Source organism: Chlorocebus sabaeus, unplaced genomic scaffold, assembly GCF_047675955.1.
Source record: "Chlorocebus sabaeus isolate Y175 unplaced genomic scaffold, mChlSab1.0.hap1 unalloc_scaffold_159, whole genome shotgun sequence".
Lineage (NCBI taxonomy): Eukaryota > Metazoa > Chordata > Mammalia > Primates > Cercopithecidae > Chlorocebus > Chlorocebus sabaeus.
In genome coordinates, this window is record NW_027327401.1 from 383,626 (window position 1) to 527,804 (window position 144,179).

At 41.2% G+C, this 144,179-nt stretch overlaps 2 protein-coding genes and 1 pseudogene across 9 annotated transcripts; 2 read left to right on the forward strand and 1 right to left on the reverse strand.

Annotated features, from left to right (window-relative positions):
• Positions 1-19,957: 19,957 nt before the first annotated feature.
• On the reverse strand, positions 19,958-101,381 carry LOC119618167 (tubulin beta-8 chain-like). 5 transcript variants are annotated; one of them, XM_073014036.1, is made up of 7 exons: positions 98,575-101,381; positions 95,577-95,693; positions 33,860-33,982; positions 23,138-23,170; positions 21,857-21,965; positions 21,669-21,779; positions 19,958-21,181 (listed from the first exon to the last, which is right to left on the reverse strand). In XM_073014036.1, exons 3-7 carry the CDS (start codon positions 33,920-33,922, stop codon positions 20,103-20,105), a joined length of 1,395 nt encoding a protein of 464 aa, XP_072870137.1. In that variant the 5' UTR covers positions 33,923-33,982; positions 95,577-95,693; positions 98,575-101,381; the 3' UTR covers positions 19,958-20,102. The 5 variants fall into 5 exon arrangements, with proteins under 5 accessions (XP_072870137.1, XP_072870139.1, XP_072870138.1 ...); XM_073014038.1 differs by lacking the exons at positions 33,860-33,982; positions 95,577-95,693; positions 98,575-101,381 and adding exons at positions 22,214-22,272; positions 22,440-22,497 and having other exon boundaries at positions 23,138-30,143; XM_073014037.1 differs by lacking the exons at positions 95,577-95,693; positions 98,575-101,381 and having other exon boundaries at positions 23,138-23,266; positions 33,860-33,966.
• On the forward strand, positions 35,535-84,191 carry LOC119622947 (uncharacterized). 4 transcript variants are annotated; one of them, XM_073014031.1, is made up of 5 exons: positions 35,543-35,999; positions 41,522-41,648; positions 42,137-42,232; positions 68,758-70,367; positions 81,223-84,191. In XM_073014031.1, exons 1-5 carry the CDS (start codon positions 35,997-35,999, stop codon positions 81,241-81,243), a joined length of 1,857 nt encoding a protein of 618 aa, XP_072870132.1. In that variant the 5' UTR covers positions 35,543-35,996; the 3' UTR covers positions 81,244-84,191. The 4 variants fall into 4 exon arrangements, with proteins under 4 accessions (XP_072870134.1, XP_072870133.1, XP_072870132.1 ...); XM_073014030.1 differs by having other exon boundaries at positions 35,544-35,999; positions 72,273-84,191; XM_073014033.1 differs by lacking the exon at positions 41,522-41,648 and having other exon boundaries at positions 35,535-35,999.
• Positions 101,382-124,467: 23,086 nt separating the features above from the next.
• LOC140711126 (zinc finger protein 705D-like) lies at positions 124,468-131,296 on the forward strand (annotated as a pseudogene).
• The last annotated feature ends 12,883 nt before the right edge of the window (positions 131,297-144,179 follow it).

Genomic DNA, 144,179 nt, shown 5'->3' on the forward strand with positions numbered 1-144,179 from the left:
GGGCGTGGTGGCGGGCGCCTGTAGTCCCAGCCACTCAGGAGGCTGAGGCAGGAGAATGGCATGAACCCTGGAGGCGGAGCTTACAGTGAGCCGAAATCACACCTCTGCACCCCAGCCTGGGCGACTGAGCCACACTCTGTCTCAAAAAAAAAAAAAAAAAAAAAAAAAAAAAAGATGGCTTCATCCCTGGGATACAAGGTTGGTTTGACATAGGCAAATCTATAAATGTAATTCATCACATAAACAGAACTAAATGCAAAATTTGTGTGATTATCTCAACAGATGCAGAAAAGGCATTCAATAAAATTCAACATCCCCTTCATGTTAAAAAAAAAAAAACTCTCAATAAAGTAGCTTTGAAGGATGATACTTCAAAATAATAAGAGCCATACATGGCAAACCCCCAGCCAATATCATACTGAATGGGCAAAAGCTGGAAGTATTCTCCTTGAAAACAGGCACAAGACAAGGATGGCCTCTCTCGCCACTCCTATTTAACATAGTGTTGAAATTTCTGGCCAGGGCCATTGGGCAGGAAAAGAAAACAAAGGTATTTAAATAGGAAGAGAGGAAATCAAATTATCTTTGTTTGCAGATTACATAATCCTGTGTCTAGAAGACCCCATCATCTTAGCCCAAAAGCTTCTTAAGCTGATAAACCACTTCAGCAAAGTCTCAGGATACAAAATCAATGTGCAAAAGTCGTTAGCATTCCTATACACCAACAAAAGGCAAGCAGAGAGCCAAATCATGAATAAACTTCATTCACAATTGCTCAAAGAGAATCAAATACCTAGGAATACAACTAACAAGAGAAATGAAGGACCTCTTCAAGGAGGACTACAAACCACTGCCCAGAGAAATCAGAGAGGACACAAACAAATGGACAAACAGTTATGCTCATGGATAGAAAGAATTAATTCATGAAAATGGCTATACTGCCCAAAGTAATTTGTAAAAGAATTCAGTGCTATTCCCATTAAACTACCATTGACATTCTTCAGAGAATTAGGAGAAAATATTTAAAAATTCTTATGGAACTAAAAAAGAGCCCAAATAGCCAAAACAACTCTAAGCAAAAAGAACAAAGCTGCAGGCATCACACTACCCAACTTCAAACTATACTATAAGGCTACAGTAACCAAAACAGCATGGTACTGGTACAAAAACAGACACATAGACCAATGGAACAGAATAGAGAACTCAGAAATAAGATCATACACATACAACCATCTGATGACAAACCTGACAAACACAAAACAAACACAAGCAATGGGGAAAGGATCCCTTATTTAATAAATCGTGTTGGGAAAACTGGCTAGCCATATGCAGCAAACTGAAACTGTACATCTTCCTTACACCTTATACAAAAATTAACTCAAGATGGATTAAAGACTTAAACATAAGACCTAAAACCATAAAAATCCTAGAAGAAAACCTAGTCAATACCATTTAGGACATAGGCATGGGCAAAGACTTCATGACTAAAACACCAAAAACAATGGAAACAAAAGCCAAAATTGACAAATGGGATCCAGTTAAACTAAAGAGCTTCTGCACAGCAAAATAAATTCATCAGAGTGAAAGGCAACCTACAGAATGGGAGAAATTTTTTGCAATCTATCCATCTGATAAAGGGTTAATATCCAGAATCTACAAGAACTTAAATTCACAAGAGAAAAACAACCCCATCAAAAAAGGGGCAAAGGAAATCAACAGACACTTCTCAGAAAAAGACATTTATGTGGCCAACAAATACATTAAAAAAAAAAAAAAAAAAAAAAAAACCTCATCATCACTGGTCATTAGAGAAATGCATATCAAAACCACAATGAGATACCATCTCACACCAGTTAGAATGGTGATTATTAAAAAGTCAGGAAACAACAGATGCTGGAGAAGATGTAGAAAATAGGAATGCTTTTACACTGTTACTGGGAGTTTAAATTAGTTCAAATATTGTGGAAGACAGTGTGGCAATTCCTAAAGGATCTAGAACCAGAAATACCATTTGACTCAACAATCCCATTACTTGGTATATACTCAAAGGAGTATAAATCATTCTACTGTAAAGACACATGCACACATATGTTTACTTCAGCATTGTTCACAATAGCAAAGACTTGGAACCAACCCAAATGCCCATCAATAGTAGACTGGATTTAGAAAATGTGGCAAACATACACCATGGAATACTATGCAGCCATAAAAATTGATGAGTTTATGTCCTTTCCAGGGACATAGACGAAGCTGGAAACCATCATTCTCAGCAAACTAACACAAGAAAAGAAAACCAGGCCAGGGGCAGTGGCTCATGCCTGTAATCCCAGAACTTTGAGAGGCTGAAGCAGGCAGATCACCTGAGGTCAGGAGTTTGAGACCAGCCTGACCAACATGGAGAAACCCTGTCTCTACTAAAAATATAGAAAATTAGCCAGGTGTGGTGGCATATGCCTGTAATCCCAGCTACTTGGGAGGCTGAGGCAGGAAGATAGCTTGAACCTGGGAGGCAGAGGTTGCAATGAGCTGAGATTGTGCCATTGCACTCCAGCATGGGCAATAAGAGTGAAACTCCATCAAAAAAAAAAAAAAAAAAAAAGGAAATGAAAAGAAAATCAAAAACTGCATGTTCTCACTTATAAGTGGGAGTTGAACAATGACACCACATGGGTGTATACACGTTCCCCTCCCACAAGGAGGGTAACATCACACACCGGGGCCTGTCTGGGGCTGGGGGGCTGGGGGAGGAATAGCATTAGGAGAAACACCTAATGTAGATGACAGGTTGATGGGTGCAGCAAACCACCATGGCTTGTCTATATCTAGGTGACAAACCTGCACACCCTGCCCCTGTATCCCAGAACTTAAAGTATAATACAAATTTAAATAAATGCATAAAGTCTAGTATAACTAATATATTATAATGAAATGTCAACTATAATCCCAGCTCAAAGAGAATACCATAAAATTATGAAGTGCTTTCCACAAATCTCTAAATTTATGTCCTAAGATTACATTTGTATTTCTTCTTGAATAATTTCCTTATTTTAGCTATGATTTAGTGATAGTAAGATGGTAGTTATGAGGAGAAAATTCTCCTAACACTCCACTGAGAAAATTCTGCCTCATTTCACCACACACCTGAGTCTTAAGCATTCACTTCTAATGCAGCTGAATAACAGATCCTCATCCAGCTGAGTCTATGAATTGAATCCATGTATGTGAGATAAGGCCCCCAAGGAGTGGTAATAAGCTGGGAATGCCATCAGCTCATCTTCCTTCAGGTCTATATTGTCATTGCCCCCTGTATAAGCAAGACAGCAAGCTGGGAATGCCATCAGCTCATCTTCCTTCAGGCCTATATTTGTCATTGTCACTTGTAGACACAGGACAGCCCTGGCATTGGGATTGTTAGAAACAGATAGTTATCAAAGGGAAAACTGAACTTCCCTAATTTTTGGAAAACAGCAGATTGGAAACAGATGGGCTCCAACCTTTTCCATGTGTGAGGTCATTGTCCCAGGTAGCCCTGCTCAGGACCACATTTCTTGTCAGCAAAACAGAAGTTAAACGATATTTCTACCTTCCAAGAGAAGAGAACATAATGTCAGATTTTCTCGTGGATTCCCACAAGTTCAAGAAAGTTTCATGGCCTTTATTTATTTCTTCTTCAGTGGTCTCAGGGTCACTTAGCAATATAAGCTACTTTGTTGGAATTTGGAAGATACCTCATACTCCAAAATTACTTAAAAGATGTGCTTTTTCTCCCTGGGAAAAGAGCCCCAAGTCAAGGCATCTGGCGTGGGAAGCAGAATGCAGGCGCTTTTTCACCTCTCACATAGTAGGCCTGGTATATTTATCAAGGGCAGAAAAAAATACCTCCATTGCAGGCAGCACTGATGACTGAGATGCACACTGCCCTTCTTTATATACCTTATTTTGGCATAAATTTCCAGGAACCTGTGTTTGCCATCCCATCCCTTTTTCTCCTCTACTGTCTCTAGTCATGGGATATTTTACTTCACAAACTGGAACACCTACTTCTTGGCAACAGACACACTTTTTCCTTTGTGACACCCACCAACCAAATCTGAATTCTAACTTAAACGTTAACCTTAATCCTGATTATAACTGCCACGTTTATGATACTTTTAATTTAAAAAAACTTGATGTTATAATGGTAGCTTTTCTTCCCACAAACCTATATATCTTAGCACACAGCACCAGCTCAGCCTGTTTGGGTTTGGTGTGGTGTGTTTCCATGCATTGTCTTTGATTCTATAACAGACAAGTCTTCCAGCTGGCCTCCTTTAGGACACCCTCACCCTCAAACTTCTGCTCTCTGCAAACACAATTCTGCCTGAACTCTCTGACTGGATCTATTCTATCATTAGCTGCCATAAGTACAACCTCAATACTCAATCTTTGTTTTTTCTCAGCTCTTTATTTGTTCATTTAATTGCCTTATTTGAAGTTTCTCTGTTTATTCTTTTTAAACTTTCCTTGGCCAGTGCTCACAGAAAGAAAAAAAATAACTGTCGACTAAGAATCCTACACCTAGCAAAGCTATATATCAAAAATTGAGGATTGCTTGAGTTCAGGAGTTCAAGACAGACCTGGGCTACATACTGAGACCTCATCTCTGCTAAAAATAAACATATATATATTAGCCAGGTGTGGTGGTGTGCACCTATAGTCTCTCAGCTACTTGGGAGGCTGAGGTGAGAGAATTGCTTGAGCTCAGGAGATCTAGGCTACAATGAATTATGATTGCACTCCTGAACTCCAGCCTGAGTGAGAGTGAGGTCCTGTCTGAAACAAACCACCACCAGCACCACCACCACCAATACAGAACCTTAGGGAATAGAACAAAAATGTAATTTTGGTCAATTGTTCCTATTTTAAATTTCTAATTTTTCTTTACATTCTAATATAAAAAGAAATGACAGTACTGGTGAGACCTAGGCTGAAGGGGCCTGCCCTAGGCTCACATGTTACCTCTGGGTGATCCCTACAAAATCTCCAGAGACATCGGGGGTGAGGAATAAGCCAATGTCAGCATCTCAGAAAAGGGTTACACTTTAGACCTTCCTGAAGGAAGAGCCTGAGAGAGTTGGGATATAGCAGGAGTACATCGTACCCTCTTAAGCATTTCCCACCAAGTGACCTAGATACAGGGCTGTCTCTAGGACGTGGGTGCTTGGGTACCAGAGTTCTAAGTTCGGTTGGGGTCTGTCACCAAGGAAGTAAGATCACTTTTTCAAAGTTTCATCCTCTCGGCCCCTTGCTTTCTTCCATAAAACCCATCCAAAGGCCCTGCTGGGCTACTGACTGCTCATTATCCCTGCATGTCAACTCTACCTGTCTCTCTCTCGATTTCTCTCATCTCTTTTACTTACTCTGTCCAGTATTTTCTCCCTCATTTTCTGCCTATGTCTTCCTTTTTCTCTGTCAGTACGTATTTCTCTCCCTGTCTTTCTACTGCATTCCTCAACTTCAGAAAGCAAGCTTCAGTGTTACGAGCTGCTCTATGCAGTGGCCTACACAACAGAGAATGAGGGAGTGCCCAGACCCCGGGAGACACTCAGGCTCTCATCTACACTGAATCCAACCAGTACCCACATGAGTGTGCTTGGAAGTCAATCCTCCCACAGCCCAGCTTCAGCTGAGTACACAGTCTTGGCCTCATGGAGCCCCAGGTGCAGGCAGCCAGTGAAGCTGTGTCCAGATTCAGGTCCACATAAACCATGGGATAGTAGGGATTTGTTGTTAAAGGTGCTGAGTTTGGGGACAATGTTGTCAGAGAGAAGCAGATCACTATCTTCTTCTTCCAGGCCCCAGAGTCCTCCTTCCCTCTCCTTTTCCCCAGGCTCCCTCTAGATCCACCAGCCTCTTTCTCACATCCTCTGCCAAAGTCACTTCTGCCTGCATGTCTCCACCAGGAGTGGCATCTCCCCAACACACTGTTCCCAGACTTGTGCAGGGCTGGCCCTCTGTTGTCATCCTGGTCATGGCATAAATGTCACCTCAGTGAGGCATTTGGGTCCCTCGAATGCTATGGCCCCCCACCCTCCCTCCCAACATCCTACTTTATTTTAATTATAGCATTTACTCTTCTTTTACATGCACTTGCTTTAGTGTTTTTGTCCATATATCCTCAGACTGTGGGCTCCTTGAGTAGGGGAAAGGGCCACTCCATCACGTCTCAGCACCACATGCTGGGCCCACCAGGGCCCTTGGCACAGGTTTAGTTCTGTGGCAGCATTGCTGAGTGAATAGATGAGAAAATGTCTAACATCCTTGTCTGCTTTCTGATCATCTCATAATGACGTATTTATTTCTTTTAAGAAACAATTATAGTTGATAATAAAACATAAATGGCAAAATAATTATAATTTCTGAAGTTTCCTGTTGAGTATTTGTGATAGCTTTTATAATGATCCCTATTAATATTTTAAGTTTTATAACTTTTACATTTGATTTTTAATGAAAACCTGTTTTATTTAACTCTGAGTTGTGACAATAAATTTTATAGTCTATCTCCAAATTATTTTATAGTTTAGTAGTTTTACTCTTATGAATGATTTTGACCCTGATCTTTATTTCGGAAAGAGGAATTCTACAAGTTCTCTACGAGCTCAGGCCAATCACATTTGTCATCCAGGATTTAGCATCTGATGTTCCAAATAACAGGTGTGCAAGTTGATATGTCAAGTAACTCTGGGCCATATGTGCCCTAAATAATTCTAGATTATTTGATGAATATTTGATTTTCTTTAGTTTTTACAAATTGTTCATTATAACTTGTTAGTTCATGTACAACTCTGAACTCATGCACTAGATTTAAATTCTGCAGTTGCTTACACATCTGGCTCATGGTAAAGGTGGATCTTTAGATGAAATAAACAATTTGGGAATTTATGACAGTTGGGAAAATAATTTCAGAACAAGAAGCAAGAAGAAGAAGTCAATGGTGGGGCGAAAGAAGAGAGGTCAGAATCATAAGGGGCAGGAGGGAGAGCTGCACACCAGGAGGCAACTGAAGGAAAAAGAGGGGAAGGATTTACTAAAACATGTATCTAGTTTTTGTTGCTTCTGATTGTAATTTTTTTCATCTTTAGCCACAGAATATTTTAGTGGAGCAATGTTTTATTTAGAATTCTATGTAGAGTCTTCTTCCTACCAACTAAAAATACTGCCCATTCGACCTGAGGGATCTTTGTTTTTCTAAATTGCCTCTCAAAGGAACAATGTTTCTCTAGTCAACATTAATGAATGTGGCCATTAAAGGTTCAAATAATCCTTGATGAAGTAATGCTATTCAGAGAAATAAGTGTAAGAATTGTAATTAAAGTATATATGTACCAATAGTTTTATCTTAAAATGAAGAGTATTTAGAGTACAGTTTGTGTGTAATCCTGTACACCTAATATCTCAGCCCTAATGCAATGGTTGGCCATATCTTAAAGCAGAAAAAAGCCTATGACCCTAGTGGGTATAATACCAGAGAAAACATGCTCTATGGATTAAAAATGTTTTCTAAAGATGAAAAAAGTGAAAGGAGAATGTAACCAGTTTCACAGTAACTGACAGCAATGCTTATCAAAATTGATGCTGATTGAGGGACAATCACTAACTCCTCTCTGTGAGGTTGCCTCAAACAATAGACACAAATGTCTTATGCCTATGATCTACCCTCAGATTGTTCTTATAAAAAATAACTTTAGACCTTATAATATATAACAGTAATACAAGGATAGCACAATAGGATGAAGGTGGCCTCATTCTACCAAGAATGTCAACGAAATGGGGTCTACAAAATCTAGGTACCAAACTCAGAATAAATAGCTGCAGAACTCAATAGAAAGAGAACAGAGTTCAGCTCTTGTGCTGACTTACCACATCATCATGCACTTGACAAGTCAGGAAAAGCAAAGCAAAGGCAACCTTCATGGGCGGTGCACATCGTCAAGGCTGCCACCTATGGCAGGGGATAGTGTGGAATCTATTTCAGTGGAATCTTCATGCCACCATGAAAATTAGCAGACCACCAGAGGTAAGTGACCTATTCAACTGTACCATTTTAAAATCTTTTATACCATATTTTTACTGTACCTTTTGTGTTTATATACACAAATGCTAACCATTGTGTTATAATTGCCTACAGCATTCAGCATGGTAACATGCTGTACAGGTTTGTAGTTTAGGAGCAATAGGCTATACCATATAGTCTAGGTCTGCAATAGGCTATACCACCTAGGTTTGGGTAAGTACATTCTATGAAGTTCACACAACAATCATATTACACAATGGTGCATTTCTCAAGATTTATCCCCATCATCAAAAATGCATGATTGTATACAAAATAAAATGGATATCGAAAGAGTGAAATCACTATATATTGTTTCATAACATGTAACCCCAAAACTTTGTGGCATAAAATCACAATATTTATTACCTAATTGAGCTTCTGTAAATGAGAAATTCAAGAACAATTTATTATGGTGGTTGTGCCTCAGGACATCTCATGTGGTTACAGTCAGATTTCAAATGGGGCTGTCATCCAAGACTTGACCAAAACTAGAAGATCCACTTTCAAGTTTGCTAACATTCATGGCCTGCAAGTTGGTGGGGTTTGTAATTGAAGGCCTCAGGTTCTCTCCACGTAGATATTTTTGTAGGGCTGCTTGATTGTTCTCACCAAATAGCTGTTGGTTTCTTCCAGAGTGAGTGGCTTAGGAAAAAACAAAGCATAAGTGGCAAAATCTTTTATGACCTAGACTCAGAAGTCACACATGGTCACTTCCGTCACCTTCCATTCACCAGAAAGGACTTTTCAGCTTGACATACCTTCAAGAAGAAGAGAATTAGGGTCTATGAAAGGACTTCAATAAGTTTGTGAAAAAATGCAAGTAAAACGTAAAAATAAAATATATAAACTTTATTTCTCAACATAAGCTTCATCAAGTTCAAGACACTTTTATAAGCAATAATACCAGCCTTTAGTCTATCCCTACAAAAAGTAAGGTCCTCAGAATTTAGCCATGTCAAGACAGCCTTTTTTACATTATTAACTGAAGAAAAATGGGTCTCCTCTAAAGTTTTTTAAAATCAGAAAAGAAAAAGAAGTTAGCGGGAGCCGAATCAGGGATAAAAGGTGGATGCCTAATAATTTTCTGTGGAAACCCTGGCAAAATTGTCTTTTTTTAACGAGGTGAATGAGGAGGAACATTGTTGTACTGGAGAAGATTTCTCTGGTGAAATTTTCTGGAAATTTTCCTTCTAAAGCTTTGGCTAACTGTCCCCAAATACTCTCATAGTAGCATGTGTTATTGGATTTTTTGTTTTTAGCCCTCTAGAAAGCCAACAAGCACAATGCTTTGAGCATCCTAAGACACTGTTGCTATGAGCCTTGTTCCAGACCAGTCACCTTTTGCTGAGACTGGACCACTTTCACCTCTTGGTGGCCATTGCTTTAATCGTGTTTTGTCTTGAAAATTTCACTGGGACAGCTGTGTTTGACTTCCTCACACAATTATATGAAGAAATGCTTTAGAATCTTGATTACACTTATGTACAATTTCAGCTGAAAGCTCTGCCCTTGTCTGCTGCTGATCTAGAAACAAGAGTTTTCAAATCTACTGAGTGGAAAAATTTTTCAAAATTGTGTAAATTTAACCAATTGAGATGGCTATGGTGTTGACTGTTGTTTATACTGTTGTCATTCCTAAAGCAGGGCATGAACAAAATTAATTTCTTTTCTGATGAATTAATGTGAATTGTCTGCCACTGCAGGCTTTGTCTTCAACATCTTATCATCGCTTCTTAAAATGAGTTATTCATTTGCAAACTTGTGAATGTTGGGGGGCACTGTCCTCATAAATTGTTATAAAGAATCAGTGATTTTACTATTCTTTCACCCAAAATTGCCATACATTTGATGTTTATTCTTGCTTTAATTTTAGCAGGATTCATGTTGCTCTAATAGGATCTCTTTTCAAATTGCTGTCTTAGTTTCCTTATTATAATTCCTCAAAATAGATCCCGTTCAGACATGTTATAACAAGTTAGTACAAGTTTATTTAGGTGCAAAATATTTTTGTAATCTATGCATGGTTTTTTCCGTGTGCATTTTCCATGACTTTTTGAAGATCCTTCATACTTTTTAAAGAGTTTCAAATAATTTTTGAACATATTTTTAAACTATTACAAGAAAATTTTCTATAGAACCGAATTTCAGATTTATCAAGTTTGTGATAGGTATAAGAACCAATGGAAATACCAGATGGGCAGCTTAGCTATTGAAATATAATTGGAGTTAAATGATTATAGAGGTAATTCAGTAAAGATCTGCAGGCATTGAAAAGCATTAAAAAATTTAGAAATAAAATAACAGGATTATATGTGCCATTTAAAAGGAGAGATAGCAGAAAAAAATAAGAACACAGAGAAGGACCAATAATAGCAAATGTTATGTAAAATGTAAGGATAGTGAAGCCACTGCTGTTCTCCACAGAAGCATTGACATGTCATTGTCAATAGTATCCCTGAAACTCCTGCTTCCATTTCCAAAATCCTGTCTTTGTGAAGCAGGGTTTTTTTTTTGCAGTGACAGCAATCAAAACAAGATTACTTTGGACATAAGCACCACATTTTGGGGGACACTGTCTCCCATCATCCCCTGATGGAACTGTCTAGTTTCAGGAAAACAAGCTCAGGGCTCCGACTGATTCTACATTATGGTGAGTTATGTAATTATTTCATTATATATTATAATGCAATATAATAAAGTCTGAAATAAATGTAAAGTACTTTAATTATCCTGAAACCATCCCCCTGCCCAGTCCATGGATAAGTTGTCTTCCATGAAACTAGTTCCTGGTGTCAAAAAGACTGGGGACTGTTGCAATATAGAAAGAAAAATATAAAAAGAGAAAAACACAAAATCAATAACATCTTTAATAATATATGCACTGATGCTGTGCAGAATATACTAATTACATTCATTCATTTAAGTATCAACCAATACCTACAAACCACATACAAATGCCTGGAATTGTTTTAGAACAGTGAATGAAAGAGCAAGAGAGAAAGATATCAAATTAAAAATATACATGTATGATTATCAAAGTGAGACCCTATCTCTATAAAAAAATTTACGATGCACATCAAGTTGTAATGAGTACTAAGAACAACAATGAAGAATGAGAGAAGAAAGAGACAGATAAGTTAATTTATGTAGAATGATCAAGGAAGTTTTTCGCAATTACAGTGGTTACCATCACAGGTTTTAGAATCGGGCAGATGCCAGTTTTAATCCTGGCTCTGCATCTTATAGCTGGGTGTTCCATGGACAATTTATTCCATTTTTAAATCTCAGTTTTCTAATTTCTAATTTCTAAATGTTTATTATTGGGAATAAAAGCACATAAAAAGACAAATTATAAAGAATCAAGCACAGAAAAATGATGAGACTGTATAATGAAATGGCTGTAAAAATGGAGACACTAAAACTGTCAAACTTATTAGACAATTCTGAAGATTAGAAGATAAATATACATAAAGAATTTAGCATGCCATGTGGCATATAGTTAGCTCAAGGTCACTACAATTATTATCTGCATCTTACTAAAGGAAAATATATATCATACTTGGGCATTAAAAAAGCTGTGAGACATAGGTTTCCAAATTATGCAAACACATAATTAAAGATTCAATTTTATATTAAATAGTTCTACCTTTAACATTTTTAAAAGAGATTCCTTGAAAGCATGTGTCAAAAATCTCACATAATGCTTTCTGCTTCTTAACCAAAGTTTACAGGAACTTAACAATCAAACTGCTAAAATGTAGTTATATTAAATAAACTATTTAAAGCAAGAATAAGCACAGCAGCTTTAACTTCTTAAAAATTTCTTAAGCATTTCAACTAAAAAAATCATTTGTCTTTCAAATACATAGGAATCTGTTTAGAAAAATTTTAACTAGAAAAAGTTGGAATTCTAAAGTAAAAAGTTCATAAGGCCAAAAAAATTTTTCACAGCTTTCAATTTGATGTCAACTGGGGGGGAAAAAAGCATTCTCTGAAGTTTGCTTTACACCATTAAACACTTACTTTTTATTACCAGCAATACAGAGTGACTCATTCAGGTTGAATCTTGAATGTAAACTTTAGCTTAATTTTAAGTTTTGGCTAATTTTTAAGCATTTCTTAATCACCTACCATGATTTCATCTCAAAAACCAAAATCTCAATTTCATTTAGACATTTGGAATATTAAAACAGAAGGTTAAATGCTTCAAAATAATTTTCATGTAGAGGCTTACATATGCGGATCAGGAATCTCCATGTATTACAAAGTTTATGAGAACATAACAAATGTTAATACACACATTTAATTCTGAAATAAATCTTACAACAAATAAAATTGTAACAAATCAAGAAAATTCTGTAAGTTACACATTTTATATCTAAAAATACAGGTATTGAACACTCAAGGATGGATAAAAGAAATCACAAAACAGAAAATATCTAGAGACAAATTAAAAATGTGAAACACCAAAAGTTAAGAGATATGTCAAAAACTGTACCATAAGAGAAAAATTTATAGCTACAAATGATTATTAAAAAATGACATCACATCCACAACTTAACTTTATACCTAATGAACTAAAAACAGAGTGGAAAAGAGGGAATGATGAAAAGCTAGCAAATTAAAAAATGGTAAAGATAGAAGTGGAAATAAGTGAAACAGAGAATAGAAAAACAACATCAAAAATCAACAAAACCAAGTTTGTTCTCTGAAAAAGTTCAACCTTTAACTAGATTGACTAAGAAAAAAAGAGAATATTCAAATTACAAAACTCAAAATGAGTTCATTACTACCAAATTTTTTGAGTAAATAAAGGATGTAAGAGAGTACCACAAGGAATAGTACACTAAAAAAATTGAATAACCTAAATAAAATGAACAAATTCCTAGAAACAAAAAACCTACTAAAAACCTATTCAACAAGGAGATTCAGGAAGAAGACGGCATCAGTAATCAAAAACTCAGCAACAAAGAAAAGCCTGGACCAGATGGCTTCACCGTTGAATTCTACCCAATGTTTAAAGCAAAATTAACGCCAGTTTTTCTCAAACTTTTTCCAAACATTGAAGAGGAGGTAACATTTTCTAACTTATTCTATGAGGCTAGTATTACCCTGACACCAAGCCAGACAAAGGCACCATAAGAAAACTACAAACAAACATCCCTTACAAATGCTGATGCAAAAATCCTCAACAAAATAACAGCAATTCAAATTTAGTGGTACATTAAAAGGATTATACAGTATGAATGAGTATAATTGACTTCTGAAATAAAAATGTGTTCCAACAAGTGAAAATCTATGTAATATCACATTAACATAAGAAGAAAAAACCCTCATGTGATCATCTTAATCAAAGAAAAAGCATTTGTCAAAATTTAACCCACATGCATGATAAAATATACTTAATAAACTATAAAAAGGAATAAAACACCTTAACATAATGTTATATTTAAAAAAAACACACACACACACACACAGCTAACATTATAATGAAATACTGAAAGCTTTTACCCTAAGAGCAAAAACAAGGATGCCTGCTTTTACTACTTTTACTTAATATAGTACTGAACGTTCTAGTTAGCTAAAACAATAAGGCAAGTAAAATAATAAAAGATATTCTGATATTTAAAAAAGTAAAATTTTCTGTTCACAGATGACATAATCTTATATATTAAAAATCTTTTAGTTTCTGTGAGATAAACTATCAGATGCAATAAATAACATTCAGCAAAACTACAGGATACAAAATCCACACACAAAAATCAGTTGTATTTCTACAATAACAAACTATCTGAAGAAGAAATCAAGACAACAGTATCATTTATGATAGTGTCAAAAAAATAAAATACTTAGAAACTAGCTTAACCAAGGAAATGAAAAACCTGCACAGCAAAACCTATAAACATTGCAGAAAAGTATTTAAAATGACAAATAAATGAAAAAACATCATATGTTAATGGATTGGAAGACAAAACCTTGTCAAGATGCCATTGTTATCTATAGTCACCTACGGATTCAATAAAATCACTATAAAAATTCTAATATTTGAAAAAATAGAAAATCCTATTCTAAAATTCAGATGAAATCTCAAAAAACCCCAAGTAACCAAATCAATCTTAAAAACTAACAAAGTTAGAGAACTAACACCTCCTGGTTTCAAACTTACTGTAATGCTTCAGTGCCCAAAATGATGCTGTACCAGCATAGAGACAGACATAAAGACCAATGCAATAGAAAAAAAGAACCAAAAAATATGGTCATGATTTTTAACAAGGAAGTCAAAACTATTCAATGGGGAAAGGACAGTATATTTTTAAATGGTGTTAAAAATGAGTATTTACATGGAAACCAATAAAGCTGGACTCTTATTTTACACCATATAAAAAACTTAATTTAAAATGGACCAAACATCTAATTGTAAGAGCTAAAACTATAAAACCCTTAGAAGAAAACACATGAAAAATGTTTCATAATGTAGAATCTGGCAATAATTTCTTGGATATGACAGTGAAAGCACACACAACAACAAAAACAATACATGAAAAGAACTTCATCAAAGTGAAAAGCTTTTATGTATCCGAAGATGCAATCAATAGGTTGAAAATAAATTCATGGAGGGAAAGAAAATATTCACACATTATATATTTGATAAGTAATAACCAGGTTATATAAAGACCTCAGCAACAACAACAAAACAATCCAATTTAAACATGTGCAAAGACTTTAAATACACATTTCTTTAAAGAAGATAAATGACCAGTAAGCACAGTATAAACTGTGCAGCATCACTAATCATGAGAAAAATGTAAATCCAAACCACAATGCAATACCAACTGACACATATAAGTGTAGCTGCCATCAAAAAAACCACCACCAGCAAACCAAAACAACAAAGCCCCAGAAAACAGCAAATGCTGGATGTGGAGAAGTCAGGACTCCTGCACACTGCTGATGGGAAAGTAAGATGCCACACCCACTGTGGAAAACAGTAATCACCACATGATCCAGTAATTCCACATCTGGGTATATACGCCAAGAAACCGAAAGTGGGAATTTGCACACCCACATTTATAGCAGCATTCACAAGAGCCAAAGGGTAGAAAAAGCCCAAATGTCCATGTACAGACAAATGGATAAGCAAATATGATCAATACCCACAATGATATATTATTCAGCCTTAAAAAGGAAAGGCATTCTAATAATGCTGCAACATAAACCTTGAAAAGATTAACACCAAAAAATGCAAATACTCTGTGCTTTCCACTTTTATAGCATACCTAGAGCAGTTAAATTCACAGACACAGATGTGGTAGGATGTGGTTTCCAGGGGATGGGGGAAAGGGAAAGGGGAGCTATTGTTCCATGGATACAGAGTTTCACTTTGGGGTGATGACAGGTTTGGAATGGATAGTGGTGATAGTTGCATAACAATGTATTTGTACTTAATGTACTTAAATTTTCTGTTTTACATATTTTACCACAGTAAAAAAAATTAGCAAATATTTTTAAATCTACGTGTTTCTTTGAACTGTTTCTTTACATCCCTTGTCCATTTTCTTTTAATAATGGAAAATTGTTGGTCTTTTAATAATTTAGGATATATATACATATATATATATCTCAAATTAGCTTTTTGTCTGTCATGTATGTTGCAGATCTATCTCCCCAGTCTGTTGACTTTTGACTTTGAGGCATTTTTCTTGCCTATAAATTTTTAATTTTTATGGAGTAAAATGCATCAGTCTTCTAGTCAAAGACTTATTTATGGGTATGGTGTTTCCGTTTAGGATGATAAAGAAGTTGTAGATATTGATAAAGCAGAGGTGTAAAAAGTTGTAGATATGGGAAAGCAGAGGTGGAAAAAGTCCATAAACTTGAGGTCAGTGTAAGACCTCCCACCCCCTGCTCTGGAATCAGATGGAGGAAGGCATGCATGCAGGCTGAGATTGAGGTCAGTGTGAGACCTCCCACCCCCTGCTCTGGAATCAGATGGAGGAAGGCACACATGCAGGCTGAGATTGAGGTCAGTGTGAGACCTCCCACCCCCTGCTCTGGAATCAGATGGAGGAAGGCATGCGTGCAGGCTGAGCTGGAGAGATGAGCTGGGCTGGGCAGAACAGTCCTCCCATCACCCTAGACCTTAAGTGCTCCCACATGCTCTCAGGCATGTATCAAACCAAGAAAGCAGGCTAGGAGGGTAACACAGCTAAGTGTATACAGGGAGCTACGAAATACTTGAGCTGAGCAAATGACACACAAGGAGACAGAAGCAGTATGACCTTTACACAGTGACCTGGCTGAAATCATTTCAGGCTCTCATTAACCAGGTGAGCTCTGCTTTCTCTCTGAGGTAGGTAAACTTGAGAGGTAAAGTGGGAGTTGGGGAAAACAGAAAAGAAAGCCTGGTAGTATTTCTTCTAACTGTTATAAATAAAAAGTAAAACATAAATGCCCTGTCTCAGGGCCCAAATCTTAGGTGAAAAAGTGTTTGTCATCTCAGTCATGTGATGTGGACTTTAGCAGAGCAGTATACACATGGTCATTATTCCTTTCCCTCTGCATGTTGTGTGCTTTCTCAGTTTTATAACGTACCTGATCCACTTGTCTCATCATACTAGCTGCAAACAAGGCCACTGAATGTCACACCAGGTGGTCAGCATGTCTGTGAAGGGCAGAAACTGGGGCAGCCAAACAGCCGGCAGAGGCCCCCTAGTAAGTTCCCCATGCCCACTCCATAGAGGACTCCACACTTAAAAGACAAGATAAGCGAGTGTCAGGCTGCCTCACTAGCTATCCCCCCAAATAAAAAAAAAAATAAAAGTAACCCCTCCAGGGAACGTGTGTGTACACACAAAAGTATGTGCACACAGCTACATGCAAAGGGGAAAGGCTGGGAAGGAAACAAATCCACCTCTGAACACCAGTTACTTGTGGGGAAGGGGCAGGTGAAGCCGCCTGTCCACATTACTCACCTTTTCAACTGATGAGCTCACATCAATTTTGGCAATTTCTCATAAAAAGGCAATTTTCACTCCTTGGGTGATCACCCAAGTCCTGCAAAACGGAGCCACCAACAACCACCTGCACCACTTCCCATGAGGTCAAATAATGGCTTCCCTCAAAACTCGGCCATCCCACCCACCTCCCAGTCCTGTCCCATGCAGGGGGCTACCGGCCTCCTGGGGTACAGGGGTCCAGGCCAAACCCAACCCACAGACAGCTGGTGAAACCAGCATGTATCCAAGGGCCTTCCCCCGACCTAGGTCATGTGCCCACTGCATAGATAGGCCTGTGCTCGCTCCCCTAGGACAGAGACTCCCTTTTCTTCAGTTGGAATGAGGGATGGGGAGATTCGATGGTGTCCTGTACGGGTTGGTTTCTTCGGTTGGAACGAGGGATGGGGAGATTCGATGGTGTCCTGTACAGGTTGGATGCTATTCTGATGAGGTGCTCTTGGAGAAGTTTGCCTGAGTTCCGTGCTTTCTCAGCACGTGATGTGTGCTGCTCTTCAAGCTTCAGAAGTCCCAGAAGGAAAGTGCTTCTGTAACCCCCATTTACTGGTGAACAGAGATCATGTGGTTTGCAACCGGCCAAGCAGCTGCTAAGTGGCCAACAGGCTGGATCTGCATCTCACTTGCAGAGGCCCTGCCTGGCTGCTGGGGCTGCCCTGAGACACCCTCCTCCTCCTCTTCCCTCCACAGCTTTCCCGGCTTCTATCCACAGCTGTGCTCCAGGTGGGGAACACCTGTGGGTGCACCAGGGTGCAACTACTCAGATTCCAGCATGCAGAAGAGCCCCAGCTCCATGCTGTTTCCATATCCAAGCCCAAACTTATCTATAGCTTCAGCGAATCCAAGCCTCCCTGAATTCCCTGCAAGACCAAACTGAGCCCTACAACCCCCACTACACTGGTTAGCTGCCAGTCCCAGCCCCTGCTGCCTCCTGAGCCGCTGCCTGTACAGTTCTGAAGTCCTACAAGAATGTTGAGATCCTAAGCCGACTCTCACCCAAAGAGGTAAACAACCAGGGGCCTCCAGGGATAGAGAACATACCCAGACAGGTTCTGCTGCCTGTAGGCTTGATGTCCTTCCCCTACAACATGCCATGCTTGCCAGGCTGGAAGAGGGGCTCCAGAAACTTGGGAAACATGGGCCTGTAGCTGGCATGTGGAAAAGAGGCCTGGAAAAGCACCACTCCTGTCCATGAAGCCCCCAGATGGAACCAGGTAATTGGGAAATACATGGGCACCAAGCCTGACTGCCACTCAGACCCAGGTGGGAACTGCAGCAGTGACTTGCCCCCTCTGCCACTCTGGCTGTACCACTACAGGAGGGAGGAGCATCTAGCCCCACGCATGAGTGGAGACACTAGGTGTGGGCAGGTTCCAGTTGTTGCTGCAACTGAACCTTCCCAACCAGGTCCATGCAAGGCCATCTCAGATGGGTGCGCACCTGGGTTGGGCAAGGACACCCCTCAGAGTGAGAGCCACTGAGCAGGGCTGTCACAGAGGCCCCTTTTCCTGCTCCAAGAGCAGGTTGGGGGAGTATGAGGGACCTCTGCCCCCTCCCAGCTGCTTCCAGGAGCCACTTCTTTTGAGATGAGGCACTCTCCTGCCTGCCCGTTCCCATTTGGCTGCAATAGACCATTGCCAACATTCAGACAACAAAAAGGGGCCTCACCTGTTTCCCCAACATGTCTGAGGCAGGTGGGTATGCCCAGGGGACCTGGGGTAGAACCTGTACATCTGCCCACCCCCAGGCCATGCTGGCTTCATCTTATCTGTGTGATGGGGGTGGGGGTGGGAATTACCAAGAGACCATCACATAGGCCATGGACAAGCTCTACAAGAGCCAGGTAGAGGAACACCGTCTGTTCATGCTGCCCGGCACCCAGCTCACACGTACATCTTATTTGACAGCTTCCCCAAAGCAGGCTTTGAAGTCCAGGCTCCCAAAGAAGCCTGGGGAGGAGACTGCCAGGCTAAAGGGCCTATCCGCAAAGGTGCCACCCTCACCAGTCTCATCCTGACAATCTTGGGTTATTTTTGCCCTGAAGTTTTGGAGAGGGGGACAGGGAGACAGCAGACAGTATGCATTAGCCACCTTTCCAGAGAGCATCAGCCCTCCAGACTGGGGCAGGTCAGACCTCCACTGGGGGGTTTTTTCTCACTGGTTGCCAGTTGGGGGAAGCAGCATTTGTGAGCACCTGCCTGTCTCCCCAGGTCCTGTTCAGAAACCCCATCTGTGCCTCTGGAGAGACTGCCCCAAGCACACAGGCCCAGCAACTGCCATCTATGGCCCCCAGGACCTAATCCCCTTCTACATAGGGGTCACTGCATGTGAGTATACACTGGGCTTGATTTCTGCCCACTAGTCCCTGCCAGATATCCCATGCCCACCCTCAAGAGAATGAGGCCACACAAACACACCCAGGCCGTCATGGTGATGGAATGGCTGGGGTCCTACTTGCCCACCCTTCATTGCTGGTTCAGAGCCAGCTGTCTGACCACATTCCTACCCTGAGATGGGACTTTGGGGACATTGCCCACCAGGGTCACTGACCATTTTTAGGGTTCCAGAAACAGAGGGCCAGCTGGTCCCCTAGAAGTCTGGAACATGGGATAAGCCAAGGCTTGCCTTCAGAACAGGTTTTCCACCACGTAGCCGCCCAAGGCCCAGGGCATCCCCAGGTTCATGTGAAGCCTGCCTGCCATGTCCACAGCCCATGCCGACCCCTCCTGGAGCCACTGGAATGCTTGTTCCGGGGTACGCGACAAATCCAGACAGCTTCAGCCTTGCAGGACAACCGTGCACCTGGCAGCCATAGCCGGAGGGCCCATAGATAGAAGTTGGAGGTGAAGCCAGATGCTATGAGAATACTTTATTCAGCAAAATCGTATACTATAAAAATGCTTTAAAATGCAGGAGGAGAGGTGAAGACACGAACAAGTGCGTAGTGACACATGGCAATTAGAACACAGTAAAGAATCCACGCTGCTTCCCCACTTTACCTAGAAAAGGAAAATTCTAGGCCTCTCCTCCTCCTCCTCAGCATATTCCTCAAACTCCTCCTCCTCGGCTGTGGCATCCTGATACTGTTGATACTCAGAAACCAGGTCGTTCATGTTGCTCTCCGCCTCCGTAAATTCCATCTCATCCATCCCCTCGCCCGTATACCAATGGAGGAAGGCCTTGCGCCGGAACATTGCTGTAAACTGCTCTGAGACACGCTTGAAGAGTTCCTGGATGGCCGTGTTGTTCCCAATGAAGGTGGCTGACATTTTTAGCTCCCGGGGTGGGATGTCACAGACGGCTGTTTTGACATTGTGGGGGAGCCAGTCAGCGAAGTAGCTGCTGTTCTTATTTTGAATGTTGAACATTTGTTCATCCACCTCCCTCATGGGCATGCGACCCCTGAAAATGGCAGCAGCCGTTAGGTAGCGGCCATGACGGGGGTCACAAGCTGCCATCATATTCCTGGCATCAAACATCTGCTGTGTAAGCTCAGCCACCGTCAGGGCCCGGTACTGCTGACTGCCCCGGCTGGTCAGGGGGGCAAAGCCGGGCAGGAAGAAGTGCAGCCGGGGAAACGGGACCATGTTCACGGCCAGCTTCCGCAGGTCAGCATTCAGCTGGCCTGGGAAGCGCAGGCACGTGGTGACCCCGCTCATGGTGGCAGACACCAGGTGGTTCAGGTCACCGTAGGTGGGCGTGGGCAGTTTCAGGGTCCTGGAACAGATGTCGTATAACGCTTCGTTGTCTATACAGAAGGTCTCGTCTGCATTTTCTATGAGCTGGTGGACGGAGAGGGTGGCGTTGTAGGGCTCCACCACCGTGTCTGACACCTTGGGCGAGGGCAGGATGCTGAATGTGTTTATGATCCTGTCTGGGTACTCCTCCCGGATCTTACTGAGCAGAAGGGTACCCATCCCAGACCCCGTCCCCCCACCCAGGGAGTGGGTCAGCTGGAAACCCTGCAGGCAGTCACAGCTCTCAGCCTCCTTTCTGACAACGTCCATCACTGACTCCATCAGCTCCGCGCCTTCTGTATAGTGCCCCCTGGCCCAGTTGTTTCCGGCCCCACTCTGACCTGTAAGACAGTACAGCCAGTCACTCGATGGCCAGGTATACGGTCATCAGTGGTCACCATAATGCAAAAGGGGCCAAGTGTCATGTGAGGTGAGCGCACCGTTCTCCCTACAGATGGAGCAAATGAAACCCCTCCCCCAGAGTTACAGGACAGCAGCCTCCCTGTTAGAAACTAAGTCAGGAGTCAAACCTGAGACAGGCTGACAGACCTCCCTGCAGGTGGCTCCTGCCCATTTTCAGGGAAGGCAGTAGCCACGGCCCCCAGCTCAGCTCCCTGCAGGGAGTTGACATCAGTAGCTCTTGACCTTGAGGAGACACCTGGGCCTTCCTCCCAAAGCCTCTTTAGGAGGCACATGGAGCCACTCCACTCGGAGGATAGGAGGGTGTTCTGGGGCCCTGGCTCCACAATTCCCACGGCGACGACCTTGGGGCACTCCTAGATTTTGAGCGGCTAAGAAGCCGCACCCCAGTCCTCGCCCACAGCTCACCGAAGATGAAGTTGTCCGGCCTGAAGATCTGCCCGAAAGGCCCCGAGCGCACAGAGTCCAGAGTGCCCGGCTCCAGATCCACCAGCACAGCGCGGGGCACGTACCTGCCACCTGAGAGGGGCGGGAGGGCATGAGCGAGGGGAGGGCCGCGTTCCCAGGAGGGCGGTGGGGAAGGTCGGGGGTCTCACCGCAGGCCTCGTTGTAGTACACGTCGACGCGCTCCAGCTGCAGGCGGCTGTCCCCGTGGTAGGTGCCCGCGGAGTCGATGGCGTGTTCGTCCGAGATCACCTCCCAGAACTGCGAGACGGGAGGGGCCGGACAGGCCAGGGCCAGTCACGGGGGTGCCCCAGCTCCTCTCCCACCCCCAGCCCCATCCGCACCCCCATCCTTAGGCCGCCGTGTCCCTGGGTCCACCCCGGCCACCTCGCCAGCCGCCCAGTCCCACCGCGTCCCCGGCAGGGACCCGCCCCCGCCCCCACCACTGCCAACACCTTCCCTGGCCACCCGCAGGCCCGAGCTGGGCCCTCAGAGGCACCGCTGCCAACCTTGGCGCCGATCTGGTTCCCGCACTGCCCGGCCTGCGTGAGCACGATCTCCCTCATGGCTAAGGCGGGATCAGGGCGGCAGGAGAGACGCGAGGAGGAGGAGCAGACGCGCAGTGACCCAGCCCGCCCTCCGCCAACGCTGAAATAGCCCCGCGCCCACCTCCCCCAGCCTCGCATTGGGCTCCCAGAATAAGCAACAGCTTTACTTGCACACAGGTGTACCCACCTGTGAGTCCCTTGGCGTTGAACGTCTGTTGGGGAGCTCAGGTGTCCCTGCTGTGGTCCTTTCCACGTTGGGGAAAGCTGGTCAGCTGCAGAACTTCCTCCCACGTCTTTACTAAGACTAAATCCCTAGCTGACCCGAAACTGAATTTTCCTCCCATATGGGAGAGGAGGACTCCAGTTTCAACACTCACAGAGTGCCTTGCACCTGCCCTAGATTGAGGACATATTTTTGTAATTGATGAGTCCTGTCCTCTATTAGGAGATCTGTGGTTAGGAAAGGCCCTCCGTATGTTAACTCAACAAGACTTCGTTTTAAGTTTGACTTTGGAGCAGTTCAAACCTGCAGTAAGCTATGGGTGTTAGACATAGTCAGGCCTCTGATTTAGCTAGAGTCTTCTTTAGAGTAGGATCAGCCCTTTCACCTTTCCAGAGGACCACGGTCTCCATGCAGAGTGAAGGTCATATTGGATTCCTAAAGCTGAGGATAGGTGTGGGATATGCCTGCTGTGAAAGATGGGCCATTGTCACTTTGCAGGCTTTTAGATGACCCAAACTGAGGAGTTATTTCTTCTGGCAAACATTTTTCAGATGGGGTGGGAAATGCCTCAATCTAATCAGTGAAGGTATCAGTGAGCATTAGCAAATATACGAATCTCCTGTAGAAAGACAGCTGAGTAAATTAGAGTTGCCAGTTCTCACCTGGATAGGTTCCTCAATTTTGGACAGGTTTAACTGGAAAAGGAGAAAATTGCTGGCTGTTTGGGTCATGTCAGGCACAAAGCTCTCAGTGCTGAGTCACCTGTTTTAGTGTCTTGAAAAGATTTACCCCTATAAACAAACAAGATGTTAACAAAAAACAAAGAATCCCTTCTAGAGTGAAAAGAATCATAAAAGTGCTGAATTATATTTCTATGATTGGTACTTGGCATTAGTAATTTATTACCATCATTCAGCCAGCCAGAGGGGCCCTGGACTGAAATGCAATCCCTGGCCCATTTTTGTTCTTCTTCAGAGTATTCTGGCCCAGTTCTATGCATGCTGACCAGCACGCCCATAAGCTTCATTGGCCCTTTCAGTGCAGGGGCCTTGGCTGTGGCATCTACAAGGGCATTTCCTTTTACATGGTCAGTCTCTCTTTTGATGTCCTCTGCAATTAATTATAGTCACTTTCTGGCAGCAAAGCAGCATTCTAACAAGCTCGAAATCTGAATGCTGTTGTATGGAAAAGCCCTTGGGGGTCAGGAGTCCCTACCCATTCCAAACTGCAGCATAAGCATGAAGCACTAAAAAAATCATACTTGGAATCAGTGTAAATGTTAACTTTTAAATCCGTTCCCAACTGTAGGGGCCTAGTAAGTTCAATTAACTCAGGTTTTTGAGCTGAGGTAGAGGCCAGCAAGGCTTGTGCCTTGACTCTCTTGTGCTGACTAATAACAGCATATCTAGCCCTCCTGTTTTCCTGATGCATAAAACAACTTGCATCTGTTAACCACTCTTCTTTGGGATGGTCAAGGGATTCATCTCTCTTAAGTCTGGCCTCCTAGAGTAAATTTATTTCATAATCTGTGACATGCTGTGGCTGTGTCCCCAGTCAAATCTTATCTTGAACTGTAGCTCCCATCATTCCCATATATCGTGGGAGGGACCCAGTGGGAGGTAATCAAATCGGGGGATGGGTCTTTTCCATGCTGTTCTTGTGACAGTGAATAAGCCTCATGAGATCGGAGGTTTATTTATTTATTTATTTTTGAGACGGAGTCTTGCTCCATTGCTCAGGCTGGAGTGCAGTAGCATGATCTCGGCTGACTGCAACCTCTGACTCCTGGGTTCAAGTGATTCTCCTGTCTCAGCCTCCTGAGTAGCTGGGATTACAGGTGCCCACCATCATGCCTGTCTAATTTTTAGTATAGATGAGGTTTCACCATGTTGGCTAGGCTGGCCTCGATCTCCTCACCTCAGGTCATCCACTGCCTTGGCCTCCCAAAGTGCTGGGATTACAGCTGATGGTTTATAAAGGGGAGTTTCACTACACAAGCTCTTTTGCCTGCTGCCATGTAAGAGATGTGACTTTGCTCCTCATTTGCCTTCTGCCATGAGTGTGAGGCCTCCCCAACCATGTGCAACTGTGAGTCAATTAAACCTCTTTCTTTAAATATAAATTATCCAGCCTTAGATATGTCTTTATTAGCAGCATGAGAATAGACTAATACAACGTGTATGCCGGAAAGGCTAGGAGCACCTGTGGACTCTGGCACATAGGTAGCTGCGTTTATGGTTTGGCAGGCTTTAAGGGTTATGTCTGGAGTGTCTAGCAATAAGGCCTGATGCTTTCATAAATATTCTCCTATTATCCACTGGTGCCCTTTAGCTTCTAGGACCACCTTCCCTTGGTGTGGGGTCAAAAACCTGTAGGTGCTGTTCTAATGTTAGTTTATTAACTTTGCCTACTAGAAAAGTGGTAGCAGCAATAGCTCTAAGACATCAAGGCCACCCTGAGGCCACCTGGTCTATCTGCTTAGAAAATTAGGCTACTGGCCTTGGAATGTCCCCCAGTTTTGGGACAAGATTACCCAAGGCCTATGCCTTGCTTTTTGGCTACATAAAGGAAAAAATGGTTCCTCTAACTTGGGGACTCCCATGGCTGCAGCAGAGCCCAATTTCTCCTTGAGAGTAATGAAGGTTTGCTTGCAGTTCTAATTACATTCTAGGAGTTCTAAATCTTTCCCTTTGGTGTATCATATAAAGACTTGGCTACATATCCAAATCTGGGTACCCATAAATAGCAGTACCCAGCCATCTCCTTAAAAAGTCCACAGTCATTTGTTGGGCTGGGACCCTTGGATGACTAAAATAACTGTTTTATCTTCTAGGGATGTTGATCAGTTCTAGAGGTTAAGATAGATTCCAAATATTTAAGTCTTTGAGTCAAAATCTGTGCCCTGTATGGTGATACCATGTATCTGCAAGTTCCCAGAAAATTTACCAACTTAACAGTATTATTATTTGAGTCTTCTTTAGTTGAGCTAGCAATGAGCAAGTCACCTACATACTAATAATTTTGTCCCTTTCCAACTGTAGATTTCTTAAGTCCTTAGCTAGAGCATTTTCAAATAAGTGGGGGCTATCCCAGAACCCTTCAGAGATGACTGTCCAGGTTAGTTTTGAGGCTGAATGTGTATCTGGATCAGTCCATTCAAAGGCAAACATATTATGAATCTGGATGCAATAAGATGCAGAAAAATCCATCTTTCAGATTTAAGAATGTAAACCAGCTTGCATCCCCTGAGACTTGGTAAGTATTGGGGACAATGAGTTGTATGGAGACAACTGCATTTATTAATGCTCTAAGGTTTCTGACAAATCTGTACTTGCCATTAGGCTTTTCATCTGGTGACATGCAAGTATTGTAAGGAGACTCTCACGGCCTTCATAACTCATGCCATTAGGCTTTTCATCTGGTGACGTGCGAGTATTGTAAGGAGACTCTCACGGCCTTAGTAACTCATACGGCAAGAATTTGGCAATAAGGGGTTGAATTTCCCCCTCATGCTTCTTGCCTTAAAATGTATTATCTCTTCTGAGGGCGAGGAGCACTAGGCTGAAGTTGGATTTGAATGGAGGAGGTGTGTAGTGAGTTTCCCAGAGCCTGTGTGGCCCAAACCTCAATATTTACTTGAGACAACACCTCAGGTGGTAAATGTGACAGCTCATTCTTAACTTCTTTTTTCCCCTGAGGGGTCAGGAACAAAAGTAACACTCTCTATGCTTTATGATCTGTGAAGGTGACCATGACTTGGTCTCCTGAGTCAATAAACCTCTCCCCAGTAAGAGGTCAGGCATTCAAACAGTACTAAAAAGGCAGGTGAGAAACCCAGAGGCCCTGGAGGACAACTTAGAAGATATGAAAAGCAGTGCTTTTGGGCTTGTCCATCATGAGAAGACAGGAGCCCATTGTATTGAATCAGGACAGAGTCATCTGCTCCCATATCTAATAAGAAGTTAATGCTCCTACCTGCCACTTCAAGAGTCACCTGAGGCCCCTACATCTCTTGATAGATAATAGTCCAATGGGAGTGGAGGTATGAAGCATCAGGCTCTACCACTTTTGAGTCTGCTGAGCTCTGATGATGACTCCCTTGGAAGCACAGTGCATTTCCTTTGGCAGTGGCCGACCTTCTTACAGAAGGCACATTGATTTATATGCAAGGCACAGTGGCCCAGAGGCACGGACTGGGACTTTTACCTTCTCACTTCCTCTGTGAGGGCCAGGGGTTAAAGGGCTGCCTCTGAAGTCGTGGAGAGCACAAGGCTGCAGCTAGAAGCTGGGCCTCTTGGGAGATTTGCTTTATGTTTTCTCTGCCCTATTCCTGTGATGGAAAACTGCAAAATCCAAGTCTAAAATCTGATCCATGGGAGTCTGGAAGCCCAAGGCTGCTTTTGGCAGCTTCCTGCAGATATCAGAAGCAGACTGGACTATAAAATAAACTCCTAGCAATGCCTGTCCCTTCTTTGAGTCAGGGTCAGTGTTAGTGTATGTCCTCAAAGTCTAAATTATCCACCCTTGTAATAAGGCTAGGTTTTCATCTTTTCCCTGAGCAATTTTCTAGACTTTATAAAAATTAAAAAGCTTTATCACACTTTTTTTATTTCTTCAAGGAGTCAAATGATCATAATTTTTTCTCTCTATGTCCTACTTTCTTCCTAATTCATTTCCCTTTTCTAGATTCTAGTTCTCTTTTGGGTCCTAGTCAGGCACTGCTGTGCTTCCTACTTGATAGGTGTCAGATCCCTGGTTGCAGGCTGCCACCCTGTTAGCATGTGCTCTAGTCACTCCCATAATACACTGCTTTTCTACCATGCAGCAGGTGAACATAAATATATGCAAATCTTGCCTGGTCAGATCATACATCAAGATTAGCCTCTCAAATTTGTCTATGAATTTTCCTGGAACTTCTGAAAACTGTTTTAGTTTTTCCTTGCATATGGCTAATTCAGACATAGAAAGGGGTACATATACCTATATAGTATCCCTATTATCATCTGTTACTTCCCAGAGAGGGCAAACATTCAACTTTGCCAGCTGATAAGAGGCCCCACTGCATGTTGTTCTGGTGAAGCTCGGATGTTTCGAGAGTGGGGTATGTATGTAAGCCAGGACTCGAAGGGCAGGGAGAAGATGATGACAGGACACTAGAAAGCTCTGGAAAACTAGAAGAAATTAATAACATGTTGCACACCTCACCAGAACTGGAAGGAGTCTGACTGTGTTCTTATGGGGTGCTCGAACTGACAGGGGAGAGTTCAGCCCCAGCTAAGAAAAGCCTAATATTAAGAGGCACTTGCATTAAAAGGGTAATCAATTATGTGCCATCCCTATTTTGTCTTTTCCTCAATCAAACATATAGTAACCCATTTAAATTTTTTATCCTGACCAAGCATCAGGGAAGCCTCTATGTAAAGTATTTCCTCCTATTTAGTTTCTCTTCTATAAAACAAATTAAGCTGCAAAAAAGGGAGTCAGACCGAACAGGGGAAATGGGGAGGCTATAACTTGTGTATTGTAATGTATTCGTCCATTTTCACACTGCTATGACAAAACTCTTTCAGGAAAAAAGTGACATACTGGGTTTAGAAAGTAGTGTCCAGCTGCCCTATATCAGCTCATCAAAGATGACCTTAAGGTTAAGAAATGAGAGAAAACTGTTAAGAAAATGTCTCATGTTCTCCATCTTGAGGCTAATTGTTTGCAGGGGTTGTCATAAAAGAGGCTGTCACTAAACAGGCAGATCTGATCCTATCATGTAGGGCTGTTAAATACCACATTTCAACTCCTAGTCATAATGATGGAGAGGTTATTGCTGATCGTTTCTGATAATTAAGGTACAAAAATACTAGGTTCCAAGACATCTCTTTTTTCAGTGTCACTTGGACCAATGGCAAGTTAAATAAGCAATCAGCTAAAAGTCAGAGGATCACTGAGAAAGTAAAAGCTAAACTGTTTGGGGCCTCTTTCCTGGGGCAGCCTCCAGGCTACTACAAAACAGAATCGGTGAGCAGAAAGGTGACAAGATGCAGAGCACTCAGGTGAGGGACAAAGAGCACAAGGTGGACAGTCCAAAAAGAGAAAGTGGCAAACATCTTCTTTAGCTACTTTACACTGTTGGTGGGACTGTAAACTAGTTCAACCATTGTGGAAAAGAGTGTGGCGATTCCTCAAGGATCTAGAACTAGAAATACCATTTGACCCAGCCATCCCATTACTGGGGATATACTCAAAGGATTATAAATCATGCTGCTATAAAGACACATGCACACATATGTTTATTGCACACTATTCACAATTGCAAAGACTTGGAATCAACCCAAATGTCCATCAGTGACAGACTGGATTAAGAAAATGTGGCACATATACAGCATGGAATACTATGCAGCCATAAAAAAGGATGAGTTCGTGTCCTTTGTAGGGACATCGATGCAGCTGGAAACCATCATTCTCAACAAACTATCGCAAGAACAGAAAACCAAACACCACATGTTCTCACTCATAGGTGGGAATTGAACAATGAGATCACTTGGACACAGGAAGAGGAACATCACACACCGAGTCCTATTGTGGGGAGGGAGGAGGGACGAGGGATAGCATTAGGAGATACACCTAATGTAAATGATGAGTTAATGGGTGCAGCACACCAACATGGCACATGTATACATATGTAACAAACCTGCACATTGTGCACATGTACCCTAGATCTTAAAGTATAATAAGAAAAGAAAAAACTTGCCTTCCTGGAGGGTATTTGTAGCTAAAAATAAACTAGATTTCAACTTAGATTGCCACTAAAATACATTATAAACTACAAAGTATTACAAAAATACATATATAATATTAAGGCTATATGTATATCTAAATTTTACCTAAATCTGAATTTGCTTTATTTGACAAAGTCTATAAACAACCCCAGGACAATAAAAATTTTATCCTTAGAAAGTTTGCACCAATCCCCTTTCATCCTATCCCCAACTGCACCTGCCTATGGGTTCCCAGCCTGCCCAGGCTCTGTAGCTTCCATACCCTTCTTCCATTTCCAACTGCTCCTGTGTTGTATATTTTATAATAAATGGTTAAACACAAGTACAGTGTTTGGCTGAGTTCTGTGAGTATTTTAATCAAATTCTTAAACTTGAGAAGGGGGTTATGGGAGTCCCCATTTGTTAGTAGTTCAGAAGTATGTATGGGTACTTGTAGTTTGTGACTGGCATCTGCAGTAAGAGCAGTGTTGTGGGACTAAGCACTGGACTCTAGGGCCTGTGCGGACTTTGGGTGGTGTGAGATGTAAAATGTTAAACAACTAGTTGGTGTTGGAGAACTGCTTTGTATTCCTCAAACTCTACAGATGTAGTGTTCGAAGAAAGACATCGGCCAGGTGCGGTGGCTCACATCTGTAATCCCAACACTTTGGGAGGCTGAGGTGGGCAGATCACAAGGTCAGGAGTTTGAGATCAGCCTGACCAATATGGTGAAACCCCATCTCTACTAAAAATACAAAAATTAGCCGGGCATGGTGGTGGGCACCTGTAGTCCCAGCTACTTAGGAGGCTGAGGCCAGATAATCACTTGAACCCAGGAGGCGGAGGTTGCAGTGAGCCGAGATCGTGCCACTGCACTCCAGCCTAAGCGACAGAGTGAGAGTCCATCTCAAAAAAAAAAAAAAAAAAAAAAAAAAAAGAAGAAGAAGAAGAAGAAAAAGAAAGAACAAAGAAGAAGACATCACAGGGGCTGGAGCTGGAGAAAGACTAGGTGTCTGGGGAAGAAAGGCTCTCTTCTCCTGTATATAGGCTGTCACACTACACATTCTCCTGTGATTCCAGATCTTCTCCCCGGGTGAGAGGGGACTAAAAACTTCAGAACAGACCCCCTTCACCTACAGCTACCATCACATACATTTCACTCACTTACAAACATACTCTTAGGAGGTATTAATGTGGCCATGTCCCTCCCAGAACTAAGTACCGCCCTCAGCAATCCCATCACAGTGCCTTCTCTTCTAGTTTCTTGCCAAAAACCTACACAAGTGCCCATGGGTATCCTAGTTTAGTTCTACCCTCAGACACTGAATCTGCAGCAGCAATCTGTTCTCTCCACCACCTGTTAATAATCTCAACTGCTTGCATGGACACAGGAGTAATTCTGAGTATAGCCCCTCCTAGACCATTATCTTTAACACAAATCAGTCCTTCCACCTACCTTTTACTCTCCCCCACTCATGGATTTTTGGTGGCTCCTTTCTCTTTTCTACATTTTTCCCCACAGTCTCTCTTTTATGTGTACACAGTGTGTCCAGGATCACCCATTAGATACCTAAATCCAGTGTATACTGAAATTCAGATGTCTGGAAGTTCAAGATCATGTCCATAATCCGGCTGTTGCTTTTCTTTAAAAAGCATTTAGCCTACATGTACATTTTTCTTTGCTTCTTTTGAAATATACATATATACAAATTATTTTAACAGCTAAATAAACCTTAACTTTTTTTTTTTTTTTTTTTTTTTTTTGACTCAGGATTCTCTTTACCTAGGACCTGAGAACCATTACTTTGTTTTTGCTTTTGATTTGGCAAAGGTTTTGGTTCCCCGCCCCCCCCCCCCCCATTTTCAGCCTTTTAAAGAAGACACAGATGTGTTTAGAATAATAAAGCTCATTTTAAGGTCACACAAAAGTTGAGCACAAAGAATAGGATTCAATTCAGCAATACAGAGTAATGAAGAGTAAAAGACACTAAGTTTCTCCAACAGAAAACTAATCATCCAAGGCGATTATATTAAAGGTGATAATATCTGGAGCCTAAAGTATTTAACGCTGCAAAAGCAAGAACAGTTTAGGGTATAAACTGAGCAGTGGAATTTTTAGCTGTGCCTTGGTTTCTACTTATTACTTAAGAAAGATTAGCATAGTTTTGTGTAGTCTTTAGTATACAACATGCATCCATGTAAATTAAACAGTATTTTCTACAATTGTGTGACTATAAGGCCACAGTATTTATTTTGAATAAACCTCTTAAATAGTAATTTTAATATTAATATTATTAATTTGAAATATAAAGCATTATAGCTTTAAGTTTATATAACTTTATTATAAGTATTAATTTGTTTGAATTAAGTTTATATAACTTTAATATAAGTATTAATTTGTTTGAAATATAAAGTATTATAAAATATTGTAATTAAGCTTACAGATAATTTTAAATATATATACATTATGACTAGTATATTAAAATTATTTATATGTAGACATTTATATTTAATACCCAAAGAAAATTTACTACCACATTGCTATAGTAGATATTAACCTGACATGCTTATTAATTGATCCTATAGGTATAATTATAGGTCAACATAATTTTACAGCCTATTCTTTTATTTTACTAAATTAGGAATGCCACTATTCCAGGACAAATAAATGCAGTTGATGTGGCCACCCAAGAATCATAGTACCTCTTTAGTTAGCTATCTTGCAGTCTCTGATATAACTCTACCACGTGAATAGAGCGAATTCCAATTCTTCATCAAATAGTGCCGGTGGAGGTTGTCAGGTGTGTTACAGTATAGATTCCCAATCCAACGGCCAGCAGATGGGAGAGCAGCAGAGGAGGAAATTCTGCTCAGAATAAGCTCTCTTTCTTCATAATACTTGTGTGTCTCATGCTGAGAGTAGTACTGCACTTTCAGGTGTTTAGAGAAGAACTTCCTTGGGGGAATATTTTCCGGTCAATTTGACCAATGTTATATGTAATCTGAATTTGTCTTTAAGATTCTTTCAACCTCTTTTCTTCTCTCAGTACAGTTTTACTCAGACTGAGAGCTGTCTTTCTCTTCAATGCTCTGAGTATCTGTGTCTAAGCCCTATTACTATCACATGGTGTCTGTCTGTGAGTGAGAACTCCTGGAGCTCCTCTATCTAGATCCATGCTGTGTATCCAACAATATTCTTTTTGTGTCACTATTATAAACAGAAACTGAGGCTGAAACATTGCTCCTGTTCCCCCTATCGCAAAAGTGCAATTCTACCCAGGAGCCCTGCAGGCTCTCCTCCCGCAGCTCAGGGACCCCGCTCTGTAACGCGGCACTGCAGTGCATCTGTGGCAGTTGTGTTCCATGTAAAATGTGAGCTGCCAGCTGTGGGCTGTGCCTCAGTGGTAGATGGCAGGGTTTGGGAGAGGACACAGGCCACCAGGAGAGGGCAAGCAGAATTGCTGCAGCCCAGGGCTTAGGGAGTAGGTATCCATTGCTTTGAAATATAAATAGCCAGCCCAGCACGGTGGCCCACGCCTGTAATCCCAGCACTTTGGGAGGCTGAGGTGGGCGGATCACAAGGTCAGGAGATCAAGACCATCCTGGCTAACATGGAGAAACCCCGTCTCTACTAAAAATACAAAAAAATTAGCCAGGTGTGATGGCGAGCACCTGTAGTCCCAGCTACTCCGGATGCTGAGGCAGGAGAATGGCGTGAACCCAGGAGGCGGAGCTTGCAGTGAGCCGAGATTGCACCACTGCACTCCAGCCTGGGCAACAGAGCAAGGCTCCGTCTCAAAAAAAAAATATATATATATATATACGTATATATATATATGTATATATATATATGTATATATATATGTGTATATATATATGTATATATATATGTATATATATGTATATATATATGTGTATATATATATGTATATATATATATATATAGCCAAGATGATAGTACCCTATCTCACTGTTTCTGTAAGAGATTGAGAGTGACTTAGAGCTGAAGGTAAGGTAGGCTTACCTGCAACAGGCACCTGGCTCTAAGTTGCAAAACTGCCTCCTATCATGATGTTGGAAGTTTATTGTTTCTTTGCATATAACCAACCAGTATACAGAAGACCGCCCCAATTACCAGGTGAGTTTAGGATGAACTATGTATGACCAATGGTTTGTACAGAAGGGAGGCAGGAGAATCGGGTCTGGAGGCAGAGAACTTAAGGCCAATTTGTGCTGACTTCCTAAAAGAAAAAAAAACCAAGGTCTGGAGGCAGGGACCCTAAGGCCACTTAAGGCAAACTTCCAACAGCTAAACCAAAAGAAAAAAATCCCATCTCCCCACACCTGAGTAGCAAACGCTCAAAGGCTACTCTCCCTACAACCCTTCCCCTTCTACCACTTCTCAGATGGAAAGGGAAGGTGCCTTGGAGTGGCTGCAGGCCAAGCACCGGCCATCCCTTCATCTGCATAGGGTGCCAATTTACCTAAGCCTTTAGTTAGCCACGGACCAAATCCTTCATCCAGATCAGTGGTAGCTGATAGGGACCTTAAAAGGAGTAGTTAAAACCCAGAAAACGTCATAACCATGACCTTGAGTCATTTGCTCAAGCCCACACCCGCTTTATTCCTTACCTTAATAAATTTCTGCTTTTGATGCTTCCTTCCTGTGTTTTGTTCCTTTGTTACTTTGTGCATTTTGTTCAATTATTTGTTCAAGTTGCCAAGGACCTGGACAACTCACTCACGGTCTTCCTTCTGGGAACAGAAGTACAGGTAGATGTGAACGCGTGTGATTGGTGCTTAAACTCACACAGTGCCCCACACCACCGGAGAAAAACACACAGTTACAGCCTGTGTGTCCAAATTAGGTCCAGATTAGGTCCAAAAACAAATAGCAAAACAAGAAGATTGCCTTTAATCTTTTCCCTCCACTTCTAAACTCTGGAGGACAAGGCTGTGAAGAGATCTGAAGACATGGTGCTCTCTCCTCCTGTGGCCCCAACATTCTTTGTTTACTGTCTGGTATTTGAAAGGAAGAGGAACCTTTGATAGAGGAGGTGGTCGGAGGCTGGTTAGGCAGGTAGAGACAGAGGGTCTGGGGAGAAGGAAAACACCTGTAGGACCGCACCTGCACCACCCCTGTAGTTAGCGGGAAGAAATGTGGTTAAGAACTTCCTCTAAGGCCAGGATGTTGCTCCAAAGGGACTGTCCCAACTTAGGAACAGGTGCAATAAACCAACCTAAGTGTCTTTAACTTGACCCAGCTCATTATAAGGTCATTAACATGACATTAGCATTGTGGTTTTAGCTCCCCCCCTGTAAGTTTCACTTAGGCACTCATGGGTAACAACCAAAATGGAGTCACTGTGGCCAATCCCAAGCATCCGCAGATGCAACACCCTTAGTGGGGAACTTTACCCATCCCATTTGGGCAGAACCCACAGAAGACATACTTGTTCTTGCCACATAAAAGACCTAGACCTCAGCCTCATTTCTGGCAACCTGCTTTCAGGTCCCCTCTTGCTTCTGAGAACTTTGCTTTTGCTTAATAAATCCTACTTTGCCTTACTCACTCTCTGGCACCCGTGTGCTTCATTCTTTTCGGTCGTGGCACAAGAGTCCCGACCTGGCTCAATCGAGGAGACCATCACATCTCCACCAAACGGTAACTGGGAAACCGTGGTCTTCACGTGGATGCTCTCAGCTTGCAGCACCAGATCTCTCTGGGGGCACTGTCCCACCCACCCTTGAGCCTGAGAAAAGTTGGTAGAGAGGCTGGTGCGTTACTTCCAGCAGAAAAGAAGTGTTCAGGCCCTCACTTCCCTGAGGAAAGAGAGGCCCTCATAGCTGCGCTCAATGTGGCAGCCACCTGCCATATGTAGCTACTGGGCACCTGGAATGTGACTGGTTTGAAGTAAAATGTGCTGCAAACATAAAATACACCGTGAGTTTAGAAGAATTAGATCAGAAATATACTTTATTTCTAATTGTATATTGATCACATATTAATACAATATTTTGGATACAATGGATTAAAAATTATTACCAACAATTTCACTCTAAACATTATTTTTGACGTGGCTAATAAAAAACAGAAAATTCACAAATAGCTAACATTTTATATTTTAGAGGATTGCTTCCCTCTTAAATCAGGTGTCCTACTCAAAAGACTAGCGGCCAGAAGGGTTATGAAATCTAAAAATATTAAAATAATTGTCATTATATTGCTTCCACTTGTGAAAAAGTGTGTGCCTGTGCATGCATGTGTGCGCGTCCGTATCTACGTGTGCGCGCGTGTGTGTACGTCTGTGTGTCCGTGCGTGCGTGTATTTTATAAGTGGACATAACCTTACACACAAGGTTAAAAAGAGACCCCTGGGCTGCTTCAGGTCAAGCCCGGAGAGAAAGCCCTGCCTGAAAGGGCCTGGAGGCCCCAGGTTGTCACTCTTGCCTCATCAGTGGAGTGTGTGGTCGCGAATTCTGTTACTCATGGCCCGAGGGCGGGGATTGGAGTATTATCCAATCAGAGTGTCGGAGTGAGAACTGCCCAATCAGGCGCGCAGCCAGAGAGGAGGCGGTGGCTTCCGGGATGTGGCGCGGCCTTTTCCTCTGGTTCCTGCCAGGGCTTGGGTTAGGGCTTCAGCTGTCTGCGTCCTCGGCTCCGGGAGGCCTCGGGGATTCAGCAGCAGCCCCAGCCTCCCGTCGCTCTGTCACCAGCGGGTATTGGATGATTTGTAGCTAAGACTCCCGGATCCCCTGAAGTGGGGAAATGGTGAGTGTGCGGGGCAGGGCGTCCCGAGGCTGGGGGGGCCTCATCGGCAGCGGCGGGAAATGGCGGCGGCGGGACCGAGTCTGTGAACGGAGTCCCCGCTGCCGCCGCTCAGCCCTCGGTCCTCAATCCCCTCCGGTGAGGGTCCCGGGCTCCTGTCTGTCCCCGCACGGCGGCTCTGCCCAGCCTGCAGCCCTCCTCGTTCAGCTCTGCGCCGGCAGCCCCGCACCTTCCCCGGGCTGTGGAGTGAGGAGCTCTCCGGGAAGACGCCGGCGCGGCCTGCGCGGGCACCGCGTGGGAGGAGCTGTGGTCCGGGGTCCTGTCCCTTCTTTACCCGGTTCCGAATGAGATCGAGGCCCCGTCAAAACAGAGTTCATGTGAGCAAGCAGGACTCATTAACGGGACAGCGCCCCCGTGGCTCGCGGTTTGGGCCAGCGGGTCTTGAAGGAAAGGCCTTTGTGAGGTGTGTGAGGAAGGGAAGCCATTCACCCGCCCGCCCCAACTTTCCCACCGGTCCCCTTGCCCTGAGCGCCTCCTCCGCGTGGCTGTTCCTGAGTGGCATCTTTTAGAATAGGCTGGTGGCGTGTGCACAGCGCTTCGCTGAGTTCTGTGAGTGGTTCTGCCACATTATGGAACTTGAGGAGGTTGTGGGCGCCCCTGGTTTGTTGCAGACGTTCAGAAATGAAGACAGGTGTCCAGAGGCAGGGACTGGCGTCTGCAGGGGGGCAGCTGCGGGAAGAGCGCTGAGCTTGTGGGTCTGCGCTGACTCTGGGTGGGGTCGTTAGTGAGTTGCTGGACACCCCGTTGGGGTTGAAGCATTGGCTGGTGTTGAGGAAACTCCGCAAGTTTTCTGTCAGAAGAAAGACATGGCTGAGCCTGGGCTGGAGGAAGATGCCTAGTGTCTGCGGGAGGCGCGACTGGATTTTGCACTTGCGCGGTCCTGCTGGTCTCCTCCTGGGGAGAGGGGACTGAGAACTCAGAGGAAAGGAGTTTTGAGAAACATCCCTTCCCTTCACCCTGCTGCCAGCCCCCACCCAATGCTAACCCACTCCTGAGCGCGCCCACCGGTATTCGCATTGCCACACTCCTTCCAGTACAGGGTTCCACCCTCAGGAGTTGTGCCCATGGCTGCTTTGCTCCTAGCGTTTTCTGCCAAAAACACACGCAGTGCCCAGAAGTCTCCTGGCTCATCTCAACCGCAGATACTGAATCTGTAGCAGGAACTTGCTTCCTTCACCCACCCAGCCTTCTGGACCGCCTGATCCTAATGTCTTCTGTCTTTATAGATACAGGAATCAGAGCATAGCCCTGCCTCAGCCTGTACCTGTAGTACAAACCAGTGCTTTAGTCAGTCCTGCCCTGCTGCCACCCATGGCTCTTGATAGCTGCTTTCTCTCTTCTGCTTTTTCCTTCCCCACAAATTCTCTACGGTGTCCATCCCTCAGGTGCCTATGAGAATTCAGACGTTAGTGAGTTCAAGACAAGGTCTTTAGGCCTGGATGTTGTAGGAGCAAACACAAATTAGAAAAGGCTTAATGCTTTCTCTTTAGAATGAGGGAAGAATTTTTGCTCTTCTCCCTTTTCTTAAAGCATTTAGTTTGAGAACTTTTATATTTAAATATTTTCTCTTCTTCTTTGAAATATGTGTAAGTCATTTTTTATCAGTTAAATAGGTCATTTGTCTTTTTTGGCTCCAAATTGCCTTCATCTGGGACCTGGGAACTATTGCTTTGAAATGTAAATAGCAAGAACATACACCCTATTTCACAGTTTCTGTAGGAGACTAGGAGGCTGCCTTCAGCAGGTACCTAGCCACATTGCAAATCTACATCCTGTCATGAAGATGTGGATGTTTTTTTCTTTAATTATTAGAAAAAATTAGAAAACCCAGATGACCTCTCAGATTACAAGGTGAAATTATAATAAATTGTGTATAACAAATGGTGCTTTCAAGGCTTCTACTTGAGATTTAATTATAGTGACTTTCTGTGTTTGCATTCTCTTAGATTGTGATGCACATCACATTTTGATTTAATTATACAACAAAACTTTTTCTTGCGGTTCTGTTATTGTGGAGACTTTTTTAGGATTGCAGATGTTTTAGCTTTTAGTTATGTTTTCCACACACTGTCCAGAATTACCAGATGTTGTACACAAAATGTCCAGCAGTCTTCACTTCAGAAAACAGTCTTTCTTAAGATTCCAGTCACAACCTAAAATTGTGCGGCAAAGTGTTTCCCAAATCTGCAAACAGAATGGTCTCTCTCTTGGGATCTACAGTCCTTTCTAGAGCAGTTAGGCTAAATTTCTACAAAAATAACTTTTCAGGACAGTAATCAGTTATTTCACCTCCTTCAGTGCTCCTGGCATCTTCCATTCTGACACTGATTTCAGAGATTTGGGGCCCATAAACCTAACCAGAATCACACATACGCATCGATTAAACCTGAGAAATTCTCCCTCCCACCTCCCCTTCCCCAAATGCCCACAAATGTGCATGGCTCACCAGCCCTCCAAGACCTAAATGTGCAGTTCTAGATTCTGAATTTATGTCCTGGAATTTGATAAAAGAACTTTTATCTGAGAAATATAAGTTTTTAAATGTATCAGACCCAGAGATGTGTTAAAAAGAGACCACAGTCACATACCGTTCCCCTCCTTGAACTATTTGTCTTTTGAAATTGCTTGCTATTGCCACAAGTGTCTGTAAATTAACCTAATAATGCCACGCTGGACACTATAACCTATATCCTATAGCTTAACTATGTATATGACCAATCACTAACCAATGTTACTTCTATAAACCAATAAGAATATCTGACACCTTTCTATCAGTCTGCTCTGGCTTCCTTTTTGCCTTTAAAAATATGCTTGTAACTGCTTCTAATTGGAGTGTATATTCAGGGCAACTTTATACTCCAGGATTGCAGTCTTCAAGCTTTGGCTCAAACTCTGTACTTATGTTACCCCAATTTTTTCCTTTTAGCTCAAAATATTCTTTAGAATGTGTTGAAGGAGGCTTCATGAGAAGGTCTTTCCTCTGATTTTACTCTGCTTCCTGTAACTCAAGAATGCAGCACACATTGATCTCACCTAGAATCTGCACGCAAAAGCTGGCCTCTGCCTAAGAGTCACAAGACAGGGCCAGACTGTGGGTTGAAGAGATACAGGAAAGTCATAGAAGGTGTTTTCTGCATCATGAGAGGTCAACATAGACATCTTAAGCCCCACTTTCAGAGTGGAGCCCTTTGAGTTTTCTGGATCTTGTCCAGTGACCTGCTACAGCTGTGTAAGAGGCTTCTGGTGTGAACACAATGCTGTGACAGAATCTATAAATGTAAACAAGCACCTTAGCAGTGGGAAGTCAAGGCCACTAAATATCCAGAGCCATAATCCCAACTGTGCCTCCCTGTGTTACTAGAGTACTTTTGTCCTTCCCCTGCCTGAGTTAGCTGATCAGGGACAGGGGATATCACATCCGGATCCAGGATCTGCAGCTCCATCAGGGCAGTTCCATTTTCTGTTTGCACCCCGCAAAGTCAGCCTGAGTCTCTCCTGCCTGGATCACTATGGGGGCATCAGCCTAGGGTCACTGGGGACACTCTCAGCAGCGTCAGTGAGTATTTGAGACATTTGAGGATGTCCTGTGCAGACTGGGGTCAGTGTTTCATATGGTCATTAGGAAAAGAGATGAAATAGTCATGGTCCCTACCATCAAGGAACTTGCATTCTAGAGCACATGAATAAATGATTAAATTCAGTGTCATGTATTCAGTACAAAGATGAAAACTGTACAGGAGACTTAAGCTTTATTTGGGTTACTTCCCTTTTATTGTTTGGTGAGTTTTGATGCCACCACCTGCAGGGCTGTTTATGGACAAAAGAGAAGTCATTATTTGTATTGTGTTTGCCTTGCTAAGAATAAATATTTAGCTTCAAATATAATTGGTCAGGAAAAACAAAAGGGTTTTGGTTAAATTCCTTTTTATTGTATGTTACAGATGGGGAAGTGGCAAAATAGATAAAAATTACACAAACTCTGGGAATCAAATTTCTCTTGGATGGGCTTAGAAAAGACAAAACTGAAACTACTTAGTGGCCTAGAAAGCAGAAGCCTAGGACCTATTTTCTGTCCCAACTCTGCCCAGATCCACCATCTACTGAACCTTGTCCAGGTCTGACCCCACACTGCAATGCCTCACAGAACTGCTTAGAGAAGATGAGAGTTTGGGGTAGCTATTCATACTCTCTCCAGAGCTGGTGCTCCCAATTTCCTGAAACCCAAAAGCAGATAAGTGGGGAAAAGCAATGTACTTTGGGGCCTTAAATTATTTTACAAAAAATTAAAACCAGTATTTCTAGAGACATCCCATCCAGCAACCTGTTCTCCATCTTTGCAGTTTCAGTGGATTTTTCACAAGTCTCATAGTAACTACAAACACAAAAATAAAAAATTCCTGAATTGTACTTAAAACTTTCTTCTATGTCTGTCCCCTTTATCTACATTGAGCTATTATTCTATGCATTTTTAAAAAATCACCGATAGGAAAACAAGAAAAAACAGAAAATGCTGGGACCCTGCATTTAAATCCTGGGAAGTATTACACACTTTGTACCCACCTCCCAGGATGCTATGAGAATTAGCACACATAATATGAGCTTCCCAGCACAGTGCTCTGTTACATACTCCTGAGCACATAGTACGTGCTCCATAAATATCACATTAATGCATGTGGATGTGCTGTTTTTCAAATGCAGACTTACTCAGACATTGCAACCATCTCCAGCCTCTGTAACCTTTAAAGGGCTTGCAGAGAATGCCATCTTTCAGGATGATGATTGCTGGTCTTGTCTTCAGATGAAAAGTATTTGTATTGTGATAAGGGTGTTGGGGTAAGGGACTCTGCTGTGTCTGCTTTCTCTAGCTGAGTGGTACTGTAATGGATCTAGGGGGAGGAGCATCAGCATTAACGGGAGACTTGCTGTAAAAAGCTAATTTGTGGACCCTTTTCAAACCTGCAGAATTGTGTTACTTACAGTAAGGCCTAGAATACCAAATTTATATGCACATTGAAGCTTGAGAGGCAATGTTTAACTAAGTGACCCTCAGCCCAGTCTTCCAGTAGAATCACATGGCAGTTTGAAGAGAAACAGTCACCTGTTCCCTCCCTACAGATCCTGTTAAGTTTCTTGTGTGACATTAACAGCGAGGCCAGGGTCAAGCATGAGGGCTTCCAGATACTTTAACGAGACATGAGTTCACCTTTTGTTCCAGGAGGTCATAGGACCTGCTTTGCTTGGTTTTTGTAGGGACAGGTGAGTGTAGCCTATATTTCTACTGCAGCAACAAAAATTGCTGGCATGCCCTCCTTTTTCCTCAGAGTTATAGAATACTTTAGATAACATTACTGTGTTAAAAGTCATTTTATCAGATAATTCCAGTCAGTCCCATAAGTCACAACTAGTTCTCTTATTTCACTTATGGTCAAATTAAGAACTGTCACATGATAAATATGTGTTTTCAGGAACTCTTAACATTCAGGGATGTGGCCATAGAATTCTCCCCTGAAGAGTGGAAATGCCTGGATCCTGCCCAGCAGAATTTATATAGAGACGTGATGTTGGAGAACTATAGAAACCTGGTCTCCCTGGGTATGGATAACTTTTAATACGTAATTCCTAGTACTTTCTCAGAGTTTCATTTTCTTTCTTTGTAGAATGTCTCTTGGGAGCTTCTGCTTTGCATTAATTAATTTTCAGTTCCTTTCTACAAGAAAAAAATTGGGAATTTGCTGGTGTAAAAAAAAATCTTTAGGATGTTTCATCATTGCATAAACCTTCTCTTTTCTTGAACTAATTTGTGTTCTTCACTCTAGGATAGTAGTAATTCTAGAAATTCAGTGATGTAAAATACTGTTTTCCACATCTTAAAATCCAATTTGCACCACTTATTTTTGATTCAGTAGTACTGGGTAGTGGAACTTAGAACCCGCAGATTTAAAATATTTAAGTATTCTAAAGATTCTGTCAGGAAACAATTTTTGGGTTAAATTTCTTTATTCTACTTAGCATAGTAATAGATTGGTCATTGGAGTATCCCCAGCAATAGTCATGTTAATTTTTTTTTTTTAATAAAACAGGTTTTATGATCTCCAACCCAGACCTGGTCACCTGTCTGGAGCAAATAAAAGAGCCCTACAACTTGAAGATACATGAGACAGCAGCCAAACCCCCAGGTAGGTGAGAGTGAATGAAGGAGAGGACACAGGCAAGGAGGCAAAAGGTCAGGAAGGAAGCCAGGCCTTCAAATGTAGTTTGGGAAACTGTGCCAATGAAAATAATTTCTGAGAAGGCTGCATTTTTTCTCTTATTCACAAATAGAGTCATCTTCTGTCCCATGCTCTTAAATCTTCTAAGAATTTCCTTTTTTTCTTCAGTGATCTCCATTCAAGTTTACAGGGAGAGCCAGTGTCCACTTTATCGCTTGTAAGGGGCTGCATGATCTGACTGCTGTTCCATTGCTTTTAGAGACATAGGAGTATTTGTATTATTGAGGACCTCTATGTTAAAGTATTTTTTCAAATATTATTTTTGCATCAGGCCTAAAATATGTAAGGTGAGTAGTGGACATAATGGGATTTGGTTTAGAAATCCCAGGAACACGAAGGACAGATGTTGCATCTTTTCCACTTAGTGATTTTTAATCCTGTAGAAGTTGCAAATGTAATTCTACAAAAACTCTTACTCAAAAGTTTATCAGAACAATAAGCATTTTTTCAAACATGAAAAAAATGTTATTTTACTTCAAAATGTTATTTAGTATAAACTGAAATTTGTGATTTAAACTCTATATATTCAAATTTTCAAATTATAATATAGTTTAAAGCACAGGTTTTCAAACTCTTGGCTTCCCTGGGCCACTTTGGAAGAAGATTTGTCTTGGGCCACACTTAAAATTATAAAATACACAAACAATAATGATAGCTGATGAGCTAAGAAACAAGAAATAGGTTTGTGAATAATTTTTGTGATACCGCAAAAAGTCCTCACACTCAAAGGATTGGATACCATTGGTTTAAAGTATCTACTCACCTTCTAGATTTTTCTTTTTTTTTTTTTTTTTTTGAGACGGAGTCTTGCTCTGTCACCAAGGCTGGAGTGCAGTGACATGACCTCGGCTCAGTGCAACCTCCGCCACCCTGCAACCTCCACCTCCTGGGTTCAAACGATTCTTCTGCTTCAGTCTCCCGAGTAACTGGGATTACGGGTGCCTGCCACGGGGTTTCACCATGTTGGCCAGGCTGGTTTTGAACTCCTGACCTCAAGTGATCCGCCCACCTCCGCCTTCCAAAGTGCTAGAATTACAGGCGTGAGCCCAGCCCAACTTCTAGATTTCTTAAATGTACTATGTCATTAACCAGCTTAGAACATTCCTAAGTGTATGTTAAGCTCTCATTTGTTACCTTATTTCTTAATAAACTATTATCTTATAATTTTGTGTTATTTAGTAGGAAGCCTACTGGGATTCTGTCATTGAACTATAATCCATCTATGTATAGAACTATGTGTCACACACATACACATACCTATATAAGTCATATATGTGTATAGGAAATTCTCACTTAACATTGTTGATAGGTTCTTGGAAGCTAAGTAAAGCAACATATTGTTTAAGAAAACTAATTTTACCAGAGTTTAATTGATAAAAACAAGTTATGTTTAAATGGCATATAGCAACATTGTTTCATTTAAAGATGCAGTTTTCAAGAACCTATTTTGAACACTAAATGAGGACTTAGATATATCTGGGTTTGTGTGATTTGGATTTTTCTGGTAAAATTGTATAACTATATATTTAATTTGTACAATGTAATGATTTGATATGCATATACATTTTGAAACAAAATATTGTCAAGTTGATGAACACATCTGTTACCTCACATAGATAACCATTTTTTTGGTCATAAGAATACTTAAGGTCTACTGTTGTAGCAAATTATAAGCATACATTACAGTATTACTATAAAGACAATGGTGTTTTGCTAATCTAATGCTAATGTGCATTAGCTTTCTCAGACTTACTCAACTTATAACTAAAAATTTGTACTCTTTTTTTTTTTTTTTTTTTTTTGAGACAGAGGGAGTGCAGTGGCCGGATCTCAGCTCACTGCAAGCTCTGCCTCCCGGGTTCACACCATTCCCCTGCCTCAGCCTCCGGAGTAGCTGGGACTACAGGCGCCCGCCACCTCGCCCGGCTAGTTTTTTGTATTTTTTAGTAGAGACGGGGTTTCACTGTGTTAGCCAGGATGGTCTCGATCTCCTGACCTCGTGATCCGCCCGTCTCGGCCTCCCAAAGTGCTGGGATTACAGGCTTGAGCCACCGTGCCCGGCAAAAATTTGTACTCTTTAAACAGCATCTCCTCATATTCCCACCCTCAGGCACTAACAACCACCATTCTATTCTCTGTTCCTATGAGTTTACATGTTTAGATTCCCCCCCATCTAACTGAGAACATGCAGTTTCTTTGTGTTTGGCTTATTTCACTTAGCGTAATGTCTTCAAGGTCTATCAATGTTGTAAATGGCTAGATTTCGTTCTCTTTTATGGCTGAATAGTGTTCTACTGTGTGTGTATATATAAATGTTTTTGACTATTTTAAACAAAACTAAAATGAACATGGGGCTGAAGATACTTCTTTGAGGTACCAATTTTATTTCATTTGGTAGTATACCCAGAGGTGGTATTCATACTTCCATTTTTATTTTTTACTGATATTTATGATGACTTTATCAATTTATATCTCACTAATGGCATACAGGATTTCCCTTGTATGTATGTCTTCTTTGTGGGAAAAACAAAACAACTAACCTTTTGCCTATTTTTGAATAGGTTATCATCATTTTTGTTTTGCTTTGAATTGCAGAAATTTCTTACACATTTTGGGTATTAACTATCAGATATATGGCTTGCAAATGTTTTTCTATTTTGTAGGATTTTTTTAAAAGTCATTTTTTTCCTTTACTGTACAGAAGCTGTTCACTTTGATGCAGTCCCACTCTTTTGTATTTTCTTCTGTTGCTGTGCTTTTGATGACATACCAAATTGCCAAGACCAGTATCAACAAGGTTTTTCCATATGTTTTATTCAGGAGTTTTACGTTTTTTTGTTTTTTGGTTTTTTTTTAATGAGGCAGAATCTCACTCTGTCGCCCAGGCTGGAGTGCAGTGGCGCGATCTCGGCTCACTGCAAGCTCCGCCTCCCTGGGTTCACGCCATTCTCCTGCCTCAGCCTCCCGAGTAGCTGGCACTACAGGCGCCCGCCATCATGCCCGGCTAATTTTTTTTGTATTTTTAGTAGAGACGGGGGTTTCACCATGTTAGCCAGGATGGTCTCGATCTCCTGACCTCATGATCCGCCCGCCTCGGCTTCCCAAAGTGCTGGGATTACAGGCGTGAGCCACTGCGCCCGGCCAGTTTTACGCTTTCATGTCTTGCATTTAAGTCTTTTATTTTGAGTTAATTTTGGGGTGTGGTATAAGAAAATTTTATTTATGGTATAATCTAATTTTATTCTTTTGCTTGTGGATATCCAATTTTTTTGGTACCATGTATTGACAAGACTATACTTTCTGCATTGTATATTTTTGGTGGCCTTGTCAAAGGTTAGTTGACCTTGTATGCATGGATGTGTTTCTGGGCTCCCTGTTGTGTTGCATTGGTGTTTGTATCTGTTTTTATGCACATACCATACTCTTTTGATTACTGTGACCTTTAAGTAAAGTTTGAAATTAGAAAGTATCATGCCCCCAGCTTTGTTCTTTCTCAAGATTGCTCAGGGTATTTTAAGTTATTTAAGATTACACTTACATTTTACAATTGTGTTTTATATTACTGTGAAAAATGCCACTAAAATTTTGACAGGGATCACATTGAATCTACAGGTCACTTCCTTGACAATATTAGTTATCCTAATGGAATATATTTTCATTTCATTTATTTGTACCTACTTCAATTTCTGTCGTCAATAACTTAACTGTATTAGTGTATACGTTTTTATCTCATCCTTTACTTTTTAAATTTATTTTATGTATTTACTTATTTTTTGAGATGGATTCTCGCTGTGTCACCCAGGCTGGAGTGCAGTGGCGTTAGCTCGCTGCAACCCCTGCCTCTCAGGTTCAAGGGATTCTCCTGCCTCAGCCTCCCGAGTAGCTGGGATTACAGGCACGCGCCATCACGCCTGGCTAATTTTTTTGTATTTTTAGTGGAGATGGGGTTTTGCCGTGCTGGCCAGGCTGGTCTAGAACTCCTGGTCTCAAGTGTTCTCCCCACCTTGGCATCCCAATGTGCTGGGATTACAGGTGTGAGGCACTGTGCTCTGGCCCTTTACATTTATTTTGATTAAGTTCCTTATTTTTATACTATTGCAATTAGAAACTTTTTCTTTTTTTTTGGAAAGTTTGTTGTTACTATATGGAAATGCAACAGATATTTGTTTGTAGGGTCAGGTGCAGTGCTTCATTTCTGTAATCCCTGCACACTTTCAGAGGTTAGAGGCCAAGGAAGGTGGATCACTTGAGCACAGGAGTTTGAGATAAGCCCAGGCAACAGAGTGAGACCCTATCTCAAACAAACAAACAAAAAACCCCACAAGTATTTTTATGTTGATTATGTATCCTGATACCTTAATGAATGCATTTATTAGTTCAGTTTTTGTTGTTTTACTCTAGGGTTTTGTATATATGCATGATCATATTATCTACAAACAGTAACATTTTTACTTTTATTCCAAGCTGGAAAGCTTTGTTACTTTCCTTGTCTAATTGTTCTGATACAAAACTTTCGGTAATATGTTAAGGTACAAGCTGTGGCCCTGGAGGCATGCTTGCAGATCTTGGTCTCAGCTTTGGTCCCTGAAACAGCCCCATGTCTGTACATTTGAAGACTCTAACAACTCTTACAGTTTCTATAAACTGTCTTTGGCAAGTAAAGATCTCCTTTTATTGGGTCCCCAGGCTGATGAGATTATCTCTGAGGTTGCTAAGAAGAAAGGTCGTAGCTGGGTCACGAGGGTGCTGCTGAGTCTGTTGTTTGAATGGCATATAGCAGCATTGTTTCATTTAAAGATGCAGTTTTCAAGAACCTATTTTGAACATTAAGTGATACAAAACAAAACATCCGTTTTGAGTGATATGGGGTCTGCCTTTGATGGTTGTATTACCAGAGATTTGGACAGTCATGGATTCTTTCTGGACCATGGAAAGATTAAATATCCTTGGGGACATTAATCTATATGGCAGGCAGTAGGGTAGGGTTTTGAAGTTTGTCTGCATATGATGGGCGAAATGCCATGTGTATGAATGGGATTGGCTTCTACTAACTACCTGGGAAAAGTTTTCACAAGTCTCTGTGTGGGTCTGGGTGTGTACAACTGGCCATGGACTGTGGCTGTGAGCACTAGAACTGAGTCACAGGGCTGCTTCAGGGACCACAGCTGAGGCCAAGACCTGCAGGCCTGCCTCCAGGGCCATGACTGGGTGTGTTTCCCTGCAGGTCTCTTGACAGGAAGGACCACTTTTGGATTATAACTGAAGGAGTTTGAAAGAGGTTGCAGAACTGCTTCATAATCTTCAGTAAGACCAAGCTTGGTGCCCCATTCCCTTGTCTGTAGCCATGTCTGTGGACCCTTGAGTTGGCCACCTGGGTGAGGGCCTGCTTTTCCCAAATAACCCTTTTTGATCTTTGGCACCACTGAGGTTTCACAACCCTAACCGTAGGCAAGCACCTTTCTACTTCCGTTTTCCAGGAGTTTACTATTTAAAATATCTTGTATATGTGGAATCATACACTGTTACTCTGTTGGTGTCTTATTTCACTTAAAATAATGGCTTTAAGATTTATCCTTATTGTAGCAACTGACGAGATATTTTCATTTGAGGCTAAAGAATATTTCATTGTATGTATAAGCCACATCTTTTTAAATCATTCATCTATTGAAGGTGTTTGAGTTTTTTCACTTTTTGGCTTTTGTAAATTATATGGTTTGGATCTGTGTCCCCATTCAAATCTCATGTCAAATTGTATTCCCTAGTGTTGGAGGTGGGCCTGGTGGGAGGTGATTGGATCATAGGGTTGGCTTCTCGTGAATAGTTTAGCACCAGCCCCTTTGGTACTGTCTTTGCCATAGTGAGTGACTTCTCCTGAGATCTCATTTTTCAAAAGCATGTGGCACCTTCCCTCTTGTGCTCTCTTGCTCCTGCTCCCACCATGTGAGATGACTCACTGGCCCTTTCTGCTATGACTGGAAGCTTTTCAAGGCCTCCCCTAAAGCAGAAGCTGCTATGCTTGCTGTACAGCCTGCAGAACCATAAGCCAATTAAACCTCTTTTTAAAAATAAATTACTAAGTCTCAGGAATTTTTTTATAGCAGTGCAAGAATGAAACAGTGAATATTACTGCAGTAGACATGGATGTGCAAATACTTCTTTCAGGTATACGTTGCACACTTTAAGTAGATGCTCAGAAGTGGAATTACTGGGTCATACAATAACTTGATTTTTAATTTTTGGGGGAACCTCTACACATTTTTCATGTGGCTGCATCATGTTTTTTCCACCAACAGTGTACAAGGATTTCAATTTCTCTACATTGTTAACAATATATATTATTTTTTGTTTGCTTGATATTGGCCATCCTAATTAATGCACAGTAATACCTCATTGTGGTTTTTCTTTACATTTTTCTAAAGATTAGAACTTTTTTTCAATAATTGTTTGTGTATTTCCTCTTTGGAGAAACATTTTCATCTCCTCTCTATTAGTCATGTAACTTTTTGTTTTTTGTTTTTTGGAGTTGTTCTGGATGTTATCTTCTGTCAAATATATGTATATATTTTGGCTTTTCTGCTGCTTAGGTGGGACTCTTACTGCATATTTGATGTGGAGAGATTAACGTAGTCCCACTTTTCTGTGCTTTTAAATTTTTTGCTCATGTATTTGATATTACATGCAACAAAACATTGCTGAGATCAATGTCATAATCTTTCTTCCTATATTTAACTCATTCAAGACAGTTTTTGTATATGGTTCAGGGGAAGGATCCAACCTCAGTATTTTCATATGGATATAGAGTTTTCCAACATGATTTATTGAAGAGACTGTCTTTTTCTTATTGTGTGGTTATTGCAACCTTGTTGAAGATCATTTGAACATGTACACAGTGATTTGTTTTTGAGTTCTGGGCTCTGTTCCATCATCTATTTGTCTTCTTGCAAGTACCACACTATTTTTATTTATTTAGTTTTGTTATCTGTTCTAAAAACAGGAAACATCGTGCCTGTAACTTTGTTCTTGTTTTCTAAGAATGTTTGGGCTATCAGTGGTCCTTTGAAATTCCATGTAAAAGTAAGAATTGTAAAAAATACTTTTTCACAAAGTATCATTTTTATTTTCATTAGGATTACATTGAATTTTAATATCACTGTGTAGTATGGTCATTTAACAATATTAAATCAACTGACACAAATAAAAATATGTTCAAGAGTGTGTTGAGTTTCACATATTTTTGAATTTGGCAATTTTACTTCTGCTTTTGATTTCTAGTTTTATTACAGGTGGTATGAAAGGATGTGTTGTATAATTCAGTGTTGTATAATGAGAACTAGGCTCAATACTTTGATGACCAAACAATCTATCTGTACAACAAACCTCCATGACAGAAGTTTACCTGTATAAGAAACCTGCACATCATATACTCTGATCTTAAAATAAAGTTAAAAAAAAAAAAAGTTGTTTTGCATTCTAACAGATTGTCCATGAAACAACAGCTACTCATTTTCTTCTCCACTTAACCCTGACACACTTTAGTCTTCTTTCTGTTTCTATGAGTTTAACTACTTTAGGTATCTTACATAAGTGGAATTATATTGTTACTCTCCTTTTGTGCCTGGGCTTCTTCCACATAAATAAAGCCTTAAAAATGTATCCTTATTATGGATTTAGCAAAATTTTCTACTTTAAAGAAGCTGAATAATATTTAATTATTTATATATTTGAAATTGTCTTTATTCATTTATTTAAGAAAAGTTGGTTCTTTTCACTTACTGGTTTTTGTAGATAATGCTACCGTGAATATGGATGTGTAAATTGCTGTTCATTTGATAATATGTGCAAGGGATTATTTGTGTGCTCTGTTGTTTCACTGGTATTTTATAAAGTATTTCAATTACTATTACTTTATAATAGGTTTTTGAAATCAGGATGTATGGTGCTTCTGATGTTTCTCTTTTTGACAGTTGTTCAGCACTTCTGGTCTCTTTAGTTCTGATATGATTTTAGGATTGCTTCTTTTTTTTTTTTTTTTTTTTTTTTTTTTTGAGATGGAGTCTCACTCTGTTGCCCAGGCTGGAGTGCAGTGGCGCAATCTCAGCTCATTACAAGCTCTGCCTCCCGGGTTCATGCCATTCTCCTGCCTCAGCCTCCTGAGTAGCTGGGACTACACGTACCCACCACCACACCCTGCTAGTTTTTTGTATTTTTAGTAGAGACGGGGTTTCACAGTGTTAGCCAGGATGGTCTCAATCTCCTGACCTCGTGATCTGCCCGACTCGGCCTCCCAGAGTGCTGAGATTACAGGCGTGAGCCACTGCGCCCAACCAGGATTGCTTCTTATGTTAATGCAAAATATGCATAGCTGTCATCCGAAGTATACCACCATCTCCTTCAGCACTCTACATCAGGGGAAACAAAATTCCTCTTTGGACAGTCCCTCAAAAGACAGGAATGTAGACATACATTCCACATTTCTCTTCCTCTCCTGAGGAAGAAGCATAGAGTTGGGAGTTTCTCCTGGGTTGCACTGTGCTGTATTGGGAGGAGGTCAGGCTGTGCTGGGCATATGTAATAAAATTTTTCTTCTCTTCTACATGTTTTTGGCATTGTGCTCAACTGAAGTAGTACAAATTCTTAACTATGTTCAGGAATTCTCACAAAGGCAATGTGGTCAGCATGGTGTTAAGTTCATATATCTGTGAAGAAATGAGGACCAGTGGTGTTTGTTCTTACGCTTTTCATTTTAAATTTATATTTTACTTATTATAATTTTTGTGAGTACATAGTACCTATATGTATCTATGGGTTACGTAAGTTATTTTGATGAAGGCATGAAATGCATAAAAATCATATCAGCATAAATGGTTATTCATTGCCTCAAGTATTCTTTGTTTTACGAACAATATAACAACATTCTTTTAGTTACTTAAAAATGTACAATATAATTGCTTTTGACTATAGTCCCTCTGTTGTACTAGCAACTATTAAATCTTACCCTTTCTAATTATTTTTGTATCCATTAACCTTCCCCACTTCCCCCAACCCCTCACTATACCTTCCAGCATCTGGTAACAATCCTTCTGCTCTCTATCTCTGTGAATTAAATCAATTTAGTTTTTAGCTCCAGCAAATGTGTGAGAGCATGCAAAGTTTGCCATCATGGGCCTGGCTTATTTCTCTTAACATAATGACTTCTAGTTCTATCCATGTTGTTGCAAATGACAGTATCTTATTCTTTTTTATGATTGAAAAGTACTCCGTTGTGTATTTGTACCACATTTGCTTTATCCATTCATCTGTTGATAGACAGATGAATGGATAAATCTTGGCTAATGTGAACACTGCTGCAGTAAAATGGAGGTGCAAATATCTCTTTGATGTCCTGATTTATTGATTTATGTACATACCTAGGAATGGGATTATTGGATAATATAGTAGCTCTATTTTTCACTTTTTGAGGAACCTCTAAGCTGTCCTGCATAGTGGTTGGACTAATTTACATTCACATCAAGAGAATAGTAGAGTTTTTTTTCTCCACATCCTCACCGGTATTTGTTATTGCCTGACTTTTAGATAAGAGCCATTGTAATTGGGGCGAGATAATATCTCATTGTCATTTTGATTTGCATTTCTCTGATGATAATGATGTTGAGCACCTCGTCATATACCTTTTTGTTATTTGTATGCCCTCTTTTGAGAAATGTCTATAAACATTCTTTGCACATTCATAATCAGATTATTTGATCTTATCCTCTAAAGCTGTTCTGGTTATTGATGAGCAGTTTGCAAATATTTTCTCTCATTTTGTGTGTCCTCTCTTTGTTTATTGTTTCATTTGCTGTTTAGAAGCTCTTTATGGTGATTGTTTTGTTTGCTGTTTAGAAGCTCTTTAACTTGATGTGATTCCGTTTGTTCAGTTTTGCATTGGCTCCCTGTGCTTGTGGGGGTATTATTCAAGACATTTTTGCCCAGTTTAATTTCCTGGAGAGTTTCACCAATGTTTTCTTGTAGTAGTTTCATAGTTTGATGCGGGGGTCTGCCCACAGACCCTGATCCAAACGACAGATGAATAAAGTACACTGATACACAGATACTCTGTTTTGCCAGTCCAGCTGATGTCCGGGCCACTTACAGACTCCCCAGAGAGTTCTGTAAACAGTTTTGACTGTGGCCCTGACCAGCTAGTGAGACTTACGTTTGTTTAATAAAGATTAATTGACAAAGGCTTGAGTCAGCACTACTAGAGAGTAATTGACATTGTGGACTTCCCAAGTAGAAAGCAATTAAGCATAGATAGGAAACTATCTTTTTTTTTTTTTTTTTTTTTTTGAGACAGAGTTTCGCTCTGTCGCCCAGGCTGGAGTGCAGTGGTGCCATCTCAGCTCACTGCAAGCTCCGCCTCCTGGGTTCACGCCATTCTCCTGCCTCAGCCTCCCGAGTAGCTGGGACTACAGGCGCCCAGCACCTCGCCCGGCTAGTTTTTGTATTTTTAGTAGAGACGGGGTTTCACCGTGTTAGCCAGGGTGGTCTCGATCTCCTGACCCCATGATCTGCCCGCCTCGGCCTCCCAAAGTGCTGGGATTACAGGCGTGAGCCACCGCGCCCGGCCGAAAACTATCTTTAATATTTTTCCCACCAGCTTGATTGAATCCCTACAGTTCGAGGTCTTAGATGTAAGTCTCTAATCCATTTTGATTTAATTTTTTATATGGCCAGAGATAGGGGTCTAGTTTCGTTCTTCTGAATATGGATATTGAGTTTTTATAGCAGTTTCCCTGATAAACACCTTTTTTTCTTTTCTTTTTCTTTTCTTTTTTTTTTTTTTTTTTAAAGATAGAGACTTGCTTTGTTGCCCAGGCTGGAGTTCAGTGGCACAGTCTTGGCTCATTGCAACCTCTGCCTTCCAGGTTCAAGCAATTCTCCCACCTCAGCCTCTGGAGTAGCTAGGACTACAGGCTTGTGCCCCCACATCCGACTAATTTTTGTATTTTTAATAGAGACAGGGTTTCATCGTGTTGGCCACTCTGGTCTCAAACTCCTGATCCAGGAGTTTGAGAAAGTGATCCACCTGTCTCAGCCTTTTAGAGTTCTGGGATTAGGCATGAGTCAGCATGCTAAGCCCCCAATAAATATTCTTGACACCTTTATCAAAAATAAGTTTGCTGTAGATGTATGGATTTATATTTATGTTCTGTCTACTGTTTTACTGATCAGCCCCATGCTGTTCTAATTACTGTAGCTCTGTAATATCATTTATAGTTAAATAGTATGATTCCTCCAGTTTCTTTTTTCTTACAGTGACTTTGGCTATTCTGAGTCTTTTGTGGTTCTGTCTACATTGTAGAATTGTTTTTCCTATTTCTGTGAAGAATGTCCTTGATCATTTGATAGGGATTGCATTAAATCTGTAGATTGCTTCAGGTAGTATTGACATTTAGAAAGTATTGATTCTTTTTATTCATGAACATAAAATATCTTTCCTTTTTTTGTCTTTTTAAATTTCTTGCATTAGTATTTCATAGTATTCATTGTAGAGACCTTTCACTTCTTTGCTTAAGTTAATTTCCTAGGTATTTGATTTTAATTTGTAGCTATTGTAAATGGGATTACTCTCTTGATTTCTTTTTCACATCATTCACTGTTGGCATGTGGAAACACTACTAATTTTTAAATCCTGTATTTTGACTAAATTTATTAGTTCTAATAGTGTTCTAGTTAGGTTTTTTTCAAATATAAAACTACATCATCTGCAAACAAAGATGTAATTTGACTTCTTTCTTTCCAATTTGGATGCCCTTTATTTTTTTGTCCTCTTGTCAAATTGCTCTGGCTGGCACTTCCAGTACTATGTTGAATAACAGTGGTGAAAACATGCATCTTTTTTCAGGTGCAGACACCTTATCAGAATGTGCTTGGATTTAGGTTCCCAACTTTAGAAGGTAATTCGTCCTCATCCATCCTATTGTCTTTTCCTGGTCCTAGATTTCAGAACTGTCTGGAAAGACCACAGATGCCTATGGTGGCCATGTATCTTGGAATGTCTAGGGAATAACAGCTACTACATCATCTCCTCATGGTGGACAGCCTGAGGTTTAGGGTGGAGCCTCAGGGGAGCAGCTGAGTGCCCTGATGCTGAGAGCACTCATCTTGTTTACTTTTCATCCAAAAAACCAAATCCTTGTGGCATTGAGATTTTATTTCTCCAAATCCAGTTTCCATGTTTTAGAGACACATTGCTGGTCAGCCAATGGAATGCTGATATTGATGGGAAAGGCAGAAATAATTCCTACCATCTGAATTTTTTCAGAATAGTGAAGGGAGAAAAAATATCCCCAACAACATTGAATGTTCAGTCTAGCAAGGTGATACAAGGACCTGCAAAACGAAAAATGTACTCCAGGCACACAGGCACACAGTGCAGAGGCCCTTGGGAGGGTGGTCATTGAGGATTTCAATGAGCAGGATGGGGGTGAGAGGATCTATATCATAGGATGGCCTAACTTGCCACTTAAGTCAGACATACCATTTCAGCCAGTACTACCACTCCCTGGGTTTGTCATCTTGAAAAGATTATTTACTCATTTCAGCTTTCATTTTTTTTTAACTGCACACTGCATTCTATTGGTAGAGCTTGAAAAATAGGAAAATACTGTCAAAGAGGCATAAAAATACGAATTTTTAAAAAAATAGTGATATATTTTATTTGTCAAAAATTCTTACTTTAATTTTTTTTCCCTGACCATGGATAGTAAGTTTCTGTTTGGGAGTTATATTTCACACAGAATCTCAGGGCTTAGTTATAAAAATATTACTGGGTGAAAAGAAGTAGGAAAAATTTCTTTTATGGCTGCAGAAAAGTGAATACATTTCCACAAGAAATTGTGGTAGATAAATTGGTGATTTATAGAGATTTGCCAAAACATCAGTTTCTTTTTTCTGCATGGTGGAGAATTTGTGACAGTGGATAAGTCTACTCTGTATCCTGTTACCTGCATGTTTGAGTTTAATGTTAAATTCTATGGACTAGGACTTGACATTCCTGGAAGTGCTCAAAAATGATTGCTTAATTATTTGTTACTATGGAAATAATACCTAAATGACATGTTTGCTGTCTGAAATTGATATTTTGCCTTTTCTTGTTGAAGTATGAAATGTAAGTGCCTTCCAATTTCCATTTCTCCTGTAAACATCAGCACTGAGTTTGAGGAATTCTGCTGGATTCTTCAAACAGTGAGTTCCTTTTGTAGAAAACTAAGGTAATAACCTTGACTGGGAATCAGACCTAAGCCCGTTAACTGCAGGGTAAGGCCAATCTTGACACTGTCAAAGGAGGTAATCAATAGCCCAGTTGTTACTTAGTGGGGAACCTTTCCTGCAGGTGTCCCAGCCTGGCTCAAATTAGACATGGAAGGAGCCTTTATACTGAGAAGCTGCAGAACCCTGGAAAGCTAAGAATCCATAGGTAGATTCAGTGAGAGTTGGGATAGGAGGTTGTTTGTGATGCCCTCTGAGAGGGTATAATTGTTATTATCATGGGGCTATTCCTAGATACTGTCAAATAAATTTCAATGAGGTAAGAAGTGACTTTATTCTAAGGAATATTGCATTGGGGAAAGCACCAAGCATAAGATGTGCAAGCATCTCCAAAATGAGGCAGAAAAGGGCTATTTGTCATGTGGAGGAGCAAACAAGATTAGAAAGAAGGTGTGAGGGAGAGGGCAGAATGGAGAATGGCAAAATCAGATTCAGGATCAGAGAATGTTTCACCCTGACATCAACCTGTTCTTGGGAGGGACATGAAGAGGGGTCGTATGCTATCTCAGACTGAAGGTGGAGCAGAGTCCAGGGGCCTGGGTAAAGGAGAGAAACTTAAGTTAAGTTTGGTTAACCAGTATTCTGTTGTGAACACTGGAGACAAAATTATTTGTTTATGAGGGAAAAATGAGAATTTAGAGTCTGTGAATTTGAGATACCTAAAGAGGGAGCATCATCAAAGTTAATGAAAAGGTTATTTGTTAGCTGTAAGCTTTTTTTATAGGGCACAAAGGATTGGAGAGACCATAGTCAAAACTCCTAAGATTCACTAACCCACCTCCTCTTTTCCCTCACTTTGTTTTGTCCTATATATTTTTTCTCTTTCTTTTACTGAATTGTACCCAGCATTAATAATCTGGTAAAAATAGGTAAAGTGTTTTTGTTAAGTTCTGTGAGTGGTTTTATCAAATCCTTTAATTGAGGGGAGGGAGTTATGGAAGCCCAGGATTTATAGGCAGTTGCTCTGAAGTATAGATGGGTCTCTGGGGCTTGTGACTGGCATGTGGAGTGGAAGCAGTATTGTGGGACTGAGCTGTGAGCCGGTGGGGTCTATACTGACCCTGGTGTTGTCAGAATTGAGTTGTTGGACACCCATTTGGTGATGGAAGATTGGTTGGTGTTCAGCAAACTCCATATATTTGGTGTTAGAATAAAGATATCAGATCGGGTGCTGTGATTCACACCTGTAGTCCTAACACTTTGGGAGGCCACAGAGGGCAGATCGCTTGAGCTCAGGGGTTCAACACCAGCCTGGGCAATATGGTGAAATCTTATGTCTACCAAAAATTTTTTTAAAAATTAGCTTGGCAAGGTGGTGCACACCTGTAGTCCCAGCTGGGGCTGAGGCAGGAGGATCACTTGAAGACTGGAATGTTGAGGCTCGCCAGATTTATGATGTATCCTGGAGAATGTTTGAGAAGAATATAAGTATACTGTTGGGTGAAAGGTTATCTATGTATGTCTTTTAGGTGTAGTTCTTTAGTACTACGCAAGTACATTATTTTCTTTCTGTCTGAATGATGTGTTGTATTAAGTAGGGCAATAAAGTCCCCTAGTATTATCATATTTGTCTGTTTTTCTACATCTGTTAATATATGTTCATATTTTTGAAACAGGTCTCAGTTAATTTAGAAAGTTTATTTTGCCAAGGTCAAGGACACGCACACCTGTGACAGGAAGTCCTGGAGACATGTGCCCCAGGTGGCCGGGGAACAACTTAATTTTATACATTTTAAGGAGACATAAGACAGCAGACAATACATGTAAGAAGTACATTGATTCAGTCTGGAAAGGTGGGACAACTTGAAGCAAAGGTGGGAAGACTCAAAGTGAGGAGGGGGCTTCCAGGTCGTAGGTAGATAAGAGACAAATGATTGTATTCTTTTGAGTTTCTGATTAGCCTCTCCAAAGGAGGCAGTCAGATACACATCTGTGTCAGTGGCAGAGAGGTGAGTGAATAGAATGGGAGGTAGGTTGGAACTAAGCAGTTCCTAGCTTGACTTTTCCCTTTAGCTTAGTGATTTGGAGGCCCCAAAATTTATTTTCCTTTTACAATATATTTATGTGCTCCTATATTGGATATGTATTTATTTTTAATTGTTATATTATTTTGACAAATTAGCCTTTTATTACCATATAGTAAAGTTCTTTTTGTAGTGACAGATTTTTTTTTTCCTAAAAATCTCTTTTGTCTGAGAGTCTGAAAGATACACTCTTTTAGTTATTATTAACATGGAATATTCTTTTTCATCCTTGAACCATTAACATATGTGTGTCTTTAAGTCTCTTGTGTGCAGCATATTGTTGATTTTATTAATCTATTCAGACATTTTGTGAATGCTTTATTTTTTGCTTCAATAACAATATCCTAGAGTTGGTAATTTATAAAGAATAAAAGTTTGCTTAGCACACAATCCTGGATGCCAAGAAGTCCAAGAGCATGCCATTCCCATCTGATAAGAATCATACTTCCACATCACAACATGACTAAAGGCTTGAGGATGACAGAATGTGTGTGCACCAGAGCTCACTTTGATAATAGACCCACTCTCATGGTGACTAACCCACTGTGGAAATACTGATACCAATCCTTTCATGAGAGTAGAGCACTCATGACCTAATAACTTCTTAAGGGCCTCATTCCCACAATGGCAGTTAAATTTTAACATGAATTTTGGAGAGGACTCTCAAACCATAGCAATGTGTTTTCGTTGGATAATTAAATCTTTATATATTTAAAAGAATTACTGATTGGTAAGAACTTATTACTGCCATTTTGTTCATTGTTTTCTGACCATTTAGTAGTTTCTGTTTTGTAGTTCTTACATGCTGTCTTCCCCTATATTTTCTTGAGTTTTGTTTTGTTTTCATTGTTGGATGCTTTCATTCTTTTTCTTTTGTACGTATCTACTACAGTGTTGTTTTTTGTTTTTTAATTTCCAAGAGACTTACATAAAACATCTCATAGTTATAAAGTCTAGTTTAAGATAACAATTTAACTTTCTGTTTTATACAGATAGGGTCTTGCTTTATCCCGGGCTGTAGTGCAATGGTGCATTCACAGCTCAGTGCAGCCTTTACCTCCCCAGGCTCAAGCAATTCTCCCATCACAGCCTCCTGAGTAGCTAGGATTACAAGTACATGCCCCCATGTCCGGCTAATTTTGTCAGTATTTTTTGTAGAGACAGGGTTTTGCCATGTTGCTTAGGCTGGTCTTGAACTTCTAGGCTCAAACGATTCACCTACTTTGGCCTCCCAAAGTGCTGGGATTACCAGCATGAGCCATCAGACCCAGCCACTTGTTTTAAGTAAATAACTTTCTGAAATCTGTATTTTATTTTATGTATTTATTTTAGAGACAGGGTCCTGCTATATCGAGCCAGGCTGGTTTTGACCTCCTGGCCACAAGCAAGAGTTAACTTCTGTATGTAGAAAAACCAAACAGTTGTACTCCTTACAACACATTATTTATGTCATACAATTTTTTATATTGTATACCCACTAACAAATTATCAAGGTTATGTATTTTAATACTTTTTTTGTAACTTAGTACCAGAGTTAAAAGTGACTTATGTACCATAATTACAGTTCTATAACCATCTACATTTGACTATATGTATATATATTTTCCAGTAAGATTTATACTTTTATATGTTTTCTTGTTGTAAATTAGGAGTCCATTACAACTTGAAAAATTCTTATTAGGGTTTCCTGTAAGGTCAAATGATTACACATTTCCTCAACTTATTTGTTTAATCTGAGAATATCTTGATTGCTATTTCATTTCTAAAGAACAGTTTTGTCAGGTATAGTCTTCTTCGTTGTCAAAGATTTTTCTTTTTCTCTCTCCATCTTCACTTTAAATATATGATCTCACACCTGTCTGGCTTGCATGGTTTCTGCTGAACCATCTGCTGATAACCTTATAGGGTTCCCTTGTATGAGAAAAATTTCTTTTCTTTTAGGAATTTCTCTTTGTCTTTGAATTTTGGCAGTTTAATTATGTGTTCTCGGCAGTTTTTATTAGTTCCTTTTGCTATAGACATTTTAAGCTTCATAAAACTGAATGTATTCCTTCTAAGATTGGAAAAATTTAAGACATATATTTAAACAAATTTTTAAGATTTTTCTCTCTTTACCCTAAACATGCTAAAATATGTACGTTTTTACAGTTTATTATGCAGTATGTGGCCCAAATGCTTTATTCACTCTTTCATTCTTTTTTTTTAATTAGGAACTTTCAAATGACTTAATTTTAACTTTGCTGATTTTTTTTTCTGTATAACTGTCTGTCTCCCATTAAAAACTTTTTGTTATGTTTTACGTTCTTCAGCTCCAGCATATCCATTTGGTTCTCTTTCCTTGCTATAATTGTAATTTTGTTCATGCATTCTTTCAAAAAAAATTAGTGTTTTTTTCATCTCATTGAGATTCTTTAAGATAATTATTTTGAATTCTTAGCCATTTTTTAGATCTGTGTTTTGTCGTAAGTGGTTACTGGAAAATTTTCAGTTTCTTTTGGTGGTGTTATGTTTACCTGATCCTTTATTATCCATGAAGCCTTGTTTTGAAGTCCTTGCATCTGAAGGAGCAAATATCTCTTTCAGTCATTATAGATTTGTTGGGAGGTAAATACTTCTGTTTGATCTCTGGGCTGATGATATTTCCGCTGAGATTGCAATTAAATCCTTTGGAGCCAGGCACATAACTACTACTGTGTCTGCAGTGAAGTTCATGTTTGGCAGACCTGTTATCAGGCCATCAGATTCTATTTTCTGGGAAGACTAGACTTTCTTCAGGAACTTTATCAATATGACCGGCACTGAGAAAAAAAATCTCCGGTTGTATGTGCAGATGGGGGTGCTGATACAATAAATGTGAGCAGGTGTGGTTCCTGATGTGTGGTTCTTGCTGGATGTTTCAAAATGCTCTAACCTGGTCATTGGACAGGTTCCTAGATGAGTAGTACTGACCCTTGAACACAGCTGAGAAGGTGTGAAACTCATTCTTAGGGCTGCTTCAGGATACATAGCTGGAACCAAAGTCTTGGGGTTTGTTTCTGGGCTCATGGCATTTCTCCCTCTAGATTCCTGAGGGGGCAGTACTTCTCCCAGACTCTAGGTGACAGAGACTGGAGCTGGGTTATAGGGCTGTTTCCCAATTCACAGTGGGAATAAAGTTAACCACCATGCCTACAGTGGCACATACAGGTGTCTTTTTTGGCAGGTCCCAGGTTGGGAAAAACTGCTCCTGGACTTTGGTTGCATGGACTTGGAGCCAGGTTATAGTGCCACATCAGGATCCATCATCAAATAAATACTGGCAAACCTACATCCAAGGGCCCAAATGGAAGTTTCTCTCTGTGGGTCCCTGTGTGTTTGGGATTTCTTCCACACCATGACTGACTTGTGCAAGGGGAGGATTTTAGGCTAATTCAGAGATCACAGACAGAACCAACAGACTTTTCACCTGAGACACAGGACATTATGAATTCTTCTAGGTGTCTTGGCAAATGGTGCTAGTGGCAGAAACAAAACCAAATGTTCTACAGCTAATTCTACAATGAGAATTGGACATATTTTTTATTCTGTAGCTGGGACTATGATGGGCAAGCATACTCATGCCACTCAAGGGCATGCCCTCTCAATACAACCTTCCTCAGTCTTGGATTCTTCTGTTTTTATGATACATCTATATTACATTCAATATTTTATAGGTAAAAATTTTCTATTTTTTTCAACTCCATTTTACTGGGGAATTTTTTTCATGTAGGTTGTCCTCAATTATTTTATTTATTTATTTATTTATTTATTTATTTATTTATTTTTTGAGGCAGAGTCTCCCTCTGTTACCCAGGCTGGAGTGCAGTGGCGCCATCTCACTGCACTCTCTGCCTCCCAAGTTCACGCCATTCTCCTCCTGCCTCAGCCCCCTGAGTAGCTGGGACTACAGGCGATCTCAGATGATCCACTTGCCTCGGCCTCCCAAAGTGCTGGGATTACAGGCATGAGCCACCGCCCCTGGCCAATACTTTCAAGTATACGGTCTAGTGGTGTTAAGTACATTTACTTTATTTTGCAATGGATCTCTATGAATTTTACCTTACAAAAGTAAAATTTAATACCCTATAAACACTAAGCTGCCCTTTTTTTCTCTCTGCAGCTCCTGAAGAACACCATTTTACTTACTCTCTATAATTTTATAATTCTCAGTGTAATTACATAATGTCTGTTTCTGTTTGACTCTCATTTTATTTAAGGTAATGTTCTAAGCTTTTGTTTTGTAAGATGTGTCAGAATATCTTTGTTTTAAAATGAAATAATATTTAACTCTATGTATATGTCACATTTTAAAAATCTGATACTGATCTCTAAAAGGACATTTGTGTTGTTTCTAGGAATTGTCTTTTGTAAATAACAATGAACATGCATGTATAAATATCTATTTAAAGTCCTGCTTTATCATGTGGATAACTAATATTTCTAGTACCATTTATTGAAAAGACTGTCTTTTTCCAGCTGTGTGTTCTGGACATCTTTGTTAAAAATCACTGGGCTGTAGGTTCATGAATTTGTTACTGGGCTCACTGGATACTTTGATCTCTCTGTTTTTATGCCAATATTTTGCTGTCTTGCTTATTATAGCTTTATAGTATATTTTGGAGTCAGTTAGTGCAATATCTCCAGCTTTGGTTTTGTTGTTGTTGTTTGTTTGTTTGTTTGTTTTGCTCAGGATTACTTTGGCTATTTGGGGGTCTTTGGTTGTTCCCTATAAATTTTAAGCTAGTTTTTTTTTTTTCATTTCTTTGAAAAAAGCCATTGGTATTTTGATAGAGATTTTATTGATCCTGTAGGTCACCTTGGGTAGTATAGCCACACTTTTAATATTATTTCAATTCATGAGCAAAGAAATATTTTTTCAAATTTTCATGTCTTTTTCAGTTTCTTACCAATGTTTTCTAATTTTCAGTTTAGAATGTTCACCTTTTTAAGTTTCCTGCTAGACATCTTTATTTTTTAGTGTGGATGATGTGGATACGGAAGCAGCTTTGGGAAAAATTGAACATTTTTTTTTTTTTTTTTGAGACAGTTTAACTCTTGTTGCCCAGGCTGGAGTGCAATGGCATGATCTCAGCTCACTGCAACCACCGTGTCCCAGGTTCAAGCAGTTCTCCTGCCTCAGCCTCCGGAGTAGCTGGGATTACAGGCATACACCACCCAGCTAATTTTGTATTTTTAGTAGAGATGGGGTTTCTCCATGTTTAGGCTGGTCTCGAACTCCTGACCCCAGGTGATCCGCCCGCCTCGGCTCCCCATAGTGCTGGGATTACAGGCGTGAGCCACCGCACCCAGCCTGGACATGTCTTGGTGACTTAAAAAACTCAACAAATTAGATATAGATGGTATATACCCTCAACACAATAAAGGCCGAATGTGACAAGTCAATGGCTCATATCATACTGGACAGGAAAGGGAAAACTTTATTTTTCATTTTGTTATTTTTGTCATGCGCATCTGTGTAAAGAGACCACCAAAGGGCTTTGTGTGAGCAATAAAGATTTTTAATCACCTGGGTGCAGGCGGGCTGAGTCCGAAAAGAGAGTCAGCAAAGGGAGATAGGGGTGGGGCAATTTTACAGGTTTGGGTAGGTAATGGAAAATTACAGTCAAAGGGGTTGTTTTCTGGTGGGTAGGGGCGGGGTCACAAGGTGCTCTGTCGGGGAGCTTCTGAGCCAGGAGAAGGAATTTCTCCAGGTAGTGTCATCACTTAAGGCAGGAACCAGCCATTTTTAATTCTTTTGTGATTTCTTCAGTTGCCTCAGGCCATCTGGATGTATATGTTCAGGCTTGGGCTCAGAGGCCTGACAATTTTACTTTTAAGTTCTGGGATACATGTGCAGAACGTGCAGGTTTGTTACGTAAGTATACATTTGCCATGGTGGTTTGCTGCACCTATCAACCCATCATCTAGGTTTTAAGCCCTGCACTTATTAGGTATTTGTCCTAATGCTCTCCCTCCTGTTGCCCCCCACCCCTCAACAGGCCACTGTGTGTGATGTTCCCTCCCTGTGTCCGTGTGTTCTCATTGTTCAACTCCCACTTATGAATGAGAACATGTGGTGTTTGATTTTCTGTTCCTGTGTTTGTTTGCTGAGAATGATGGTTTCCAGCTTCATGCATGTCCCTGCAAAGGACGTGAACTCATTCTTTTTTATGGCTGCAATAGCAGAAAACTTAGGATGTTTTCATTTTATATTATAATTGCGTATGACAATATTTCACTGTGTACACTAAGTGTGGGACACAAATCAAATATAGGTCAGTGATGTGTCTGTTTCCACTATAAGAGTCTGTTTATCTGTATGTATATTGTTTCTTATTATGAGTTGTATACTTGTTCTGTTTGTATGCAATGGTGATTTTACCCTGCCTAGGTGAGTAGTCATTGAAATTCTTCTACTTTTACCCTCCATTTATTTATAAATCTATGTTTTTCTGTGTGTCAGAGAAACACTTTTGTGATTTGAAGATAATTTCAAAAACCGTCTTATCACTGTATCTGTTTTAGATATTATTTTTGATTGTCAACATGTAAACTTTACAATCTTAAATATTTTTTAATATTCAGCTTAGTCATATTATATTGATATTGTTACTCACTATATCTTTAGCATATGTTTATTTTGCAAAGCTAGCACTTAGTACTCATTAAACAAGTAACTACCTTTTCTGTTTTCTGGCCCTTTACAAAAATAATTCGGTTTTCTGTTTTAGAGTCAAACTGCTTTAGGTGTCTCATGTGAGTTGATTCATACAGTTTCTCTTCATGGCTGACTTCATGTTGCACAATGTCATCAAGATTTATCTTTATTATACTTGTTATTGTAGCAGGACGAGCCACAGGCAAAACCTCTCAGATACGGAGTTGTAGAAGGAAGGGCTTTATTCAGCTGGGAGCATCGGCAAGTTACTGCCTTAAAATCCAAGCTCCCTGAGTGCACAATTTCTGTCACTTTTAAGGGCTCACAACACTAAAGATTTTACATAAAAGGGTCGTGATTGATTTGAGTAAGCAGGGGTTACGTGACAGGGGCTGCATGCACCGGTAGTCAGAGTGAAACCGAACAGGGCAGGGAGTTTCACAATGTTCTTCTATACAATGTCTGAAATCTATGAATAACATTGGTTTCTAAGTTATGAGTTGATTTTTAACTACTGGGTGTAGGCCAGGCAGGCCCAGGCCTGATTTTGGGTCTGGCATCAGGCTGCCTGTCTTTGGTTTTACTTCCTTGTTTTTTCTTAAAACATATACTGAGTATAAAACAATATGAGAGGGTCTCTCTCTTTCCTCATTATGATACTTTTTGCTTTTTACAAGCTGGAGTAATATTGTAATATTTTTTATTTATTTATTTGGTGAGAGAAATTTGCATTGCTTTCATTTATTTGCTTTCAGTAACAATGCTACAATAATTATGAGGGTAGAAATTACTCTTCATGTGACCGTATGTGTGTGAGTGTGTATTTTTGCTGGATTTTTTATTTTATTGATATAGCTGTTCACCTGTATGCCCATACCAGATTTTTTTAGTTCTTTAACTTTGTATATGTTTTGATATCATGAACTGTGGTGCATTTGTTTCTCTTTTTGAAGATTGTGGGGTGCTTCATTGTCCCTTGAAATTCCCTATAATTGGGGGGTTGCTATTTCTGTTTCTGCAAAAATTTAATTAAAAATTTGACAGATTGCATTTAATCTGTAGATTACATCGAACAGTCTAGATATCTCATATTATTTGAAACTTTGAACAATAGCATGCTAAAGTTTATGTTGTTTAATTTCTATAAATGTCCTTTTATGTGTGTGTGTGTGTGTGTGTGTGTGATGGAGTTTCATTCTTGTTGCCCAGGCTGGAGTGCAATGGTGTGATCTCAGTGTGATCTTCAGCTCACCGCAACCTCTGCCTCCCAGGTTCAAGTAATTCTCCTGCCTCAGCCTCCTGAGTAGCTGGGATTACAGGCGTGCACCACCACACCTGGCTAATTTTGTATTCTTAGTAGAGATGGGGTTTCTCCATGTTGGTCTGGCTAGTCTCAAACTCCTGACCTCAAGTGGTCCGCTTGCCTTGGCCTCCCAAAGTGCTTGGATTATAGGCCTGAGTTACCGCGCCCAGCCAGTTTTCTTTTTTTAATTAGTTTCTACTCTCATTCCAGTTTGGTCATTAAAAGTAAGCTATAAAGTTTCTATTTTAAAACATTTGTTAAGACTTTTTGGTAGCCTAACAGGTGGTCTATCAAGGAGAATATTTTATGAGCTATTCAGAAGGGTATGTATTCTGCTTTTGTTTAAGAGTGTTCTCTACAATTCTATTAGACATAATTGTTTTATACTGCTTTGAAGTCTTCTATTTCCTTATGAGTATTCTTTTCTGATTATTCATTTCAGAAGTTGAGGTATTGAAATATCCTGCTATAACTATATTGCTCTCTATGTCTTGCGTTACTTCTGTCAGTATTTGCTCTATGTATTTGGAACCCTAATATAAGACACACACACAAATATATGTATATACACACGTTTTTCAGGGGTTCCTATTAAATGAACATTTCTAATATAATGTTCTTCTTTGTCTCTTATGAGCTTTTAGTTAAAATAAGTTTTATGAAATAGGACAGTTTTTTACTTTAGATGTACTTTGGGTAATATAATTTTGACCTCTTCAATTTGGTTCTTTGCATAAAGTTTTTTCTTTCCTCTTGCCTTTTTCAGTCTCCTTTAATCATTAGATCTCAAGTGACTCTTGTAGAAAAGCAAGTTGTGGCCAGGCACGGTGGCTCACACCTGTAATCCCAGCACATTGGGAGGCCAAGGCAGGTGGATCACAAGGTCAGGAGATCGAGACCATCCTGGCTAACACGGTGAAACCCCGTCTCTACTAAAAATACAAAAACAAAATTAGCTGGGCGTGGTGGCAGGCGCCTGTAGTCCCAGCTACTCGGGAGGTGGAGGCGGGAGAATGGCATAAACCCGGCAGGGGGAGCTTGCAGTGAGCCGAGATCATGCCACTGCACTCCAGCCTGGTTGACAGAGTGAGACTCTGTCTCAAAACAAAAAGAAAGAAAGAAAGAAAGAAAGAAAGAAAGAAAGAGAGAGAGAGAGAGAGAGAGAAAGAAAGTTGTATCTTGTTTATTGATTTCTTAAATAAATTTATTTGGTGCATGTATTTCCAATGGAAAGCTTACTTCATAAATATTTAAATAATTTACTGAAATGGAAAGGCTTATTCGTGTTATTTTATTGTTTTGGTTATTGTATTTTTGTTTCTTATTTTCTTTTTCTGTCTTTGCATCCTTTTGACTTTTGTATTGATAGATTTTTACTTCTTATTTTTTTATGTATCTGTACAGGTACTTTGTGGTATCTTGGAAATTACATAAAATTTCTTAAAGTTAAAATAATACATTTTAAACTGGTAATTTCAGTTGCTTTTGAAAATTTTTCCTCATTACATCTGCCCTCGACTTTGTTACTAATGTCACTAATTATATTTTTATGTTGTATTTTTATTAACAGATTGTGATGAAAAGTTTATGATCATTTTTATGGTCTTTAAAATTTTAGAGAATAATTAAAATGTTTTCTGCACTATCATGATAATGGTACAGAACCTTACATTTGTATATGTTCATGTCTTTCCCAAAAAGTTACTTATTTTCATATGTTTTGTTTTCTTGCATCATGCTATTTTCAGTGGAAGATGCTTTCTTCAGCATTTCTTTTGTAAGGCAGGTGTTGTGCTAATATACTTTTTAACATTTGGTTATCTTGAAAGAGCACTACTTTTTCTTCATTTTTAGGACAGTTTTGTATGTCATATTATTCCTACTTACAAGCTATCTTTCTTTCAGCATTTTAACTATATCACAATTCCCTCTTGTCTAAAAAAATTTTGTTGACAGATTCGCTGGTTATCTAAGACCACACTTATAAATGACACATCACTTTTGTCTTGCAGCTCCTAAGATTCTCTGTCTTTGACTTCTGAAAACTTTGCTTATATATGTGCCTTTTTATAAATCTGTGTGTATGTATCCTAGTTGAAGTTCATTGAGCTTCTTCATTTTTTACATCCTTCTTTTACTTTTGGAAATTTCTCACTCATTAGTTTTGTATTTTTCACCTCTGTAATTTTTTTTTTTATATTTTAACATTTTCATCGATAATCTCATTTGTCTTATTATATTTTAGTTGTATGTGTTCCCCTTTAGCTCATTGAGGATTATTCAGGTTAAATTTTTTAAATTTCTGCATCTTCGTTGTTTTATGGTGGTTTTCTGAAAAGTTTTAAATTTTTTAATTGGGCCATGTTGCCCTGATATTTTGTATATATTGTAACGTTTGTTATTTGAACATTAACAAAAAGGTATTTGTCACAATCATTTCAGTGTTGCTTTGTCCTGACATGGTCTGAAACCAATTGTCTTTGACAGAGATAATGGGAGCCTCTCATACATGTTCTAAGGATGTATCTTGTCTGGAATTTTGTGTTTGTTTTTCAGTTAAAAGGGATTGTTCATGTTTCTTCTTATGGTCTCTAATCACTCTTCTACCTATTCCCTGTATTTAACACTGCAGCCTGCTCCTGAAACATTTGCATTTGGTCTTAGCTGACCCATAGCACCATTTCTCTCAGCTCTCTGTGTTGTTGGAGACAGAAACCAGATTTTGTAAAGACCACAAAAAGCCAGAAGTAAGGATATGTGTATCAGTATTTTTCTTCTAAGTAAGAAGCCAGGAGTTAACAGTTTACTCCTATAGGCACAATGCTATATTGGGGAGGAGGAAAGCTGTGGTGAGTAAATGTAACAAACTTTCCTTTCTGTTCCATGTGGTTCTTAGTATTGTGCTTACCTGTGGCATTGCATACAATTAACTCATTTACAGATTTTGCAGAAAGGCATTTTGGTCAGTATATTTTTGTTACATGTTTGTGAAGAAATTATGGCCTGTGATATTTTGTTATGCTATCTTACTAATGTAGTTTGTATACATTTTCTATATTGTAAAGTATATTCATATGAATCTAGTAGGATAATTTGTTATTTTTATTTCTTTCAGCTATGTGTTCTCCTTTCAGCCAAGACCTTTCACCAGTGCAGGGGATAGAAGATTCATTCCAAAATCTTGTACTGAGAAGATACGAGAAATGTGGATATGAGAATTTACAATTAAGAAAGGGCTGTAAACATGTGAATGAGTGTAAGGTGCAGAAAGGAGTTAATAGTGGAGTTTATCAATGCTTGTCAACTACCCAAAGTAAAATATTTCAATGTAATACATGTGTTAAAGTTTTTAGTAAACTTTCAAATTCAAACAAACATAAGACAAGACATACTGGAGAGAAACCCTTTAAATGTACAGAATGTGGCAGATCATTTTACATGTCACACCTAATTCAACATACAGGAATTCATGCTGGAGAGAAACCCTACAAATGTGAAAAATGCAGCAAAGCCTTTAATAGGTCAACATCACTTACTAAACATAAGAGAATTCATACTGGAGAGAAACCCTACACATGTGAAGAATGTGGGAAAGCCTTTAGACGGTCCACAGTTCTGAATGAACATAAGAAAATTCATACTGGAGAGAAACCCTACAAATGTAAAGAATGTGGCAAAACCTTTAGATGGTCCACAAGCCTGAACGAACATAAGAATATTCATACTGGAGAGAAACCCTACAAATGTGAAGAATGTGGCAAAGCCTTTAGACAGTCCAGGAGTCTGAATGAACATAAAAATATTCATACCGGAGAAAAACCCTACACATGTGAAAAATGTGGCAAAGCCTTTAACCAATCCTCAAGTCTTATTATACACAGGAGCATTCATTCTGAACAAAAACTTTACAAATGTGAAGAATGTGGCAAAGCCTTTACTTGGTCCTCATCCCTTAATAAACATAAGAGAATTCATACTGGAGAGAAACCCTACACATGTGAAGAATGTGGCAAAGCCTTTTATCGGTCCTCACACCTTGCTAAACATAAGAGAATTCATACTGGGGAGAAACCCTACCCGTGTGAAGAATGTGGCAAAGCTTTCAACCAATCCTCGACCCTTATATTACACAAGAGAATTCATTCTGGACAAAAACCTTACAAATGTGAAGAATGTGGCATAGCCTTTACACGGTCCACAACACTGAATGAACATAAGAAAATTCATACTGGTGAGAAACCCTACAAATGTGAAGAATGTGGCAAAGCTTTCGTATGGTCCGCAAGCCTGAGTGAACATAAGAATATTCATACTGGAGAGAAACCCTACAAATGTAAAGAATGTGGCAAAGCTTTTAACCAGTCCTCAGGCCTTATTATACACAGGAGCATTCATTCTGAACAAAAGCTTTACAAATGTGAAGAATGCAGCAAAGCCTTTACTCGGTCCACAGCCCTGAATGAACACAAGAAAATTCATTCTGGAGAGAAACCCTACAAATGTAAAGAATGTGGCAAAGCCTATAACTTATCCTCAACCCTTACTAAACATAGGAGAATTCATACCGGAGAGAAACCCTTCACATGTGAAGAATGTGTCAAAGCCTTCAATTGGTCTTCATCCCTTACTAAACATAAGATAATTCATACTGGAGAGAAATTCTACAAATGTGAACAATGTGGCATCGGCCCTCAACCCTTACTGTACACAAGCGAATTCACACTGGTGAGGAACATAGTTGAATGATATTTCTAGTTCTCTCTTCTAGTGTCTTTAAACAGCAAATAAATTGAAGAATATTGTTCCTATATAAACTTTTATTATTTTTCTTATTTTAAATTTTTAAAAATTTCTGTAGGTACATAGTATGTGTATATATTTATGGCTTATTTGGGTTATTTTGATACAGGCATGTGACATGTAATTATCATATCAGAGTAAATGAGTTGTTCATCACAAGCATTTATTCTTTGTGTTACACACAGTCCAGTTAATACACTTTATTTATTTTTTTATTTTTTATTTTATTTTATTTTTTTTTTTATTTTTTATTTATTTTATCTTATTTTATTTTATATTTATTTTATTTTATTTTATGACAGAGTCTTGCTCTGTCACCCAGGCTGGAGTGCAATGGTGCAATCTTGGCTCACTGCAACCTCCATCTGCCAGGTTCAAACAATTCTCCTGCCTCAGCCTCATGAGTAGCTGTGACTACAGGCACGTGCCACCATGCCTAGCTAATTTTTGTATTTTTAGTAGAGATGAGGTTTCACAATGCTGGCCAGGATATTCTCGAACTCCTGACCTCATGATCTGCCCACCTTGGCCTCCCAAAGTGCTGGGATTACAGGCGTGAGCCATCGCACCCGGCCACTTTAATTATTTTTAAATGTACAATTTTTTTTTTTTTTTTTTTTTACTACAGGTTGTTTTATGATTATAATAACTATATAAGTATAATTATAATTCACACATTTATAAGTCATTAATGATTTTTTAAAAGTTCCATATTTATCTTTAAACATGCAGCATCTCTTTCTGCAAATAAACACAGACTTTGGTTTTGATTGACATGGAGTTAAATATGTAAATATATTGCTCTAAAGATAAAATTTAGGTGTAAGAAAATTATGGGACCAGCAGTTGTGTTTGTGTGAGAGTTTGTATCTATTTTCCAAAGAAAATTGCAATATTGGAACAAAGATTATTTTAATAAGGTGGATAATTTACTAGGAATCTAGAAACCTAAAATATTCTGAAACCAGATCTATATTGTATTACTGTAAAATTTAATGGACCATTGTTGAGACTGTCCCCATGCAAATTCTGTTATTTGTCTGTTACTCATGCTAGAAGCTATAATTGACTTCTTTCTTACGTTTTTTAAATTTTTATGAAGTATTATGTGAGCTGGTCAGAAATTACAGTTTTATAAAATTTAGTAGTGCACACAAAATTTTTAGATGCAAGTTCACAATTTATGTATTAAGTTATATTTTAGTTAGAACATTTCATTTTATTGCTTTAATTGGATAACGCTATATAAGCTGTTTAATTATGCCTTTCACTATTTATAATTGACATAAATGAGTTTATTGTGCCAATTTGTTCAGGTAAGTACTGGGAAAACTTTATAATTCATGGGATGTTTTGATGAATATAGTAAACATAAGAAAGTACTGGGTGTGTAATAAATGCTCCATAATTAGCCATAAATAATCTTTCTGGAGTGAGTTTGTAGCTCCAAGTGAGAGAATGAAAATGTATATAGTGAAGAAATGGCAGTCTGCATTTGGAGAGAACATCTGTTCCCGGGCTGCAAAACTGACTCATTCTGAATTTAAAGAGTATCTCTGATTTTATTTTCTAATTATCTTCAGTTTTGGGATAGCTGTGTTTATTCCCAGCTATGTATGCCTCACAGCCCTTCTTCTTTGTATTATGGCTACAGTCTTCTCACTGTTCTCTTTTTGCCATGTAATTTCATAGACTTTCTACGTTCTGATTAGAAGTTTGAAATTTTTTAATGTGGTAAATTGTTTTTAACTGAAGTGTTTGAGGTTATTTATAGCTTATCAATGCAATGTTTAGATCACTTAATTGAGATAAGTCATTTACTGTCCACAGGGGCATTGGTGGAACATGAAGTGAAACACCAGGACCTGGTTCTGGAATTATGGAGGGCAACTCCAGTCCCCAGTGTGGGCCCCAGACTCTGGCACACTGGTGCATGCCAAATGTACTCAGACCACCACTACTCTGATCAGGGCCCTTGCTGCTGTCACTGTAGTCATCTGTGCTTGCAGTCCTCTGGTGCCTGGAAGTTCTGTTCTCCAGGTAGCAGATGACTTTGCTCCAAGCATTCACATCTTTTTATTCCATCTGTACAGGAGTACTTTATAATTCTGAATGTCTTCTAAACATCATTCTTCTTAAGATAGCTCATATAAATGGGATTGTACACTCTTTGTCACTATGTTTGTGGTATATTTCACTGAATATGATGTCTTAAAGTTTTATGCTTGTTGTAGCATGTGCATAATTTGCTGTTTGAAGATACAGCCATATTCCATTGCCTACTTATGCCATATGTTATCATTTATCAAGAAACTTAAGTAGCTATCACCTTCTTGTGGGGGGAGGGTTGGAAAATGCTCTTAAAAATGTGTATGCAAATATCTATTCCAGGTCCTGCTTTGAATACATAGATTCCCAGAAGTATACCTGGATGGTATAATTTCTCTTTTCTTTCTCTTCTTTTTCTTTCTTTTTTTTTTTTTTTTTTTTTTTTTTTTTTTGAGATTGGATTTCACTTTGTAACCCAGGCTAGAGTGCAGTGGTGCAATAATGGCTCACTGCAGCCTTGACATCCCAGGCTCAAATGATCCTTCCACCTCAGTCACCCAAGTAGCTGGGACTACAGGCACATGCCAGCATACCTGGCTAATTTTTGTATTTTTTCGAGAGATAGGGTCTCACTGTGTTGCCCAGGCTGAACTCAAAATTCTGAGCCTAAGTAATTCTGCCACTTCAGCCTCCTAAAGTGTTGAAATTACAGGCATGAGCCACAGTTCGTTTTTAATATTTTGGAAAACCTGCATCCTACTTTTATTGAGGGCTGCATTATTCTTTTCCACCAGCAGTGCATAGAGGTTCCAAATCCTACATACTTGACAACATTGATTACTTTTTATTTGTTGAATAGTGGCCATGCTAATGGATGAGACTTCAAGCTTTTACTTTGCATTCTTCTCATAAGTGATTTTGATTGTCTTTTCAAATTCCTCTTGGTCATTTGCATAACTTCTTTTAGGAAATGTCTTTGAAGACACTGGTCCATTTAAAAAAAGTTATTCACCCTTGGTGGTGGTTATGTTTCAGAAGTCAAATGGTGAATGGCATTTGTACTCCACTTAGTGTTTCCCTTGATGTGTGGATGTGCAGAAGGTTTTGAAAGTTTGATATAGTACCTTTTCTAATTATCTTATTGCTTCTGCTTTTAATGTGATACTCCAAAAGCCATCCAAAACCAATGTTACTAAGCTTTTCCCTATATTTTCTTCTAAGTGTTCAAGAGTTATGTCTTTTTAAGCTTTATGTTTAGTGTATGTAAAATGTTTTGTTTGCATTGAAGAGAAAGGTCCAAGTTCATTATCTTTCTTTTTTTTTTTTTTTTCATTCATTTAGACGTTGAGTTTTCTCACACCATTGGTTGGCGAGTCTGACCTTTTCTTCACTATTTGGTCATAGTAACCTAGTAGAAGATTATTTGATAATATTTGCACAGGCTTGTTTCTGGGTTCTTTGTTCTGTCATGTGTTTGTTTGTTTGTTTCTTTATGCCATTACCACATTGGTTTTATTTTTGTAGCTTTGGAATCTGTTTTGACATCATGAGATGTGGTACTTCTTTGTTCTTTTCTAAAGCTGTTGGCTATTCATGTTCCCTTGAGACTACACATGAATTTTAGAATTATATAAAATATCTCTGCCAAATAAGTAACATTGGAATTTTAATAAGGATGACATTGAATTTGTGCAATACTCAGAAGTATTGACAGCATAACAATATTACATCTCCTGACGGAGAAACATGCATTTGTGTCTGTGGTGTGTTTGTGAGTGTGTGGATTGGCATCAGAGATAGTGCCGAGATGCAAGAGAAAGAGTTCAAAGTGTTTCCTTGGCCTTTTTCTGGTCTCCTGCACAACTCGTATCCACTGGTTAGCCTACCTTCAACTGGTTTATCTTCTTAGATATATCATTGTCAAGTTGGTAGGACAATAAAAATTCCTTTCACAAGTTGAAGACATTTGTCTACTTTTGGCCCAATCTCACACCCAAAGACCCAGAATGTTGGAAGTTAGGGAAGATAAATTCTCCGTGGTAGATTTGTAGGTTAATTTGCTTTATTGAATTGTGTTTTTATTTTATAATTTTTTGGCATTGTGTCATTTAATCAGAACAAGACACCATGTATATTTTATCCTTGCCTATATTTTCATGTCCACATAAAATGGAAAGAGAACAAAAGAAAGAGACATAAAAAACAAAGGAAATAATGTAAAAAAAAGAGAGGATAAAGGAAGCAAAAAAGAGGAAAATGCAATTTTAAAAGTGCTAGAAATTAGAACTAAGAAAGCATCTGGGCTGTGTAATCACCATTTTGTTGTGCAAGGCCCAAACCAACAGGTCCTCCTGAAACAGAGATATCAGACTGCAAATAACCCCTGAACATTTTCTATTTTTATGGTATTTTATTCTTTCCCTAAGTTACCTCACTTTGTTTTGTCAGCTGAAACTAAACCCAGATATATTCATTTGTATTTACACTGCTACGAAGAAATACCTGAGAATGGGTAACTTATAAAGGAAAGAGATGGCTGGGTGTGGTGTCTCACGCCTGTAATCCCAACATTTTTCAGAGGCTGAGTTGGGCGGGTCACAAGGTCAGGAGTTTGAGACCAGCTTGGCCAACATGGTGAAACCCCATCTCAACTAAAAATACAAAAATTAGCCAGGTATGGTGGCTGGCGCTGTAATCCCAGCTACTCAGGAGGCTGAGGCAGGAAAATCCCTTGGATCCGGGAGGCGGAGGTTGCAGTGAGCCAAGATCATGCCAGAACAGCGTAGGGGAACCACGCCCACAATCTAATAAGCACCCGTGAGTTCCCTCCCCAAATGTAGGGATTACAGTTCAGATTACAATTCAAGATCAAATTTGGGTAGATACACAAAGCCAGACCTTATTATTCCACCTTTGGTCACTCCCAAATCACATATTTCTCACATTCCAAAACCCAATTATGCCTTCCCAACATATCCCCAAAGTCTTATTTCAGCATTAACCCAAAAAGTCTAAGTCCATAGTCTCATCTGAGACAAGGCAAGTCCCTTCCTATGAGCCTGTGAAATCAAAAGCAAGTTAGCTACTTCCAAGATATAATGGGGGTACAGGCATTGGGTAAATATACCCATTTCAAATGGAGAAATTGGCCAAAATAAAGGGGCCGCAGGCCCCACCCAAGTCCAAAATTCAGTAGGGCAGTCATTAAACCTTAAAGTGATCTTGTTTAACTCCATGTCTCACATTTAATTCACACTGATGCAAGAGGTGAGCTTTCACAGCCTTGGGCAGCTTCACCTCTGTGGCTTTGCAGGGTAGTCTCCCTCCCTGCTGCTTCACAGTCTGGTGTTGGGTGTCTGTGACTTTCAGGCCCACAATGCAAGCTGAGGGTGGATCTACCATTCTTGGGTCTGGAGGACTTTGCCCTCTGCTCAAACAGCTTCAGTAGGCAATGCCCCAGTGGGGACTCTGTGTGTAGGCCTCAACTCGACATTTTTTTCTGCACTGCCCTAGCAGAGATTCTCCATGAGGGTTTAGCCCCTGCAGCAAACTTCTGCCTGGACATCCAGGCATTTCCACACATTCTCTGAAATCTAAACTGAGGGTTCTAAACTTCAATTCTGTGTGCCTACAGGACCAACACCATGAGGAAGATGCCAAGGCTTGGAGCTTACATCTTTGAAATAATGGCTCAAGCTGTACCTTGGCCCCTTTTAGCCTTGGCTGGAGTGACTGGAATCCAGGGAACCAAGTCCTGAGACCACACAGCAAGGTTTCCTGGGCCCAGCCAATGAAATTTTTTTTGTCTTCTAGGCCTCCAGGCCTGTGATAGGAGGGGATGCCACAAAGGTCTCTAACATGCCCTGAAGGCATTTTCCCCATTGTCTTGGTGATGAACATTTGCTCCTCACTTCTACAGCCAGCTTCACTTTCTTCTGAGAAAATGGGTCTTTTCTACCACATCATTAAGCTGTGAATTGTCTAAACTTTTATGCTCTGTCAACTTTTGGATGTTTTGCTGCTTAATTTCTTTTGCCATATACCATAAATTATCTCTCAAGTTCAACCTTCCACAGATCTCTAGGACAGGAGCAAAATGCCACCAGTCTCTTTGCTAAAGCATAGCATGGGTCACCTTTATTCCAGTTCCCAACAAGTTCCTCACCTCCACCTGAGACCATCTCAGCCTGGACTTCATTGTCCATCACTACCAGCTTTTTGGTCAAAGCGATTCAACAAGTCTCCAGGAAGTCCAAACTTTGCTACATCTTTCCTTCTTATAAGTCCTCCAAAATTCCAGCCTCTGCCTGTTACTCAGTTCCAAAGTCACTTCCACATTTTTGGGTATCCTTATAGCAGTGCCCCACTGCGTCAGTACCAACTTACTGATAAGTTTATTTTCATGCTGCTGTGAAGAAATACTTGAGACTAATTTGGAAGAAAAGAGGTTGCATTGACTTAGCGTTTTGCACAGCTGCTAAGACCTCAGGAATCTTACAGTCATGGTGGAAAGGGAACCACACACATCCTACTTTACATGGTGGCAGGAGAGCAGTGTTGTGCAAAGGAAAGAAAAGCTTCTTACAAAACCATCAGATCTCGTGGGAACTCACTATCATGAGAACAGCATAAGGGAATTACCCACATGATCTAATCACCTATGATACCTCTCCCTGAAAATGTGGGGATTACAATTTGAATTAAAATTGAAAATGAGATTTGGGTGGGGACACAGAGCCAGACCATATCATCAGATCTTTAACAATATTTTACTTTGTTACTATAATCCAGGTCCAAATAATAAAAATAAAAATGTTTTCTAGTCATGGTTGCTTGTTTAAAGTAGCCTGGGCAGATTGATCAATTGTTATATGAAGTTGGGACAGAAATCATTTATTAGCATTCTGAACTGGGATCCTGGCCAAGAAGAGAAATTCTCTAGAAAGGAGCCAAGGGGTACATACATAAGAAAAATTCTTGGCCAGGTTCAGTGAAAATCACAAGCTCTCATGAGACAGAATTCTGGCTGGCTGTGTGGACAAAAAGCCCAACTTTGGGGAATTCAATCCAGGACCTATCTACCTTCAATCTTTTGCTGACCTTTGGATGGGGTTGTTGTGGGTTTTTTTGTTTTGTTTTGTTTTGTTTTTTTGTTTTTTTGTTTTTTTTACAATCTGGCCACTATTTTGTAGGGTGACTGTGGTTTGCTGGGGCTCCACTCCAGGCCCTAGTCACCTTGGATTTTCCAGTACCTGGAAGTATCATCAGGGAAGGCTGAAAACCAGCAAAGATAGCAGCCTGCCCCTTCCTCTGGGATCTCCATCCTAGGAGGATACTGACCTGTTCCCTGCCTGAATGCATCTGTAGGAGGTGGCTGGAGGCCATGGTTTGGAAGAAAAAGTCTGGCTGTGTTTTGGTAGAGCATCTGTGCTGTTGATAGATGCAGGAGGCAGATGAGGGAACCTGCCCAGGTCTTGTCTGCACAAGCCCACAATAAACTGGAGACCCACCAGTGCACTGGGAGAATGGGATGGAGCCAATGGAAAGTTCACGCTTTGTGCATCCCTCTCACTTTGCTCTTTGCTGAGAGGTTGGTTTTTTTTGTTTGTTTGTTTGACTGTTTGTTTGTTTTCTTTTCCTTTTTACCCAATAAATACTGCTCCTCACCCTTTAGGGTGACTGGGAGCCTAATCTTTCCTTAGTATGATAAGAACTCAGTTTTAGCTGAGCTAAGGAGAAAATTCTAAAATATGGTGGTGCCCAGACATGGGCCTTGAGGAAGGGCAAGATGCAAACCCAGAATCTTTTCCCCTTTTGCTTCTAAGCCTTTTCATCCTTGTACTTCTGAGAATAGAGGAAACAGCACACCAACCCACCCCAACAGTCGCAGGTGCACATGAGATGGACCAGTGAATGGTCACTCCCCTGCACCCTCTGGGTTGGAGCCAGAGTGCATGGCTTGGGCAGTGAGTTCTTTGCCACTTATCCGCAGTTTCTCCCCCTCCTCTGACCAAGGACTCCAGCTCTGTTTGAGCCCTGGAGAAAATAATCCATTTGCATAAGAAGCTTCCCTGTCCTACCCTTAACCTTTTTTATTCATTTTCTCCACGCCATTAGCAGTTAACTTTTAAGTGAGAGGGTTTCCCCCCCTTTTAAAGAACATGTTACTAGGCCAGTACACCAAGTATCACTGTGTATATTCTCTGTAAAGTTTTAATTATTAAAAAAAAAATTGTGAAGTTGGTCTTAAGCTGTATACAATCTGGTGCCCTTTGCATGTCTTCCTGTTTGGTCAGTAGGAATCTTTGCTGCAGGCCTCCATTTTATTTTATGTCCTTGGGAGCATGACCTGTAACCACATGGCAATATTTTGCTTTAGCCTCTGCAGCCTGGGTTCAGTCCTGGGTAAAGGAATGAGTACTTGTGAGTTGGTATCTGTGTGACTTTTGCCATTTGGTGATTATCTTCTCTTCATGAACAACTCTTGAGTTTTATCTTAAACCTTCCTTTTTCTGGGTTGCCTTTAAAGGTTTTAGATTTTGTGGCCAGGCACGATGGTTCACGTCTGTAATTCCAGCACTTTGGGAGGCAGAGGTAGCTGGATCACGAGGTCAGGAGTTCGAAACCAGCCTGGCCAAGATGGTGAAACCCCATCTCTACTAAAAATACAAAAATTAGCTAGGCGTGGTGGTGGGCACCTGTAATCCCAGTTACTCAGAGGCTGAGACAGGAGAATTGCTTGAACTCAGGAGACAGAGGTTACAGTGAGCCAAGATTGCTGCACTCTAGCCTGGGCAACAGAGCAAGACTCTATCTCAGAAAAATAATAATAAAATAGATTTTGTGAGAACTGCTAACCCCTTTGAAACTCACAGTTAAATCATAACCTTAATTGGTGCTTGTTGGTTTCACCTGTACAGTTACTTTTAGGAAAGTCTGAAAGCCAGAAATATTGGCTGCTTGGCACAGCTAAAGCAGGTAATGGGGAATTTAAAAGAATTTTCTTAAAGGACATTCAGCTTAATTAAAAGTGCATATCCAAATTTCATATATATATATACACACACACTTATATATGTATATATATATGCGCACACACACACACACACACACATATTTTGTTTATTTTTTTTGAGACTGATCTCACTCTGTAGCCAAGCTGGAGTGCAGGGGTGTGATCTCGGCTCACTGCAACTTCTGCTTCCTGGGTCCAAGTGATTCTCCAGCCTCAGCCTCCCGAGTAGCTGGTACTACAGATGCACACCACCACACCCAGCTAATTTTTGTATTTTTAGTAGAGATAGGGTTTCACCATGTTGGCCAGGATGATCTCAATCTCTTGACCTTGTGTTCCACCTGCCTCAGCCTCCCAAAGTGCTGGGATTACAGGCATGAGCCACCGTGCCTGGCCCAAGTTATAGGTATATTTAAAGGCATTTTTTTTTTTTTTATTGGACCTTGTTTTGCTGAATTCTCAGTTTTCTCCGTTTTCTCCATTTTGTTTTTCCACTCTTAATACATGCATGAGAGGCCAATAATCTAATTAGGAGATTGGAAAACAAAACATCTTATAGCTACTGGATTCTTTTTTGCCTATCTGTGTAGTTACATATGTGCTATATCTATGTAATGTCTATTTTTATAAAGCTGTAATTGACCTAGAGAAAAACGAGTTCTTGGGTCAGATATTTTTTGAAGGGAAGGTAAAAGCTGTGGTACATTGAAGTTCACAAGACTTTAATCATTGAGAACTAAAAACAGACTTAGCAATTATTGGTAAAAAGCAGAAGTCGTCAAAATACACATTTTTGTTTAGGGTTAAAGGATTGTTCTGAATTAGATAAGACAAAGCTAAAAGTTTAAACGAGTTATAAAAAGTTTCTATAAAATTCATCTTGCCAAAGAAATTTTGTCTATGAACATTAAATTACAAAGGGTATTATACGTTTTTTTGGTAAATTAAGCATTTAAATAATAGCACAACAAGGTACTCTTAAGGCACTAATCTGCTCTTTAGAAAAATTTGTGAAGTGTTATAAAAGGGCTTTACTTTTGTAAATTTTTTAAAACAATTGTGACAAAATAAATAACATGGTAATCTGGAATTATTTCATAACATCAAGTGTTTTAAACCTCTAACATTTCTTCCCAAAATCAAGCTTCAGTTTCAAAATTGTCTTTCCTCATGCCTGACTTTTGAATGCTACAGAGCACCACTGGAGTATCCAAAAGAGATAAACCAGATTATTTGACATATTTAGTTACGTAGGATTGCCAAAATGGTGTTCAGTTTTCTTTAGGTTATATTTTGGTAAATGATACTAATCTATGTTCCAAAATTGTATAGGATTTCTAATATTCTAATGTCTTGAGTATATGCTATCAAAATTAAGGTTTTTATGTTAAGTTATTGTAAACCAGAGAGATTATCAAACTTCTTTGTCAATTGTGTTTCTGACTATAACTACCCTGGACATTTTGTTATTCAAAGACGATCGTTGTCTTGTTTAGATCCTTTTCAAGAGATGGTTTATAAGAAGCTACAGAACTGTTACAGGTGCTCTCAAATGCAGGTTTCCAAATAACTTTGGAGATCATGACATTGAAATAAAGTTCACAAGTATCAAGCAGAACAAGAGTTAGCTAAATGAACTGAACTAATAGAAAACTGAAATTATTATTATTATTTACTTATGCTTGGACCATTGCTAATTCTTATTTTGTTTTTCAGAGTCAAGGAAACTTATTTTGAACTATTTATAACCGTTAATAATTGAGTAAGGTATACTCCTATGAAGAAAATTTGGGCACATTTATCTTTTTCTCTCTGCCTGGCTTCTCTAGAACTTCAAAACTAGTTGTGAGTATTCTTAACTTATGACAATATAGTTGTTTGCATCAGTGCAATAAGAATTCATTTTTCTTTTTCAACAGGATACAACTGGAGAAACTGGTTGTTTCACCAAGGCTTTGACTGGAAGGGTACATTTCCCTTTAAGGAGTTAAGCTTGACTTGTAGAGACGATAAAAGCCTCTTGGAAAAATGGGCCTTATACTTTGTTACACAGTCCCCATACAAGGTTCCTAACCTGCAGTGAGTAAAGAATGTCACTTTCCAACAGGCCTAGGAACCACATGCTCTTGGGACCTCAAGAAGAGAGGAGTTTACCCAAGTCACAGGTATTTGAGAATATAAACCCATGGTTGGGCTTAGCTTTGGAAAGTCCTGTCTGAGATTCTTTGTGGTACAGAGTTCCATCAAAGCCAATCTAAAAGGCCTATATAGAAATAATTATTCTTGCTGTATTTTATGCAAATAATCAGGCCAAGTATATGACTGAAGACTATTTTGCAAACAACACTGTCCTATCATAGTTTTTGTTTGTTTACCTTTTGTTTTAGATGGAGTCTCATTCTGTCACCCAGGCTGGATGGCAGTGGCACGATCTCGGCTCACTACAACCTCCACCTGCCAGTTTCAAGTGATTCTCCTGACTCAGCCTCCCAAGTAGTTGGGATTACAGGCACACATCACCATGCCCAGCTAGTTTTTCTTTTTTTTTTTTTTTTAAAATAGAGATGGTGTTTCACTATGTTGGTCAGGCTGGTCTCAAGCTCCTGACCTCATGATTCACCTGCCTCAGCCTCCCAAAGTGCTGGGATTACAGTTGTGAGCCACCACACCCAGCCCATGGTTTTTTAATACAAATGAGAGAAAAATTCTTTTTTTTTTTTTTGAGACAGAGTCTCACTCTTTCACCCAGGCTGGAGAGCAGTGGCATGATCTTGGCTCACTGCACACTTCACCTCCCAGGTTCACGCCATTCTCCTGCCCTAGCCTCCCAAGTAGCTGGGACTACAGGTGCCCACCACCACACCCAGCCAATTTTTTGTATTTTTAGCATAGATGGGGCTTCACAGTTTTAGCCAGGATGGTCTGGATCTCCTGACCTCGTGATCTGCCCGCCTTGGCCTCCCAAGAGAGAGAAATTCAGTTTCAATACTTATCATCATTGAATTCTAGACTCATTGGTTGTCTTTAAGTTTTTGCCTACATTTTAGATTAAACCTGCTTATTCCTATAAACCAACCATCAATCTCTGGCTACAGCTCAGAAGGAACAAAAGGGATGGGTAATGTAAAAACCTGGATCGATATTCTAGTTCTGGACAATTATTATGCAAATCCTGTCAGGTGGTAGGAATAAATAGGGTGCCCACCTAAATCTTAGCAAGCATAACTATAGCCACTAGTTATCTGGGTATGTCATAAGACATCCTTTTCTCTCCCTTGTTAAAGGAGGACTCTGTTCCACAGTTTCACCTTAGCATTTCGCTTATGACAGTCTATGCAACCACTCGGAGACACATTTTTGTCCCAATCTCAATTCCAATTTTCGGGTCAACGCCCTGGGAAAGAAAACTGGATCTGTGGGATTAGGAGGCAGATGATAATGGAGATTAGAAGGCACAGTGTAGGTGAGCACGACTAATTCCTGCTGATTAAGACAAACTTCCAGTTTCATAGATAAAGGTAATCTCTTGTACCCATGGCATAAATGAGGTTTAGGGAACTCCAAACTCCTGAGAGCAGAGCATATAGAGTGTATGGGGGTAAGAGTGGATATTCCACCCCCTAGGCCTCACTGTTAATGTGGGTAAAAGCCACATTGACACCCATGGGCAGCACCCTGTTGCAGTCACCAGGACTTAGGGATACAAGGATGGAAAAGGTAATGAAGATGCTCTTCCTTTCCTCCCTCACATACTCTGAGTATTTTCTAGGAAGAGAAGAGAACCAGGGATGCCTGCTCCCCTCTTTCTAGATGAGTAGCCATTCATCTTCAGTCTGAACCTATTTTGATTGCATTCTGAATCCCTGGGACTCCCTTGAGAAAAAAATACCTTTTTTCCTTTCTCCTCCTCTGTCCTCTTCACTGACAGGTAATTGTGTCTCTGTAATATGGGACACTCACTTCAGATGCATCCTCCAAACTAGGAAAAGTTAATTTTCAAAACCTTAAACTGGTTGGCTTAGGACTGCGCTCACAAAAGGGTTTGCCAAAAGACTGACATGCTGACAAAAGCATGCAAGTTGTTTTGCCAGCTGGGCTTTTGGCCTCCCTCTCCCTGAGCAAACTGGTAAAAGGCTTTGGGATTTTTAAGCTGTCCTTACCCCCACCACTGCTTTGTTTTAATACATGTTTTCTAATAACCTGGTTTGTCTCTTCAGCTTCAGGCCATCAAAGTCCAAAACATCATGCAAACAGACTGGAGCCTCAAACAATAACCTTTTCTTGCCAGGAACCCTTAGATAAGCCCCTGAGGGAGATCAGACTGCTGTTTTCTGAAAACAGTACCCCCTGTCAGCAGGAAGCAGTTAAGATTGGTCTTCATCCTTATCTTTATTCTAACGGAAGTTAGATGTACTTCTTTAGGGTGGAAGATGATAGATGCAGGAGGCAGTTGAGGGAACCTGCCCAGGGCGTTGTATGAGTATGCCTGCAATGGACTAGTTACCCACCTGCACGCTGGAAGAGTGGAGTGGAGCCACGGAACGTTTACACCTTTTGCAGAAGGGAGGAGCCTGGCATCTTTAGTTCCTGTGTGGTTGCCTGATGTTCAAGATTCCCTCTTGGTTTGCTGAGAGTTGTTTTTCCTTTTTCCTTTTCACCCAATAAATTCTGCTGCTTATCCATCAGTGTGTTGGTGAGCCTAATCTTTCCTGGTCATGTGACAAGAACCCAGTTTTAGCTAAGGAGAAAATTCTGAAACACTGTGTTGGGGATTCCTTCATCCCCTGATTGGTTTGGGCACTCCAAGTCCCACAGGCTTCATTGGCTGAGATGCACAAACAGCAAAAGTGATAGCCCACCATGCCCTCCTGGGCATTCCTTCTCAAAGAAATTAGAACTCTGATGGACTTAGAACATAAACAGGGGTGATAGGAATCTCTGGTTGGGAGGACACTCCCAGTAAGGAGGAATGAATTGGGGTCCCATTTAAAGAAAAAGTCAACCCATGCCTCAACAAAACAGCAATGCCAATGGTGAGGCACCACCTCTACCCTGGTCAGCTTGGACTCTCCAAAGCCTGCTGGCTGGAATGACTGAGTCACCCAAAAGACAAAGATGGCAGCCTGGCCCCTCTCCCTGGGCACTCCATCCCAGACAAAAATCAGAATTCTGACATAGAATATGGGTGGGGGTGCCTGGAGGCCTCTGCTGGGAGGAGTCACCCAGTGAGTGGAATGAATTGGAGTCCCATTTAAAGAAGTTGGCCACATGTTGGTAAAGCAGCTGTGCTGTGCTATGGGGTTTCTTCCTCATTTGGATCATTAGGACTCTTCAAAGCCCACAGGCTGCAATGGCTGCATTATCCAAAGAGCAAAAATGGCGGCTCACCTCTCCTGTCAGGGAGTCTCACCCATCTCAAGCAGGTGCTACTCTGTTGCCAGTGGCTGTCTGGAATTCTGAGCCAGTGGGTTTTATCTTATGAGGTGCCATGGAAGTGAGACCAACAGGAATTTCTTAAGCATGTACTTCAAGAAAAAAATATTTTTGTGTCTGAAGTTAAAAATGAAAGAGGAAGAAACTTGATTTGAGAGCTGGCATGTCCTTTCCTCAGGGTTGTCAGTCCCTGGCAGGCTTTCACTCACAACACTCTAGAGTTCACAAAATGTTCCTATATCCCATCTCCTCTCTGATCTTTATACCCTGAGGCTGTGCAGAATAGGGGCTTGAGTCCCATTTTGCAGATGAAAAAGCTGAGGCTTGGAAAGAAAAAGATAATACACAAAGTTTAAGGCAGAGCTGGAACTAGAGCACAAGATTCTCAAACCAATGCTTTTCCCATCATTAAATCATTCCTAGGGCTAGGAATCCATTAAGACTCCAAAACATAGAGCACTATTCAATGCATCCCATCAACATTAGACCTTACCCACCCAGAAAACTAAGCAGCTCTGGGACCCTGAGGTGGAGAACTCAAAGAGAATGATGCCTACATTTGCACATCTGATCGCCAATCCAAACTGCCACTCAGCTACAGAACCTCACTTTCTCAGCCTCAGCCTTTTCTGCTGTAAAATGGAACTACAGAAGGCATCAAAAACCTAAGGATAAGGGCAGAACTCTACTCTGAATGCAGGAGTGACTGTAAGGTGGATAGCACTCCTTGACTTTTGGTTTAAACACATGGATAATATGTTGTGAGTAGATGAAAAGATAGATATAGAAAGACGGATGGATGTGTGGATCCTCAGGGGAAGCAGAAAGAAGTAAACAGGAAGTCAAAGAATGAGGTGATGATTGACGGATGGAGAGTCCATGCATGAAATAGAGGCATAGTCTCCAGACCTCATAACTCCACCCAGCCCCAGCACAACCTACCTTGGGATAGCAGTGACATGCTTCAAATGATGCCCTCAGTCACCATGACAGCTTCAGAAGGTGCCATAGATCTGGAGCCAATCATAGCTCATAAGAAAGGCGCAGACAGCCAGCAGAAAAAACCCCAGCATGATAAAGTGCATTTTGAAGCTCTTCTCATCTGCTATGGCTTCTTGATCAGGCCCTAGTCTATTCAATCCTGGCCGAGGGGGTGCATGTCATCCAGGATACACACCGAGACAGGCTCACAGGTGGGGGACAAAGCTCCAGGATAAGCAAATTGAGGCTTAAAATTAAAGGGAGAGTAAGACCCCTTCAGGTCCAGACACAGTCCCTGGACCCACAAGTTCAGCACAGCAAGAGGCAGCACAATTGAGTGGACAAGTGCACCCACCCACCCACTCACCTTCTCTCCTCACCCTCCTCTCTTTTCTGCAGGCTAACCAGTCCTGTAGGGTATGTATGAATATGAGTGAGAGAGTATGCAGGAAAGAGAGAAGGGAAGGTTACCAGGGCTGGACCCAGGCAAGGCTTTGACATCACCTTATTTGCCTACTATAGGGATGAACTAGGTGGACACATGGCCGTATTATTACACTATATTAATACAAATACACCTTCCAGCCCTAGGAAGCAGCATACAATTCTGTAGCCAAGAGATGTTAGAATGCTGCTGGAGGATTCCAGGATCTCACAGGCTAGATTTCAGAGTTCTGAACTTTAGACTTTTCAAGGACATGTGCCCATCTGGGGTTCAGGCATAATAGGCTATATTTACTGATGGTGACTGTGTGCATGCCACCATAACATGTTATACCATTAACTCACTTAAGGGACTCCATGAGGCAGGTACTACTATCTTGACTTTACAGAGGACACTGATCACAGGCAAGTAACTTCCCCATGGTCACACAGATGGAAATAGCAGAGCAGCTGGAATGTGAACCCAGAGTCTGTGTGCTTAACCACAGTGCAATCCTGCATAACTACAGAACAAGCTTATATATGTGAGCTCTGATGACAAGGCAAGCTGACTGGGTTTAGATCCTGGCTCCTCGACTCTGGGCAGTGTGGTCTTGACCTGGCTGTGCTTCAGTTTCCTCCTCTGTAAAATGAGCATAATAACAGTGCCTTCTAGGTTTGGAGCTGTCCCCAGGTTTAGCCTCTCTGTGTTTTTCTGTCCCCTTCACACTCTGGCCACCATCCAGTCCTGCTCATAATGAGCTCCTCCCATTCCACACCAAGGCTCTGGTAAATTAATGTCTGTGCAGGGTATGAATGACTGACAGTAACTAACTCAATTTCCTAGCAGCCTAATCCAGAAGGATGCCTTACTAAAAATAATATTCTAATTTGGGATAAATTTTCATTGTAATTAATTCCTGGGGACAGGCTGGTGAAAAAATTTCCTGGGGACAGTCTAATGTAAAAAATCCATTTCCTTTACAGGATTACAAGAAAATAAGAACTATCACTATCTCTAAAAGACAATGTTCACTTGCAGTGTTTATGAGGTTAAATGTCTGATGCAGGATAAAAGACTTTCATTTGGCTGCTTGACTTTCTGGGTTTTTGGATTTTCCTGTTTTTGGTCATCACTTTCTCTCTCCTCCTCAGCATGTCTGTGCTTGTTCCCTAACCCCACACCTGTGCTCACACCAGGCCTTCTGCCTGGTAGTCCAACCCACAAACCCTTTTTCATTTTTTTTCTAGACAATTAAGTTGAGCTCATGGTGACTTTTAATATGCCAGTCAATATTAATAAAACACAAGTCAAAGACAAATGCAAACATTTTACGTCAAAATCAGTGAGAAAAAAATGGACAAATTCTTTTTTTTTTTTTGCAAAATACATTAGCCAGTATTAGTAGTCAAATGGCTAATCACAGACAAAAAAATCTATTTTGTAAGAAACTTGGAATGTCAGAAATAATTCTGGCATTACAAACAGCTGTGTAGAGGATCACCAAGATGAGTTTATAAACACATACACATGAGAGAAACCAGGCAAAACATTGAACAACAGACTAACAATACGATCAAATACAAAACTGGGAAGGAGGGAAGAGGTATTTTTCTACAAGTCAGGGAAGTATATCACCAGAACAAAATTAGAAAACTCAGTAATTATTGTACTGGATTAATACAAAATTCCAAAGCTTTAAAGTTCAAAGAAAAAAAAAAAAGGCCAATAGCTGCTTTTCATCAGGACCAGCTGTACACTTTACATATTTGTTTCAAAAAGAAGCCTATTAACAACAGTGATTGTTTAATGCTACAAGTTTACAGCAAAGACAAAACTGAAATAGCAAATTCATAAGGCTTTAGAATTATCCCATGTCTCATGCAATGCCTACAAACTGCTCCCAGTTGGATATACAAGTATAATTCACTTATATATATATATAATATATATATATATGAGTGTGTGTTTGTGTGTGTATAGAGAGAGAAAGAGAGAGAAATTTCATACACAGATACATTGAAGGCTGAGTAGGAATGAGTGGTTTTAGCATTTGCCTTATTGAGAGAATATGTTTGTCATCATTCCCTTGAGTCCTTTCTTCAGGTCACCAAGGGAAAAGATACCTTCATTACAGTGCGACAGCATACTGAGAGCAACACACCACCACAGCGGTTAATTTTGGAAAGGCTGCGTTAATATCCACCAGTGACTGACATTTTACAGAAGACAGACTGGTAAGACTATAGAAAAGCCTGAAAAAGTTATGGTCAAAATACGGTTTTCAACTGTAATTCACAAATAAAAGTCCTAATCAGTAAAACCACTGACACCAATAGAAAGAGTAATTGCAAATTCGATTCTAGCAGTGATTTCGACCTAGCTTGATTTTCTCATAGTGTTTTTTGCGGGATGAGTAGGTAGGAAATGAGTAGTTTAGTATACTGGAAGGCTGACAGAGCACTTTGTTTTCTTTCTAATAAGATGTTCTGTTCCTCTGCGTGGTGGACCTAGTGGCCTCTTGTCAGTGAAGAGTGCTCCTTCCTCAGCTGCAGCTTTTACCATCTATGCTCTCATGAGTTATTTTTGTAAAAGTGTATTTTTGAACGTTTCAACATTCAATCCTATACATAGTGGTTCTCTACTCTTCCTAGAAGTGGACAGCAGCAGTGAATGCTTTATGACTGCCATTGCTGAAGGTCTTCTCTCTGAATCTGGATGAATCATAACTTTGAACAACTCTGTAAATTCTTGGGAAAGCACTTGTGGTATCCGAGGTAATCTATTCTCTCTGATTCCATGGCACTGGTCTCCATTCCTGCGAAGAGCACAGACCAGCAGCACAGACAACTGTGAGGGCAAGTGCAAGATATCTGCCTTTGGTAGATGGTATAATTCACCTGTAAAACTTCATTTGCAAAAAGAAAAGAAAAGAAAAGACCATCAGTCTCTTCAACTTGTGGGTTAGGGATCCTGGTTACATGCCTACAATCACGAATTATGCCCAGTCATCTTGATCTCCTTCAGAGGCAGCACTGGGGATTGAGGTTTGAGACATGGAAATACTACAAGGTTCCTTAGCCATAAGAATCAAAGACATTGAATGAATATACCTCAAGCCCCAGCCAACATGCAGAAGGAGATCCTTCAACTCTCCTTCTTTAAAGTAACTCATGATTCGGTAATTTTCACTTATAGCATCAACTAACCTTCCACCATCACGATATCCATTCTGTGGAAGCATACGAGCATCTGCCCAAGCAGATGAGTGTCAAACTACCCACACACACCAAGATTTGGGGGTAGAAAACCTAAGATCAGTTAAGGTCAACTTCCAACAGCTAAACCAAAAGAGAAAGAACCCATCCCCCCACACTGGAGTGGCAAAGGATCAAAGGCTACTCTCCCTACAACACTCCCCATTCCACCACTCCTCAGATGTAAAGGGAGAGTGCCTTGGAGTGGCCATGGCTAAGCACAGGCCATCCCTTCATCTGCATAGAATGTCAATTCCTCTCAGTTTTTAATTAGCCACAGACCAAATCTTCATCCAGATAAGGGGTAGCCAATAGGGACCCCAAAAACTGTACTTAAAACCCAGAAAACTTTGTAACCAGGTCCTTGAGCCATTTGCTCAAGCCAACACCCACCCGGTGAGTGCTTTCTCGCTTTAATAGATTTCTACTTTTGCTGCTTCCTCCTGTGTTTTGTTCCTTTGTTACTTTCTGCATTTTGTTCAATTCTTTGTTCAAAATGTCAAGAATCTGGACAACTCACACTCACCACCTTCCTTCTGGGAACAGAAGTGCAGGAAGATGCGGATGCATGTGATTGGTGCTTAAACTCACACAGTGCCCCCCACCACGGGAGAAAAACACACAGTTTCAGTCTGACAATTAGGTCCAAAGATAAATAGGAAAACAAGAAGTTTGCCTTTAATCTACTCCCTCTACATCTAATCTTTGGAGGTCAAGGCTGTGAAGAGACCTGAAGACATTGTGTTCTCTCCTACTGGAGCCCCATCATTCTTTGTTTACTGTCTGATATTTAAAAGGAAAACAAACCTCTGAGAGAGGAGGAAGTCAGAGGCAGATAGAGAGGGAGGGTTTTGGGAGAGAAAAAACACCCACAGGACCGCACCAGCACTGCCCCTGTAAGTAGCAGGAAGAAATGTGGTTAAGAACTTCCTTATGCCAGGATGTTGTTCAGAAGGGATTTTTTCAACTTAGATGCAGGCACAATAAATCAACCCAAATGTCCTAAACTTGACCCAGCTTATTAGAATGTCATACACATGACATTAGCATTGTTGTTTTAGCACTCCCCTACCCCCGTCTCCCAAGTTTTTGCTTAGGCACTCATGGGTAATAACCAACATGGAGTCACTGTGGCCAACCCCAGGCATGCACAGATGCAGCACCTTTAGTGGGGAACTTACCCCTCCTATTTGGGCAGAACCCACAGAAGACTTCCTTTTTCTTGCCCCATAAAAGACCCATAACTCGGATGGGTGAGGTGGCTTATGCCTGTAATCCCAGCACTTTGAGAGGTAGAGGCAGGCAGATCACCTGAGGTCAGGAATTGAAAACCAGCCTGGCCAACAACATGGTGAAACCCCATCTCTACAAAAATACAAAATATTAGCTGGGCATATGGTGGGTGCCTGTAATCCTGGCTACTCAGGAGGCTGAGTCACTAGGCCCAGGCCCAGGTCTCTCGGCCCAGGTCACTAGGAAACAGGGCTGCCGGATGAGACACTAAGCCCGTCCACCGGAAAGGAAATCTGGCAGGGCAGTGGAGGGAAATTCACACAGCCCAAGGACAGCAACAGCATGAACAAAACAAGAAATACCTGACTGGAAAGCCATAGCCTGGCTAGCAAATTCGAAACAGAGCCACGGTCCTAGCAGCACACATCACTGCAACACAGAGCTTCAGTCAGTGTGCGCACACTTTAAGTAGAAATGTAAAATGTCCATGTTTTTGGAACAAGCGGGCTATTTTTGTGTGTGTGTGATGTCAAAGAAAACAGCTGAGAAGAAACTGTTGGCAAGGAAATAGAAATAGGCGCCCTTACACATTGACAGTGAGATAACGGTATGGCCCTAACGGAAGGGAATCCGGCAACATCCATCAATATTTAAAATGTGCAGAACCCTGGATACCACAATTCCATTTCTAGCAATGCATCCTATGAACATATTCACGCAAATATGCAAGAATTATGTACAACTCAGCATTGATTAATCCAAACGGTTGGGAACAACCTAAATACCTACCAGTGGGGAACTGGTGGAGAAACGTGTTTATCTTATGCCAACATCTGTGTTTTTAAAAACAAGACACATAGGCTGGGCATGGTGGCTCATGCATGTAATCCCAGCACTTTGAGAGGCTGAGGCAGGTGGATCACGAGGCCAAGACATCCAAACCATCCTGGCCAACATGGTGAAACCTCATCTATACTGAAAATACAAAAATTATCTGGGCGTGGTGGAGCACATCTGTAGTCCCAGCTACACAGGAGGTTGAGGCAGGAGAATCGCTTGAACCCGGGAAGCAGAGGTTGAAGTGAGCCGAGATCACGCCAGCCTAGTGATAGAGCAAGACTCTGCCTTGGAAAAACAAACAAACAAAAACTGGCAACAGTGGTCACAGGGCAGTGATGGGAGTAGGACTGCCTTTCACCTTCCAGTACGTTTTGAATGTCACTCATATTACTTATTCAAAATATATGACTACAGCAAATATTTTCAAAGTAACTATGAAAAACTGGGAAAATAATATCTAACACACAGAACTGCTGTATAATTAAAGGATGAAAAACAGGCACTATCAGAGTTCAAAGGAAGCAAGATTAATTCTAGCTTGGATGTCAGAGCGGGGATCGTGTAAAGGAAGTGAGTATTTCAAGTCCTGAAGGATGGAGAAGATTTAAAGAGGCAGAAGTGTGGCGATGATGTCCCAGATGGAGATAAGAACATAGGCAAAGACGATATCCCAGATGGAGATAAGAATATAGGCGAAGACGATGGCCCAGATGGAGATAAGAACATAGGCGAAGACGATATCCCAGATGGAGATAAGAACATAGGCGAAGACCATGACCCAGATGGAGATAAGAACATAGGAAAAGACGATGAAGAGATGAGAAGGTATAAATTCTAAGTGCAGCTCTCAGGCTGGGCTTCAGAACAGGGCTTAGGCAACAAGCTGGAGTGCAAGGCTGATGGCGGGAATGGAAACACTGAAACTCAAACTTGCATATCACGCCCTGATCATGAGCCTTGAATGCCAAGCCACGGAACCCGTCCTTGATCTTAACAATGAAAAATCACTGGGCCAGGTGTGGCAGCTCATGCCTGTAATCCAGTGCTTTGAGAGGCTGAGGCGAGAGGACTGCTTGAGGCCAGGAGTTTGAAACCACTCTGGACAACACGGCAAGACTCTGTCCTTACAAAAAATTTAAAAATTAGCTAGGCAGGATAGCACACCTGTAGTCCCAGCTACTCAGGAGGCTGAGGCGGGAGGATCACTTGAGCCCAGGAATTTAGGGTTACAGTGAGCTGTCATGGCACGCCTGCATTCCAGCCTGAGCAACAGAGCAAGGGCAAGTCTCAAAAATCAAATCAAATGAAATAAAATCACTACAAGTTTGTATAGACATAAAGTATAAAATCATACCATATATGATTTAATCCAGCTATATAATATAAATTAGAAGGGGAAAAGAGAAATTAGGAAGCTATTATAAGAAAACAAGACTCAACTAAGACATGAGCAAAGGCCCTCGGCTCACAGCGCTATCTTTATATAAAGGAATGAACTACCACATTTATTTTCATGGCATCACCAATTCAGATACAGGCTACAGTATTCTGGAACCATCTCTGTATCAGTCAAATCAGATGGCCATAATACCATAGGCAAATACCATCAAAAAACCATAGGCTGTGTGGTTTAAACATTAGTTTATTTCTCACAGCTCGGGAGGCTGGAAGTCCAAGATCAAAGTGTCGGCCAACTCAGTTCCAGGACAGGGACCTCTTCCTGGCTTGCAGACAGCCATCTTTCTTCTTGTTTCCTCACACCAGGACAGTGCGAGCTCTCTGCTTTCGCTTTTTATTTTTGAGAAACTGTCTCACTCTGTCACCAGGCTGGAGTGCAGTGGCACAATCTCAGCTCACTGCAACCTCCGACTCCCTGGTTCGAGCAACTCTCCTGCCTCAGCCTCCCGAGTAGCTGGGATTACAGGCACATGCCACCACACCCAACTAATTTTTGTATTTTTAGTAGAAACAGGATTTCAGGATGGTCTCAATCTCCTGACCTCGTGATCTGCCCATCTCGGACTCCCAACGTGCTGAGATTACAGGTGTGAGCCACCACACCCGGCCTGGTTTCTCTTCTTCTAAGGGCACCAATCCTGTCAGACCAGGGCCCACGCTTATGACCTCATCTAACCCTAATCACCTCCCAAAGGTCCTACCCCCTAATACCATCACACAGGCAGTTAGAGCTCCAGTACAAGAATCTGGGGGAGACATAAACATTCAGTTTATAACAATGTCTTTTCAATCCTGTTGAAAAAAACAACCAAATGAGTAGGCGACAAAGTACCTTATATGTAAACAAGTCAGGACTTTTCATATTTCTGCTAACACATTTAGGTCAATTTAAAATGTCTGATAGCAAGAGTCAGAAGCAGAGATAAATGAAAGTTAGTTACTCTGCATTTTAGGCCCACATTGAGCTGTCTTCCAATGACATTGTGGCACAAAGAACACTGCTTTCTATTCCTGGTTTTGCCTGTATTTCCCTGTATTTTTCTGTATTTTAACTGGAAAATTTCGCTGTATTTCCATTTATCTCTAAAATCACTTGGTTGACTTAGCAGGCCTCCAAGGTCCCTTCCATTCACAAATTCCACAAATAACTTCCTACCAACAGAGGCTACACAAATAAACTACACTGACGAAGGGGACAGGTAACACTAGCAAACAATGAGATACACACAAGGTAAGACGTATAGAGAACTGGATCAACCACAAACTGGTGGACGATGAGCCGGCGGTGCATAAAAACACATTCCCTAACGATGGACAGAGAGGCAATGGCGCCGAGGTAGTATTGTTGAAGATTTCCTCTTTTAAATCTTCAAGATAAATGGCCCCATTGTTTATATTCATTCTGATTCAATGTGAATGTGAAAACTTCCTCCAAGGGACACAGACATCTAAAATCTTCCCAATGTATCCAATTTGTCACTTGATATTTTTACTGAGAAGAAAAATGAGGGACTGAATATACAAACAGACCTTGCCTGATCATATGTAGAAAGACAGAACTCAGATCACAACCTGTAGCTGCCCACCCAGGAAACCAATCCCCTATCTACAGTCAACAGCCAGGAGGCCAGCCAGGCTAGCACATCAGACAGGAAGCCAGACGGCTCTCTCTCCACAACCCAGAGACTAAACCACAACTCTGTCCCAGGTGACCAGGACTTGACTCAAAACTGACAGCCACCCTAATTTTGGCCCAGTGTTTCCAGTTAGGATCATTCAGAGAAAGCCAAATATGCCCCTAACCAATCACATAGGACACCCCACTTCTGCACAGCCGCCTCCAGCCCCCACAACAGCCTCCACTGGGAGCCGTTCTTTCCATCCTGAAGCTTCCCCACTCCTCATCCGCCACTCACTTGCATGTCAGTCCCTGCCACACGCAAGTGACGGTGCCGACTCTCTTGCCACAGCAGCTCTGAGAAAGTCGCCACTGCCTGTCTCATGTGAACGGCTTTCCTTCATTTTCCTCAAAGAATAAGTCTTAAATGAGGGGCTTCTCTATATGGTCAAGCTACACAATTCAGAAGCCCAGCATGGCAGATTCCAAGCCTGGAAAGACCATACACCCCTCAGGTGCTCTTTCCACAAAACACAGCTTCCTTGAGTTCTTCAGTCACTCCGACCAACCAGGGAAGGAACCACGTGTTATGGAAAGATCAAGGGCCTTGAAGTCAAACTTCTGAGTTCATCCAGTACTTCATCTTTCAACTTAAGAAATTACATGGTCTTGGCCAGGCTAGTGGCTCGCATCTGTAATCCCAGCACTTGGGGAGGCTGAGTTGGGTGGATCAGCCAAAGTTGAGAGTTCAAGGCCAGCGTAACCAACACGGAAAAACCCCATCCCTACTCAAAATACAAAATCAGCCCGGCGTGGTGGCGCATACCTGTCATCCCAGCTACTCGGGAGGCTGAGGCAGGAGAATCACTTGAACCTGGGAAGCAGAGGTTGTGGTGAGCCGAGATCGCATCATTGCACTCCAGCCTGGGCAAGAAGAGCAAAACTGTCTCAAAAACAAAACGAAACAAAACAAATGATGTGACCTTGAACAATTTTCTTAACTTCTCTAAGCCTCTATCTTCATCTTCAATAACATAATTTTACCTCCAAGATTGCATTAAATGGAATCCCACATGTAAACCAGCTGACAAATATTAGGGGCCCTACAGCTGTGCGCTGCTACTGCCGCCCCACTTTACCCCAAGGGAGAAGCGCAAGATGTCCAGAAAAAGCCTGTTGATCCCTGCACCTCAGCATCCTGTGTTCACACAAGGCGCAGTGGCATCCAGACTTACCGGGGTCACCCAAATACAAGACATGGTTTGATTTTTCAACTTAGGTACACATGGCTTCTAACGTTCACCATATGTGATCCATAATTTAGAAGAGATTTTCCTACACTACCCTGTGGTTCTATTTTAGTAGACTTAGATGTGCCATAATAGCTCACTCTCTTAAGCCCTCTTCAGTATCAAAAACAAAACTTCAATCTGTAACACAGTTATCAGCAGTGAAAGTGGAAAAGGCACCTATGAGTCAAAATGACCCTCTGCCCCGCCCTGCCCCACCCTACAAAAAGCTGTTCAGGAGGATTTGGGCTGCTTATGAGAACGCTGTCTGTATTCCCAGGGACAGACAAACGCCTACCCTGGTTAGAAGCTGCGCTGCTCAGCCTCCAGGGTAGAAAGCGCCCCAAACCCTCTACCCAAGGAGAAGAGAAGCAAATGGGGTGGCTAGGTTCCAGGATGTGAACTGTTTAGTGTGGTTTCTGCAGTCCAGGTCACCGCCATGGGTGAAGCTCTTCCTTCCTTCTTTTCCACCCAAGTGGCCAAGGTCCTACGGCTGCTGTAGGGCCTCTTCCCTATGAGTCAGCCCAGGCATTCCCCTTCCCTTTCCTTCTGTTTTTTTGAGACAAAGTCTCGCTCTGTCACCCAAGCTGTAGTGCAGTGGCATAATCTTAGCTCACTGCCACCTCTGCATCCCGGGTTCAAGCAATTCTCCTGCCTCAGCCTCCCAAGTACCTGGGATTACAGGCACCCGCCAAAACGCCCAGCTAATTTTCATATTTTCAGTAGAGACATAGTTTCAACTTGTTGGCCAGGCTGCTCTCGAACTCCCGACCTCAGGTGATCCACCTGTCTCGGCCTCCCAAAGTGCTGGGATTACAGGCATGAGCCACTGCGTCTGGCCGAGTCAGCCCAGCCACCCTGACTTTTTGTTCTGGTAAAATTACTCTCTTCTACATATACCTTCCAAGTAGCTAAATCAGAGATCTGGCCCTTGGGGCAGGCTTGAAGAATCCCTGTTTTTGGTCCTCAAGAGGTCCTACCAGGGTCTGCGACAATTCCAAGACTTCTGTTCCTAAAGAGGAAAGAAACCTCACATACACGGCTCTCGCAGAGCTCAGGCAAGGCTTGGGAGGGCCCTAAGGTTTGGGTGTGCCATCTGTGATAACAGCTAAGAGATCTGAAGCCAGCTGTCTGGGTTCAAACCTCAATTCCAACAGCACTGGCTGTGTGATGTTAGACGACGTCCCCAGGCTCGCTGTGGTTCAGTTTCCTCACTGTAAAAGGGCCACAATAAGAGAGTTGCTCTAAAAGTTAAGTCAATTGGTGTGTATAGGGTATTCAGAATAATGCTTGGCACATGGGGGAGTTCAATAGACACGTACTGAACAGAGTAACTTAGCAATTACTAAATATACTCATGCAGGCCAGGCGCGGTGGCTCACGCCTGTTATTCCAAAACTTTGGGAGGCTGAGGCGAGAGGGTCACTTGAGCCCAGGAGTTTGAGACTAGCATGGGCAACACAGCAATATTCCATCTCTAAAACTATGTGTAACATACATGTATACACACACTCAAATGTTCACAGTGTATTTATAGTATACAAAATAGCCGGAAAACAGACTTAACTATTCACAATGGTTACTTCTAGAGAAGGGGAAATGCAAATTTCAGCTTTTTACCCCACACATATATTCTTGTATCATCTGAAATATTTAAGCAAATTGTATGTATAAATTTGCCCCGAAACACATAGCAGAACAATGTAGTTTTCACTCAAAAATCTTCAAATCATGATGGAATTGTCCTGTGAAAGTAAAGTTATAGAGATGAAAAGCCTCCCTCCAGCCTAAATGCTCGTTCATATGACCTATATTACACAAACCAATGCAGACACCCCAATCCTTTCCCCACTGTCATAAGAATTTTTCAGTGAACTGCGTTCCCCTTTACAAACTAGATGATAGTTACAGTTACCAGGCAAGAACGTGGATCCAGTTCTGCTTTTTCAAAGCCCAATGTTCCTCCCATAATAGCAATGCATTCTTCAACCGGTCAACTGCCCCCAACACCTGAGCTCTCTGTTGTACACAACTCAACGAGGCCTGGGAGAAAACAGGTGCAAATTTCACTTAGTAACAACACATCCCGCCTGATTCCTCTGCTGGGCTAGTTCTCAAGTCGTCCTTTTCTAAGCTTTCATTCGGCTCTACCACACGTACCTAGGCTGGGTAAAACACTTGACCAGGTTTTTTTTTTCGAGACGGAGTTTCACTGGGTCGCCCACGCCGGAGTGCAGTGACGCCATCTCGGCTCAGAAGCCAGCGCCCGGGTCCATGCAGCCCCTTCCGCGGCAGACGCGGGGAGCCGGGGAGCAGAGGGGACCGGCCCCTACCGGCAGGGCGACCGGGACCCCCGCGCGGGCCCACGCGATATCGTAGCAGGCGCGAAGCCCCCGGTGCCACCCGAGGCCGAGACAAAGCCCAGGCGCAAGGACCCCGGATCCCGACCTCGGACCCTGCGGAACCCAGCTCGGAGCCGCCACGCCCGGGGCAGAGACCCCCGCCCGGTCCGGAGACCTCGTTGCCCGTTCTCACCTCAGGCTGCCGCCTCGGAGTGCTCGCTCCTCGCCGGGGCGCCTGGGCCTACTGGAGCGCATCTGAGCAACCGACAGAGCCAAGGCAGCCTCAACCACGGAGCCCCGGGGCGGTGCCGCTGCCGCCGCTTCAGCCCGTGTTCCACGCTCAGAATCCGGCTGGGATCAAGGAGCTGCAGCTGTCGCGGGGCTGCGGCCGGAACACACACCATGCAGGTGCACAGGGCCCCGCCTGCCGCCCGCCGCCTCGCCCCCAGCGGAGTCGGGCGCCCACGGCCCGCCCCCCGGCCAATGGGGAGCGAGCCGCGCGGAGAGGGCGGGACCTAGGGGAACAAATGGAGGCTGGGCGGGGCGGTGCTGGGATTGGGCGTACAGGTTTCCGCGGGAGGACCGGTCCCAAGAGCTGGCCGGATCCTGGCCTCCTAGAAGACCCAGCTCTACGTCCACCTGCAGTCTGCTCTACAGGACGTGTTCATCTCAAGCCCAGAACTCAGGCTTTTAGGGCAGAGAGCGAGAGACAGGCTTGCTTTACAAAAAGTGAAACTGAGGTCCAAGGAATAGGATTGCCTGCTGCCCGAAGTCACGTATTCCCATTCACTCGTTCACTTTGTGATTCAGCAAACATTTGGAAGCACGTATGGTGGGCTTTAGGAGTGAAGTAGGGCCGGGCGCGGTGGCTCGCGCCTGTAATCCCAGTACTTTGTGGGGCCGAGGCAGGTGGATCACTTGAGGCCAGGAGTTCGAAACCAGCCTGGCCAACAAGATGAAACCCCATCTCTGCTAAAAATACAAAAACAGCCGATCGTGGTGGCGCGTACTTGTGGTCCCAGGTACTGGGACCTGCGTAAAACAGGACCTGCACCCTGAAGGCACTCTCAGGGATACTGCTGGGATGGGTGGATGCACAGTTAAGGTCTTCATGGTGGCTGAGGCTGACCTCATCCCCATCGCTCTTCCCACACACACCTGTACACTCATCACTCCCACGCTCACACCCACCACTGAAAGCCTGGCCCCTAATCTGATTTGCCTAACAAGCTCCCCAGATGAACAACACTGGCTTCCCTCCCTCTCCCCTGCTAGGGCCCCACCGTGTTCTGGGATGTACTCAGGGATCAGGAGAACAAAACCTCAGGGAGTGAAAGGACATTCCAGGGTGCAGGCCTCTGCATCCCCCTCCATGCCCTCACCCCTGCCTGACACACCCTCACCCCTGTACCTGGCCAGCTCCTACCAACCCTTAAATTCTCACCAAGTTCAGTGGTGGCAGCCACACCCTAAAGTGGCTGACCCCCCAATAACCTATGCCCTTGTATAGTCTTCCTGACCTTGGGTACGAGCAAACCGGTGACTGGCTTCTAACCCATAGAGCCTGGCAAAAGCAATGGGATGTCACTGTCACAGTGCATCACCTTCGCACACTTGAGAGAAAGGTTCGGCCTGCAGGCGCTGCCGGAGGGAGATGATGTGCTGAGAAAAGACCTTTGGAGGGGCCCCTTAGGCAAGGAAGCAAAAAGCTGGGCCCTTGCCAAGCGGGTCCGAGGAAATGAATTCTGCCAGCAACCTCAGCGGACCTGGAAATGGATTCTGCCCTGGTGGAGACTCAGATGAGGATGCAGCCCAGCTGCTTAGCGTGAGATCCCAAACACAGGATCCGCTAAAATGTGCTCAACTCCTAGGTTGCCAAAATTGGCTTAAAGGTGTGTGTTGTTTTAAGCTTCTCAGTTGTTAGTTATTGCCTGTGAAAGTGTTAAAATATGAGACAATAACTTAGGTCCCTTTCTCATCACACACATTCTTCTTTCTGGCATTCATCACAATTATAGTTATTGTTTTAAAATCTCCCTCTTGACTGAGTGCAGTGGCTCAGGAGTTCCAGACCAGCCTGGCCAACATGGTGAAACCCCATTTCTACTAAAAATACAAAAATTAGCTAGACGTGGTGGTGCAATCCTGTAATCCCAGCTACTCTGAAGGCTGAGGCAGGAGAATTGCTTGAATCTAGAAGGCAGAGGTTGCAGCGAGCCGAGATGACACCATTGCACTCCAGCCTGAGTGACAAGAACAAAACTCCGTCTCAAAAAAAAAAAAAAAAAAATTGTCTCTTGCCACTAGCATGAAGGTCCCATGAGAAGAAAAATGGGAACTCTTGCTCATAACAGTGCCCCAAATGCCCAGCACGGTGTAGTTCTAGGGCAGTGGGTCGATGGTGGAAGCTTCTGGTTGAAGGGCCCAGCTGGCCCTCCCAGCTGCCTTCTCCCTGGTGAGGTTCCATTATAGAGAACAGAATAGTTTCTTGCCTTTCCAGAGTCCCTCTTACTGGGGATTGGCCAAGTGACATTGTCCTGCCCCAGGACATATAAGTGGAAGTTAGCTGAAAGGTTTCTAGCCATGGTGTGCTGGGGCGATTTGAACCAGGACATGAGAGCTGACCATCCATTGTTCGGTAATTCCGCAAGTTGGTTGTTCAACACATTCAGTACTTCAAATATTAAATAATATAAACTCGCAAATTAAAAAATGCATTAAACCAGATGCAGTGGCCCATGTCTAACACATTGGAAGCCTGAGGCAGGAAGATCACTTGAGCCCAGGAGTTCAAGACCAGCTTAGGCACAAAAGGAAGACCCTGTCTCCACAAAAAATTTTAAAATTAGCTAGGCATGGTGGTGTGTGTATCCAATCCTAGCCACTCAGGAGGCTGAGGTGGGAGGATCGCTTGAGCCATCTGTTCAAGGCTCCAATGAGCTATGATAGTGCCACTGCACTCCAGCCTGGGTGACAGAGCCAGACCCTATCTCAGAAATAAGCATATTTCATATATCAATAAATTTATAATAAATGTATATTTATATATACATTTATGTATTACAATTATATATTTAGACGTAAATATATATTTCTTGTTTTATTTATTTATTTATTTTGAGATGGAGTTTAACCCTTGTCACCCAGGCTGGAGTGCAATGACACAATCTGGGCTCACCACACCCTCCACCTTCCGGGTTCAAGTGATTTTCCTGCCTCAGTCTCCTGAGTAGCTGCGATTACAGGCACCCACCACCATGCCTGGCTAATTTTTGTATCTTTAGTAGAGATAGAGTTTCTCCATGTTGGTCAGGCTAGTCTCGAACTGCTGACCTCAAGTGATCTGCCCACCTCGGACTCCCAAATTGCTGGGATTACAGGTGTAAGCCACTGTGCCCAGCCTATATGTTATATTTATATATTATAATTATGTATATTAATTTTATATACTTATATATAAATATAAATATAAAAACTTTCCTTGCCTTCTCTTGTTTCTACCTACAGTCAGTCCCATGACTTCAAATACTATCTACATGTAATAATTTTAAATGTATATTTTATATATATATATATATATTTTTTTTTTTTTTTTTTTGAGACGGAGTCTCGCCCTGTAGTCAGGCTGGAGTGCAATGATGCAGTCTCAGATCACTGCAACCTCTGACTCCTGGGTTCAAGCGATTCTCCTGCCTCAGCTTCCCAAGTAGCTGGGCTTACAGGCTCCCAGCACCACGTCCAACTGATTTTTGTATTTTTAGTAGAGACAGGGTTTTGCCATGATGGCTAGGTGGGTTTCGAACTCCTGACTTTAATTTGTCTCCCACCTCGGCCTCGTAAGGTGCTGGGAATACAGTGCTGGTCAAAATATTTTTCTGTTTCCAAGCACTTTACATGACAGGAAAGCGGAGAATAAGTCATCTGACACTCTACTGTTAAAAAAAAATCTTTGTGCCTCTCTTCTTTTCATCTTTCCTAAGTGTACATATTACCAAAATGTCTTTAGGTTGAGGTCCCCACGTGAAAACTTTACAGGGTGTTGAGTTCTCAACCACCCTCCTGTATTTTCCTAGTCCTGGTATTTTAGAACTGTCTGGGGATGACCCAGGATACCCACAGTGGCCATGTCTTTTGGAGGGTCTAGTGAGTATCAGCCCCGGGGTCATCTCATCGCCAAGGACAGCCTGAGGTAGGGGGTAGAGTCTCTCAGGGGAGTAGCTGGATGCTCTTGGCCTTAGAGGAATCTTCTGGTATAGTTTCATCTAAAATGGTGACCCCTTGGGGTTATTAAACTTTTAGGACATTAAAATGAATGGACAATACAACGTAATGTGATTAAAGCTAGGTCATTAAAACTGTTCCTCCAGCCGGAGTTTTTATTCCTCGGAGACACATTGATGGTCTGCCAATGGGATGGTGATATTGAGAGGAAAAGGCAGAAATGGTTTCTGCTCTCTAGATTGTCTCAGACTTGTGTAGAGAGAAAATCTGTCCCAAAGGACAAGGAAAACCCACCCCAGAGAGGATGTGCAACAACCTGAACATTAAAATGCACTGAAGGCGCACAGGAGGACAAAGAGCAGTGCCAGTGCCTCCTAGGTGGTCACTGAGTACTTTACTGAACAGGATGGGTGTCCCGAGGGATAGAATGGCCTGCCGTGACACTTAGAAAGGTGTTGGAGTCTGCACTGCCTCTCCCTGAATTTGTTACCTTGAAAAGGCTTCTCCACTTATTTGAGTTTCAGTTTTTCATTGACTGTAAGATACATTTTATCTGTACAGGTTGAAAGATAAACATACTATTTCCAAAGGGGCAAAGTAAAATGATGTATTTTATTTGCTAAAAATTCGTATTTATTTATTGCCCAGAGTGAGTGTAGTATTAAAGGTCTGTTCTTTTCAAAGGTAATTTCAAATGGAATTGTAGGACTTAGCTTTGTCAATGCTACCGCTGAAATAAAAGTGTGATAGATAAATTGGTGATTTACAAAGATTCACCAAAATGTCAGTTTCCCTCTTGTAGCATGGTGAAGAATTTATGACAGTGGACACATCTGTATCCTCTTATCTGGATACCTGAGGGGTTTTTTTTTTTTTTTTTTTTTGAGACACTGTCTTGCTCTGTAGCCCGACTAGAGTGCAGTGGCGCCATGTCTGCTTACTGCAACCTCCGCCTCCCGGGTTCAAGTGATTCTCCTGTGTCAGCCTCCTGAGTAACTGGCATTATAGGCAGCCACCACCACACCCAGCTAATTTTTGTGTTTTTAGTAAACATGGGGTATTAGGCCTGGCACAGTGGCTCAGGCCTGTAATCCCAGCACTTTGGGAGGCCAAGGTGGGCGGATCATGAGGTCAGGAGTTCCACAGCAGCCTGACCAACATGATGAAAACCTGTCTCTATTAAAAATACAAAAAAATTAGCTGAGCCTGGTGGCAGGCACCTGTAATCCCAGCTACTCGGGAGGCTGAGGCAAGAGAATTGCTTGAACCCGGGAGGTGGAGGTTGCAGTGAGCCAAGATGTTGCCACTGCACCCCAGCCCAAGCGACAATGTGAGACGCCGTCTCAAAAAACAAACAAACAAACAAACAACAAAACGACAGGGTTTTGATATGTTGGTCCGGCTGGTCTCAAACTCCTGACCGCAGGTGATCGCCCTCCTCAACCTCCCAAGCTGCTGGGATGACAGGCGTGAGCCACCATGCCCTGCCCACTCTATTTTCTTTTTATTCCCTAAATTTTAATATGTTTGAGTTTGTCTGTTCCTTTATTACTGTTTTCTTACATAAAAGAAATTCTGCCTAATCCTTCGGAAAAAGAAAAAATCTTCCTGTGACTTCTGAAAGTGTTCTGGTTTTATCTTTCACATTTGAATATATAATAAGTTGATTATGGTTCATGGAATAGAGAAGAATACAATGCATTTTCCCAAGTAGATGCCAGCCTGGTTTGTCTCATATTTTAAAATGCATGTGATTTCTTTTTCTATTCTACAGTGCCTACTCTATCATTCGTCAACTTTCCATATAAATGCTGGGTCATTAACACTTTTTTTTCCCTTTGATCTGCTTGCTCATCTCTCTGCTAATACTGTGCTGTCCTGAATATTTTCGTTTGAAAATCTTAGAAGTATGTTAGACAAGCCATCCCTCTTTTTTTAGATGACTAAAAATCATTAGACATTTGTCATTTTTACTACGTAAGAAAAAGTAGTTTTTCTTGCCCAAAAACAACCTGAGTTGGGAATTTCTGTGATTTCATAGGAATAGCATCTGGAAGTGGTGATATAAATGTCATTTTAAAAAACGTGTGTCGCATTTCCTCTTATTCCTTTCTACCTTGATATTGTGCAATAGAAATTTTTAAAATTGTGACATTAGTATTACCAAATATCAATTATTGGTTTTATTTACTACTCAGTTAAATCTAATGAGCCTACTCTGTCTTGGTGTAATCACATGGCATCGGCTCAACTCCTCAGTTAACAAGTGACAGCATGTGTAAAATATTGTCTACCAGGGAAACTCATTGAACACTTAGTGTTCAGACTGTGTTTTGGTGTCTGGTTCCCTAAGCACCACTGCAGTGACACAAAATAATAGACCTTCAGCAGAAAAAGTTTTGGCAAATATAAGCCATTTAGATGCAATGAGTCATGCTTATTACTTGGGTTGGTGGAATCCCTTTCAAAATGTAAGTTACTAATACAAACAAAGATGGAACTTTGTGAGCAGGCGTTTTTAAGAATAAGTAGTCTCAGGACTGATAATATTAACTCTCTTATGCACATCAGGTAGGACTTTATTATGACAGATACTATAAATGTACAAAGTGAAGTTAAATGGTAACTCCTATCAGCACATCTTACGCCCTGGATTCTCTAATAAGATGGGAGTTTCTACTTTGCTGTTGCCTTTCTGAATAGTTCAATTCTAGCATTCGTAGCGCTGTGTGGGAGGGAGTATGTGTGAACAGAGTAAGAGTTGTGACAATCAAGTCACAGAATAAATGCTTGAAATATTAGAATCATGTAAACAGCTTATGGATTGAGTATAGATTCCCAGTGCTGTCAGTCCCACCCATCCTTCTATCCACATGTGTGGGATGTTCTAGGACCCCGTGGCTTTTGAGGATGTGGCTGTGAACTTTACCCAGGAGGAATGGGCTTTGCTAGATTCTTCTCAGAAGTTTCTCTGCAGAGAAGTGATGCAGGAAACCTGCAGGAACCTGGCTTCTGTAGGTGAGAATGACAACACATTTCACTTAATTACAGAACTATTTCCCTATCATCAGTGCTATTTGTGATTTGGAATGTGGCAAGGGAATGATTTGGTGAAGAAATCAGGCATGGGCACTGTGTACAATGAACATGAAATCTAGTTATGTTTCTATAGTTTGTAAAAATTTATGATAATTTTGTGGGTCTGTATTTTAGGAAACAAATGGAAAGGCCAGAATATTGAAGATCACTTTGAAAAATCTGGGAAAGAGATAAGATAATTTGCACTGAGAAGAGGAAATAAAGTCCTCTGAAGGAATCTTAGCTAGTCATGAACTTAAAAACAAGCGATCAAAACAAATAAGAGTCACTTGAAATTTATTTCTTTTTAGAAAAATTTCACCCAAAATGTAACGTGCTTCAGTGTAGCAGTCAGTGTTTGGAAAACAGTTTACTTGAAAATAGTACTACAAAATTGTGTACATGAATGTTACTAATTTGGTCATAGCCATGCAGGTGGTAGCTGTGTTTTCAGTAGTAACCCATTTACTTTCCAATAATTCAGTCATGGCAAAAAAAAAAAAAAAAAAAAAAAAAAAAAAAAAAAAAAAAAAAAAGCATTTTCCTTGGTATTGGTAGCAGTGTAAGTCAAAGACCTATTAATAAGTAGAAAGTTATTAAACCAACCAATAATAATGTGCTTGTCTTTTTTTTTTTTTTTTTTTTTTTTTTTTTTTACAGAATTCATATGATACAGAGACTGTGTGAAAGCAAAGACGGTAGTCAGTATGGACAGTTGTCAGCCAAATTCCAAAGCTTGATCTGAATGAGAACATTTCTCCTGGATTAAAACAATGTGAATGAAGTATTTGTGGAAAAGTCTTTGTACGTCATTCCCTCCTTAACAGGCACATCTTAGCTCACTCAGGATACAAACCATATGGAGAGAAGCAACATAAATGTGAACAGTGTGGGAAACTCTTCGTTTCTGTTCCAGGTGTTAGAAGACACATGATAATGCACAGTGGAAATCCAGTTATAAATGTACGATATGTGGGAAAGCTTTTTATGTTCTCAATTCAATTGAAAGACATCAGAGAACTCACACAGGAGAAAAACCCTATAAATGTAAACAATGAGGTAAAGCGTTCACTGTTTCCGGTTCTTGTCTAATACATGAACAAACTCACACTAGAGAGAAACCCTACGAATGTAAGGAATGTAGAAAAACATTCAGATTTTCTTGTTCCTTTAAGATGCATGAAAGGACTCACACGGGAGAAAGACCCTATAAATGTACCAAATGTGATAAAGCCTTCAGCTGTTCCACTTCCCTTGGTTACTATGGAGGCATTCATACTGGAGAGAGACCCTATGAATATAAACAATGTGGCAAAGCCTTTAGTCATTTGAGTTCCCTTTGTAACCATAGAAGTACTCATACTGGAGAGAAACCCTATGAATGTAAACAATGTGACCAAGCCTTCAGTCGCCTCAGTTCCCTTCACCTCCATGAAAGAATTCATACTGACGAAAAACTCTATGAATGTAAGAGATGCGGTAAAGCCTACATTCGTTCCAGTCAGTTTACTTGCCATGAAAGACGTCATGATATAGAGGCTGGGTGTAGTGACTCAGCCTATAATCCCAGCACATTGGGAGGCCAAGGAGTGTGTATTGCTTGAGCCCAGGAGTTTATAACCAGCCTGGATTAAAACAATGTGAAACAACCTGGGCATCATGGTGAAACCCCGTCTCCACAAAAAATAAAATAATGCCAGGCGCGGTGGCTCACGCCAGCTACTCGGGAGGCTGAGGCAGGAGAAGGGCGTGAACCCAGGAGGCGGAGCTTGCAGTGAGCCGAGATCGCACCACTGCACGCCAGCCTGGGCGACACAGCGAGACTCCGTCTCAAAACAAATAAATAAATAAATAAATTGGCTGTTCATGGTGGCACATTTCAGTGGTCTTAGTTCTTTTTCAAGGACATAAAAAGCAATGGGGGGTTGGGGGAAAGCCCTGTGCATGAGGATCACGAGGTCAGGAGATCGAAACCATCCTGGCCAACATGGTGAAACCTCGTCTCTACTAAAAATACAAAAATTAGCTGGGTGTGGTAGCATATGGTTGTAATCCCAGCTACTCAGGAGGCTGAGGCAGTAGAATCACTTGAACCCAGGAGGCGGAGGTTTCAGTGACCCGAGATTCTGCCACTGCACACCAGCCTGGCGACAGAGTGAGACTCCATTTCTAAATAAATAAATCAATACACAAACAAATAAATAAAGCCCCTTGAATGTAAGAAATGTGGTAAAACATTTACTCTTTCCCATTCCCTCATAAACATGAAGAGACTCACACTGCAGAGATACCTTAAGAATGTAGGAAATGTGGCCAAACCTTCAGATTTTCCTGTTTTTGAAGATTTGGGAGGCCTCAGACTGGAGAAAAGCCTTTTGAATTTAAATTTGTGGTAAGGCCTTCAGTTGTGTTAGTTCCATTTGAAGACATCAGCTCAGTCCTGAGAAAAACCCTATGAATGTCCAGAATGTGGGAATGTTTCATTTCTCTCATCCCCACTCAAGGACATATGAAAATGCACACTGTAGCTGGCTGGACCTTGTAAATACAAGAACGTACACAGGATTAAAACTCTAATAGTTTAGAAACTGCAAGAATATTTTCAGTTTTCACATTTACTTGAAAAGTCATGTGAAAACTGCCATGGGAAAGAAGTTCTATAAGTGAAGCTTTTCTAATTTGGAAAGCCTGATGCAAATTAATTATCGTGCAGTGTTTGAAAAAAGTGTATGAAATGTTACACAAGTTACAAGTATATTGTTTTTATCAGTGACTCATTCTTAAAGAGTCTTGAGTATGCATTTCTCCTTGTTTTGCAGGGAAAGCTAGAGGTGAGAGTTCTGTAAATGCTCTTTAAGCAGTAGTACTTGAGTTTCATAGATAATGAGATGAAGTTTGTTGGTAGAATTTTTGTCTATTCATTTGATAATTTGCTGGATTCATGGTTGAATTTTGATGTTTTTCTAATATGTAGGTAAGTTCAATTCTTTTATTTCATTATTATTTTTTTTTTTTTTGAGATGGAGTCTCACTCTGTTGCCCAAGCTGGAGTGCAGTGGTGTGATCTCGGCTCACTGCAACCTCCACCTCCTAGGTTTAAGCGATTCTCCTGCCTCAGCCTCCTGAGTACTTGAGACTACAAGCGCCCGCCACTACGTCCAGCTAATTCTTTGCATTTTTAGTAGAGACAGGGTTTCGCCATGTTGGCTAGGCTGGTCTTGAATTCCTGACCTCTTGGTTTGCCTGCCTCGGCCTCCCAACGTTCTGGGATTACAGACATGAGCCACCGTGCCCGACCAGGTAAGTTTCATTTGTATGTATTGCCCTGTGATTAATGGACCAGTGAATAATGATTGTGAATTGTTGAGATAGTCTTACTAGCCTCATTTGGTAAACTTTGATTTTACCTTGTTCATTATACACATTCCACCTTTCTTTATTAAAGGAAAAATTACTCTTGATGTAAAGATGTTTCTTTTTAGCTAATACTGAGTTGGTTTAAATTCCTAAGTACATAAAGTTTATCATAGAGTATCATCTCGTGAGTTCTTTGCATCTGTTGCCCTTTATTCTTTATTATTTCTGTCTGTTATTTGGATCGTTCACTTGGAAGGAAGGAGAGAGGACTGTGATAGGACGATACGTTGTAACCAATCTGAGGGAGGAAGCATTCAGTCTCTCAGTCACATATGATAACATTGGGCTTTTCATCGATGCCTTTGGTATTGTAGAAGATCGTATTACACCATTAAGGTATGATAGTTTATATATTGTATTTTAGAGTATTACAGTCCTACCAGTCAGTGTCACATGATTCAGTTCCCTACCAGCCAACAGACAAACCAATCACGTACTCCTGTAGGAACAAAGGAACATCCTCAGCCGGGCACAGTGACTCACACCTGTAATCCCAGCACTTAGGGAGGTCGAGGCGGGCGGATCACGAGGTCAGGAGATTGAGACCATCCTGGCTAACACGGTGAAACCCCGTCTCTACTAAAACTACAAAAAATCAGCCACGCATGGTGGTGGGCACCTGTAGTCCCAGCTTCTAGGGAGGCTGAGGCAGGAGAATGGCATGAACATGGGAGACGGAGCTTGCAGTGAGCCGAGATCACACCACTGCACTCCAGCAAGGGTGATAGAGCGAGATTCTGTCTCAAAATAAAGGAAAAAAAAAGGGAACATCCTCACTTTTGTAAAGTGATACCACTCCCTGCTCCCAAGTTAATCCCTGTTTGGGCCTGTGGGAGCTTACGCCATCTTCCTATATGTAATTAATAACTGATGTCTGGCTTATCTGTTTAGTAATAGATATTATGTGTTTAACGGTGCCAGTAAACTTAGGGTGCTCATTTCTTCCTCACCAGTGGGGTGCATGAGACGCTATTGAAACAATTGGCAACGCAACACGAATGGAATGGACCAGCCCTCATGCAGGACACCTGCTCAACTTGACCTACCTGCTGTTGGCTGATGGTTCCGTAACACATCAGCAGTCACCTGAATCAGAACCATGAGCTGACGATGGGCCTTCCCTTTGTTCTGCACAGTGTTTTGTGGTCTTCAGGTGTTGTCATCTTCTCCCACACTAAAATGCTCTCATCTCCTAGACATGAATGTTTAATTGCACCCCAGCATGACATTTGGCCTGTGCTTAACAGGCAGTTTTGAGGCCCCGGATTATTAACGCACAGAAGCACAGCACATAAGCCGACACTTAAGTCCTAACTAGCAAGAATCAGGCTGTATCTCTGTAGTCCCTGCATCTACTCTGGTCACCATCTCTGTATGTTTAGGGCAGCCATGTGAACATTATTAATTACTGTACACTCCAAGACAATAGTAATTATGTAAGCAGAAGTAGTGGCCTTGTTTGTTTCTTGTGCTGCTGCTCCCCTTGCCGCTGTCCCCTACACCCTCCTGATGAGGTGTACATCCATGGTGCCTCATGGTTCAAGAGAACTAGTAGATGGCTCACAAGAACACTCTGTCGCTACTGTCTGTGATTCTGTCACAACAAATATCCTGATCCTTCAGTTTGAAGGGTGCAGGGCCATTTTCCTCCCTTTCCTACTGGTAGTTCTCAAGATAACTGTATGATATGCTGGGAAGGCAATATCCTGATAAGTGACATTGGTCAGAACAGCCCAGGCTCTGTTATAGTCCCTGCTCGAAACAGAATGACCTTTAACGCTTGTGTCCAGCAAACCACATCGTGGGAGAAAACCCAAGGTGGGCTGCTTTCTGGGGTCCCTCAGTTGTAGTGCAAGTGAAGCATTTACAGTCAAAACTCCATCCATCTGCTCTGGGTAGCCTTCCTGATCTTGTGGTAGCAGTTCATATTGAATCCTAGGCTTCTGTTGTCTTTTGTTTGTTATTTGTAAGTAATAAACTCACTTTATGGAATTTATGTATGGATGTGTTTGGTCTCATTGTACTCAGAAAAGTTGGTAGCCATTGCACAGTGAACCCGCTTCATAATTGGTGAAAACACCTATGCCCCCCTTGTGCCACAGCAAGGAGGTTAACTCAGCCAAACATAAACTTCATATTCCTAAAACCCTGTAGCACAATTATTACCATGTGGGAGGCCTTTAACGATGGTGATACTGATTTGAAGAACTCTGAAGGAAGAAATTTACACAAATGGGTTGGGTACACGGAAGTCCCTCCTAACTTAAAGCAAACCTTACTTTCCTCTGCCTAAAAAGAGTGGAGAGGGCAGGCACGGTGGCTCGGGCCTGTAATCTGAGCACTTTGGGAGGCCGAGGTGGGCAGATCACAAGATCAGGGGTTCAAGACCAGCCTGACCAACATGGGGAAGCCACATCTCTACTAAAAATACAAAAATTAGCCAGGCGTGGTGGTGGGCACCTGTAATCCCAGCTACTTGGGAGGCTGAGGCAGGAGAATTGCTTGAACCTGGGAGGTGGAGGTTGAAGTGAGTCAAGACCATGCCACTGCACTCCAGTCTGGGTGAGAGGGCAAGACTCCGTCTCAGGGGAAAAAAAAAAAAAAAAAAAGGGTGAATAAGAACTGAAACAGGTTTAAAATTTCACCTAATTGGGAATGCAAAGTTTACAAAAATAATATTTAAAATAAAATGCTAAATGAGTGCTCATTGAATTTTATGCCTCCACAAAGTAGGTTGTGAATTAACTTCCACATCTGTTGAAAGCCACCAAAGTTGGGAAGCCTGCATGTCTGAAATTCACATGTGGCTCAAATAAGAATTATACCTGGGGATACCCAAAAGTTTAAATATGGTATCCCCTGTAATATTATGAGGAATTACTGTACAGAAAACAGGTTGCCTTCCTTTAACTCTGTAAATAATATTATCTTGCCTAAATTCTCCAAAACGCATCGCTCTGCAGTATCTTATAGTGGACATAGGTTTCCTGACCAGTGAGCACTAAAAGTAAGTGTGTGCGACTCACCTATGTTCTTATCAAAATGGAAATCCCCGAATCCCACCAGTTAGAATAACATGACGAATGTCAGGTTTTTGGAATATATAGGTTTTCTGTAAGGTTATTAGGTATTGATTCCATTTTTAAAGTAGATATCAATATTTTTAGATTACCTATTTCTCCTATGTTTTAGTATTAATAGATTGTGTCTTTTAATTAATCCAGTTGGTCTAATTTACCAAGTTTGTGGGTTATGGAGATTGTAATATTCTTTATTATTTTATCATCCATGGGCTCTCTAATATAAAGGCCTCTTTTAATTCTTCTATTATTAGGTTGGTGCCAAAGTAATTGTGGTTTTGGACCGTGAATTTTAAATTTTTATAACTAGGCTGCAACACATGTTTATTAATCAAAATAGAACCCATTACAATGGACTGGGCACAGTGGCTTACACCTGTAATCCCAGCACTTTGGGAGACTGAGTCGGGTGAATGAGGAGGTCAGGAGTTTGAGACCAGCCTGACCAACGTGGTGAAATCACGTCTCTACTAAAAATACAAAAAGTAGCCAGTGTGGTGGCAAGTGCCTGTAATCCCAGCTACTCAAGAGGCTGAGGCAGGAGAATCTCTTGAACCCAGGAGGCAGAGGGTAGAGTGAGCCAAGATTGCACCTTTGCACTCTGGCCTGGGCGACAGAGTGAGACTAGGTCTTAAAAAAAAAAAAAGAAACCATTACATTGAACACATTTTTGCCAATGAGAAATAAACTTATTTATTCCGTGCTTTCAGGGTTCGATGAACTCTTGGAAAGCATTTTCTGCATCCTGTTGGTTGTGTAAGTGTTTTCCCTGCAAAAAGTTGTCAAGATGCTTAAAGAAGTGGTAGTTGTTTGGCGAGAGTTCAGGTGAATATGGCAGATGAGACAAAACTTCATAGCCCAGTTTATTCAACTTTTGAAGTCCTGGTTGTATGACATGTGGTCATGCGTTGTGCAGAACTGGGCCCTTCATGTTGACCAGTGCCAGCTCCAGGTGCTGCAGTTTTCCATGCATCTCATCGATTAACTAGGCATACTTCTCAGATGTAATGATTTCACCAGGATTCAAAAAGAGTAGTGGATCAGAAGACCGGCAGCTGACCACCAAACAGTGACCATGACCTTTTTTTGGTACAAGTTTGACTTTGGGAAGTGGTTTGGAGCTTCTTCTCAGTCCAACCAGTGAGCTGGCTGTTGTATGAAATCCACTTTTAGTGGCATGTCACAATCTGATCAAGAAATGATTCATTGTTGTTTCATAGAATAAGAGAAGATGACACTACAAAAGGATGATTTTTAAAATATTTGGTCAGCTCATGAGGCACCCACTTATCAAGATTTTTCAGCTTTCCAATTGGCTTCAAATGCTGGATGACCATAGAATGGTGGACATTCAGTTTTTCACCAACTTCTCGTGTATCTGTAAGAGGATCGAATTCAGTGGTTGCCCTCAATTGGCCGTTATCAACTTCTGGCCCAGAGCCTGAGGCTGAGGCTGCCATGACCACCCTGTTCTCTACTTTCTGTTGCACTTGGGCCCAGAGGCTGAGGCTGAGGCTGCCATGACCACCCTGTTCTCTTCCTTCTGGGGTCCCCAGGAAGCTCCCAGGACTGAATGATCCCCACAAATACAGTGGCCAGGATGGGAGGGCTGGAGGTCAACTACCCTCCCCCCGCCACCACAACCAAGAGGCCCCCATGGAGGTTGGCCCCGAGATGTGGGTCCCTGTGGGATGCAGGCTCCCACGGATACTTCAGGGGATGAACACGGGTCCTCCTGGCTGACAGGACCTGGTGGGCACTGGGTGTGCGGGGCCTGTACAGGTGGGTTGGACAGAACTGGGCCTAACCAGGGAGCCAGAGACTGGTGTGTCTTCCAGATTTCCTATGAGATCCCCTATCTGGTCATAGATGATGGTGATTGCTCTGAATCCCTGTAAGGTGTTAGGCGCTCCATTCTTACCAAGTTTATTTTGTTACCTGGTAGAACTTGGCTCATAAAGAAGAAAATGGTGAAGAGGAGGACAGGAATCCTCATGGCTGAAGAAAGAAGAAAGTTCGGCTTCATTTCCAGGAGGCAGAGAAAACTTCCGTCCGTGGCTCTCTAGCACCAGTGGAATGTCTCTGTTTGGATAAGAAGAGCCTTTCTGTACGTCATTAGGGATATTCATAGATAGAGGTGTTCTATGCATGCACAATTGCTTTGATGGGAGGACTGATGTGGGTGCACAGTTTTGGCCAGAAAACCTTGTTAAATGGGAACATAAGCTACAAACATTTTGGCAAAAGATGAAAGTTGATGAACAAACAACCATTTATATTGTTACAATAAGTTAGACTGTGTTGAGAAACCAGTTGCTTTCGTTAATGACCAGACATTTTGTTAGTGAACACTTCCCAGACTTTACTAGCCCTGCTAAGAATTAATCACCCCACTTGCTCCTGGTCTGAAACCCCAAAGTGCTTTGTTGATGTTACAGTGCTTACTGCCTTGTATGTTAGATTAGTGAATGTATATTTGCCTCTTCCACTACTGTATGAGTTTCTTGCTTGCTAGGACAAGGCTATATTCCTCAGAGCAGAGGAGGGAGTTGAATCATGCGGCCATTTATTCTCAAATCCTCTTCACCAAGTGGAACAAAGCAGAACAGCGAAAGACCACTGCACATGGAAGCAGGAGGTCTGGATTTGGGTTCTAGATCTCTAGATCTATTACTAACTGGAGGTATGGATATAGTCAGGAAAATTGTCTTCCTTAGGTGCTTACTTGATAACACCTATAAATGTTGAGATCTGTTGGATCTAGATCAGGGGATTCTCAATCATTACTATGCATAAAATCAACTGGAAGAGTTGCTTTGGTATACAGATGCTTAGTTCCATCTCATGATATTTTTACTGTTTTTTAAAATTGATCTAGTATTTTTCATTAAATAATGTAAACTTTCTTAGTCTACATCTAATACAACTCCCACCGGCATACAAATACATTGAATGATATTAGCAGCAGAATCTTTAAATAAAGTAACCATATACAACTATTAAACCACTTTTTTCATTCCTTATTATTTCATGCTGTTTGTCACCATTGTCATCGTAATCAGCATCATCCTACATTGCTGAACAGCCATTATAAACCATATGGCATAAACATTTTTCCTACTCATAAGGAGCATATATTCTCTATATTATTATGAAATTAGTGTCTGAACAAAGTGGCTTAAACAAGGCAGAAGTTTATTTCTTTCTCACTTATATCTGTAGTTACACCTATCATGGCTGGTACAGATGCTTGCCAAATTCATTAGGGACACAGGCCCCTTCCAGCTGTCTGCTCTGCTGTACTTTAGAAGAGGCTCCAGTTTGGCTGCTAAATGCCCACCTATCATGTTTTAATTCCAGGCAGCAGGAAAGAAAATAGCCAAGAGAGAAAAACAAGGGAACATCTACCCCTCCCTTTAAATTTTTTAACCAACCACCTCTTTTTTTTTTTAACCCAATTTGTTGAGCTATGATTACATTTAAAAAGCTGTACATGTTTAAGGTATGCATCTCAGTGAGTCTGGGGATAAGTATACATCATGAACACCACTACCCTTAAGATTATACACACATCCTTCACCGCCCAAAGTCCCCCCCATTATGATTATTACTGGTAAGAAATGTTGGTAAGAACACAAAATCCACCCTTTTAGCAAATTTTCAGTATGCAATACAGTATTCTTAGCTCTAAGCACTATGCTGTAAATGAGACCTCCAGAACTTACTTATATGGTATATCTGAAACTTTGTGCTCTAACCATATCTACCCATTTCCCCTGCACCACGGCCCCTGGTAACCACCATTCTACTCTCTGCTTTTGTGAGTTTGTCTATTTTAGATTTCAAATGCAAGTGAAATCATATAGTTATTGTCATTCTGTGGCTGGCCTATTTCATATAACGTAATGCCCTCGAAGTCCACCCATGTTGTCACAAAAGACAGGGTTTCATTATTATGTAACACTGAACAATATTCCAATGCATGTATGTATTACCCATTTATCCTGACACTCTCCCTCCACCTGCCTCCCAACAGGCCCCAGTGTGTGTTGCTCCCCTCTCAGTATCCATGTGTTCTCATTGTTCTGCTTCCACTTGTAAGTGGGAACATGCAGTGTTTGATTTTCTGTTCCCGGGTTAGTTTGCTGAGGATAATGGCCTCCAGCTCCATCTATGTCCCTGCAAAGGACATGATCTCATTCCTTTTTATGACCGCATAGTATTTCATGGTGTATATGTACCACATTTTCTTTATCCAGTCTATCATGGATGGACATTTGGGTTGATTCCATGTCTTTGCTATTGTGACTAGTGCTGCAATGAACATGTGTGTGCATGTATCTTTATAACAGAATGATTTATATTCCTTTGGGTATATACACAGTAATGAGCTTGCTGGGTCAAATGATCTTTCTGGTTCTAGGTCTTTGAGGAATCACCATACTGTCTTCCACAATGGTTGAACTAATTTACATTCCACCAACAGTGTTAAAGTGTTCCTATATCTCAACAGCCTCATCAGCAGGTAGTTTTATTTAAAAACTTTTTGAGAAACCTTCATACTATTATCCAAAATGACCATAGTAGTTTGTATTTCCACCACGAGTATACAAGGGTTATCTTTTATCCACATCCTCACTAATACTTGCTATTCATCTTTTTGATAACAGCTATTCTAAGAGGCGTCAGGTGACATTTCATGGTGGTTTTTATTTGCATCCCCCTGACAATTAGAGATGGTAAGAATTTTGTCATATATTTGTTGGCCATTTGTCTCTTTTCTTCTTGGAAACGACTATTCAGATCTTCACCTGTTTAAAAAGAAATTTCAACTTTTATTTTAGATTCAGTGAATGTATGTGCAGGGTTTTACATTGGCACATTGTGTGATGCTGAGGCTTGGAATATGAATGATCTTGTAACCCAGGTAGAAAACATAGTATTTCATGGTGTATATGTTTTTCAGGTCTTGGTCCCCACTTTCCCTTCCCCTTCTTGTAGTCCCCAGTATCCGTTGTTCCCATCTTTACATCCATGTGTAATCAGTGCTTTGTTCTTACTTATAACTAAGAACATATGGTATTTGGTTTTTTCTTCCTGCATTATTTTAGAATAATGGCCTCTAGCTGCATCCAAGTCGGTGCAAAGGACATAATTTTTTTAATGGTTGCATAGTATTCCATGGTGTACATATACTATATTTTCTCTATTCAATGATAGAGAAAATATTCATGTCTTTGCTATTGCAAATAATGGTATAATAAATATATGAGTGCACACGTCTTTATGGTAGAACCATTTATTTTCTTTTGGATACAAGGGTCAGTCCCCATGGCTGCTGTCAAGGGCTAGCATTGAGTGCGTGCAGCTTTTCCAGGCTCAGGGTGCAAGCTGTCAGTGGATCTATCATTCTGGAGTCTGGAGGATGGTGGCCGTCTTCTCAGAGCTCCACTAGGCAGTGCCCCAGTGGGGACTCTGTGGGGGCTCCTACCCCATATTCTCCCTCTGCACTGCTGTAGTAGACATTTGCCATGAGATCTCCACCCCAGCAGGCTTCTACTGGACATACAGGCTTTTCCATACATCTTTTGAAATCTAGGTGAAGGTTTCTGATATGGTTTGGCTCTGTGTCCCCCCCCCCCAAATCTCACCTCAAATTGTACTCCCACAATTCCCACATGTTGTGGGGAGACCTAGTGGGAAATAATTGAATCATGGGGGCAGTTTCTCCCATATCGTTCTCATGGTAGTGAATAAGTCTTACGAGTTCTGATGGTTTGATAAGGCAAAACCAGTTTTGCTTGGCTCTCATTCTCTCACTTGCCTGCTGTGTTGTAAGACCTGCCTTTCGCCTTCTGCCTCCCCCTAGCCATGTGGAACTGTAAGTCTAATTAAACCTCTTTCTTTTGAAAATTGCCCGGTCTCGGGTATGTCTTTATCAGCAGCACACACCTGTACTTTGTGCAACTGCAGGTTTAATATCCCATGGCAATTGCCAAGGCTTATGGCTTGCACCCTCAAAGCAGTGACTCAAACTGTGTCTGGGGCCTTTTTAGCCATGGCTGGAGCTGGAGTGGTTGGGAGGTAGAATGCTGTGAGCACTGTCCTGCCCTTGCCCTGGCTGGTTCAGCCCTAGGCCCAGCCCACAAAGCCAGTCTTCCCTTACAGGCCTCCAGACCTTTGAAGGGAGGGGCTGCCACCAGCCAAGGACTCTGAAATGCCTTTCAGGCTCTTTCTTCATTGTCTTCTATTAGCATCTGCTTTCCTTTTAGTTATGCAAATGTCTTCAGCCTGCTTGAATTTCAGAGGATACCAATGGCCTTAAAAGTACCATATGACCCCTAACACTTCCTGACTTCATTTCTGCAATGTATTTTAATTTTTTACATCATCATGAATATTGAAACTTTTTATATCTACTCACTTTCCATTTGTTTTCAAGTCCAGTTTACTTCCAAATAATTTTAGAATATAGAGTCTCCATAAGACTCTACTTTGTCTGGTTTCTTGCTGTACCCCATGACTGCGAAAGCTTTCTAGTACATATAATACACTCAAAAGTACTTACGAGGCTGCATGCGGTGGCCCACGCCTGTAATTTCAGCACTTTGGGAGGCCGAGGTGGGCGGATCACGAGGTCAGGAGATCGAGACCAACCCGGCTAACATGTGTGAAACCCCGTCTCTACTGAAAAAAAAAAAAAAAAAAAATAGCCGGACGTGGTATCGGGCGCCTGTAGTCCCAACTCCTGTAGTCCCAACTACTCAGGAGGCTGAGGCAGGAGAACGGCGTGAACCCGGGAGGCGGAGCTTGCAGAGAGCTGAGATCTACTACTACTGCGCTCTAGCCTGGGCGACAGAGCAAGACTCCATTTCAAAAAAAAAAAAAAAAGTACTTATCAACGAAAAAAGGAATGAATCTTCCTATTTTTCCTTCAAAATAGCCTTAACTCTTTGGTTTCCAAGTTGATGTGGGGTTTTTAGTACTTGTCTCAAAAATCCAATCAAATTGACCCTGGTGTGTCTCCAGAATGAAGTTTGGATGAGGTTCAGTATCTGTGCAATCAGGGCCCGTCTCTTGGAATGTAGTGCTGATTAGGTTTATTAATTGTTTTTTCCTATATAAGGGGAAGCCAATCGGAGGATGCGTTTTCCCAGAGAAGGAGCATCAGAAGAGTTTAAGACCTTGGGGGAAGAGAGTCTTGCTGCTTGCTTGTGGGACTTGCCTTGGAAGGTAGATAAGTTCACAGCATCCTCCAATTTTTTATTTTTGGTGAGTTCTCCAAGCACTGAGATGTGAACTGGTCTCATTCCCTTACAATGATACTGTTACCAGTAGAAGAGATTCGAGTTACTGGCAGCATATCTGCATGGGTCCATAAGCAACTTCAGTCCTTGCTTCCTCAGAAGAAAGAATTCGACTGAGGGGCATACAGCGGAAAAAGAGACTAAGTTTCAGAGCAGGAGTGGAAGTTTATTTAAAAAGGCTTTAGAACAGAAAGGAAAGGATAATTCTCTTGGAAGAGACCCAAGTGGATGCCTGAAGGTCCAAGAGAGAAAAGAGAAGGGTCTTTTACCTTGATCCTGGGATGGGCTTGCGTCTTTCCCATGATTCTTCCTTTAGGGAGAGTTTCTGGCATGCACAGTGCTTTCCTTACCCTTTGGAATTGAGCATGCATGGTGTGTTTAGGGAGTTATATGCATGTCCATCCGAGGCTTTCTTTCCTTTTCCAGCGGAGTGTGTCCCCGGAAGATTATACTTTGTCATTTTTGTCTCTTAACATGAATGCCCAAGAAGTTGCTTCTTCCTGGAGTCTGCATTTAATTAACATTTTTGATGTTAACAGGTGTAAACCACCAGGAATTGGCCTCTCTCTGGTGCTGCCTAATTATCATTTTTAGAGAGGCAAAGTGATCATGAACAGGCCATCACCTGACATTTCTAGTGGGTAGGGGAAGAGCCCTCTCCTGCCCTGCTCCTGCTCTTCTACCTGTAACAAGACAAGCCTTGAATATCATTAGACATGTGTCCCATCAAGGCAGCATCTCATTATTAAACTTTACTGTGTGAATTGTTCCTTCACATTCTCATATTCTGTGTTCACTATCTGTGTGCCTTTTCCATTTTTGTTTTGACCATATCTCATTATTTTAACTGCCTTCTCCAAGATTCTAGATCTGCATTGACCAATAGAGTAACTACTAGTCACATGTGGCTATAAACTGTAAATTAATTATAATTAAATAACTAAATGGCATATCCTTAGTAGTAATAGCCAAATTTGTGGCCAAACTAGAAATTCTGTAACTACATATGTGTGGTAGTTACTGCATTGGACAATGCAGATACAGAGAATTTCTTTCATCACAGAAAATCATGTTGGGCATGTTGGCTGCCATTTATTTTTATTTTATTTTTATTTTTTATTTCTTTGAGACAGAGTTTTGCTCTTGTTGCCCAGGCTGGAGTGCAATGGCGTGATCTCAGCTCACCGCAACCTCCGCCTCCCAGGTTCAAGTGATTCTCCTGCCTAAGCTTCCCTAGTAGCTGGGATTACAGGCATGTGTCCCCACGCCCGCCTGTTTTTTTTTTTTTTTCTTCTATTTTTAGTAGAGACGGGGTTTCTCCATGTTGGTCAGGCTGGTCTCAAACTCCTGACCTCAAGTGATCCGCCTGCCTCAGCCTCCCAAAGTGCTGGGATTGCAGGTATGAGCCATTGCGCCCGGCCTTATTTTTAAATTCTGTTTGTGTGGTTTATAGTTAAATTATTGATTTGTTTTATGTGACCACCAGAGCAGGCGCCAGAGAAAAAGCAAGTAGGCAAGGTAAAAAGAAACTGTATTAGCTAGCCAATGTGAAGGAAGAAAGGGCGAAGTTCACCGGTCTCTGGCGGTGGAGGTTCCTAGGTCTGCACAGGAGGAGGGGCCGAGGAAGTTCGCGCCGCGCGCCTGCCGGGAGCGGCTTTTCTGTCTAAGGCTTGGGAGTGGGAGGGCAATAGGTGGGACACGGGCGTGTCGGGGGTGTTCCGTAGTTGCGGCCATGTAAGTTGCGGTTTCCTCGATCGGACGCCATGTTGCGCCTGCGCAGTTGGTCTGTGTTTTTCCCGGGCGCGGGCTGCGTTTTCCCGTGCGCGGTGAAGTTGGTGATGAAGAACCTGGAAATGCGCCATCTTAGTCGTCTTTGTCCTCTCCCGTCGTCCAGTCAATTATATTCTGCTTCTCTATACTCATTTCCTTTCACAGATTTTCTCAGGCAATTTTTAAATTTCATTCATTTACCTTCTTGAGGAACGTACTTAGATCATTTTTAAAAAATAATGTACAGCAAATAATTTTTCCACGGATATTGTTTTAGCTTTATTGTGTTGGTACTTTTACATACTATATTTAGGTATTACTATTTTTCATAACTTACTTTAAAAATTGTGCCAATTTTATTTAAAAGAGATTTCTCCCTTGATTTTCAGAGGTCAGATTGTGTCTTCCATTGCTGTTATTTTAGTTTAATTTTAATTTATTATATGTAAATATGTTGCATATTCCTTTTTAAAAATGTGAGATTTTTTCTCTCTCTTGTTACACAAACTTTGTATACAGTGTTCATTATGCACTTTAAAAATAAATATTTTGTTTCAGGGCATGGTGCTTTCACACATGCAACCTTAGAATAATTTTAAATTCCATTCCACTTTCACCATTCCTGAACTGCTTTGAATATATTGGATGTTGGAAGCCATGAGAGGTTTTGACTTGCATCCAGTCAAGATAATAGAATTTTCCATTTATAGTGTAATCTGATATATATTCATTTTGATTTCATACTTTTAAAAAATCTATTCTCTTTTACTCTGTGGTGATCTTTGCTTTTCTATTTGTGCATTGCTAGAATGTCGGCTGCTGTTTCCCTAGCACCTGAGATGTTACTCAACACTGTATAGTGCTGGTGTTGAGAATTGAGAGAATCTACTAAATAATAGCACTTTTCGAGACCGCTGTTCTGAATTAAAAGGAAGGGAAAGGACAGGCAAAAGAATATAGACATCAGCTATTTTTACTGAAGATCTGTTGGAGAACATGGTTTTGGTGTCCAGGAACTTGAGACCTAATACTGCATTCCTAATACTTCACTAAGGTGTGTCTAAATAGCCCTGAAAGGGCTAGGAAGTCACAAGTCAGCCTCTTAGTTGTTATGAGTGTCCTTAAAATATTAAGGGAATATTGAGGATGCAGAATGGCTCCTTCCTCATGACTTTTTAAGAGATCTGGGCCGGGCGCTGTGGCTCACGCCTGTAATCCCAGCACTTTGAGAGGCTGAGGCGGGTGGATTACCTGAGGTCAGGAGTTCCAGACCAGCCTGACCAAAATGGAGAAACCCCGTCTCGACTGAAAATACAAAATTAGCCAAGCGTGGTGGTGCATGCCTGTCATCCTAGCTACTTGGAAGGCTGAGGCAGAAGAATAGCTTGAACCTGGGAGGTGGAGGTTGCAGTGAGCTGAGATTTCACCATTGCACTCCAGCCTGGGCAACAAAAGCGAAACTCTGTCAAAAAACAAAAAAGGAGAGAGAGAGAGAGAGATCCGGAGGGAGATACTAAGCTGTGCAGACTCTCATCTTGAAGTCACCAAATACGTAAGTTGTTATTCCTGCTCTGGTGAGAAGTTTGTCAATACATTTTTTCCATGAATTAATGAAAATTTTAGACCCATAATGTAAGTTTAAAAAAATTTATCCTAAAGATTGCTTGTGTATGTATGTGTTTTGAAATGTATTTAATCTCTATATCTTGAAATAGTTTTTATAGATTCCACACAAGGGTCCGTTAGGAAATAAGTGTGTTTTAATTTTCTTATAATATTTGTCCTTTTTTGTCCCTGGCACAGTCTGTATATGACCATTTAAATTACTTTTAGTTCATGTTTGGGTTATAATCACACACAAATATTCTCTAAGGTCCACATCTTATTTTGATATTCAAGGAAGAGTTTACATGGTAATAATAGTAAGAGTTACAGCTGGTTTCACTGAAGCTTTGTAGGCATTCTCTAATACCTTATTGTTTTGAAGGAATATCTGTTCTGCTTGAATTATAGACTACATAATACATGCACTGTCAGGTACATTCATGGAAGGGACAGGCAGATGGAGTCATATGTTACTGGAGTCTTGATGAACAGATGTAGGAAATAGTCCAAGGAATAAGAAAATAGTTGATATTGAAAAGTGCTTGTTGAAGTCTGTAAATGTGCATTAAAATGTGTCAGTAAAAATAGACACAGTGAAGTTTGGGAACTGGGGTCTGAATCCTGGAGTCCCCAGAATCATAGAGAACCTTGATTAGGGGAGTAATTTTGTAAAAAAAACCAGAAGAGGCAGTGACAAGGCAGAATAGAATTAAAAGTATTTCTGTGTCATTTTCTAGTTTTGTAATTTTGTCATATTTGTCAAACTCTGTTGATTATTTATTAAACTGGTAAACTACAATCAGCAGGGTTATTATAAGGGTTAAATAAGGAAATTTATGTATATCTGTAAGCACAATGTCACAATTAATACAAAGTTACCCTTTTTATTTTTCCTGGACTTCATGTACAAATGGGTCAGTTAATTTTTTGTTATGACACATAATTATCATTTGTACATAAAATATATTTAATTATTTTTGTATTTTTAGCAGGGAAATAATACAAACATGTTTTCCCCATCTCAAACACATGAGTTCATATAAACATATCCATCTGTATACCTACATATCTATGTATGAATATACATATGAACATCAGTATTTCTCAGCAAATATATATCATGATAATCAGAGATATTGCAACTAACAAAGACTAATATAAACCATGATTGCAAAAATTTTAGATACCACCTTAGTAAAATATCAGATTGAGCTGCTAAATTTCTCTCAGCCCTAAGTCATTTTGTATTTTCTGAGCATCCCAGAGGATTGTGACTGTATACACAGGACAGAAACACCATGACCCAGGGCACTGCTGCGAATTTCTGATGCAGGGGATTTTAAGGGCTAGATAAGCGGGATGGGAGTGTTGACCCTCCAAGTGAAATAAATTCCTGAATTGATTATCCCCATCCTAAAACAGATTTTTTTTTTTTTTTTTTTTTTTTTTTTTTTGTGATAGAGAGTCTTGCTCTGTCGCCCTTGCTGGAGTGCAGTGTTAGGATCTTGGCGCACTGTAATTGCCTCCTGAGTTCAAGCAATTCTCCTGCTTCAGCCTCGTGAGTAGCTGGGATTACAGGCAAGCACCACCATGTCCAGCTAATTTGTGTATTTTTAGTAGAAATGGGGTTTCGCCATTTTGGCCAGGCTGGTCTCGAACTCCTGACCTCAGGTGATCCACCTGCCTTGGCCTCCTAAAGTGCTGGGATTACAGGCGAGAGCAACTGCACTTGACCCTAAAACAGATTCTTTCTTGATTGATTTCCGAGTTCCAAGGGGAAATGCAAAAGTCGAAATTGAGAGAAAGTAAAAGTCGAGTAAGGCTTCAGAAGGCTGTGATTGGTGTTGGAGAAACATTGCTAGGGCATAAAGCCTGGATAATAAAATCTGAGAAATCCCACAGTGTTTATCTACAGGTATAAATCATATTCCACATGTGGGTGGAGTCAGGGATCCCTTTGTTTTAAAATCCGTGAGGGAATTGAATATCTGGACTTGTGTCAATTAACATACAAAACTCAGTGCTTTTGATGTTCTCATTCACAAGATATCTGTGTTCCTTCTTTGTCAGAAACCATAGTCATAGGCTTCCTAATTTTGACCGTGGGAAAAGAGGAGAGGCCTCTGTGTGTTTGTGTCTGTTGGTTAGGCTGTGGTGCAGGTGGTGTCACACTTCAGTGAAGGTCTGGCTTTTCATCACAGGTTGGTCTGAAAATTATGTACAAGGCTGGTGTCTCACATGTTCTCTCTCTAACCTCAGCTTTTCTTAGTGCCTGAAGTGTCTGCAAGTGGAAATCCAGAAAAAGACAGAGAGAAACTGAGTTCTTGACAATGCATTCACTAGTGAGTAGGGGATGCCTCTTTCTACTGAAATTATACCCATATTGCTGGCAAATGGGCAGTTTTCTCCAGTTTGCATGGGTGTTTCATTTTTATTCTTTTTTGTTTGTTTGTTTTTATGATGCAAAATCCACCCAGCCTGGGTGTTCCAAGTGCAATCAGGAGACTTTCAGGTATCTGGCCTCCAATTAAGTTTTCTCAGGACTCTAGGTTGGGTATCATGTGTCAAAGATTCCTAAATTATCAATATAATTTCTAATATTACACTACTTTATTCCAGCCCCTATGCAGGCTATTTACAAAAAAAGACATGAGAGATCTCATTTATGTATTTTTCTTCCATCCATCCTGTAACCTCATAGGGCAATAATTGACCCATTAACTGTCCCGTTGGCTGAAATACACTTAGGATTGTGATGAATGCAGGCAATAGAGATGCGTGAAGAGCAGAAGATCACAGCCCAATAATGAGGCTGATGTTCTAGCAGCTGAGTTCAATAAATCCCGTGTGATAGGCCTTGGGCAAGAGCTGCACAGTGTTGAGGAAGAAGGAGAGTTTGATAAAATATGTTTATGCTTTTAAAAACTTTGCAAAAGGACAACTAAAGAAGTCATTATTATTCTTATCCCCATTCATTTTACCTTTTGATAATTAACCTTTTTGCCTTCTGGTAACTGAAAGTAACATATAAGAAATACAATTACTTAACTATGGTTGCACACTCAGGAGAAGGAATATTGTAGATATAGTACAATTTAGGGTTCTGTGGAAATGCTCTATAAGGGCTGGTTAGAAAAAAACAAAACCGTAAAGAGGCCTTTTTATCCTTGAACAAGCCAAGTGACAAGGTAAAGTTAAAAGAGAGGCAGTGATAACTGATGTTTGGATTGCCCAGAGAAAGTTGAGGACAGGAGGCTTCATATGACAGGAATCATCAGACTAAGACTTCCTCAGTATAGCAGCCTCAGCGGTCTTGTCTTGTGCGGCTGGACTGTCTTTAAGCCTTGTCATGAACACCTGAATTACATAACATTAGAGTGACTATATGTATGAATTGAATCCTATATTCTGCGTAAAACTTGTTCAGTTCTGAAGAATGCTGGAGTCTGGTTCATCACTTTCTAACTTTTTAATGAATAAGGGACCAATGACCTGTATTTAATAAATATTTGCTAGATAGGAAACATGTTTTCTATTACTTCTTTAGATTATTCAAAACACATAATAGATCTTTTAACCATTTGATTGGTGAAAAACCTGTGGTTTATCTAGAGAAATAATTCATTTAATCACGGTCATGTTTAAACAGTAGTAAATCATGGTTATTTGCCTTGTGACAAATCTGTAATTTACTTGAAATTCATGGTAAATTTGTTTTATTTATGAAGGTTCAAGTGAAAATTTTATAATCAGTTATGTACAGGTGATTAACACATTACTGAAAAATATCTGGGCTATATTATGCCACATCTCATGCGATATTTCTTCATAGGAAAGTTTAATGGATTAAGAGTGGTATGTCTCTGTGAGTGAATCTGAAAGGCAGATACCAGCTTAGTATTGAGAATGAATTGGCTGGAACCTAAAACACTGAGTGTTCTGCATACCCAGCTCCTACCTATGTCATCTCAGCCTTCCTCCTCTGGACATTAAAAGGGATTCTCTGTCTAAACTAAAATGTCTGTGATGTTTTAGAACAAAGTGACTTTTGAAGATGTAGCTATTGACTTCACCCAGGAAGAGTGGGCCATGATGGACACATCCAAGAGAAAGTTGTACAGAGAGATAATGCTGGCAAACATCAGTCACCTGGTATCCCTCGGTGAGTCCCTCAACATTCACATACGTATGTAGACACACATTGACTCATTCATTCAATAAGTGTTGGAACAGCTTCCCCATATCTCACTCTAATCTCCTCTGATTCACAGATCTTATCTGAAAAAAGTTTGAGCTCTCTAAATCTGTCTGAAAGAAATAGCTTTATTTTATTTTATTTTATTTCGTTTTATTTAGTTTGTCACTCAATTACAATGTAATCTTGACAAGGATTTCATGGTTTCCTTGGTACTCAGTCTCTAATACTCAGAACACACCTGGGAACTTAATGAATATTTTCAATGTATTAAATTAAATATTTTCTAAATAACTCTTCTGCTTTAGTCGCTATGCTTAGGCTGAGACCAATTAGTAAAAACAATAGCAATATCTTTTCTGTATAGAACACCAATTATTTTTGTAAATCGAATGTTTTTTTTTGTTCTGCATGAGAATAATAATAAACATACTGTGCAGAGGTTTAATTAATCTCTTTCTGAAAAGACTGTGTATTACGCATTGTGTCTTGGAACTTAGGCATGGACTCAGCATTCATAGGTCCTGACTGTTTTAAATTTTCTTTTCCTGATGGACCTTTCGTTTGGATTTATTTTCTAGTCTCACGTTGGGTCAGAAAAATCCTGGGGAGTTTTCTGTGTTCTAGGTCTTGTGGCCTGAGCTGACCTTCACTGTTTTTATTCTTCCTCGGTGGCCTGCCTTACAGTTGGTGATAATGCACATTTATTGACAGTGAACTCAAAACACATGTACTGTTTCCACTAACAGGGTACAGATAAGCAAATCCTATATAACTTTGCAGCTGGAGCAAGGAAAAGAGCTCTGGCGGGAAGGAAGAGAATCTCTGCAAGGCCAGAATCTGGGTAAGCAACAGGGTCCTGTGCTCTAATAGGAGGAGGTGCTTTGTCAATGAATAATATCAGTCAAATATTAATTAGCGGTTTTATCAAATGAGTGGTAATTTCTAAAATGTAGGTTAAGCTACTGGAGCAGAATTCCTTAGATGTTATTATCATTTTGTTCATATGTCAGATGCTACTCTTGTGTCCTCTTGCCTTTTCTTTTACTTTCGGGAAAAGGATAATTCATGTACTTGTTGGGGTTAAACTGTCACATGCTGCCTCTTTTCCCGATACCCCTGTGAAGACATCTCCATTTTAACTCTTTTCACATTTTAATTTTAAAACCCTTTTCTAATTGCTGACGCTGTACAATCTGTTTCTTCTATTGAAGGATTTTCTTCATTTGACACATTTGTCACAGCTAAGTGTTAATTTTTGAAAAAAAATAAACCGGCCTTGGGGTTTTTCAATTACCATAATACCAAGGTAACAATTTATTTTTCAATTATTTCAGACAAGGAAAGTGCCCTTAAGAAAAAACACACGATATCCATGCATCCTATCAGAAAAGACACATCCACCGTTATGTCAATGGTGAGTTTTATAGCTGTGTACACCAGTCATCTAAGTTAAACACCTGGTAATGGGTTAAGTTAGTAATGACGCACAGTCACCTGAGTGTAATTAGGCTGGCATTAAGTGCTTTCTAAGCAAAAGAAAATTTGATACTTTGAATTCAATGAATAAAGTGACCTGTTCTCTAAACCATAACATGAGATCTTTAAAATAGAACAAGTGCATAGACATTGCTTATGCTCAGACTTTGAAAGATATTGATATCATCACAATTAATGGAAAAGCTCTGCAGTTGGGATCATACAAAAGAGAAAATATCTGTGTCTGCAGGAGATAACGTGTATGCAAGTGTCAATCGAGAAAAATGACGAGACAAGTCTCAATCATTTTAGGAAATTTATTTGCCAGAGTTAAGGACATGCACCTGGGGGACAGGTGTATACCTTTCTCCAAAGATGATTTTCTCTAAATTTAAAGGGGGAAAGGGTGGGATATTGAGAAGTACACAATTTTCATGCAAAAGGTGGGTAGAAAAAAATAGTAATTCGTGCATTTTTCTGGCTCAGTGAATCTGGATTTTTTTACATAAGATGACATAAACAAATGAGGCAGAGGAATAATGCAGGAGAGCTGCATTTTATATAAGACAACATAGGCAAAATTGGGCAGGGAAACAATCGGATATGCATTTGTGTCTGGTGAACTGGGGATGACTGCGCCTGTAAAGACAAGCTATCAGTTTGCATTGCCATGGTGTAACTTTAACAGCTCATGAGGAATTTCCTTGTGGGCAAAATATGGGGGAGGCATGTAGCTTTTCATCTTGTAGCCATATTATTTAGGAACCAGAAGAGGGAGGCAGGTTTGTGTGACCCTGTTCTCAGCTTGATTTTTCCCTTTGGTTCAATGAGTTTGGGGTGCCAAAATTTAATTTCCTTTCACACAAGGAACACTGGAAAGATTACAACTGGGCTCTACCACTGAATGGTTGGTCTAGGATTCAAAGGTGGTGAAATGAATGTATAGATGTATGTTGGTAAATCATTAAGAGCTTTTAATCTTTGTCCCTAAAGGAGAACTCTCTCATTCTGGAGGATCCCTTTGAATGTAATGATTTGGGAGAAGATTGCACTCACAGTTCCACAATGACTCAGTGTTTGTTAACTCAGAGTGGAAAGAAACCCTACGTCAGCAAACAGTGTGGAAAATCCCTTAGTAATCAGTTCTCCCCTAAACCACATAAACAAATTCATACTAAAGGTAAATCATATCAATGTAATATATGTGAAAAGGTCTATACTAATTGTTTTCACCTTAGATGGCACAAGATGACTCACACTGGAGAGAGGCCATATGCATGTCATCTATGTGGAAAATCCACTCAGTGTTCTCACCTTAGAAGATATGAGAAAACTCACAGGGGAGAGAGACCGTATAAGTGTCATCAGTGTGGGAAAGGCTTTATTCAATCCTTTAACCTTTGAAGACATGAGAGAACTCACCTTGGATAAAAGCGTTATGAATGTGATAAAAGTGGAAAAGTCTTTAGTCAAAGCTCTGGCTTTAGAGGACACACAAGAATTCACACTGAAGAGAAACCACATGCTTGTCTTCTATGTGGGAAAGCCTTTAGTCTATCTTCTGACCTTAGATGATATGAGAGAACATGCACTGGAGAAAAGCCATGTGAATGCCATTTATGTGGGAAAGCCTTCAGTCAGTGTACTAATCTTAAATAACATCAGAAAATTCACCCTGGAGAGAAAATGATAAATGTCTTCAGAACATATTCTGACTTTAGATGACATGGTGTTAGGAATGACGAATGTAAGGAATATGGAAGAGACTTCAGCTGCAGTTGTAACATCTAAACATGCCAAAGGACTCACATTTTGAAAAATTACTATAATCAACATGGACGTTACTTCGGTTACCTTTATTCTTCAGTCCTCATCAATAAATTCATATGGAAGAGAAATTGTACGACACGTATGTACCAAAGACTTGTTAGTGATCTGATCATAAATGACATGAGAGAGCTGAAACTGTCAACATAATAAACTAAAAGTCTTCAGCAACAGTTTTAATAACTTAAAACGTGTGGGACTTTCAGGTCGAGAATCTCTAGCTCTGCGTTCAGTGTGAAAATGTTTTTATGTGCAATTTGTTGTCAAATAACGTAAGAAAACTTTACTTGGATGAACCCTTTATTTGTATTTTCTGTGAATAAACATTCAGCCAAGCACTAGGCTTGATGTTCACAAGAAAACACAGTGATAAAATGCTGCTAAAATGGAAAATAAGAGAGGAAATCCTTTATAAGCTAAATAAGAAGGGAAAGTCTTTCCAAGGGCAATGAATTCTCTTGGAATACCAAACACTTCTTACTGGAGAAGTTATGCCTTGAAAAATCATGAGAAATCCTTTCTTCACAGAGAAACGCTTGTGGCACATGTGAGATTTCACACTGGACAAAACATGGTTAGCATCTTGAAAGGAGAAGATTCTTTAGGGGTAATTCATTTCTTATTTGACATTAAGTTTCTCACATTGAGGAGCTATCAAACTTGAAAATTACTGTGGAGAAACCTGATAGATTTCTCATCAGAAAAGTGAGTCAAGAAGGTAGACCTCTAGAAAAAACTCTTAACACATAGTTTAGCAAAATAATTCAGAAATTTGAGAAAATGTCTATTCATAAAAATGCAGCACATAAACGTATAATAGCAAAGTGACCTGGGCATAAATTGAATGCAGAATTATATAAGAAATCTCATTAAACATTTCCAAAAGATCAATACTTACAATGTTGAAAGAATACAATCGGTTGTTGAAAAAACTTAGTGTGTTGGTGAAGTCCTTCTTTCACCCTAACAAATCGATTTGCATCTGCACTCCTTGGCTTATGGGTCGAGATTCTACCCCAACTTCTGAGTCTCCCCAGTCTTCAACGGTTCTTTCCTCACAGCTCACCTCCCTTTACTTCAATGTCCACGAAAACCACTTGTTTCCATCCAACCCTAGAACTGACACATCAGGGATCTTCAGCCCCACTTGCCAGATTTCTCAGTGTGTCATTGCATAGATTTAGCAAGGAAATGGAGGCTGGATCAAAGACACCTAGTATATGCATTTGGGTGTCCCCAGCCCTTGCCTGTGTCTCTGAGTAGTTACCTGGGATCAGAGAATAAGGCAGCCCTGCTCTTCTATCCCTCAGAAATCTCTTGAAATTTTGTCCCTGAAGCCTCTCTAAGTGGAGGTAGCAGTTCATCTCATGACACCCCAGAATTTACTGAGGTAAGTCCTGAGTTATTACACAGAGACAGACACAGTTGCGTTCCTTTTACTTCTGTCCAGAAGATAAAACGCCAGCATGCTAAAACAGCCGAACCTGTCAGCCACCATGCAAGCCTTTCCTATATTTGATTCAATGTACTTTTCCAGAAGCAAAATGAAAGTTCTCACAGATGGGGCCTCCTCTGCCTTGTCCTCAGAATTGGAAAATGTATTGTCCATCGAGGAGCCTCAGTACTGAACCTAAAACTCAAGAGAAAACTTTTCCTGAATAATAAGTGGGTGACGACTTGAAATTTTGCAAAACAGGCACAATCTTAATACGATAGGCCTTACTAAGGCTAAATGGCCTTATCCATGGTTGAAATTGACACATCATTATATTAAAAAATCTCCACAAGTGATTGATTTTACTCAGCAGCCAGGGTTTATGTCAAGTGTGAGGATAACGAGCAAGAAATTCAAGCCCTTGGCAAACTGGTTGGAGAGGCAAGGATTGTGTCCAGGTAGAGCTCATAACATTATTTATTGTTTAATCTATTTAATTAAACATGTAATTTACCCTCAAACTGTGGCTGACATTATATGTAGTCCTGAGCCACATTAAGATGTACTATTTGTGCTGTGAAATTCTACGGGATTTGACAAGTGCACGGTGGCAGATCTCCAGTATTAAAGCATAACACAGAATGCTTCTCTTATTCAAGCTCTTCTTCCCTTCACATAGAGGGAATCAATCGACTTTTGTATACTAACTTTCGAATTTGTTTCTTTATTCCCATCTTCTTTAATTAAAGCACAAGATATCGTACTCAATTTCCATTTGATCTTCCAAAAGAAAGGTACTGAATAATCCATACCTGAATTTCAGTGATTCAGACTCAGGTCCACCGCTAAGCAGTAAAGGCCAAACGTCCTGTGCTGCCACTTCATGGCCGGCAGAGGGCAATGAAACCCATCGTTCCGGCCATGCAGGGCGCATGCGCGGTCTGCTTGCCGCGGCGAGCCGGGTCTCCAGGGAGGACCTGAGTTTTCTTTACCCAGGGTGAGGAAGGCGCCGCCGCCCTGGCCTTGGGGCTGGGGCCTCTCCGGGTGGGGGCGTTGAAGAGGCCGCTCTTTTTGCAAGGCCCAATATGGCGGGCCCTGCACAGGCCGCGCTGTTCCGCGCCCTCAGGGCGTCAGTATCCCGTTGGGGCCGGATGCCCCCTCTGGGCCCGGAGCATCCTTGGCGCTGCCCTCGCAGAGCCGCACTGAGGCTGAGGTGGCGCGGGGGGCCCGGGCTCCGCAAGGAGCGGCGGCAGCGAGGGCTGGAGGACCCGGGCTCCGGGGCTCTGGGGCGTCTGGCCTGGGTGGGACTGAGCCCATCCAGGGACTGGGACTCCCGAGTTCTGGTGCGGGTGGATCCTGGGCAGGCTCAGGACCAAGTCCCTCTCCTTCCACCAAGGAGCGCCCAGAGGCCGGCGGGAGCTCCAGGTTCACCTCCTCCTCCTTCAGCTGTTTACTTTTTCTTTATTTCTGTAAGGCCAGAAATTGGCGCCATCCTTCACATCGGTGAATCGGGACCCTAACACCCATTACCCCAGGTTTATTGTTATTGCCATTAACAGTGTTGGTGGCATTATCACTAAGATCATCATTGTTGTTATTGTCATTCATGATTATTAGCAGGTGGGTTCATCATTTTGTCTCACTATGCATTTTTTTTTTTTTTTTTTTTTTTTTTTTTTTTTTTTTTTTTTGTGATTGGTTTTGTATGACGTTGAATTGAACTTCTCTAATCTTGACTAGTGTTGTCAGATTCCTGAAGAGCATTCCGGAGGACAACCCCTGCCTTTAGTGCAGCCACAGAATTTCATGGGCACAGGAGAGCACCTAGAATATTCCCCTTTCATTGCACAGCAGCTTTGGGAAATGGTGGCTGCCTGGCTCTGAGATGAGGTGGAAAAGACCGGACACTGGGGCAAGTGATAGCACCTCCACTGATGTTTTTATGAAGCCAGTGCACTGTCTCCCACGTAGACTTAGAATAAAATCTGATGGCTCTAAAAGGCCATGTTTGCCCTTCCTGGACTTCCTGGGAGCCTTTAAACCTTGTGTGGTTCCTAAAGTGGCTAAGTTGCCATATCTGTGCCTCGTATGGCAGCACCAGTCTTTTCTGGGCCAACAAGGGCACTTAGAATGTTTCCAGAAGCTCAGGCATGCTGTCTCTGTTCCTCCCTTCTGTTCAATGGCAATTCACTGCGTCCCTGGCTGACATAGAACATCCTGCAGAGGGATGGGGTTGGGTGACTTCCTGGCCAGCCTTTCCAGGCAGTTATCTTTGAAAAACTTGAAGAGACTCACAGAGGCCATTCACTGGTATTTCATGACTGCAAGTTGGGTTTCTGGTTCCTTGAGTTTACTTAGAATATCTGAATGGCTCTGAATGGTCAAGAAACCCTCCCTGGTCTTGGAAGCTGCCAAAAGCTATTACTGGGCCTCTGAAGAGTCTTTAAAATTTTTCAGGGTGCAGCTGAGAATAGGAAACTTTTCCAGGTCTAGCCCAACCAGCTCAGGTCGAGTCCTGAAAAACTGATGGGTATTGGGGGAGCTCATCTTATGAAAGAGCAATTGGTGGCAAAGCTTGGTCTCCAGGACAGCTGTGTGTGTATATGTCTGCAGAGCATGCCTTGTAGTCATCTTTAGTAACTGAAAACCATTTGTGAATGGATAAACTATATTCCTTGCTGTACAATAGTGAAAAATTCATATTAACAATGGTAGTAATAAAAATATTGATGAATATTAACAGGAATGATGATCATCATGATACTAGTACTAGTGGTTATAATACTGATAATAATACTAACCCTATAGACTTGGGACATACAAGTTTTCCCTAAGTGTATAATAGGCATAAATATTTGGTGGTGTAGGGTTATTTCAAGTCCCAGAAAGCAAGGATGAACATCTAGAACGAGAAGAAAAACAATCTGGAGGTTGGCATGTGCACACCTGGGGACTCCTGTGTTAACTTCTGGTGTTTCAGCCTAAGAGGGAATGTAAATATAACCCTGGTCCTGTAACACCATGCTGACCAACACCTACCAGCTTTCAGGAGATAAGATAGCTGGCTGATGGGACAGGGATCCAGAGAAGTTACGTGTCCAGACCAGTACATGTTGCCCAGTGGCAGAGTTCATGACAAGCAATAAACCCCAGGATAATGTCATTCCCAGCCACCTGACTGTCATCTGCTCTTTCATGGCCCCTCTCTACTGGTACCTCTAGGCACTGGCATGTCCTCCAGAGGCTGTAGGAGGGCATCATACTCAGTACTCACCCACCTGCAGGAGGCAAGAAAGATGGAAAGAGCTAAATACCATGGTTTCTGGATTCTTTTTGGTGGGCATGGCATATTTCGCATTTGCTTTACTAATGGTGGAACCCAGTCAATGGTTTGCAATACAGCTCTGGATGACTCTGGACACCTGTAGAGATTTTGACAATTTCCAGAAGGTCACAAGTTCTTGGAGGACTTTTTCATGAGTTCTTTGACTGAAAAGGTGGTTCAAAAAACTACTGTTCTGACTTAGGAAATGTTGCAGAGGCTGGGCGCAGTGGCTCATGCCTGTAATACCAGCACTTTGGGAGGCTGAGGCAGGCAGATCTCGAGGTCAGGAGTTTGAGACCAGCCTGAAACCCCATCTCTACTAAAAATACAAAAATTAGGGGGGTGTGGTGGCATGCACCTGTAACCCAGCTGCTCAGGAGGCTGAGGCGGGAGAATCGCTTGAACCTGAGAGTCGGAGGTTGCAATGAGCAAAGATTGTGCCACTGGACTCCAGCCTGGGCGACAGTGCGAGACTGTATCACAAAAAAAAAAAAAAAAAAAAAGAAGAAGAAGAAGAAGAAAAAGAAAATGTTGCAGAGACTCTGGTGAACAGGTAGTCCCTCTCCTGCCACTCCAGGTAAAAGTTTCTTGGCCACAAACCTGATTTAGCAGTATCCCTTCATCTTAGGTGGGTAACAGAAAACCATTCATGACCTATCCAAGCATGGAGGGGGAATTTGACTTAGAAAACTTTTAGGTGGACTAGTTGGTGAAAGAAAGTGCATTCTAGGGCTCACAGGCCTACACATAGAGTTGCTAGCACATAAAGCATATGTATGAATTCTTTCTGAGCCCATGGCAAGACCAGGGTGCACTTCATCCATCTCCTATGCTGATATGAATAGGTACTTGCCCAAAAAATAAAAGAATAACTCACGAAGCCCATTCTACAGGACACCAGGTGATACAGTAGGAGTCTTTGGGTTGCTGTGGTATGTATGTTTTAAGGTTGTCTTTTAATCATCTTCAGCAAATTCAACAGTCTTCAGAACATAAAAAAAAAATTATTCAACATTGCATAATAACTACCACAAATATATCCATGATAAAGAACTGTACCCACATAATAATAACATTAATAGCAATCATAATGGTGTGATATAAATGTCATTTTAATGAAGAGAATAATTAAAAAGCTGGTATTTAAGAGCATATTCCTGTAAGCCTGTGACATTGTTCCCATATGAGCCCTCTTCATCTCATAGATTTTCAGCAGAACTGCAGCATTTTGTGAATACCTGAGTGAATGCAGAAAGTATCCAGACGCATGGGCATTCTAGGAAGCTCCCTGTGTAAATCTAATACAAGGAATATCTACTTCTGGGCTCAAAAGCTAACTTAGAAAATAAAAAAAGTGAGATGCTGGTAGAAGGCAAATAACTCCACTTCAGTTCCTGAGAGAAAAATGGTTCTGTAACCTCTGAGTTTATTTAGAAAAATTTGGAGCCTCAGGAAGACCAAGTATATCATTCCTGATGTTTCCAGGGCAGATTGGACTGCTTAGGCCTCTGGGACTATTCTAAGTCCTCTCAGGTTTCCATGGGAAACCGTAACTCTACTCCTAGAGCTCACACCACCCCTGAGCAAACTCATTGTTTTCTAAATATTCCAAGAAAGTCCATCCAGGGTATGCCTGTATTGGTGAATTTCACCTTGGACTGGCAGGAGAACTCTGAGAATGATACATCCTGACTTCACTTGATAAAGGTAGGGGAGCCAAGAAGTCCAGATCTGGAGAGCACCTGAAACACCAGATGGCAGAAGGACAGTAAGGAGGTGAAGTCAGCTATGGAGTTGGAGCTTCATGTTTACTGCATGTAGGATTCTGAGTTCCAGGACTGATGGGCTGGTGGGGATGAGATACATGTCTTCTTTGCAGGGAGCCAGGCCAAACCAGCCATCTGGTTGCACTACTGAAAGCTTTTGTGTGCCCAGTGGTAGGCAAGACACAAGCCAAACTCTCTTCACCTCTGGCTGGTAGTCCTTGACTAGAGAGGTTTGCACACAAGTGGTCCTATTAGCCCATGCTCTCCTGTGGCTTGCTTTCCTTTCACCTGTTTCTCATGTTTGCCATCATGGAACACATTTCATAGTGAAATTCTTTGACTCTGACTCCAAATTACACAAGGAGGACCCAATTTGTGAACTTTTCATATATTTAGGAGAATCTCCACATTGATTTTTGTATCCTTATGTTCATATTGTCACCAGTATTCAAATTCTTACTATTTAGGTCATTGCGTTCACTATCATAATTGTTAAATATTTTTCATTTATCATTTATTTTTATTGGTTAATTTTTGTGGCAGCTGTTATATAACAATCACTAGAGTTTCTCTATTCATGAAAGACGTCCACGTTAATGGAGGTAACTAGGAGTGTTACTTTACATGTATGTAAACACAGATAATCTTGGCTGAACTGTGGCTATATTGTCTGGTGTCCCTTTGAAGGTGAAGCCTCTTGTGTTATTCTAAGTGACCTCTGGAGACAGAAACTGTCTCATAATTGCAGGGACGACTTGAGAAGGCATCCTGAGCCTATGCAGAAATGCAGAAGCACTTCCATGATCTAAGCAACCTATGTGAAGGCCTGAAAGCCAAAGCAAAGCTGTCCAACAAAACGTTTTCCTAGTAACACTGGAGGCCCATCAGTCACTCCTCCTGGTCTGGAAATGCCAAATGTCCTCCGTGGTTCTTGTGAGGGTCCAGATCTTTTCAAAATCACCTCAGGAGCCACAGAACCACTCCATCCTACCTGAAATTGCAGAATGACTCTTCTTTTGACCAGAGTCTCAAAAATATATTCATTGATAGTTTTGGTTCCTGGGAGCCGCCATTGCTTGCAAAAGATGTGCCAGAGACTAGACATTTTCTGTTTCCTCACTTGTCCGGGGAATACTGAAGTTTTTCTGGAACACAGAAATGGGAATCTGACCCTCTGAGCAGCCTCAGAATTTTCTAAGTCTTCCAAGCAGAGTGGAAGTTCTGGTGAGGACCCATTGTACCCCCGATGGTCTGGAATCACATAGGATGATGCGTTTAAACAACTCTAGGTGGAGATATATTTTCTGAGATATTCCAAGGAGGAGGGATACAACTGGACCAGATGTTAAAAGGGCAGCTGAGCATTAAGTGCCTATGTAGTGTTTGCAGCTTAATGTCTCCTGCAGAAGGGGACTCTGGGCTCTTGTGTTAGAATTCAGTGTAATTCTGGGGTCCTGCTTTTCTTCCAGGAAATCTCACTTCCATCTGGATGTCTGGATGAACTACTGAAAGCCACTGAGTGTCCTGCAGCAGGTGAACTGTGGCCAGAGCCCAAGGATGAAGGGGGCTCCTTCTGTCTGTGACTGAAGAGAAAGCCTGAGGTATAGCAGACCCAGGCCCCAGAAGGATGGAAAAAATGAGGTGGGGAGGGAGGGGACCTCAGAGGAAGACTGAGGTCTGCAGAATCCCAGGGTCAAGGAGACAGTGTGGTGTCCTGGTGGTGTCCTTGATGTTCCAAGAGGGGAGATAATCCATCTCCTGAGTAAAAACTTCATATGGGGTGAGGAGGGGAGAAGTAAACAGAGGGGAAACAGGGAAGGCCAAGACAGTGACCAGCCTTAGAGCAATTTTAACCAGAAATGGACACAGACCCTGGACCCCATCGCGGGGTTGCAGGCCAAGGACCGTCTCTAGGAGATGCATGGCTCCCTTGTGGGGTTAGTGGGAGTAGGCATTGTGACGTCTGCAGGGATGTGGAAGGCTGGGCGACGGGAGCAGCTTACTGGGCTGGACCAGAAATACTGAACTTCTTTTCCATCAGTGAAATCCACTTCCGGGTCAGAAAAAACTGCAAGTTCTGGAGGGGCAGGGCCTAGGAGGAGGTCAGGGCCTGAGCCTTCCTGGTTTGACCCCCCTACCCCCCATGTTTCTGGGTCTGTCCTCACTTTCACCCAGCGGATGTTGAGTATCCTTCTTTGAGTCCCCACGAGTGTGTTGTGTGCAGTGGGGCCAGGCTGCTTCATCCACTGCACGTTAAATGTTTCCAATACTTTCTGGCCAAAGTTTAGAGTTGCCAGACCACTGACTTTGAATGTTGACCTGGTTCCTTTTGAACAGAGTAAAATCTATTGAAGTTTAAGGTCACCTCTTTTCATGGATGGTGAAGAGGCAGGCTGTTCAGGCGCAACTGCCTCAGGTCTGGAGGGCGGCGGAGGTCACTGTGGGTGGTGGGTGAATCCGGAACCTCTGTGGTTCTAGACTTTCAAATATTTCAGTTTTTCTTTTGTAGTTTTTGTTTGTTGCTTGCTTTTTTCACAATGGGAACTGGAATGTAAGATGCAAAACTAGCCTGTGGGGGACATGTATTTTCACAACAGTAACCACAGAGTGTAGTTTCCATTTCTATTCCCTGTTCATGTGGGAGGCAGAGAAGGAAATCAAGTGCTCAGTTCTAGGGACATCACAGGACTAGGACATGTACAGTGAGGGTGGAAGGCAGAGGCATTGCTTTAGGAGAATAAAATTACTGCATGCACACACATATGTATGTATATGGATGTATGTACACAAATATGCATATTTATAGATTCTGTTCTCCCTCTGTATATATAATTTTCTTTATTTCACACTTGATATGATTTTTTTATTATACTTTGTGTTCTAGGGCACATGTGCACAATGTGTAGGTTTGTTATATATGTATACATGTGCCATGTTGGTGTGCTGCACCCATTAACTTGTCATTTACATTAGGTATACCTCCTAATGCTATACCTTCCCCCTCCCCCCACCCTACATCAGGCCCCAGTGTGTGATGTTCCCCTTACTGTGTCCAAGTGATCTCATTGTTCAGTTACCACCTATGAGTGAGAACATGCGGTGTTTGGTTTTTTGTTCTTGTGATAGTTTGCTGAGAATGATGGTTTCCAGCTACATCCATGTCCCTACAAAGGACTCAAACTCATCCTTTTTTATGGCTGCATAGTACTCCATGGTGTATATGTGCCACATTTTCTTAATCCAGTCTGTCATTATGGACATTTGGGTTGGTTCCAAGTCTTTGCTATTGTGAATAGTGCTGCAGTAAACATACATGAGCATGTGTCTTTATAGCAGCATGATTTATAATCCTTTGGGGATATACCCAGTAATAGGATGGCTGGGTCAAATGGTATTTCAAGTTCTACATCCTTGAGGAATCGCCACACTGTCTTCCACAGTGGTTGAATTAGTTTGCAGTCCCACCAACAGTGTAAAAGTGTTCCTATTTCTCCACATCCTCTCCAGCACCTGTTGTTTCCTGACTTTTTAATGATTGCCATTCTAACTGGTGTGAGGTGGTATCTTATTGTGGTTTTGATTTGCATTTCTCTGATGGCTAGTGATGATGAGCATTCTTTCATGTGTCTGTTGGCTGCATAAATGTCTTCTTTTGAGAAGTGTCCGTTCTTATCCTTTGCCCACTTTTGGATGGGGTTGTTTGTTTTTTTCTTGTAAATTTTGTTTGAGTTCTTTGTAGGTTCTGGATATTAGCCCTTTGTCAGACGAGTAGATTGCCACAATTTTCTCCCATTCTGTAGGTTGCCTGTTCACTCTGATGGTAGTTTCTTTTGCTGTGCAGAAGCTCTTTAGTTTAATTAGATCCCATTTGTCTATTTTGGCTTTTGTTGCCATTGCTTTTGGTGTTGTAGACATGAAGTCCTTGCCCATGCCTATGTCCTGAATGGTATTGCTTAGGTTTTCTTCTAGGGTTTTTATGGTTTTAGGTCTAACATTTAAGTCTCTAATCCCTCTTGAATTAATTTTTGTGTAAGGAGTAAGGAAGGGATCCAGTTTCAGCTTTTTATTTATGGCTAGCCAGTTTTCCCAGCTGCATTTATTAAATAGGGAATACTTTCCCCATTTCTTATTTTTGTCAGGTTTGTCAAAGATCAGATGGTTGTAGAAGTGTCGTATTATTTCTGAGGGCTCTGTTCTGTTCCATTGGTCTATAGCTCTGTTTTCATAACAGTACCATGCTGTTTTGGTTACTGTAGCCTTGCTGTATAGTTTTAAGTCACGTAGTGTGATGCCCCCAGCTTCGTTCTTTTGACTTAGGATTGTCTTGACAATGCGGGCTCTTTTTTGGTTCCATATGAACTTTAAAGTAGTTTTTTTCCAATTCTGTAAAGGAAGTCATTGGTAGGTTAATGGGGATGGCATTGAATCTATAAATTACCTTGGGCAGTATGGCCATTTTCACAATATTGATTCTTCCTGTTCATGAGCATGGAATATTCTTCCATTTATTTGTGTCCTCCTTTATTTCATTGAGCAGTGGTTTGTAGTTCTCCTTGAAGAGGTCCTTCACATCTGTTGTAAGTTGGATTCCTGGGTATTTTATTCTCTTTGAAGCAATTGTGAATGGGAGTTCATTCATGATTTGGCTCTCTGCTTGTCTGTTATTGGTGTATAAGAATGCTTGTGATTTTTGCACATTAATTTTGTATCCTGAGACTTTGCTAAAGTTGCTTATCAGTTTGAGGAGATTTTGGGCTGAGACGATGGGGTTTTCTAAATAGACAAGCATGTTATCTGCAAACAGGGACAGTTTGACTTCTTCGTTTCCTAATCAAATACACTTTATTTCTTTCTCTTGCCTGATTGCCATGGCCAGAACTTCCAACACTATGTTGAATAGGAGTGGTGAGAGAGGGCATCCCTGTCTTGTGCCAGTTTTTAAGGGGAATGCTTGCAGTTTTTGCCCAGTCAGTATGATACTGGCTGTGGGTTTGTCATGAATAGCTCTTATTATTTTGAGATACGTTCCATCAATACTGAATTTATTGAGAGTTTTTAGCATGAAGGGTTGTTGAATTTTGTCAAAGGCCTTTTCTGCATCTATTGAGATAATCATGTGGTTTTTGTCTTTGGTTTTGTTTATATGTTGGATTACGTTTATTGATTCGAGTATGTTGTACCAGCCTTGCATCCCAGGGATGAAGCGCACTTGATCATGGTGGATAAGCTTTTTGATGTGCTGCTGGATTCGGTTAGCCAGTATTTTATTGAGGATTTTTGTGTCAATGTTCATCAGGCATATTGGTCTAAAATTCTCTTGCTTTGGTGTGTCTCTGCCAGGCTTTGGTATCAGGATGATACTGGCCTCATAAAATGAGTTAGAGAGGATTCCCTCTTTTTCTATTGATCGGAATAGTTTCAGAAGGAATGGTACCAGCTCCTCTTTGTACCTCTGGCAGAATTCAGCTATGAATCTTTCTGGTCCTGGACTTTTTTTGGTTAGTAGGCTATTAATTATTACCTCAATTTCAGAGCCTGCTATTGGCCTATTCAGGGATTCAACTTCTTCCTGGTTTAGTCTTGGCAGAGTGTATGTGTCCAGGAATGTATCCATTTCTTCCAGGTTTTCTAGTTTATTTGCGTAGAGGTGTTTCTAGTATTCTCTGATGGTAGTTTGTATTTCTGTGGGGTCGGTGGTGATATCCCCTTTATCATTTTTTATTGCATCTATTTGATTCTTCTCTCTTTTCTTCTTTAAAGGGTTTTTTGTGTCTCTGTCTCCTTCAGTTCTGCTCTGATCTTAGTTATTTCTTGCCTTCTGCTAGCTTTTGAATGTGTTTGCTCTTGCTTCTCTAGTTCTTTTAATTGTGATGTTATGGTGTCAATTTTAGATATTTCCTGCTTTCTCTTGTGAGAATTTAGTGCTATAAATTTCCCTCTACACACTGCTTTAAATGTGTCCCAGAGATTCTGGTATGTTGTATCTTTGTTCTCATTGATTTCAAAGAACATCTTTATTTCTGCCTTCATTTCGTTATGTACCCAGTAGTCATTCAAGAGCAAGTTGTTCAGTTTCCATGTAGTTGAGTGGTTTTGATTGAGTTTCTTAATCCTGAATTCTTGTTTGATTGCACTGTGGTCTGAGAGAGAGTTTGTTATAATTTCAGTTCTTTTACACTTGCTGAAGGGTGCTTTACTTCGAACTATGTGGTCAATTTTGGAATAAGTACAATGTGATGCTGAGAAGAATGTGTATTCTGTTGATTTGGGGTGGAGAGTTCTGTAGAAGTCTATTAGGTCCGCTTGGTGCAGAGTTGAGTTCAGTTCCTGGATATCCTTATTAACTTTCTGTCTCGTTGATCAGTCCAATGTTGACAGTGGGGTGGTAAATTCTCCCACTATTATTGTGTGGGAGTCTAACTCTCTTTGTAAGTCTCTAAGGCCTTGTTTTATGAATCTGGATGCTCGTGTATTTGGGTGCATATATATTTTGGATAGTTAACTCTTCTTGTTGAATTGATCCTTTTATCATTATGTAATGACCTTCTTTGTCTCTTTTGATCTTTGTGGTTTAATGTCTGTATTATCAGAGACTAGGATTGTAACCCCTGCCATTTTTTTGTTTTCCATTTGCTTGGTAGATCTTCTTCCATCCCTTTATTTTGAGCCTATGTGTGTCTCTGCACATGAGATGGGTCTCCTAAATACAGCAAACTGATGGGTCTTGACTCTTTATCCAACTTGCCAGTCTGTGTCTTTTAATTGGAGCATTTAACCCATTTACATTTAAAGTTAATATTGTTATGTGTGAACTTGATCCTGTCATTATGATGTTAGTTGGTTATTTTGCTCGTTAGTTGATGCAGTTTCTTCCTAGCATCGATGGTCTTTACATGTTGGCATGTTTTTGCAATGGCTAGTACTGTTTGTTCCTTTCCATGTTTAGTACTTCCTTCAGGAACCCTTGTAGGGCAGGCCTGGTGTTGTCAGAATCTCTCAGCATTTGCTTATCTGTAAAGGATTTTATTTCTCCTTCACTTATGAAACTTAGTTGACTGGATATGAAATTCTGGTTTGAAAATTCTTTAAGAATGTTGACAATCAGCCCCCACTCTCTTCTGGCTTGTAGAGTTTCTGCCAAGATATCTGCTGTTAGTCTGATGGGCTTCCCTTTGTGGGTAATGTAACCTTTCTCTCTGGCTGCCCTTAACATTTTTTCCTTCTTTTCATCTTTGGTGAATCTGACAATTATGTGTTTTGGAGTTGCTTTTCTTGAGGAGTATCTTTGTGGCA

Excerpts from the sequence above, each read along its gene's own strand:
- LOC119622947 (XM_073014030.1), top strand. Across the intron at positions 41,649-42,136 it reads TAGAAACCTGGTCTCCCTGG|GTTTTATGATCTCCAACCCA; the intron begins GTATGGATAACT and ends TTAATAAAACAG. Across the intron at positions 70,368-72,272 it reads ACACAAGCGAATTCACACTG|GGGCATTGGTGGAACATGAA; the intron begins GTGAGGAACATA and ends TACTGTCCACAG.
- LOC119618167 (XM_073014034.1), bottom strand. The coding sequence starts at position 22,390 with ATGCGAGGCTGGGGGAGGTGGGCGCGGGGCTATTTCAGCGTTGGCGGA. Across the intron at positions 21,966-22,213 it reads GGAACCAGATCGGCGCCAAG|TTCTGGGAGGTGATCTCGGA; the intron begins GTTGGCAGCGGT and ends CCCGTCTCGCAG. Across the intron at positions 21,182-21,668 it reads GCCGGACAACTTCATCTTCG|GTCAGAGTGGGGCCGGAAAC; the intron begins GTGAGCTGTGGG and ends ACTGTCTTACAG.